This window comes from Parambassis ranga, chromosome 8, assembly GCF_900634625.1.
Source record: "Parambassis ranga chromosome 8, fParRan2.1, whole genome shotgun sequence".
Classification (NCBI taxonomy): Eukaryota; Metazoa; Chordata; class Actinopteri; family Ambassidae; genus Parambassis; species Parambassis ranga.
This window is the reverse complement of record NC_041029.1, coordinates 14,178,609-14,315,636: the sequence shown is the minus strand read 5'-3', so window position 1 is coordinate 14,315,636 and position 137,028 is coordinate 14,178,609. Positions and strand designations below refer to the sequence as shown.

Genomic DNA, 137,028 nt, shown 5'->3' with positions numbered 1-137,028 from the left:
ACTTTAAACGCCTCACACTATGGTTTACATGCAGAGCACAAATCACACAGAAGCAGATGGTAGCAAGTTGCTGTTATAAAAGACTCCATTTATTTCTCTTTACAATAAATCTGAAATGCCAACTGTTACCTCACTTATGTTTGTAAGTTAAGAAGCTAGCTAGCGATGCCAGTGGGAGCTGATATGTCGGCTTTTATCACCTATTAAAAATCAAACTCAGCTGTTATGTAGCTGCTTCATGTAGCATTAAAGTTGGTCTGCCTGCTAACTTGACCCTGTCAGTTAATAAATTGATAAATGTTTATTCATCATTAACTTTTTTAAACAAGCAAATTAGATGTTAGCTTACAGGCAGAGGGCTTTGCATGATCAAATAAGCAATGGTCACATCTGTTTGCTATCACAGCAGCATCCAGCCCGTCCTCACCAGGAAAACCTAACATGACCAAAGTGGCCATGTGACTGGAGCAGTTTTACTAATAACATGTGTTTAATGTTATGAATGTGGGTGTTTAAGATGCTTTTTACATAAACCTTCACCTTGGTTTTGATGACTAACCTTAAAGGTAGGGTAGGAGGTTTTGAAAACTCAGTAAATCAGACAGATTTTGAAAGTAAATACACGCCCCTTTCTCTCGGAGCTCACCCCGAAGCCACGCCTCCAATCACATGGACGTGCATTACCTGAAGACGAGCTGCGACTTTGTGACCATCATGCACATACCTCTCTGGTAAGAGAGTGACAACCAGCCAATACTCCGCGCAGGGCCCACTCGGAGGATTGGCTGATGTTTTTCGTGTTTTATAGCTTCCACAGATGATTCATATTATTCGTTTTAATGCAAAACTGCCGAACTAATTGGTTCCTATCAGACTGTAAAGAGAAGTTACACTAATTTAACAAAAAGTGCATCAGAATGAAATCTCCTACCTTTAACCACTCATTTAAAAACATGATTAAAAAACTTACAGTGGACAAAAACAAAACAACTCACAGTGTTAGGGGACTCAGACCTTGAACTTCTGAGTGAAAGTCCACCTCTTCCATGGTCAGATGACGTTGGGCAATCTGACCACATGTTCCATTAGCAGAAATGTAACTAGGAGTCGTGTCTGGCAGGCGTATTATCCACCAAATGTGGTGTTTTTTTCATGAGGACTGGTGCAAAAACCCCCTATCAGTCTGGTTCTACAGGCAGTCCATCTTCACAAGGAACAGGGCACAAGGTGCCATTTTTTCCAGGCCCTAAAAATGCCCTCCTCTGGTCATATGTTGATTGCACATGTGGTATAATGGTTGGAGGTGTTTGAAACAGGTGTGTTAGCTCAGATCATCATTCTTATTTAGACCTCACCAATAGTTTTAATGTCTGAAAGTAGTAAGAAATGATTTAGTGGTCATGGACATCAGCCTCCTGGGTGAAAGTCTGTCTCTGCTTTTTTCTTACACTCCAGCCAAATACACCCATATGTTGTATTGTTGGCGAAAATTAACCAATGGCTGCATCTCTACCATACAAACCATCTGGTAATTCTGCTCTGGTCATTTAATTAGTCATAATGGACCGCAGTGTTTTCCATTTCTCTGCTAAGAACACTTATTTGATTACCTTCCAAGAAAAAGTACTTATCCAAAACTAGAACTCTTGCAGAACTGTAATAAGTAATGAGCAGAATAAATAAACACTTTCATTATTAGGACTAACTGCATATACTGTATTATCAGGCAGGAAAGACCAGACTCCATCTAGCCTGTGGGAACAAAGCAGTGAAACATCCAGCGTCTAGCTCTCATTATGAATTCATTATTCAGGCCTTCCCACACAAACACGTCTCGTGGCCATATGCTTAAAGACAAACCTTCTGCGCTCCTCAGGAATGCTTCCCTCCATCACCGTTCCTCCTCTCCTCCTTCAGTCCTGCTCGAGTTGTTTTGAAGCCTCTCAAATTATCATTTTCCAGCGGCTGCCACAAGTTCAGCCTGTGAGTGTATATCGAGTTATGCTGTGATTTAAAAAATAATAAAATAAAAAATGTTGTAACAGCTGCTGAATTCATAATGTTGTTTGTGTGCATGAAATAATAATAAGGTTCGGATAAAAATGATTATTTGTTGTGCAAGTCATTGTGCTAGACATGACACAACGATCTATGATCCCAGGAGCGCTAAACTCACACCAGCAGCTGCTGTCACAGCCATTACTCTGGCTGCTGTTGGAGCCGGCTCACCGTCCACCTGTTGCGGTGAACGGGTTCACCTTAATAATGCATTCAAACACAGAGGAAACGCATTCTTCAGATCAATAGTTGTAAGTTCACATGTTGGCGTGGAGCCCTGACTTGACTCTGCCTCTCTCTCTCTCTCTCTCTGACTTGTTTGGCACCTTCTGCTGTGGTGTGGTGTGGTGAAGGCCATGTGGGAGAAAGCAGATAAATCAGATTTGTCTGTTGATGTTACAGCACTGAATGTCTGACTTTAGGTTTTAGGTATCGACTGGAACGTGTCTGAAATATATTACTGTCCAGCATGAGTGCATAAAAAAAATGACTGATTCAAAGCAAAAAGGCAGAACAACATTTCAGTACACAGTTTAATAATTCCTTTAATCCAAAAAGTACATTTTATCACTGCAGTTTCTTGCTTGTTTCTCATTTGTTTCTCTGCAAAAACTCACATCCAAACGCTGACCTCGAGTGATTGTCTGGAAAAAAAACTTTAAAAAAAGTGTTAAAAGCCATTAAAACTCCATAGAGACTTAGAATTGTAGAAAACTGTGAGAAACTTTTGCCAGTTTGATGACTGAAAAATAAAAAAATCAGTGTTCTTGTTGAGTTTTCCCATTGTGCTCTCCCATTGTTTAGTACACAGCTAAAGCCTAGCATGTCAAAAATGAGTGAGGATGTTTGTGGTTAGCTGTAAAGCTAACATTAGACATAAACAATGCCAGAATCTGACATGACAACGTTCATTTCCGCCTGGTTTGTCTTTTAGTATCAGAAAGGTCTGAAGATGGATCTTGTGAAACATAAATTCGAGGTCGAGTTGATTATTATTATTGATTATGTTGACTGCTGCCATCTAAATCAAAAGGTTCAGGACTTGTTGCTAATCTCCTGGAGGGGCGCGCCATATTGAAGAAGCCCATATGACACCGATACAGGAAGTGTACCGACTCGTGTCTGAGCTGTCTCTGATGTCGCTGAACTTCTGCTCCAATCACAGACAAGCAGTACGTTAAAGGCTGCTGGAATCTTTCTATTAACAGTAGTGTTGCTGCTGGCTCGGATAATTACTGGAAGGTATTTCATCATTTCTATGAACAAAAGTCTAATTAAGCTGCTTCTTTGTGAAGCAGGCCGTGGCAGAGGAGGGGGTGAGGGGAGGACCGGCTGCCATTTTGGGGTCACTGGGAACTTCGGCGCAGTATTTGCAGGAGAATGTCAGGCAGGCGCCTGCACAGCAGCCCAGAGAGGCTAATTAGGACGAAGACATTTCCCTCCCATAAGTTCTCATCACTTCTATTCTGTTAAGTTATTTCCCTCATGGTGTGCAGATGGAGTTTTTCATTCTGCATTGCTTTCCTTATGTTTTATTAAAGGTTGTGATTTCATTATTTTTTTTCCTTCTGCATGAGCTGAAATTGATGCAATGCATCATCTGACATTGGGATCATTTTCTGTGCTGATGTGGCAGTGTGCTGCTCCTGCTGAGGAAGATGAGGAAATATGTAACTCTGTGCACAGTGAAGTGCACAGAGTCTGTGATTATCTAAAAAGGAAATTCACTGCTGTGTGTGGCCGGTGGTATTTTTTTTTTTTTAAAAAAAACAAGTCAACCATTCATCGGTTAATTGTGAATTTCTCTGGCTTCCATGTGCCACTGCTTGCCTGTGTGTGTGTGTGTGTTTGCATCAGTGTAGCTGCAGCTCTCTGTTTTTCCTGCAGTGTTTTTTTTTCTCTTATATGTCAGCCATGGCTGATACTGTACGAGAAATCCTCTCCTTCAATAAGTCTTCAGTCTCTCTTTGTGCTCTCCTTGCTGCTGCAGTTGTCTGGGAATGAATGCAGGGATGAAGGCGCGGCAGTCTTTCACTACCTGAAGGGATGTTACATTATGAATTAGGCATCAGACACCCTCAGCTTGTTGCAGAAAAAACTGCCTTTAAAAACAGTGTTTGTATATTTTACAGTAATTTGACAAATGAGGCCTGCTAAACTGTAACTGTGAATTATTACTACATTTTTATGATGTGTGATTTATAGCTGTTTATTTATATCCTGATAATCCAGAGTTAGTTTCCTGTTTTGCATACAAAGTGATGGATGTAAGTGAAGATTCATCATAAGCAACTGTATGTGACTTCATCGCCACTGCAGTATTTCCTCCTCTGCTCATTGCTAGTCCATATTTACTGGATTTGGGTTTGTGTGTTTATATATAGCGATTGTTACTCTGTATGTCCATGGCATGTGTCCGTGCAAAGGAGCAGCTAGCCAGGCATGAGGCTGCGTGTAGGTGGGTGCTTCGTGCTCATGCACCGCTCAGCTGTCAGAGAATCTGCGGAAGCATGAAGTGCTGTCAGGAGATGCAGTCTAATGAAGGGATGTACTCTTGCTGTGCAACACAAAAGGGAAGTGACTGACTTGTTCAAGGCCTCCGTCTGGCACCTTTTCTCTGCAGGAGAGACTGAAGACATCGTGCCGGCTCACGCCTAGCAAAAGAAAGAGAGAGAGAGAGGGAAAAAAGTTAAGGCAGCTGAGGAAAAAGTTGTGCCTGAATAATCAGATAATCAGATTCAAACCCACACACACTGTGAGGGATGATTCCTACACGTGTTACTAATCGACACTAAATACATAATGGATAGTTTTACATTCAGTGTAGTTAGTTGTTGTGTTGTTTGTGTACACAGGTTTATTTGTTCCAGAATGACTGAATGCTGGGAAGGCTGAGTGTTGTGTACCAGATCAGGATCGGAATTACTTCTCAGCTGGATTCTTGTCACATTCTTAGATCATAAACTCCCACAATCTTCATATTAAATCCATGTGTTGAACCACAGGTGGTTTGACCCAATCAATCCTTAGCAGCTGAGTGTGAGTTCGTCCAATCAGCTGCCAGGTTTGGTTGATATTTTTTTTATCCTGACAAATTGTTTAAGAGTACATCGATCATAGCTTGTAAGATTTGTGAGATTATGAACTTACAATTCAGTTTTTTTTCAATTCAGTTTTATTTATTTTTTTATTTAGCACATTTTACAATCAGAAATTGTCTCAAAGCACTCTACAGAAACTCAGAGCATTGGACCCAGAACCTGAACCCCCCTAAGAGCACTGTGGCAAGGAAAAACTCCCTTTAAGAGGAAGAAACCTTGAGCAGGACCCGTCTACTTAAGGGGGAACCAGTCCTGCTGCTAGTCGGCCGGGTAGAGGAGGAGAAGAAGAGGGAGACAGGAGAGAGAGAGAGAGAGAGAGAGAGAGAGAGAGAGATTATAGTAAATGGATATCTATATATATATCGTTGGTCCATAAGTAGTAATAGTAATTTGATAGTAATCAAAGCAAAGATGAGCAGCAGGGGCTAGTGAAGTCAATGAGCACAGGAGAGATCAGGGGCCGGACTGCAGGTCAGTATGCAGGTCTTGAGACCTGCAAAGAGAGAGAGAGAGCGAAAGAGAGAGAGAGCGAGAGCGAGGCACAAAACTACGAGGAAGACAGTAAACACAGATTATGAGACGATATTACCCAGTATGAGCCAGACTAAGGACAGTAGAGGAGAGGTCAGAGGGTGAGAGGGAAACTGCTCAGTCCATTCTTTGTGTTTGTGGCTGTTCAACAGTTGTGCACACCCATCGTTCTCCTGTATGGAAGTGCCAGAAGCTATAGAGACACAATCCAACTACACAATCAGAAACCACAACATGCAACCAAGGGCTAAAAGGCTGATCAAATCTGTACGTAAAGCTCTCGTTTTTTTGGGGTTTTTTTTTGGACAATTCTTAAATATACAATTCAACAGCTGAAGTGTTTATCAAAAGAGAAAAACATTCTAAGTGTATAGTGTATATAGCACCGATTCAGTACCATCTGATCCTATTTAAAGTCAGCTGACAGTTACATTTGTTTCCTGCTCATCCTCCTCCTCCTAAGTATTATCAGTATTAAAAGATTCCAGCTGTGTGTGAAGTCTAGCCAGCACAGTGTGTACGCGGCATTGAGCTGAATTACAGTATAAGTACAGTTATATTACAGTGATGTAATGTGGGGAGGATAATCTGAGGCCACAGAAGTAAAGGTTTATTGATTTTTCAGCACATCAAGGTCACTTCCTCTCTCCATGTCTCTCCCCCCCCCTTTGAATGTGCAGTCTGACTTTTGCTGCTTTCAGGGACTCGGAGCTCACAGCTCAGAGCTGGTGGAATCCCTAATTATATTTCTAATGTTAGCGTAAAGATAGTAGTTGTTTGGGAGGTAAATCTCTAGGAAATTCCTCGGATGTTTCCTTGGTAAGATGATATGTGTGTCAGTGTGGAGGAGGATGTGGCACAGAGCACACAGCAGAAAGTGTATACCCTCTCTGAGGAATATCAAATCTGAAGACTTGAAGTCATTTCTGATGCTCACTGCCATCACAGTGAGACACACACTACTTTTCCTTGAGCAATAAGAACACAATAAACATATTGGCTCTGCAGTCTCTCAGGTCAAAAGTTCAATGTGTCAGGTTTAAAAGGTGCGGCAGGGGGCGCCATTGTCTATTCGGGGTGCCTTTTTTTAGAAATACTCCAACAACCAACCAGTATGATTCTCTGCTGGTTCTCCTGTGTATTCTCACACTGAGAACTAGACTTCCTGCCCCCCCCCCCCCCCAGCACCACATTAGCAGGGTCCACCTAACCTTCCAGTTCCAAGAACCAGGGTTCGCAACCTGAACCGACACCCACCTGTCACTCAAGCCTTCAGGCCCCTAATTATGCAAAAATAAAGCCTTAATAAAAACAAGTAAAGTGGGCCAAAGGTCTATAAATGCTCTAAACCACATGCTAGCTGATGCTTCTCTTTAGCAGTATCTTACCAAGGATCCGGAAAGTGTGCAATAAGACATTCTGGCCTATAGAGGGTTTCCTGTTTGCACCTCTAGTGCATGCAGCAATTATGTAAAATAATTGCTGCATGCACTTAAAGTTCTGTTTGCCAGTATCAATATTAGGGATGTCCCGATCCGATCACATGATCGGATCGGGACATCCCTAATCCCTAATCAGTATCATGTCCTGCATCTAATGATTCAGCATCACAATCCAGATATTGTCAGTCTTCAAATGCAGCCTATGAAGGAGTCAGTATTCTCTCAGACAACTGGGCTTTCAACCAGAAGACTCTCGTCAGGTCATTTAGGTTTACTCTTTATTTAATGAGGCTACAGCAATTGGTAAAATTTGGGACAACAGCTTGGTTTGGGTCACTGTTACCATGGAAACACACTAATGCCCCTTCATACAAACTGTCACAGACTCGAGGCTTCTATGTCCATCAATATGTCCATCTATATGAGATGTGGCTGGAGTCAGACCGCCTGTCAGCTTTGTGTCTCTGCATCACCACACAGCGTCATACATAGCTGTGATGGATCATTTTTATGACATTTTCAACTCATTTAAGGCAATTATTGAGTTTCTTCAGATAATATGAAGCCAACCTGTTATCAAAAGCTGCAGATCTCCGGACAGTGATGCATCAGTATTTCACAGTGCTCGCACTCTGAAACCCAGTAACCCAACAAGCCTTCACACTTGTGTGTGTTTCAGTGTGTGCTCGTGTGTGTGTGTGTGTGTGTCTTCAGAGTGTTGAAAAAGAGCAGGATCGGTGCCTCTATATGAAGGCTCCCTCCCAGAACCTCTGCCGGAGAAGAGCCAGCCTTAACTTCATCTGTGTGGAATACTAAAACTGTGTCAGAAAGTGGAGGCAAATGTGTGCGCAGCAGCCCCGGCTCTGTGGGGAGCTCACAGCTCTGACAGCTGCAGCGAGCTCTCCTCCCTCTCTGTTGCCTTCAGTGTTTTCTCTCTGACCAGATCTAAGTGTGATATTGTACCATTTTCCCTCTAAGAACCGGCTCATTCTCCTTTATTGGTCCATTTTGTCTTGTTAATGCAATGATCAGTCCCTGCAGAAAACTACTATCACTACACACACACACACACACACACACACACACACACACACACACACACACACACACACTCAGGCTTCTCTCAGGCGAGAACCAGAGAACCCCCATTTGCACAGCAACATCAATAATACAGCTGAAACAAGCCCCACCACCACTCCTTCTAAAAATAGACCTCCTCCTTTTGTGTTTAATATTTCATTTGGCCCTTTCTATCTCTTTCTCTCTCTGTCTTTAGATTTCCTCTTTTCTCTATTCATTGTCTCTAAATAGGTGATGAGAGAAGATGTCAACAGATGAGTCTCTGCTTCAACCTCTCCACTTACTTCCCATCAAGTATTCTGTCTTCCCCCAAACCCACAGACTCCATGTCTTCACACACCACACCTCAGTTGTACCTCTGCAGCCTCGGTGTGTTTGTCTTCAGGGTGATGTTTAAGGTTAAAAAAAAAAGGTTGTAAACAGATAAGTAAAAATTCTCCCCTCTACAGTTGTTATAATACGGCAACTTATTGACAGTTTTTCCTACCGAGCTGTCAACGTGTTTATTTCTGCTGTAACACTGGACATGTAAACATGGAGGGTCTGTGGGGATGGACTGTTTTGGAGGCAGTCAAACGTGTGGACACTGGTGGACACTCATGGGACAGACAGAACACTGTTGGAAGTGATGCCATGACGTAGTAGTTGTCGCACTAATTTTTATTTGCCTATATTTCATTTAAACTTTTTGTTTTAATGAGAATTTAAGGATTTAACATATTAACTCATTTAAAGAGTTACTAAACTAACAGCTAACAACTAAATTTAATTATTTAATTGAATTTTATTTATTATTATATTTGAATATTTTTTTTATTGAATTTAACAAAAAAAATACCTCAAAGAAAAAATACACAAGCAAATTGTATAAGTATTATTGCCCCTTTATTTTATTTTTGTACATAACATTTTGTATTTGGTGTGTTTAATGTATTTAATAAGTCATTTTTTTGCACATAAATGTGATTGATCATCCAGAGCCTAGGGACTGTTTCTGGGTGCTTCTCTTGCTTCATCTATTAAACATATTTATTTAATCATTATACAGCTTATTTCTGACTTTTTAACTCCTTTTAACCATAATTCTCACATTAATACACAGAACAAGTTTTAGTACCAGACAAATGTTAGACTCATTTCAGAATAACAAATCAATCATCAAGGCCAGACATGAGGCAAGCAGTCCAAATAAATAAGCATGAGTCAGAGAACTCAGATCTTTAATTCGTCTTTAACTTCAGTTCAATCCGCTGCTGGAGTTTAATTAGAGTCCCATTAGAAAAACAAATGTTTTGTGTTTCCCTCCGGCCGCTTTGATTCTGATTTACAGCTATTAAAAACTGTTCTTTGTGTGTCAGAAAGTTTTTTGGGAGTTTGACACGAACTCTTCCTAAACCAGACGAGGGCATGAACTGTAATTTCTGCTTGTGAGCTTTAATCAGTCATCAGCGAGGCAGATTCAAGCAAAAGAAAAATGCTCACGGAGACAAGTGTATCCATTCAAACCAAAGTCAGTCGTGCTGCACACATTCTCACAGCCTCATGAGCAATTTACAGCCCTGCTGAACAAATATAAGTTTCCTCTCACGTGGGAGGTGATTTCAGAGGTGGCTGAGTGCACCTTAACTGCTGTGTGTGTCTGTGAGTGTGTGTTTCTGATGAGCTTTTAGTCTTATGCTCATGTTGTGGTTCAGGCTGTGAAAATCTTCAGACCTCCAGAGAGGGAGGTGGAGAGGAACCCTCTGCTAAGAGTCCCTCATGTAAAGTGTTATAACCATTAGCGTGCAGGTAGCACTGATGCTGGTTTCAGGCCTGCCTCAGTCACAGGTGGCCATAAAGTGAACTGCACTCTGCATCATGAGGGCATCATCCTCTAGGAGTTTTTTTTTTTTTTTACACCTTAGCTTTGTGTCATTACATCATTAATTGTTGGATAGAATCCTCATTAAAGGTCGGGTAGGAGATTTCATTCCGATGCACTTCTCTTTACAGTCTGATAGCAACCAATTAGTTCGGCAGTTTCGCATTAAAACGAAGAATATGAATCATCTGTGGAAGCTATAAAACACTAAAAACATCAGCCAATCCTCCGGGTGGACCCTGAGCGGAGTATTGGCTGGTTGTCACTCTCTTCCTGCTCTGCGCGCACCAGAGAGGTACGTGCATGATGGCCGAAGTCACAGACCGCAGCTCGTCTTCAGGTAATGCACGTCTATGTGATTGGGAGGCGTGGCTTCGGGGTGAGCTCCGAGAGAAAGGGGCGTGTGTTTACTTTCGAAATCTGGCTGACTCTCACTGAGTTTTTAAAATCTCCTACCCTACCTTTAACCATCATATCTACTTAAATAGTTTAAATAGTAAGTTAAGCTTAGCAGGCCAGCTTAACTACACTGGATGGATTTGGCATTGGTAACTTAATTTATGGAACAAGCAAAGCGTCTTTTACACATGTAGCCTAGCTAATATCTCTAGCATTAGCTAAGACTCGCTGTATCTTGCCTGCACCCTTGAATTTGTTGCTGGATACTATAAAACATCTATCCTCTCAGCTATCCTTAATGTTACTTTCTTCAGACATCATTAACATTCCTTCTGATTTCTCTTCTTTGTTTTCTCCACAGAATGGCAGTGAATTTATTTTATTTTTTTTACACTTTCTCTGTCTGCTGACTAATTCAGGAACATTAAAGCTTCTCCCTGCGCTCATTATTCATCTCTTTTTAGCTTTCTGCTCCAATACATTAACTTCAAACAATTGTAAACAACGGATTAATTCTCATTGCTTTAGCCTCATAAATCATTCGAGATTATTGTCTCAAGATGTTTGCAAACACACTTTCACAGGCGCAGTGTAACGAGCTGTGCAAATTGGTTTTGGCAGGCAGGATTACAGTAGTGTTTGCATCGGTTTACCTGAACAACATCTTAATGTGATGATGATGGACTCTGCTTTATTATCACGATGTTGAAGTCATGTTTACTAAGAAGTGCTTCACCAAATCTGAAATTATGCAGCGTGATACATCACTGCTGACTCTGTAAGGAATAGCTTGTTTGGGCGTTAACAAAGAACATTTCACTCATTAGAAAGTGTTCACGACTGAAGTGTGATGTAAGCGCAGTCGTGATTCCAGCAGGGACTTTCAGGAGCTGTGGATCCAGCAACCTTCTGCCTACTTTAAAATCAATCACAGTATAAAGCTCTCTGTCCTCAGAAGACTGAAGCTCCCTTTCTTCCATAACCTCAGAGAAATCTGTCTGCTGGCAAGTCAAAAGTTTGAGCACAGTTTTGAAGTCTAAATCTGCAGCAGAACATACATACAGTATACACCGTTTCCCCGAGTGCAACTTTCTGACAGGGCCAACTTAGCTGGCATTAACGCATAGACGTTCCCGGCGTGATGAGCGTGAGAGTCGATGTGGGGGGTGCTTCCCCCTCTGCCTTCTGATCGTATCACATCAGCAGGATGTAAATAAACTGATATCATGTACAGTGAACGCCTCTGAGAGCTCGAAACATCCGAGCAGAACAAAGAGGGGCAGCGTCAGATGCAGCTCGTGCGTATAAATCCCTTGGTGTGCTTTCTTGGTATGCCCATTTCTGACTGAACCGACTACAGCAATGCAACAACATGTGAGCACACACACACACACAAAATGATGTTTGGGAAAAGAGCGCTTAGGTTATATATTCATGCTTTATTTGGAGACTGCATAGCTACATAAACTCTGGTCATTTCGATCACTTGCCACAGTTGTTGTCTTGGTGCTGTTTAGAATCTAGAAAATGGTTGTGATAAGTGCTGGTACAGATATTCATTGGCCCCAGAGGACGAACCGATGCATTAGTAATCCGGATTATTTCCTGTAATGCAAACATCAGTGTTAACATTTGCTGCTCTTTGTGAAAATGTACTGGATTGACAGATATTCATATTTTTTGCATATTTAAAGGTAGGGTAGGAGATTTCATTCTGATGCACTTTTTGTTAAATTAGTCTAACTTCTCTTTACAATCCGATAGCAACTGATTAGTTCGGCAGTTTCACATTAAAACAAAGAATACTAATCATCTGTGGAAGCTATAAAACGCTAAAAACATCAGCCAATCCTCCGGGTGGACCCTGCACCTGTCACTCTCCTGCTCAGAGAGGTACGTGCATGATGGCCGAAGTCACAGACCGCAGCTCGTCTTCAGGTAATTTGCGTCCATGTGATTGGGAGGCGTGGCTTCAGGCTGAGCTCCGAGAGAAAGGGGCGTGTGTTTACTTTCGAAATCTGGCTGACTCTCACTGAGTTTTCAAAATCTCCTACCCTACCTTTAATGAAGAATAATAATGATAATAATGTAGATGTGTGCAACTAATACATGATGCAGTGTACAGAGCTTCCACTGATGGTCCTTCCCCTTCTGCTATGTAGGCAAAAAAGCTCATTTCACATGAGTAAACTATCCAGGTGCGCATTGTGCACTGCTGGTCACCACACAGTGTGAGCACACTTTATTTTCATGATTGGCCACATGACAAATATTCAGTAAGCACCCAAAAGAACTGACTCATGCTCAGTGAAAGACAAAGAGATAACAGTTCGTGCTGCTGATTGTCGCCGCTGCCAGGCCGTGTTTACTTTTACCCAAACCACAATCTGATAATCTTTAGCGACCTACTGACTTAGCCACCTCCGTCTGACCACACACAGCACATAAACTTTCTACAGCCACCAACTCTTAATGAATCCTTCCTCCTCTAATTGTTATTGAGCCTTGTCATCTGTGTGTCCCAGTTCTCACACGGATGGGTGAGGAACACGGCAGACCTTTCACACAGGACATCTATCATCAGCCGGGACCAGGACACCCAGACTTCCTCTGTGATCGATCGAGACAACGAGGGTAATGACCTTAACGGCCAAGCATGGAGGATGATCAGTGGCCATCGATCCCGGCGGCCGGGTACTCGCTGCACGTCCACGTTAAAGGCAATGTTTTTCTGCTTTCTGCGACCTGGTTGGTCAGAAGGAAACCAGCGAAGCTCTAATTTAACATCTTCAATTATTTACTGAGCCCCTCTTCCCTCTCCCCTCCCTCCCTCTCATTTGCTAACTCAGTTTTTGTAGTCTGCTTGCCTCTGTCGCCTTCCACTTCACTCATTTTCTCTGTTTTTTTTGCACTCATGTTCAATCGTCTCAGGTCAAGCACTGTTCAAGGTTTTGATGTCTCTGCTTGTAGACGTTCTTCCAGTTCTCCTTGTAAGCATAATGTGCTCATGTAAACACAGGGCCTGGGTTCCATTAGTATGCTGCCTACGTAAGTCACCGTATCTTAGGCTCCAGTTTGTACATCTGCGCAACAAGAACTTGAATTACGTCAGGAGTTCAGAGAAACGGTTTGTAGCTGCACTGAAAGTTCTTAGATGTTTGTGCTCGGTGAATACTAAAAGCCACACTCTCCCTGTAGATTTTAGGGGGGGGGGGGGGCACTGCCTTATCCTGCAGTGATACATCTTCACAGGCGGCCTGCGGGCACTCCACATGCACATAAACAGTGCCGCTATATTTACTCTTTAAAAGCCCTGTTCGTTGTGCATTCAGGAAGCTTTTGGACGTCATAACAGCATCCTCTTTAAAGTAGATAGACCTCAACGCTCAGCAAAAACACGCACTCTTCCACTTTGGAACATCAGAGGACCTTGTTGTCTAGTTGTTAATAACTCACTGTGAGAATATACACATCCCATATGCTAGCTGTTGTATAAACCTCTGTGAGGCTGATACCATATAGCTAATACGTGGTCGATTTCTGTCACCTTGTACTTGATTTTTTTTTTTACACATTATACAGGACCACAGAAGGTCTCTGAGGCTCAGCTGCCTGCCCACGCTGGAGACGCACCTCAGAGCTCAGCAGCTGTCAATTCAAACTCAATGTGCTTCGCAGGTGCCAGCTCCACTCTGCTTTTTATAAGCCTTTTGCGCATTGATCAAAGCAAAAAAAGCACCTGCCTGAGTTTCAAAATGCAATGCTGGGCATTTCTGCAAAGTCAAACTGACCAGTCTGTCAACTCACTGAAGGTTCAATATTGTCAGGGAGCCAAGCTCACAGCAAACAGGGAGTGTATATGCTGTGTGTGTGCAGTCAGTGGGATGTCAGCGGGTGGTGAAGAAGCTGTGTAACGTGCACACCGTTGGTTCACTTACTCCTGAATGCAGCAGCAGCTTTGATAATAACAATCAGAGGTAGCCCCCTTGTATTCTGCTTTATTATTGAAATGATGTGGGGTTTTTTTTGACAATAGGTAAAGATGGAGGAGAAAAACCAATGTTCAAAGGAGCTGCTTGTGCGTGACCTGCAGTGTGAACCTTTACCCCGGATTTACACCAGCTGTGAAACAACTACAAAACGTAAGCGCCGCGCTTTTATCGTGTCTCCAGAGCGCCACCAGAAGTGTTTCTGAAGCACTGCGTATCTCTGTGTATGTTACAAGCTCTCGTGAGATTCACGAAATCATGTAGTAATCTGCCTGTTTACCTGATAAATAATGTCCTCTCTACATGTGTCAGAGCATGTTACTGAAATCTCAGTTTACTCCATCAACACATGTACACAGGTGCATGTTATATCATAAAAATGCTGTTTCTGTACTTCCAAAATGAACCTCTCCTTGTACATGGCTGGGGCTGTTGTTGATGTTAAATCAGTGAGAGTTCAGTCTCGCAGCGTTTTATTTTGAAAATCTACCAGAAACACTCCTGGGGCCTGACTTCCCGTTTGCTCAATGTGGTTGGTGTGAGCTGACGCATCTTAGGTGCAACACAGTGCCAAAATAGAACCAGCGCATATCTGTGGCGGAGCAGTGTGGAGCTACGCTTCTGGGATCGCAGACTGACGTTAAGTCATGTGCTGATTAGTGTCTGATAGTTAAACAAGTTGTGTTGTTTTAACATGAATCTTACAATGTCCTACTCGATGAACTTGAGCTTTTTTTTATCAGTTCGATTGACAGCTCAGAGCAATGAGTTCATTTTAACTGTGATATACGAATCCATGGGGATGGCGTCGCTGTTTTTGAATGATAGAACTTCTGGAAAGTTACAAAAAAAAGAAGCGTATTAGTGGTGTCTGCTGTGGGTTGTCCACCCATAAAAGTTTTGATGAGTCATGGTTGCTGCGAACAAACAAGCTGGCAGAGCCATGAGACAAATGTGTGAGCTCCAGAAAAGTTTCATTCGGGAAACAAAGTATCATCAAAACAGTCTCTGCACCTCTTTGTGCAGAGGTGAGTCACTGTGTGTGTGAGCAGGCATCAGTGTGTGCTATTTGCGGCAGTGTGGCCACAGCACTCGCCCTGCTGCGTCTGTCTGATCTGTGTCTACGCGGTCGTGACCCTCCCACGTAGAGGCAGAGGTGTGGTGGAGGGAAATGCAGACAGAGTGACACCGAGCACAATACCCGCTCTTTAATATCAGCGGCTAATGCATCTGTGATGGAAACACCTGCTGCTGGTGACCGCTTTCATCTTCTGATCCTGTGTCATTGTCTGTTTCATGGTGACGACCATTAAAAAAAAAAAATCTTTTGAATAGCAGCACAGCGGAGCGATCTCTCAGATATTTTAGAATTTAATGTCGTTTTAAGTGCAGAGGAAGTCTTACAGAGAGTTTTAACAGCTTTTAAAGAGTAAAAGCGTCTCCGGAGAGACACCTTGGGAGGACCTAACCTGACTTTCTTCTTCGTCTTCGGTAACTCTGACCTCCACCTATTGATTTGTGTTCGGCTCCTGCTGCTTTGTTTATCCGACCCAGGCTTGGCTTGAGTGTATCATGAAGACTTCGCTCCACACTCTGCTCTGAAGCAGCAGCACAGTTTTCCTCTTAGGGTGTCTGGAGATGAAGAGTTACTGAATAAAAAGCAGGAATTCTGTGCGTCCCTGCTGAAATGATATACAGTTCAGTTGTTTGCTGATGAGTGCTATTTGGTGAAGCTAAACTGGAATCATTTTTAATTGTAACCTTTATCCTAAAAGGTCATCCTGTGATTGGACAGAGACTTTCCCAGAGATGTAGCATGTTTCTGTGCAATCCCTGTCATGGCAGCTCAGTGCATTTATAGAAACATATGTTCTAGATCTAATTAAAGAGGAGCTCAGGAAAGGCCTTGAGAGTGTGTTTACAACCTTTATAAAACAGAGCAGTCCTTGTGTTTGTGAATATATGTGTCAGGGCTGCACTGGTGATCCAGATATATGGGTCATACACTGTTATAGTCACTGTTTTAATAGGAAACTACATATTGTGTGTTGTGCAATGCTCAGAACTCAAGCTAAACCTGAACAAATAGTGGCTGAAGTTTTGTTTGTTTGTTTAAACATAATTTACTAGTTCATATTAGGGATGTCCGGATCCGATAATGTGATCGGAAATCAGGTTTTTTACGTGGTTTCCGACTACCTCTGGATATGTATTAGGCTGTCAATGCTAACGTGTTTCCGCGGATTAATCCCGCATAGTGTTGCGCAGGAAGGCTCTCTGGCTTGTAGTGTAGGGGTATGTTGGAGGTCATGGGTTCGAGACCGGGATGAGACGGTTGCGCTGTGAAAGTTACCAGTTTGAACTGAAGTATTTAGAATCTGCGACAATGCGTTACGGGCAGTTTGTCGAAGTGTTGTACCGTTGCAAAGGGGTAGTTGACGTGGCAAGCACACTTGATGTTTAGTTGAGGTTTTGGATCCATCTCTGCAAGATCTATCTGCAAAAAGACTCAAAATAAACTGTGGAAGCCCTGCTTAGACTGAATGCCTGTACCCCTCTGCCTCTCACCCATTGACAGCTGGGATAGGCTCCAGCACCCCCGCAACCCTGCACAGGACAAAGGGGGCTAAGAAAATGGATGGATGGATAGATAAAATATGGATTCTGGCACAAAACCAGGCCTGGCATTAAGCATCAGCTCCACCACAGTCTGTTTATTTTTAACATTGTTCCACAGAGACAAATGACAGCAGAGTTACATCTCCTCTCAGCGGCAGCAATACAGCCTCATATCCTTGTTTGTACAGTAAATAAAACTCTTCTGCAACAATAGTTTTTTTGGTTTGCGAGTTTCCAAGAAACCACGATCCTCCACCACACTGAGAATGGCCTTGTAGGCAGAACACATCAATACGAACCACGGAGAGCGCTGATCCAAGACGATGCCGTGTGCGTGATGAGCAAAATTTGATACAAGTGAATCCATTAAAAATTGACTAAGTGTGGTCAATAAACCTGTCAAGCCAAACTGCCGTCCTTGTAAGAGGAGGAACAGAACCAGAATCTGCGCTCTGTTCTTTTCAAACCCTGTTAAAGCAGAGGCATCTACATGTACATAAACCAGAGCGCCATCCCTCTGTTTATTCATGAGTTTATGTTTCCATCCACAGACAAAAAAAAAAGTTTTCCCAAGAGAGGCGAACAGAACAAATCATATGCAGGCACACACAGAGAGCTGGCAGCCCCCCTCTCTCTCTGTTAGCCTGCGTCACCCTCAGGCGCCGTCAACCCAAATTCAGAGGACTGGTGGTTTTATTATTATTAGTGAGGGCTCTCCTCGTCAGCGCAGCTGCGAGTGGGCTGAGCAGTCGAGCAAACTCCTCTCCATCACCTTTTATCCGGGCTTCACATACAGCTGGAGGCAGAACAAACTTCCATCCAGTGATACTGGGAAACTTCAGAACACGGCGTCAGTGAATCAGTGTGACATTTGACTGGCCTCATATCGGCACTGCAGTTTGTTTGTTTTAAAGACGACAACACGAGTCCACCCACAGCTCACAGAGTGTGACGCTGTTTACACACTAGTCACGATGCACGGCTGACACCGATGTACAGGTCGTGTTTGTTTGTTTATTTTTGAATTATTTAATTCTCAGACACTTCCTGTCAGCACTATTCAAAACTGTTTTAAAGCAGCAGGAAGACTTATAAATAGCATTTTTTTTTACTGCAAGTGTAGCAGACCATGGCAGCAGGAGAATGGAACAGTGAGCAATTGTTCTCTGTAACTATGGTTGTTCTCTGAAAATCAACCCATACATGGGAAAAAAATATCATGCACAGAAATGTGATGACACTTTCTCAGCTCACAATGAAGTACACAATGGAAATAATGTTTGAAGGTTTCATTGTGTGCCTTTATTCTTCTTTTTTGAAGAAAAAAATAACGCAAACACCCTGTCTGTGCTTATAAGTAAAAGTTTTCTAGCCTGCAGATTCCTAACTTGTCACATATAGACACTTCTTCATGCACCCCTTACAGCTGCATAGTCCAATAGACTTACAGTCTATCAGGAATAGGCACTATGCCAGCAGACAGTTGAGGTGCTGGTCTGGTGGTGTTACCTTCTAATGTGTTTTTTTTGTCTTCAAACTGTCCAAGTAAACAAGCCTAAAAAGTAAAGCTTCCACTTTGAAATTGAGCTCACATCTCTGAGGTGTAAGTCCTGTAACAGAGTGGTGTAGTCGAACACTTGATAAATAACTCCACACCTCATCAGTCCTGCTGGTTTTCATCCAAATCTCTCAGCATCAGCATGATCAATGTGGCTTTAAGGAGTCTGAATTTTTACCCCTGCAGAAAGCCAGCTCCCAGGCTCTCACAGCAGCGTGTGTGTGTGTGTGTGTGTGATGCTGTTGATGAAGTCATGACGTTGGAGGACAAAAAAAGGTCTGTGACCTTTGCCACAGCCTAGATAACCAGATGCAGGTGTCACGTGGCAGCGGCCAGCTGGAGGGATCAATGGCCTACATAGCAGCTGGTCAGATGGGACGGCTTAACACAGTCCAGCAATTAACCTGCGAATGTGACAGAGATCATAGACGCTCTGCTCTATGTGAGACTGACAAATACAAACTAAAAGGCAAAAAAACAGATTTAATTTAAACCTGTGTTCTGGTTAGATCTGATGAAATGCTTTACCACTGTAATATGCAGCCATTGTTGCCATGGTTACACTATGAAAACTGCATTCAGTGGCTATGGAACAATAGGATATGATGCATCTAAAGTTGAAGAATCGGAGCGAAGGCGTAGAAAGTGTTAATTCAAATGCTACTGCACATAATATGTTACTATGCACAATTAAGAGTCATTTAAATGTTATTTAATTAACAGTACTGTGACAGTCTCTTAAATATCCTTATCAGAGCCTAGTCTGACCTCTCTGACTTAATGACCTGTTTTTTTTTCTTCCCTCCCACATTTGGATGCGTCCATACATAATGTGATTAGAGCTGCTGAACAATTTGGGCTAATGATGGCATTTCTGGTCCCTTGTTGTTGGTGCACAGTCATGAGCATGTCTGGTTTTAAATGGTTTTGTCATCAGGGTGCAGAGGGGTGGCGAAAAAGGTCAAACATGGCAACTCAAACTAGGCCAGCATAGCCTGTCATGGTCTGATGGGGCTGAGGTGTGTGTGTGTGTGTCTTTGGGTTGGTTTATAAATAGTCTCACATAGATATTAAATAGACATGAATCACAGTCATCTTGGGCAATGCTACATGTACTGCAGCAGGGGTGCCCCTGCAAAATGCCATCTTCCTTTTTGTACCCAAAGAAGATTGATAAACAAACAAACTAAAAAAACAAAACATAATTGGATGTTTAATGAGATGAAGGTGACACCTACCTAAATTGGTCAGGTCAATGTCACTGTGGGAAATCAATTTGACCGAATATGACAGAAGAAGTCGGCTCATTCTCTCCAGGAAAATGTCTTGAAAACAGAATGTGTGTGTGTATTTCTGTGGCTGCATCTCTGTGTGTCGCGATGGTAGCACTACAGGAACGGTCTTTTTTATTTAATATTAGGAATTAGTGTGATTTAAATGAGCTTTACCTAACCACATACCCTTTGTTGTGCCTGTTTTCTATGCCAAACTCCAAGAGTGATTAACTACGGTCCCACCCCATCCCCAAACATATGATCATATGTTCCATTAGCATTGTTGTATGACCGCCAATATGTCCAAGTGTTCTGCATAAATGTGTAGGTTCTGGCCGATATATTATCAACCAAGTGTGAGGATGTGTTGCAGAAAAATGTAAGAAGTCGGCTTGAAAAATGAATTCAGTGCTACAGGACAGATGATGCAGAGAAAAGAGCCAATCAGCCAATCAGAGGCCTTAAACTAAAAGAACCAAGGGACGAAGTGTATGTGCAAACAGACATAATATGAAACGTTGTTCACTCAGTTTCCTCTAGGGGTCAAGATGTTTGTATCCAACACTCCCCTGTCCATGTGTGGCCCAAAGCTTTCCCCCAATAATCACTCTAAGATGGACAGAAATGTTTCCGTAGATATTGTGTGAATATTTTTATCTTTTTGGCACAATTATTGTGTGGTAAAAATCCAATATCGACATCTCTAATACCAGCTCTCCATATCCGTTGAGTCAGCCTAAGCTCTCCTCATTCTGCAACCTCGTCTTAGTTTCCAAAGAGACAAAGTGATCGATACTTCCATCCACTGTGAGCCCACTGCAGGTCTTCATGCTGAGGATGTGGGTGTCACTGTGAGAAGCTCATTCTCACCCACTAATGCATGTATCAACTTGACTCATTCTTGTAGCCTTATCTGCACTGAGAGGCTCTCGGACGAGCTCCTCATCTCCTCTCACAGAGCTGAACGTGCTCATCCTACCAATCATCACACCTCTTTATAAAAAAAAAAAACACACTTCACTGAGTCGTGTGAGTGCCAACCTGTGCCAGCATCTGCTTTGCATTGTAGTGGTTCAGACTGGTTTCACAGGAGAGCTGGACTGTGTGAGTGTGTGTGACGCACACTTTTTTTTCTTCCTGCAGCTCGACACCTGTCAGCCTCCCCGCTGAATTATCAATCAATTCGGTGCTGATGAAAAATTTATTTTGTTATTTAAGATCGCCTTTTTTGCCCTCCCTCCTTATTGTGGAGGCAGTCTGTAAATCATTACAGAAGAGAGAAAAAGGAAAGGTTAGGGAAAAGTGAGAGAGAGAGAGAGAGGATGGAGTGATATCACCAGCGAGAGGGGGAAAAAATGAAAAAGAAGAATTGATGGTTGAGAGGCTGGCTGTCTCAGAGAGGGGGAGAAGGTCAAGAGGATGAGGCTCTACAAATTACTGCTCAGCTAGTCATTGGCGTTTCCTGATAATTTGCAGCCCAAAGGGAGAAGGAGATCGTTAGTGATTGTAGTGGATAGATATGAGAGTGGGGATATATTGCTGTGGACTTCTCTGGGTTTTATCGGCAGATCTATAAAGAGTGTTTATAAGAAAAAAAAAAGGCCAGCTGACCTCGAGGGAGCATCTCACAGGCTTAGAAGACAGAGCTTTTCTTTAGAGGGCTTAGTTTGGGGCCTAAATTATCATCATTCGGTTATGTAGCTCTTATTTGTAAAAGTCAACATCCAGAAAGTTTTCACAGCAGCAGTGATGTCAAAATGGTGACCACTGAGCTCCTCCTCCTCCATCTTTTTGGAAAGAAAAATCCCGGACTCGTCCGGGATTTGAACCCGGGACCTCTTGCACCCTAAGCAAGAATCATACCCCTAGACCAACAAGCCACACAAGCCTCCATCCTGTTGGAGAGGTGTCAGTGTGAGGGTGTAGATCAGGTGAACAGGTGTTGGATGATGGCGGACTTGTGGTCTGAATCTTGTTGGTCTGTAGCTGTCTCAGAGATCAGTGTAGTCGGCCCCTGTAACAGTGTGACCCTTTTCCAGGTGGTCCAGCAGCAGAAAACAGAGACCATCACCTTGATGCAGACCTCACTGCATACAAGGTGAACTGTATGTGCAAGAATCCAGAGCTGCATCTCCTTCTGTCTAAAGACACAAATATTGTCAGTCACACCCTGCAAATACACAGTAACACTCTAAGTAATATTATATCATTAGGAAAAGTGTCATTGAGACGTTATCAGACAATAGAAAGTAATTATTTCCTGTATTTGTTTTTCTCCGTGTCCACAGTTCATGTAATGTAATTAAGTGTTGTTTGTGTGTCATTATGGCACTGTCTCTGTTGCCAAGGTAACCTTTGTGTATTATTTCACAAGTGTGCGTCTCTCAGTTCCACTTGTGCGAACCCTCAGAAACAGCACCGTGTCCAAGAGGTGTGATGATGAATATGTGTGTGTGACACTTGCTGTAATCCTTCATGCAGCTGCTCCGCACACATCTACTGTCTCGTAGTCTTACTAAATCCTAAAAGACGTCTGCTTCACTGTGTTTCTTTTATCCTTCTCTATGTGTTTTTAGCAGAGAGCAGCAACGATCGCTGGGGCGTGCGAAGGTGTCAGTGTAGGTCAGGTGTTTATGGGGCAGTGATGGAGTGTCCTACTGCTCAAAGTTATCGAACACGCTGACAAGCGATTTATTCTCTGCTCTTGAGATGTTTGTTCATTATAGACAGATGCCTCCAGTCCTTCACAAAGAGATGGATGTCAGCTGATATCTAGGTCAGCCAGTAGTGCAGCATAGGCAGGACAAAGTGTGTGACAGACACACAGACCACTGATTTGGTGCGGCGGCTCGCTCACCTGGAGGTTCTGTGTTTGTTTGTGCGCTGTTGCAGGTCGCTTCATTACCGCCCTCACAGCAGCAGGAACACACACAGAAAGCCCAGCAGTCGAGCAGACTGTAGCCACACACTGCCGGCCCCTCAGGGGTGCTCCGTCAATGTAGGCCTTACTCAGCCAGCCACCGGCCCACGATGCTCTCCACCTACTGCACCTGCATACAGTCCAGAGAACAGCTTCGTGTTTTCTCCTGTAGAAACATAATTATCATCATCGTCCTCTCCCTGCTACACAGATCTGCAGATGGAGTGCAGATTTTTAATAGCTGGAACTCTGCTACAGACACTTGCTAGAGCTGACTTACTGACTTACTGTGCTGCTGCAGTGTGTGTGTGTGTGTGTTTGTTGTGGCGGCGGCGGTGGTGTTGGTGGTGTTACGGCGTGTTTTGGCGGAGGCTCGTTCAGTTCTCCTCGCTGGCAGGCTGACATGCTCCTGGAGCAGATGGTGCCGACTGAGAACATGAAGACTGCCATGCCCTTGGATGGGACAGGAAATCTCTCTTCCCCCTCATTTCCCATGATTTCCTTTGTTCTTCATCCGTCCTGATTATTATCTCTCCAGTCCTTTTTTACACCTCAGAGCTGCCAAGAGCCACGACCACATGAGACACTGTACATCAATCTATCTCAACAAAGGCTATGAGGTAATTCTTTAGATTTGGCACGCAGGTTTAACTAGTGGTCAAAGGTCAGAACCACTGTGATTTTAGGAAAAATAGGTTTTTGCCTGAGACTGCTTTAGAAGAATGTCTTCAGACCTTGCACAAATGTTAACTCAGAATCGAGGACTAACTCTTTAGAATATGTTGTTCAGACAGAGCTGAAGGCGACTGGACACAATCAATATTTAAGGAAATTCTTGTCAGAATCATTCAGTCTGGCAGCTTGGCTCTGGTGGTTGTCTACAAACTATAAGGTTGGCAGTTTGGCTGCTTGATGTTTCTTGGGCAAGATGCTTAACCTGAAGTTCCTCCCATTGGTTGCAGTATTTGTGTGTGTCTGTGCTTGTCTGCACGAACAGATGATGTGAAGCTGTAGAAAGACGATCACTGAAAGTCTTTCCTTATTTCTGCTGCCTCTGAGACTATTGGCGAGTCTGACACCTTTGGCCCTTCACTGCTATAAACATGCTAATGATTAAAGTACAGTACTGTGCTGTGTGCACCCTCTGATTTGTTTGCAGTTTGTTTGTGTCAGTGTCCTCCTGTTAAGCTGCTAACCTCTGCCTGCTGAGCACTGAGAGAAGCTGTAAGCGTGGCTCAGCCTTCATTAAGCCTGTCTTCCCCGTCCAAGCCGATTACCACTGCCAGTAGTTAACCCACAGCTGGACATGTGGCCCAACCAACAGCCAACTTCCTCCAAGTCCTCCTAAGTCACAGTTTGTCCTTCGCTTTCTGACGTCTTTGTGATGCAGTCGCTGTCTCTTCTGTTTTTGCCTTCATCTTCGTGCCTCCTCCTCCTCCTCCTCCTCCTCCTCCTCTCCTGCCTTTTTACCTGTGACTGTGTGATGTTTCTGTCAGCCTGGTCCACTATCTGCATCCTGTCAGCCAACATGTCCTCCCTTGCCTCCATAATTTGTTTTGTCTCCCCGCCTGTCATTCCTAACAGGAGGTGATTGACTCGGCTCTCCGCGGGGATCTTCATCGCTGCACCACTTTTGGATGACAGCGTGACACATTTCCGTCTGTTTCACGTTGTGATATTTTTATCACGCTGCTCTGTTTTCACAGAGCGCGATCCATTTTTATGTTGTGCCGAGGTGATTGCTGCCATCAGTCATAAGTATCCACTGAGTTTTTCATTATCTTATAGCGCTCAGTGCATTTTTATATTCTGAGACCAGAGACGCATTTAAGACAAGAATCAGGAGCCCAACGGGAGGAACTAGAACTTTCTGAAGTCACCACTGTTGTGTCGTGTTTGCAACTATACGCTTTATAGTTAAAAGTAAATGGAAATCATGTGACAGGCTTTAGTGTCCTGCTGGTTGTAACGGTGTCGAGCTTTATACTGGAGTCTGCTAGATCTGTAGCTTATGATCGTTGGCATTATTGATTGATCAGTGTGTTCTGGAAAATCTCCTGAAAATATAATGAGGATTTGGATTATAACTTTGTGTGTTTGTTGACCCAAAAAATGCCTAAAGAAATGATTTTTACAGTTTACTGTCCTGAGCTGAAGGCCGTCTGATGTCTGACCTCATCACCCTTCCGTCTGACTACCAGACTGTCCACATACTTTTGTCCACATAGTGTAAGCGGACACATAAGGGATGAGCCCCAGAGGTCATCAAATGGAGAGATTATCCCTCCAGGCAGACTGTCTGATGATGTTTTTTCTGCTCACTCAGTCAGTCTGGTTATTTTTCGGTTTCCTTGCACAGACTGCACTCCTCTGATGATGTGATTTAAAAACAGATTTCAATCACTGGAGAGTTTATTTTTTTGCTTTTTTTTTAGCCTTTAAAGAGGCAGCCGCTGAACACAGCTACCCTCCTGATTTTGAATGATGTGTGTGAGTGCTCCTGTGTTGTTGTAATTTGGCTGCTCTGAGGCTGTTGAATATTCATCCTGGTGCTGGGCCTGTATTTCTCTGGAGCTCTCCAAGGTGCTGATCCTGAAAGAGAGTCTCCTCTTGTTACTGTGCCAACACACTACAGCTGCTGCTGAAAAGAAATGGCCTGAATAGAGTAGCTGGAAATGGGTGACTACATTTTTTTTAACTTGCTGTTATATGGTATCAGTGACTGGTCAGCCATGACATTATACCTGACCTGTCAAGGCACAGACTTCTCAAGATGTGTGTTGTAGTATCCGGCACTATGTTAGCAGCAGATCTTTTTAAAGGTAGGGTAGGAGATTTTGAAAACTCAGTGAGAGTCAGCCAGATTTCGAAAGTAAACACACGCCCCTTTCTCTTGGAGCTCACCCTGAAGCCACGCCTCCCAATCACATGGACGCACATTACCTGAAGACGAGCTCTGTGACTTCGGCCATCATGCACGTACCTCTCTGGTGCGCGCAGAGCAGGAAGAGAGTGACAACCAGCCAATACTCCGTGCAGGGTCCACCCGGAGGATTGGCTGATGTTTTTAGCGTTTTATAGCTTCCACAGATGATTCATATTCTTCCCTTCAATGCGAAACTGCCGAACTAATCGGTTGCTATCGGATTGTAAAGAGAAGTTACACTAATTTAAAAAAAAGTGCATCAGAATGAAATCTCCTACCCTACCTTTAATCCAATGAGTTGCAAGTGTGGGGTTTCCTGTTTGTCCAGCACTTCCCACAGATGCTCGATTGAACTGAGATCTAGGCCAGGGGAGGCCAGTACAGCAGCTTGAAGTGGTTGTTGTGTACTTAAAACATTCCTGAACCATTGTTGTGGGGGGGAGCCTTGTCCGACTGACTGGGTGGACATGCTCTGCAACAGTGCTTAGCGACATTTCAAAGAAACATCGACGTGACCACATGACCCCCATGACCTTGACCACTGCAGACCAGGAACACCGGACAATTGTATATTCTCTGATCCGAGAGACTAAATCAAGACTAGAGTCACAATTGCAACAAAAGGAGAGGTGAATCTGATGAATCCCTTTCACTTTGTTTACTGTGCTAAAGTTAGCTAGGCTATACCTGCTAGCCTAGAAGCTATATACCCTAGAAGAAGTTTCGTATCCTAGCAACATGAGAGGACTGTTCTGCAAAACAGGATATGAATGCTTCCAGTGTAAAAACTGTTCACAGTATTATGTGATTTATATTGATCACCTAGATCAATATGTATAAAAAAAATCTATTACAGCTGTAAGGGGACTTTCATGCTGTATATAAGAGGCAGATTTTATCAGTGTTTTTTACAAGTGCAGTTTAACTCCCTGCGGTTTGGCATTCATATACCTCTCGATGAAAGGACACACCTGTGTGTCCTCATGCAGGCTCTTTAATCCAGCCACCTGTGTCTTTTATTCCTCATCAGTGAGGCTGATTCCTCCTCGCTCCCAGATAAAGTCAAAGCCGCTGACACAGTAATACTCTGTTTTCATCCAGAGCGTGCAGCCTTTGATTCAGATGGAGCTCAGGGTCTTCATCAATTACAGCTCCCTGATTAGCACAGAGCACACACACACATACACACACACACTCTGCTCTTTGAAAGCATAACGATGCTGTCTTCCCTTCCCCACCCATACTTTACACACTAATGGACTCGGCCTGAAGCATTTTCGTGTACAGTAATTGGAAGGACACTGTAGCGTACACAGAGGCAGACTTGAGGGCAGATGAATGGGCGAGTGCAGGTGTAGTGCAGTTATGATTTAGAGCTCTGCCACTACAGAAACGGAGCATGTTCAGAAGAATATTGTAGTGAAATCACAGCTGTGTGGATGTTTGGATCTGCTCTGTTTCAGAGAATGATCAAAAGTGTAAACGGACATGAGACAGCAGGCTCTTTCTTTCATCTCCAATTTTATAACCGTTTGTGCCCCCGGGGGGAGGCGCCATCACCTGCGTGTGTGTTGACGTATGCGTTTGTGCTCCTCCGCTGCATATTACTGCGATTTTTCTGGGTCGCACGGCTGTGTTGAGTTTATTAGCTGATTCTGGACGAAAGCCAGGTGTGTTTATAACTATGCTGGGCCTCAGAGGCTCACAGCGAGGAGGCATGTTTATTGAATAGCTGTCCTCCCTTTGTCAAAACACTACCTGCCCCGAGGTAGATCATAATGGTCAGGGGCAATACGCACTTTTTAAAGATGACTGTCCGTCCTCCCACCAGTGGATTCAGCTGTGAGTTTCTGTTCATAACATATTTTGTGAAATGAAATGCACACAGAAACATGTCAAGCATTATGTGCTAGGCTACAAATAAGCAAGCTAGCTCTACAGTGTCTGCTCCCTCAACAGATGAGTTATTAACTCTGTGTTGCGTTTAGTGGATCAGCTTGAATGATTCGTTTTTCTCATAGGCTGATTTAATGACCCTTTGAGGATACAGAAATATGTGTACATCACAGCACAATACCAAGAAAAGGATCATATATATTTTTTTTAACAAAGTTTTTGCGCTGTTCTAAATTCTCTCGTTCCTCTGTGAGAGAGTTTGAGTTTTTATTCGCTAAACAAAGACAACTTAGTAATGAATGGTGTCTATGTGCACTCCTAGCTGTGACAAGCACAAGGGGAAATCCTTTTTTAAGTTCAGGGCGGGTTTAAAAGATAAGACGGCAGAACACAAAGTTCAAACGGTGGTTTGAACCTTTTCTTCCTATTTCTGCTCAGCATGGAAGAGGCATCCTGAGCAGAAACAGGAAGAAAAGGTTCGTTTACCAGATGCTCTGACAAAGACACACACACACACACATTTTGGCGTCCTGTTACACACACACACACACACAGCCTGAAGAGTGCTGACAGTGTGGATGGCTCCTCAGAGAGCGTCCTGCTATTAAACTAAATGAGTGTTGAAAGGATGCGAGCATTAGAGTGAGGAGGAGGAGTCACAGAAGAAGAATAACAATCAAACAGACCTGATGAACTTCACACACACACACACACACACAGACAGAGCGAGAGACAGTCTCATAGTGAATCAGGGCTCCTGCTGAAGAGATGAAGTATTCCTCAGCTGACTGGAACAGCACAGGCTCCAGAAATGATGTTGGGTTTGAATCAGTGCGCTCCATTATAAGTTGTAAATGCCAGAGTCAGAGGTACCGGCTACCTATCATCCTGCCCTGAGCTGAAAAAGTCTTTTTTTTTTACCCCCTCCACTGTGCAAAGTTAAAAATTAACTGACAGCGCCATCATAATTTCCTGTCTCTCCATTTTGTATGCATCTAACACTTCCTCTAGAGTTCTAATCCCCCCGGCTGTCCAAGTGCATCATGCATGACTGCTTGCATTCTTCTGTGTGTGTGTGTGTGTGTAAATGAGCGAGCAGCCAGGATTAGCAGGCTGTGTGTATCTAAAGTCTGTCCAGAGTATCCACAGTGGGAGAGAGGAAATGAGGCGATCAGTGGCAGGGCTGTAATCGGGAGTGACGGCCCCCCCTCAGGATCACCTCACAGGTGATTTGGAACGACAATCCGCACAGCTGCTCTGTTGTTGTTGTTGTTGTTTTTTGGGGAGCTTTTATTATAACTTTGCTGAAAAGCAGTGCACGCCGTTGGCCTTGAATTATTTGTAGGAATGTTGGATTAACCTTAATACAATATGCTGTTTTTATATAAATCACAGCTACAGTCAGCTCCTCCATTATTACTTAGCTTCATCCTTTTATCCTGCTCAGGAAGTGCTTTCTCGTTCTCTCCGCGCTCTCCAGAGAGGTCGTGTTCTTTGCAGCTCGCTCTTGAGCGCAGAGACCGTCAGCCTCTTATAAGACATCTGTCCTTTTCTTAACCTCACACGCCCCCCTTTTTCGCCTCCATAGTCAGACCCAAGACGGTTCACGACACAATCCCCCGACTCTTAGTGACAGTGCCATCAACGGCGAGCACCCGCTCTCTGAGGCACATTACAATTTAATGAAAAAGCGTTTTGAGTGGCCTGCAGGATGACAGGTAACAGGGCTTCACATGCAAACAGGAATTAAAAAAAATCATGTGATATATAGGAGAAAATAATTAAAGAGAGAACATAAGAGAGAAGGATAGAGGCTTTAAACAGATGTGATCAGTGGAGGTCAACAGGAGAACTCATAATAACATATAATGCAAATCATCCGCTGCTGCTCCTGACATTTCAGCGTCCTTTAAATCACATCTATGGCTGACAATCTGTAGTTTGATTTAAGCTACTTATTAGACAGACTGAGATTTGATTGAGGCTGTGTAAGCTATAGCATCTGTGACATCAGCACTGACCAAACCCGACCATCACGACATGTCACGTCACGTCTTAATACTGTGAATTTAAAAAAGATTTCTCATGAGCTCATGACTCTTACTTCTTCTTCTTCTTCTTCTTCTTCTGTGCTCCCCGGAGCCAGATGAAGCAGGTCTGAGCGTAGTAAAAGTGTCACTGTGAGTGGGTTCTGGTCACCTCGTGTCTCAGCCATGATCCACTCAGCCGAGGTGTTGCCAAACTTTACGAACAAAGAGCACCAACTGTTCATTATGTAAAGACTGAGTTGGTGGCAGTCTTAATATTTGCTGTCACACTTTGCTCCTGACAAAAGTACTGATTACATAATAATAACATAACACTTGGTTTGTCACGACTGAGATGTTGTTGTTAAGGGTTTGTTTTAACTTCACTCAATACACTCTGTTGTTATGTTTTTGGTCTGTTTCGGCTTTGTGGCGTATTTTTGCTTGGACCAAATGTCTTCCATCTTCTTCCTGATTCGAAATTTTGTCTTTGTACAGCTTTTGTTGTAAATACACGAGAAGATCCAGACTGTGAACTCTCCCATGAAGCCACTGAATCTGTGTGTTACCCAAAAACAAACTTATTTGACCAAGACTTTTTTTCTTGTTTAAGAGCAGCGATTCAAGGATTTTTGATAAATCACCGCCGCTGACTGAACTGAATTAAAGTGGTTTATAACAACATTTTCACAAACAGACACACGCATTATGTAGGAGTAATCTGTCCGTGATGAAGCGAGCCTTAGTCAGCGTTACTCCCGTGTTTGTGTTTTTCTGGCAGTCAGCGTTAGGTTTATGTAATCATTGGTGTGACTGAGCCATGCTGTCGCCACAGCACCTGCCACGGCAGCTTGATGACTGACCGATGCCTGCTGGGCCGGCACAAGGAGACCTCGCTTCAAAAAAAAAGAAGAAAAGAGGCTGAGCACTTCAAGGGAAAGCTCAAAAGAAGAAAGCACCTCAGAGTATTCAAGGAAAGAAACAAAGAAAACACAGAAAATAATGCACACAGGGTCACAGGGCACAGGAGCTTATCCCAGACAGATATAAGTTTAAAGGTAACTAAACCTCTTGGACAGGCTGCTGTCAGGATCTGCACACTGTGGGACTTCAGGTTCCTTAAGAAGTCCTGACTCAGTAATACAAAGAAACAAACTCCTCATGGAAGGAGTCTAAAACCCAGGAACATTCTGCAGCGAGGCATCAGTACCCTCCCCTGAGCCCGCACGTCAAATCTGAGCTCCTGACAGCAATCAAAGACAGTCGAGGCAGTGAGAACAGAGAGCCTGCACGGCTGCGAAGACCAGTGCTGCCGTGGATGCTTCATCTTCATCCCTGCTCACCAGGAAACAACACAGAAGTCCCACATTAGACCTAAACAACATCTGTTTATGTAGCTATTTGTCCTCCTGCAGTTGTGTGAATAAAGTCTAGTTTTGGCAGGATCTGATCTACAATGGACTCAGCCGAGTCTTCAGATCTGTAGCACTCATAACACCATAACCTCACAGAGTTTGTGTGAGATGATCCCAAGGTTATCTGGAAGCATCTGCACCACCTCCCATCTCAGGTTGCGGAGCTGTCGGCTCCTTCTGCCTGTGCTTCCCCTCCCTTCCCCCTGCTGCATCGTCCCCCTGGGAACCAGCCTCCTGAAATGGTGGGGATCCAGGTACCTGGAAATCACCTCAGCTGTCTTCTTTTTACCCATCTGAACAATCTGAAGTAACAAACTGTTTGTCAGCTTTCTGACACAGAGGTGTCCAAGAGACTCCTCATTAGACGTCCATTTGTGCTTTATTTTTATATTTTCCAGTTTTCTACCCTGAGGCATAAAATTAATCCACAGTAGACTCTCGGAAACTAAATCCTAAACCAGTAGAGCCGTGTGGATCCAGCAGCGTCACTCCTACGTTTCACATCATTAGGCTGAATCGATTTTACTGCAGCAGCTTCGGTTCTTTGGTTTCTTACTCTTCTGCCAGACTGGACTCTTTATTTTGTTGTTGATACGTAAAAGGGCACGATGTTGGACAAAGAAAAGAAAAGGCTTCCAAATGCAGTCACAGGAATTGTTTGACATTTGGAAAATGTGCTTCTTGCCAAGAGTCTGATAAAAAAAATCAATACCACTGTCACGGTTGAATTCACGCTACTGATTAGCAGCTGGATTAGGGTTTCTAACTCGTGTTACGTCCTACTTGGCTGTCAAGCCCTGGGAGTTTGTCTCTAATATTGGTGACAGAAGATTGTGTATGAGTGAAGCAGTATCTCTAATCTGAGGGTACTCTAAATGACCTTGAATTATTCGGCTAGTCCTGTTTACAGTGAGTAAACATTGTGACTTGGAATTCTGGGATTATTTAATCCCAGAAAACAAAAATATTGCAACCACAAAGGTAACATTTTGAAGTATGGTCCTTTAAAGGTGGAGTAATGGATTTCCTGTTGTAGTCCAGATGCAGATGGACAACACAACACAAGACACACACAGACCAACAGTGCAGTATATTGACGGATATCTGTGCCACATAATAAAGTGCAGAGATGCTCTCCTGTAGCTCTTCTTTCTCCTCTGGTGGTTCTGCTGAAGCTCTCGGGGACTGTTTGGAGGCTGGTGCAGTCACTCATGGTGGGGAATGGGAATGAAGGGATTACGATGAGCTGTTAGCATTTGCCCTACACAAAGACACACACATTTAAGAGGAGCCTAAGCAAATGAAATTAGGCTGCCAAATTGTGTGTTCTCCCTCCTTCCTTGCCTTCCCCTCTGGAGCCTTTGATGGCCAGAGTCTCTGAGGACTCTGGCCATCACTGGGGAGAGATGAGAGGATTGAGGGGGCTTAGGCCCTCTCAGTGAGATAAGAGGGTAAGAGCCCGTTCAGATAAAGACACGGAGGAGGACGCGACCTGTGCCAGATTACATTTGAAGGTCATCGTCAGTACTTTCCCAGTGACACAACAAAACAATTTTGAACCGTTGGATTCACACAGCCAAAGAATGGCTGACTCATAACTGAATAGTGAAATGTCAGAGAAGTTCTGACTGCACCGGAGAAAATCATATTTAACCTCTAATTCCCACTGAGTTTAGGAGATGGAGTTTAATGATTGTTTTACTGAGAGTGCCTCGAAAAGTTCTTCCTGAACTTTTGACTTTACTCAGAGAACTTTCTGGACCCTGGTGGCCTTAGTAAGTTGGCTGGTTAATAAGGACAAAGGGTATATTAAATATATATTATATTATATTATAATATTAGCATCTGTATTCTTTTCATTTGCAGTACTGGTGCTTCACAGCTGCAGTGCATTTGTCGATCCATCACGGTTTATTAACTCCAATAACTCTAGAAAAGAGGACACCAGAGCAACATCTAAAATGGTGACCACTGAGCTCCTCCTCCTCCTCCATCCTGTTGGAGAGGTGTCAGTGTGAGGGTGTAGATCAGGTGAACAGGTGTTGGATGATGGTGGACTTGTGGTCTGAATCTTGTTGGTCTCCTCCTGTAGCTGTCTCAGAGATCAGTGTAGTCGGCCCCTGTAACAGTGTGACCCTTTTTCAGGTGGTCCAGCAGCAGAAAACAGAGACCATCACCTTGATGCAGACCTCACTGATCTGGAGACTCTGTCTGTTTCCACTGTTTGGATTGTTTTCTGCTCTCTGGTTGGAGGTGGTGGACCCAAGTCTGATCCATGGTTACACTGCTGCAGAAATCTCTCAGGATCCTCCTCAGAAATGATAGATTGTCTCTGGATCTTCTCTGTAGACACCTTCCTGAGATACCACCGTGGTTTTAGACCATGTCATGGATCTTCTCAGTGGTCTCCTGTCATCTTTCAGCTTCCAGCTCCTCCTCTAGTATCTAGATACATGTAGACTGCTGTTGTCTATTTTCTTAGTGTTGAGCACGGTGTTGCATCATCTGTGCATTTGTTTGCATTTGCAGTTTCGACTCCTGATTTTGGCTGATGACTTTAACCCCTTAGCATGCAATGCATATCATCTGCTTGAAAGGGAAAGTGTGTGTGTATGAGACAGTGAGTGTGTGTGTGGTCATGTATTTTTTTCACCCTGTCTGAGTGTTTGCATCCCTAATAACATGTGTAACCTCCCTTTAAGCTGAGGATCTATTTCCAGCTGTAGGGGGTCTACAAATGCATGCATAATTAATGCGACACATGCATACACACACAACCACAAACACACACACACACACACATGGCTAAGACTGAGCAGAGATAAGCTGCGGGATTAAAACGGCACCAACATGTAGGGGACAGACAGTTATGTAACACTGAGAAACGCTGACCAAGAAGAGCAGCTCCGTGTGTGTTCATGCTCGATTTTAATACATCTGCACTTTTAAAGTAGTTTGCTTTACTTATCCGGGTGTTTATTACCCTCAGTCTCTTATGAGAGCACAAGCAGAGCTAAATTTGGTTATATCTGAGCGTACCTTTGCCTGCTGCTGTACATTGAGGCATACAAATTTAATCAGCTTGCTCTGCTCCTCTTTGCTGCCTGACTGATTCCTTACAGCAGGGCCATCCTCAAGTCCAGCTGCATTAGGATGTGCAGATGGAGCGCCCCCTACAGGTCCTTCACAGTATTTAAGACATGCTGGGTGTACTTTGAGGCACAGCTTGGAGTCTGTAGTTGGGGCTATGTGACCTCGATGCCTTGTTGCTCAGAGTGGTTGTGTTGTAGAGGGAAAGAAGGAATAAAGTGGGTTTCCATGAGGATGTGGCACAGATTCCTGTTCAGGTGCAGCCAGGGACACATGAGAGGGACGGGGTGCTGAGTCACAGTGTTGGTTGTTTGCTACATTTATGTAATCATACATTAGTAACATGTAGGCAGTATAAATTCCATGTGAATGTTTCATCTGAGTCATATTTCTCAGACTCCTTTCCCTTCCTCGTGTCCATCCTCTTGTTAGCATGCAGCCACACAGCAGTTTTTATTTTAAATGTCAGCCCGGCTTCTCCTCCTCCAGCTCTCCACTCGAGTCAAAGGGAATTCCTGAGCGGCGCTCAACCTCGGCTCCGCCATCGCATCACCCACGCAGCCTCTCTGCCTACCAGCTGTTTGACATGCTTTTATATAGCTTTTATACTTTTGGGTGTAAATGTTCAGTTGTTGGGGAAGGAGAAGAGAGAAGCCTCTTTGTGGCAAATCAAAATGTCTTTATAAACTCCAGCAGCAAACAGCAGTAATGAGTTGACAAAGAGTGGGATGAGAACGCTCTTGTTTTGTTAAGTTGCTTTGTTATTTTATTATAAAACACTAAAGCCAGAAACCACTTGGATCTGCTGCGCTGTTTACACTGTATGCTTGTTGGTGTGCTCACTGAGCTAATGCTAGCTGCCGAAACAGTTTGGCACTCATGCTACATGATGGCTTTATTCATAACAAACAACAATAACAACAAAAACCAATATGGTTACAACAAGCCTGCAGGAAGTCTTGTTCCTTGTAAAAAAAAAAACAAAAAAAAACTTGAGAGGGAACATTCCGTGTTTCCAGTGTTAAACTGAGCTAAATGGCTTCTTGGTGTCGACATATTTTGTTGACAGAAATGACTGCGCTATCATTTTCTCACTGATCTCAACAAGAAAACAAACATTCCCTAAAATATTGAGCCATTTCTGGGCAAAAACACCCCTAATAGGGCCAATTTGAACATTTGAATCGCTCCTGAGGCCTCGCTATCCTCAACAAATAGAGGCGTTGTCATGGTTACCCGTCATAAAGAGACACAGCGCCGTGTAGACACACTCCTGTGTACACTCACGCCTGGCGCTGCTTTTGTGGACTCAGTTTGTTAGCCACTTGGAATAATCAACAAGTCCCTCTCGAGGAGTTTGAGTTTCACCATCTGGACCGACAGGGAGGCTCTGGCCCCCTGTCAGGCCCTGAACGGGGTGTGGACAGGACCGTGCAGGAGCCAGATATTAGTGCACGCCATATGGGCATCCCAGACTAGCAGGAAAACGGTTGCTCCGCTGCATTCGTAGGATGCTCGTCAGCCAAGCTTCACAGCACCATTTCACAACTTTTCACTGTTCGCTGGTTTTCCTCACCTCCAGCCTGGTTTTTCCATCATCATCGCACCATCTCGTCTGACCTCTTTCTCCCTCCACCTTTCCATGTGCTCCGTCTGCACGTTCCCACCTGTGCTCATATAATCCACTGCATGCTCTCAGTCGGCACCCTTTGTCCTGGTTTCAGACAATCCTCTCTCAACTAACAAGTCAAATTTTTAATCATCCATTATCAGTACTTAACATAGCAGGCATGCCAGATTTCACGGTCAGAGGTCACTTTTAGTTCATGCGTGCTGTCTGTTCACGTTAGTTGGCAGCTGAGAGATCCAAAATTATTAAAACTATACCTGATTATATAGAACAAATTTATCTGATGACTTAGCCGGTGTTCTGGTGCTTCCGGTGTAACTAATGGATATCCAGATAATAGATAATGCTTTTTTTAAGCAATCTTTATCGTTCCCAGTCTGACATCCATCTTAACATGTGAACAGTTTACACTCGTTAACAGCTGCAACAGGTTTGTTTATGGTGTTGAGGACAGGATGTGGGTTGGCTACACCCCCTCACACACAAAACCCTAACTCTAAACTCCACCTTCTACACCTGTATAATCACTTGGCAGACATTCCATCCCGTCTCCCACACTGTGAGCCTTGGAGGTGTGTAAATTAAATTAAATACTAAATTGTATTTTGTGTATTTTCAATAGAATAACATAACACAGAACAACACTGTATTAGAATGAATTGTGCTTTGTTTGGTTGCATTTGTAGGCTTGTGTAGAAGTTTGTAATTGTATTGACTGCTTACTGTACTGTGCTGCCCCCAACAAAAATGCTTAAATCCTTCACTGATACCAAGGCTGATGGGGGTCTACAGTTGGCTGTGGTGCAGATCCTGGAAGAGAATTCTTGCAAGACTCACAAACTCCGATCTACCAACATGCTAAGTGCTACTTGCTAGCTTTTGGAGATCCTCAGTGAGATGTTTTTTCTCCTCTGTACTGATTCATTGATCTGATTGGCTGCTCTTTGGCCACATTTGGTTCGGTTTAGGTAACAAAACTACTTGGTTTGGTTAGAGAAAATATTATGATTGGGTTAAAAAACATTTTTCAGTCTTTACACCGTTTTCATGCAGCCAGAGTCTGCTCAGACACGATGGTGCTGTTTGGAATATATTTGATTTGGATCCATATATTTTAGGTTAATTTTATTTTTCCATCAGCCTGTGAGGATTCCCTCATCCTCGGGCAAATTATCAGTCAGGTGATGACGCTCATAAAACCCTGACGGGTACCGTGTGCTCTGCTGAGATTGTATTGATTCACCAGTCATCGGCGTGAAAGTGTGCCATAGAGTAAACGTTTCAATATACCCTGTGCTCGGTATGTTTTACGATAATGGCGGCGGTCTCACAGAGCAGGAGGAGCCTCATCAGAGCCGTGTCACCGCACGCCTGTGGTTTATTTCTTTATTCTCACAGGAGGAGGCAGAGCTGATAGAAATGTGTTTTATGGATTACCTCCTCTACACACAGATCATACCAGGATATTTACTGAGAGACACCTTGATTTATACTGTGTCGGTTTAACGTGCTTTAAAGCAGTATTTTTATGTATGTATTTATTTGTCATTTCAGCACCTAGAGGTCTTTGTTTAGTTTGAATGAACAGAAGAGACTTTTGTAAACGTTACTGTAGCTGTTTATTAGTTAGAAAACTTCCAATATGTAATATGCAAAGATCCACATTGTGAGGGGCCTCTGGGAGTTCTGTATTCCCATTTCACATCTTTGTCTAAATAAGATTCTTTCCTCGCATCTCTTCTTTTTTTCTGATTATGTGAAATCTCAGTGGATTTATGTTCTGGCCACTGGGATCACCAAACAACGTGAGAGCGTGTTATTACTGCAGATTCTTCGGTTATTATGTGCTGTGTATTCCATTGTGGTGTCGATGAACGATCTTTTCTCCTTCTTTGACTTTTTATTCATAATTTTTAGCTGGTATTTAGACCTCACCAGTTTCATGCTAAACTGTTTGATCAGTTGGATTAAATTAGTGTGGATTTAGTTTGATTATCAGGGACTTAGCTCGTTGGGGTCTCAGTTGTCTGGATCATGTCCATTGTTTGTTTGTTTTTTTTCTTAGCTTGGGCTTATTCCATGGACATCAGAGTGTTTGTGCCCACTATTACACATATTTGATCGATGATGCAACAAGTGGTTACTTTTAACCCAACATCATCCGATCCTTGGACCGATACAAAGTCTGTGTTGTATGGCAGTTTGGAGATGGCGGGGGCACATACAATGCCGTGGACCTTCACTTTAGGAGTCCGAGGACGAAAAGAGGACGAATCACTTCAACTGTGAGCTGTGTAACATCGTGTGAAAAATTAATGGGACTTGTCCTTGGCTAGCTTTGCTTCTTATTAGAAACGGGATGAGTAATGTGTATTTTTTTCACAACACATTACTCATCCCATTTTTCTTTCCTTTCTACAAGGGCAGAGGATCATTCTTTTAGATTCTGTGATACAGTTCAAAGGTGTTTAAACACTTTCATTCAGCAGCAGCCTGACTGATAACACTGCCTGTCTGCCTACTGAAGTCTTGCTCAGCACACGTGCAGTCTTGTCAGCTGCACCACAGTCATCCTCACATATGATCACCAACATGATGTGAACTATAAAAGGTTCAAGCACAGTGCACACTGATCATTAGTCAGTTTACAGAAGAGTTCATTCTTACAGTCAAATCATTGAACGTACACCTGAGCCGGCGGCGTCACTGTCTGACCTGCTGCCCCATCCCAGTGAATGTAGGACAGCGTCTGGGTTCATCTGTTCGCTTCAATGCAGCTTTGACTCATCCTACCTGAACTCCTGACATGTGAGCGGTAATTAATATTACTGTAGCTGGTTGTCGGGGCACATGGAGCAGCGATGGGCATCTGAGGTCGACAGACTGAGAGGACGAATGGAAGGAGAGGATGATGATGTAGTGTGAAATTTTCTTCAATCTTATTCTCGTGTTTTTTTTTCACCGTTAAGGAGACACTAGTGAAAGTCCAGCAAGTTATAGAGTGTTTTTCTAACTGTGTGGGTGCAGACATGAAGAAGAACTGTTATAAACAGAATCTGAAAAAAAAAAGGAATCACAACTTTCACAGTCCTTTGAAAAACAGAGGTTAAGCGTCGAGGTCTTTTCAAATACCGGTTCAGTTCTTTCTCTCATTCTGTGAGGACGCTCACAAGGCTGCCTGCCTTCTCACAAATGGAAAGCCCACACGTATTAAAACATCAAAGCTGGCTCAGTGCTGTGTTGAACTGTGCGCAGACCCATGAGTCGCTGTATTTTCTTGCTCCCCATACGTGCCTTGAATACATTAAGAGGATGAACTGCAGAGAAGAAAAAAACACACAGCAGAGCAGAATTTCAGTCCATGTTCCTTTTAAATCTTTGGCCAAGATAAGAATCAGATAAATTAGTAATAACCTGAGCTTTGGCTATCTTCCTCCTCCTCCTCCTCCTCCTCCTCCTCTCCCTGACACCACCTCTTTCCCTCCGGGTGCTTCTCCTGCCCCCCTTGTGTGTATTTTTGAAAATCGCCCTCATTGCTGCAGACGACTTCAATAATTCACATGAAAGTTTTAAAGCGCGGTGGATGATCTTAAGAACACTGAGTCAGAGCAGAGCCAAAAAAAAAATGTTCCATGTTTGCTTCTCTGATGTTTCCTCCTTCTGCTCCAGTGTCAGGAAATATAACCCGGAGTGTGAAAAGGCAAATACAGACGCAGCACGAGCACATATTGATCCTGCAAAGGGCCCCGTGAGGCAGACGTTCATTATTTTTACAGTGATCATGAAAGCAGATGTTAAAGAACACGGCTGTTTTATCCAGTGAAAAAGTGGCTGTGATGGTCAGATTTGGCTGAAGCTTGTTTTGTCCAGTTAGAAACCTGCAGAATCAGATATTAATCCACATTTTACCCATGAAGCCCATTGTTCTCCTGTGAGAATGAGCCCTCAGAGTACTGAGTGAAGCCTGGGTTTCACTCCTCAGAGAATGTTTTTATCCGCCCAACTCTCAGCAGCTGTGATTCAGAATTCTACACCGAGAGTTCTGCTCATAAAGATGGCGAGCTTGTTATTGTGCCGCATCAGGCTGAGCATACATCAGCATGGACAAGGACAGCAGCTCGTTCCCTACTGTGATACAATGTGAAGAGAGTGAACAATAATTCTTTTAAGTGTGAAAAGTGGAATTTGTATTCGGTCTGGATTATAAATAATGTAGATTTTGTTCAGAACTAGTACACATCATGATGAGCTGGTATTAAAGTACATTTCTGGTAAATATAGGTAGTTTTTCACCATCAGCTGCACCGCAGTCATCCTCACTCCGACCTATTAAGTATGCGGAATATTCCGTCAGTGTGACCAACCACAACATGATAATAATTGATCATTGATAATAAGTGTCCTAGAGCAGCTTTTGTGCCCAGACAACATGTCGGCCATGTTTTCAGGTTCCTGTTATGTAGCCTGAGAATGTAGAAAGATCATGTCCCAACATTTTCGTCATTTAACCACTACTAAGTACAGAACCCCTAGAGGGTGCGGTCACATGGAAATGAATGTAGACGAGTTAGTTGGGCTGTATTTTCATCTTGGATTTAAAGGTAGGGTAGGAGATTTTGAAAACTCAGTGAGTCAGCCAGATTTCAAAAGTAAACACACGCCCCTTTCTCTCAGAGCTCATCACATGGAGGTGCATCACCTGAAGACGAGCTGCGGTCTGTGACTTCAGCTATCATGCACGTACCTCTCTGGTGCGCGCAGAGCAGGAAGAGAGTGACAACCAGCCAATACTCCGTGCAGGGTCCATCCGGAGGATTGGCTGATGTTTTTAGTGTTTTATAGCTTCCACAGATGATTCATATTCATTCAATATGATTCATATTCGAGAAACTGCTGTACTAATTGGTTGCTATCAGATTGTAAAGAGAAGTTACACTAATTTAACTATAAGTGCATCAGAATGAAATCTCCTACCCTACCTTTAACTATAAGGACATTAAAAGATTGCTCATGAATCCTCACCATAATATTTTCTCGCGAGCACGGGATATTATCTTGTGAGCACAACATATATATATTGTTTTGCATTTAGCTCCCCTTTACAGCCAGTTCCACTCACTACAAACCCATCGCACCAATCATAACTGTTTATCTGAAATAAGACGGGCTTTCTGTGATGATTTGCGTCATTCAGAAATATTTGCAGAATTTGATGCGTTTGAGTTTAGCAGCAACTGGACTTATTATTTTACAGTGGAACAGACAACAGTCATTCACCAGTGTTCCTTCCCTGCACGTCATTTCTTTTGTTGGTACTACTCTGGTTGTCGCTCTGCCTACGTCACATGCTTTGTTTCTCTGATTGGTTGTATGTCTATGTATGTCTATGTAAATGCATCCAGAGGGAGTTTATTCTGTTGGTACCGGTCCCACAGAGACTGTTTTTATAGCACAGAAGAAGAAGACTCAAAGCATCGTCAAGTAAAACCTCTCCCTCTCAGATCTGTGTGTGTATGCAGTCCTTGTGTGTCTGTTACATGTCTATACAGATCAGGAGTGTGAGCACCCCCTCCAGCCAAACACCCTCCTGCTGTGACCAGTCAGGGTATTATAACATGAACACGTTCCTCAGCTCACGGCATGTGTTGTAAACGGGAGGCGGGACGTTAAACCTTTTATTTCACCCCTCAGATGGATGTGTGTGATCTCCCCGTATCGCTGCACGTATGGAAATAAATGGACGCGGCTTACAGTATATCTTCATGGATGAAATTGCTCCTACAGTTGGTTTTGCGTGTGTGCCGGTAATGGGCCTCCTATATTCCTACTGTATACTAACCCTGCCTCCTGTCAGCTTGACAAAAAGCACCTCCGCTCGCAGGGCTGCTGATGTTGCAGATGAGAGCCTCAGGTTTTATTTCCAGGAGCGGCAGAGAGAGAGGAGGAGAGCGATGGAGAAATGGAAATAGGCACAAACATGGAAATATAAATAAACTGCAACCTCTCTTGGGTGCTACCACCCACCATCTCTGCTGCTCTGCATCTGCTTACACCAACAATGAACTTTGTTATTTATCCTGTTACTTGCTATTATTATTATCACCCTCCACCTCTGCTCTGGTCGAGTTCTTCTAAATGCAGCTGGTATGTTCAGGTCAGAGATGTCGGTCACTGCTTCTTCCTGCCTTTATCTCCACATCCTCCCTGCCTGAGGGGATACTCCGATTACTCTGAATATTGAGGCAGAAACAAGACAGAGCTGTATCTGCTCTCTCCACTGCAGAATTATATCTGCATGCACCTTCTGTAGCCAATCGGGGAAAGGCCTCGTCTTTCCCACGGCGCCCATAATGCCTGTGAGTTCTTAGAGTCACTGAGCAGATCCATCTGTGCTGTGAGGTTAGTTACAGCGCGCACACCCCCCTTCACTCTGTGTTGAAATGTGTATCCGTGCGTAAAGGACCGCTGCCCCACCGCAGGAGGCCGCTGTGAAAACCTTGTGCTTCCGTGAGCAAAGTGTAAAGATGACATGCAAAACCACATGCAGTACACACTGTACTGTGGTCTCTGCTCACATTTATTAGCGTGTTTGTTACTGACGGCAATGTACTTTATCAGGGCTGATGCAAAGGTTTATTATCACACCGGTGATGTTTATTATTACCACTGCTGCTGTCATCAGAGCTTGTAGCATGGCCAATTATCAGTTATTATAATGTTGTTTCCCATCATCACCTAAACATTATACCCAATCTCCCACAAAAGTCTGACCAAGGAGGCAGGTTGGCGATCGTGCACGCTGTCGTTCAGGAGTCAGAGGTTCGAGTTCCCTGACACCACGAGCTGTTTTGTTTTCCCCGGTGTTAAGTTTTGTTTTTAATCACGGCTGGATTTGGCATAAAAATAACTACAGATAGACATAAGAAACAGGGAAGAATTTTGCAACGTGGCTTTAAAACATTTCCAGTTAACAGTTCTCAGTCAGTTCTCATCAAGCACACGTCGTCCATCTATGCACTCAACATCCACAACTGTTGACATGTTAAATATACATCATTTGACTTGAAAACACCATCATGTTGCTGCTTCCACCATCCACCATCGCCCCCTCCAGGGGGCCCAGAGGTGCTCAAACAGATGCTAAATTCCTCTGAGCTTCAGGCCAGCTTCATCCTGAACACACAGGAAGAATCAAATGCAATCAATTAAACTCTATTTGTTGTGTTCTGATTCATTTAGCAGCCTTCCAACATGTACTTGTACCTACATATAGATCTTTTAGTCCCTTTTCTTTCTATTTTATGAAATAAAAATGGCGTCACTGCAGTGATTTTTGGCTGATATTGGTTACTAGTGACCTGATTACATATTTCTTCCCCTTTCCTATTCTCAGTTTTATCTGTTTGTTAAATCAAAGATAACAAATGACTCTGAAGCGGAGAGCCCAGTCCTGTTATAAATCATGTGAACAGGCTTCATTAAAACATAATTAGTTTTCTTCAAGTAAGCCTTGTATATTGTACAACAGTAAAAAAAAAAAAAAAAAAAAAAAAAAAAAAAAAGCAGCAACAGCTATACTGTGCCTGTAATGAAAGAAAAGCTAAAACACCATCCTGGCTGCTCGGGCCCATAAAGGCTGCAGCCACACATCCTTCATGCTGTCTTTGACTGAAAACAAGCAGTAAACTCTGTGAGCAGCACCGCATCTGCAGCTGCAGTCAAGGTCAGTGGATCAGTGTGCAGCACGCTGGCTGGGATTATATTACTCATTCAGATATTAATACCTTACTTTAAAAACACTGTGCCACATGTAGCTTTCCCTCTCATCCTGCTATAGTGAACTGTGATGCTTAAATGGTAACTTGAGACATACTAAAGTGTTCAAGACACTAGTGGCTGGGAAAAAATCTACAAATCAGGCCGACAACAGTGATAAATGCTGAAATTGACGACTTGTACAATAAAATTCTAATAATCTGGAACAAGTATTAGAGTACTACTGCCTGACTTAATTGTCTATAAATGATAAAATAAAGAATTAATGAGAGAATTGACCCGTCCTCTCAGCGGGTGCAGCGCTGCACACTAAAGCTTGGCCACTTTGAAAATGTGATGAGCGCAGTGGTATCCAGGCCAACTCTAAAATAGGGTGTGGGAAAACACAAAGGGCTCGCCGTGATGATAGTGCACTAAAACACCATTATCCTCTTACAAAGAGCAACAATAATTCATGATAACATTTTCTGCTAAATGTGTGTTTTACTGATGGAGCTGAGTGAGGGGTCAGCTGCAGGTGGAGGACGGCCGTTCCCCGAGAGCCTGAAACTTTCAGTTCGTGCTGCACTCAGTGTGCGGCCATTGTCAGAGCCTATACCACCATATTTAAATATTATTGATACCAAAGCCGTTGTCTCACCAGGATGAGACACATTTCTCATTGGCTCAGTCATGTGACATATGCAGAGAATTTTGGGTAAAAAGAGACAGAAAAGCCAGCTGACTTGAATGAGGACTCACTGCAAGTGTGTCTGACTGTCTCCCACTCTTTTACACACAAACTTTTATCTGACTGACCTCACATTTGGCATTCGTGTTCGTGGGGACAGGAGGAAGTGCGGTGCCAAGTCTGAAATTCTTTGGATGAGCGGTTACCATGTTTTGGCTAGAAATAGGTCTCTGTCACGCAATACATGCTGAGAGGAACAGGGGGCGTCAACGAGGAGTTTACAGGCAGTAAAGCCAGATTTACACCGCATGCGAAGCTGCAGCGTAGTGACAGCCACTGGGAAACGCTTCCATTATAGTCAATGAGAGAATTTACACCAGGTTTTAGAAGCGTCCCAAAAGCCCTGCTACGTGCTGCTACGTGAGTGATCTGCAGCAGTTCTATTTTGGAGCTGTGTTGCGCCCAAGACAAGTCTATTTGCACCAACTACATGAAGCAGGCAGGAAGTCAAGCACCAGAATAAAAGAGTTTCTGGTGGATTTTCAAAGTATAACCTTGTGAACTCTCGCTGAGTTTACATCGCTACCGACAGAGAAACACAGCCACAGCCATGTACAAGGAGAGATTCAGTTTTATATGATAGAACATGCTTTTTATAAGGACATCAAAAAAGGAAAAGGCAGGGAGAGACGCAGCAGCTGTTCTCAGAGTGGAAGGTGAGGAGCTGCTCTGTGTGTATGTGTTGGTAAATTAACTGCTCCATAACCCAGCCTGATATGTGTAGAGAGGACATTAACCATCAGATAAACAGAGTGATTACTACGTGGCTTTATGAATCTCACGAGAGTGTGGAGGCAGTGCTATGCTTCTGAAATGCTCCTGGTGTTGAAGCGAATGAGAGAAGAGGCTCACAAGCAGCGCCGTGCACTGTTAAACTGGATTGTACTTCAACGGGAGTTTACGGTTTGGCAGGTTTATTGGGGCAGCAGTGGCTTAGTGGTAGAGCAGGGTTGTCCAATAACCGGAAGGTTGGTGGTTCGATCCCAACTCCTCCCTAAGTCATTGTTGTCATTGTATGACACTGCTTGGCATCAGCCTTAAACGATTTCCCTCTGGGATTATTAAAGTATCTAAAATAAAAAAAAAATAAAAAATGTTGTGAGAAAGACGCGTGTATTACGTCCAGGGTAATGGAGGACAGACCACCAACTTAAACCACAGCCCATGTGGACCAGTTTGTTGTTATTTGGCTGCATAGTAAATATCTCATGGAAGTGCATTAGATACTCTCAGTTTACTTTGATGAACTTTAAATTATTCATATGTTTTCTTTGCAGTTGGACCATAGAAAATGTCACAACATGTTACCATGCTGAATGTTAGGTGCTCCTGTGCCCGATCGATAAAATGCGTCTGTCAATCTTCACACAAAAACCATAAAATGTGTCTTGACTCAATAGCTCGGTGAGCTTTAACATACAGGACGGTCACATGTGCACGTCTCCTGCTCTACTGTTAGTTTCATGAACTGAAAACTGAAAGGTTTGTTCGAAGCGCAGTTTGACTTTGTGCTGGTTCTTTTTGACACACCTGTGTGTTTGTGTTTTATTAAACTTTCTGAACGCTGTAACTCCCTGCTGCTTGGCTAAATTCAAAGAAAACATTGATTTAAACACCTTCAGAGCCTCTAAAGCATCTTTCACACACGTGGAATATGAATCAGCTCTACAGGAGACGTGAAGGTGATCCACACACACAGATTAAAGCCTGTCGTCTGCGTGGAGGTACGCCGGCTCGTTCACGCCTGCTCGTCTGAGAGACCGATGGCTCTCAAATCTGCTGCTGTCTGCTGAACTCTGCTGTCAAGCCGGATTCCGACATACAAGCAGGATAACCCATTTACAGATTAATCCCTGTCTCATAAAACACATTTATGTGTCGGCCGCGGCCTGAACTATTTGGGAGGTTTGGGCTGCCGGCGCGGTGCGTGCATAGCTGAGAGATGATGCTGCACTTAACATGGTTTTGTTCCCAGCAGTGACATCCCCTCTGATTTACTCCACATGATTAAATTTTAGCACAGCCCATCTTCTCTCCTCACCTGACCTTCTAAATATAGCAGCTCAATCCATTAATGTCACTCAAGTACACAAATGTCTTGTGACAGTTCCACAAATAGGCTTTAAAACCTCCGACACAATTTGTTTGAGTGTATTAAATGTTATTTTCTTCATTTAAAGGCCTTAATTTATTCAGCCGTTTCCTGTTTACCCTCAAACAGTTTCATTAGTGTCAGCGGAGAGCTTGACTGTCACAAAATTACAGTTTCGGGTAGAAAACCTGACGCTCGTAATTTTTCAGTCAAATTAAAGAATTCACTTCTTCATCAGCTCTGGAATTAATCTCCAGTAAATGCGTTCACTCCGGCAGTAATCAGGATTCCCCCTCGCTCCTCTGCTTTTAGAAACTCAAACTAATTCACAGCTAATTGGTTTCTCTTTTTCTCTCTCGCGCTGTTGGACGCCTCAGAGCGGCCGTGTGTTTTTTAATAACTGGTGGATCTATAAGTAAAGATTGCAGGCAAGCAGCCGAGCCGGGTTCGCAGTGATTAATAAGTCTTGACAGCGTTATTGAGGGATATATTGTTTTCTGGGACATTGGAGAATTTCATATGGCAAGTATTGTGAAGGAATGATTAAAGGGAAGACACCACAGAGGACTGGATCAGCACACAGAGTGCTGAACGCCACTTCTGTGGAAAACCGAGGGGGCGCCCGAGGCGCTCAGAGGTCACGCCGCACTGTACTCTTAATTGTTTCTTTTCCCCCGTCCTCCATCTTGAAACACATCGCTCACTCTCTGCTCTGAAACGTGGAGGTAAACAGAGTCGCTCATGCTTATTACCGTCATGTCGGCCTCCTTCGGGGAAATGTCTCTGCAAAGGCAGTTGGCAGGAGCCCTGTTGACATGATGACAACATCAAACAGCTCCGAACATCATGTCTCCACCCTTCTCCCTGAAGTGCTGGTGTCACATGAACTGTCTGTCGTGGCTATGATGAAACGTGGTGTCGCTCTAACTCTTTGGATTAAAGCAGTAAAGAGACGACATGACACACTTTTAGTCACAAACACAATGTTCTCAGCACAGTTTGAACTGAAGCTTTTGCAGTGCAGCCGACATCGTTCATTCACTGACAGATACGCACAGCATTACACTGGGGCTGCACATTCTGTCATACAGATCTGTAGCAGAGGGTCATTTAAAGCACCTTCTGACGGAGAGGGGAGTCACATTAAAAGGTAACTCGCCTCTGATTGGTCACAGAATACAGTGTAAAGGTTGAACAGATCAGCTACAGAAAGGATGTGTCTAATTCTGGGGATATTTCTGAGGTGGATCTTAGTTTTATCAGGGTTTGAACACAGGAAGTTGACACATTGAGATAATGCTGTCACGAACTGCAGTTTCCCCTGTGGCCTCTGGGGGCCGGCACCCAGGGTGAGTCACTCCACACAGACCTCTATGTTTGCAGCCTGGTTTTGACAAAAGTATTGTTGGTGAACTTGTCACTTGTTGCATTATTATTATGCTTCATGTGTCTGTGAAGGCGTATCATCTCTGTTCTTATTGTTATATCTTAAACTTTAAACAGAGACTCTCACTCTAACCTGAGACTCTGACATCACAAACTTTGATGTGAGTCTGTTGTAGGAAACTTTCGGCAGCCTCAGTATTCACTTGACGTTAAGTGTGACAGGCAGCCTTGGATGGCTGGGGGCAGAATTCAAATGAGAAAGTGACAAACGGTGTGTACAGTCAGCTCAGCTCTGAGAAGCAGATTTTTATCGCAGCGTGTTAATGACGCACATTTGCCTTCATGTGCTCATAAATTACCTCTGAACAGTCTTTTTCTCAGGCAAGTCTTCATCACATTGACTTTGCCCTCAAACAGGTTTGGAAAGCTTCGCCCACTCACTGCTGCACAGAAGAAGCTTCTCAGTGGACGTGTGGAGCCCAGCTCCCCTCTGAGGCTCATGATGGCCGACAGTGAGACCTCTCAGGACTCAACTGTACTAACTTGACGCTTTTTATTAGTGTTTGGGTCTCACCATCATAACATTGATGCCTCACGTTGGTGTTAATATGCATGGTCCAGTATTGTGGTACAAACACTATAAAATGGAATTTGCAGCTTCTTCTGCATGTTTATTTTCAGTGTCATAGCTTTCTGTGATTATCCATAACCATTAAGAAGATATTGGGCTGAGCCTGCGTGGAGAGACTGCCGTCCTCTGTGGGCTGTAACAACATGATTCTGGTTTCTGTCTGATTTTGGACAGTTTGGCAAAAAAAGGCTAATAACCTGAGGAGGAAAGCTAGCTTAGTTATTAGTTAGCTAATACATCAGGGCCGCTTCAGTTACAGTAAAGACTCATTGACATGTGATTATCAATTATTCAACCAGTGTGTTGGAGCCATTAGACTCGCTCACTGTAATTTAATGTTCCTGTGAAAGGGTTAATGAGGCTAACATGCTAATTTGTAGCATGTAAAAACTATGTAGGGATGTAGGAAGGCTGTCCTGATTGGTCAGCTCCAATGGCTTGAACATGTTGTTTGTCTGTCTGTGTGCTGCTGTCTCTTTTGGTGGTGTAAAAATGTGCAACTAATGGCAGATGTGGATGTTACAGGTCACAAAATATGATGGAAAATACTTCTTCTTTGGGTTCATTTCCCCATGACTTGAAGAAGTGATGACAAAGGACAAACATCTCCCCCGTTTTCATCACCCGTTGACTCCCTGCACTTATTCACACGACCACAGAGGGGCGTGTTACAGTTTGAATATGTGTTATAAGAGCCTTCTTCCATCTGCAACAAGCTTCTTTGCCTTTTTTGGCTAACATGGCAGCTAGCTGAGCTTCCACTGGCAGGTTTCATGTGCACTCAGAGTTGATGCATAAACACAGATTTGTGTGTCTTCCAGCAATGATGAGCTGCATGTGTAACCCACACTGACAGATGTGTTACTGTGTGTGTGGAGCTGTGGACAGCTAACAGAAAACACATCTCATCTTCGGGCTCCTTTACCTGAGATGTTCCCTTGTTATTGAGACAATTTATCACTGTCATCTAGAAGCCACAGAGACGTCACAACATACATTCATGACACATTCTGACTGCTCGTGTAGGATTTTTCGCTCCTCTCTTTCTCACCTTTCCCCTCCTGCTTGCAGCGGATCGTTAATGCAGTCCTTGTCTGTGCGCTCCGGCCCGCGCAGGTATTTATTAGCAGCTGTCACATATTGGCTGCATCAATAATTAGTCACTGTAAAGGCGCCTGGGTCCTAATTACGGGCGGGGTCCGCTGTCAGGGTGATCCATCATCCAGTCACATGTAGATCGCACATGCAAATGGTAGCATGTGAGCATCATCTTCCACACATGTCAATGCTACATCCCTGCACTGCATAATGAGGTGATGGAGTACAGTGGTAGTGTGATGACTGACATTCAGTACATACTGATGTGATTACTGATGACTTACAGCACTAACCCTACACTAATGAATCCTTATTATATCATTATGGAGATGTCACATTAATTTTATTTGTGAAGTGTATTTATGTCGTAAATGAGCGCACCGCTGACCCTTATGAATCCCAGGCTTCGTTGGGCTGATTTTTTTTAAACCATACAGCTACTAATGAATTCTGAAGGTCAAGAAAGTGACTGTTTGTCATAAAACATTGTTTAACTTTGCTTAAAAAGTGGTTTGAGCGGTTGGTTTCTGCTTCAGTGTGAAAACATTACCAACTCCTGGATGCAAATCTCAGGCCAGTTGTGACTTTGCGGTGGTCTTGCAGCCATAAAGCTGTGATAAAGGAGAGTAAATATAGAGATTGATAAGTCTGCGGCGTAATTTATTGTAGTTTTAGATGTGGTGATGTGAGCAGTGGTGCCGACAGAGAATGATCTGTTTGTTTTTGCACATTTTCTTTACAAAGATGACAAAAGCGACGTGAAAACTACAACACCTAGCTTTAAAACATCGAATTAGATCATTAAAAATGATGATGTTAGTGTGTCATCAGTGACCATACCAAACCATCACCTGGTTCTCGACCTGAAGGGGCGGGCCTCACCTCTCTATAGACCGCGGGCATGCTGCTTTCTTTTCTGCTCTGCTTCCTGCTCTTGAGAGCAAACACTTTGCTGGATGTTTAGCTGCTGTAAATAATTTACACAAAGGATTAACAGTGTTTGTACACTGTGTCTGATGGCGGTTACATTTGTTTGTGTGTGTAAACGGATGATTCACAGCCTGTCAGCCGCCATTGATCCATAACATTTCCTGCAGTAAAAGTGTGTGTATGTTTTTTTTCTTAACAATTTTAAAATTTGCCTGCTATTACATCAATTCCCATGCACACACACACACACACACACAGAGTGTGTGTGCTGCACATGAAGGGTCGTAAAACTCGCCTGATAGGGCCTGATGCGTTGGTGAGCACATTATCATCAGCTGGCCCCCAGGCTTTTATTGCCTGCCACACCTCTCAGAGCCCACTGGTGTTTTATGAGTGGAGCAGTGTACAGTGGGGTGGGGTGGTGCTATGATATAAATTATAGACTCACTGGCTGTGGTGAAGGTGCTGCAACAGCCTTAGATCTCTCATGCGGTCCTGTGTAGGAATATTTAATGAGGGCAAAATAATGATGCAGCACAAACGAGATGCTGAGACGAACTGGAGGCGGTTAATGAGTTACTGCCACCTTCGCTTCACCAAATCCAAATTCCTCCAGGATTCCATTCATCACGAATTTCACTATTGAGAATTTTGGCTCTGCGTGCAGGTAGTCTGACCCACATACCACACCGCCTGATGAAATATTGTGTGTCTGATCTGGGTCTAATTCCAGCAGCAGCTTAAATTACGCTGCTTTTTTTGGGTGAGTCAGTGTTCAGCTCTGCTGGGACCCGATGCCTCATTCAGCTCCTGCGCCAGCGGGTTCATGTTCCCACTGTGGGCCTGTTGCTGCTGATGTTTGGGAGATTATGAGCTCAGCAGAAATTAGGACAGAGCCACTAACTCTTGAATACTTTCATTGTTGTTTAAATGACTTCTTCTGCATTATTGATATGGTTCATTAGAGCCTGATTAATTGTCTATTGGCATCTCCAGCACCCCAAGATACCAGGGCTGAGCTGTGGCGTACTGCTGATGGTGCAGGAGTGGAAGCTAACAGGATGTGTGCTCTCACTGTGAGTGATGCTACACCTCCAGTCATCAGGCAAAGTAGACCCCAACCTTTAGGCTCCTCTGTGCTGCACACACCGAAATAAATCTTCATCAGCTGGAAGGGAATTATGGACATCTGCTGTGTTCCTACCAAACAGACATTGATCCTCTGCAGCATCAAACTGCTTTGTAAAAGCTTTCTAAAAAAAGAGTGACGATGCTGAGTCCTCACCTCCATCATCAGGGCCGTCCATCCGTCTCTGCCCTGCTGCCTGCACTGCATCATCTGCAGTGACGGATCAGTTAGCGCAGACACACCTTGAGGGCTCGCTGCATTACAACTCTGCACAGGTCATCAGAGTTAAGTGTCATCAGTGAGTCTGTAAAAAAAAAAAACCAGAGCAGCTGCAGATCCACAGGGACGATATCATGTGTGAGCAGCATGTTTCATCACAGCAAAAATATTAATGATCATATCGGTTTTCTGGTTTATTAATGATACGTGTTCACACAGCAGCCAGCTGTGATTTATAATCTATAATAAATTATAGATATTTGTTCATAAATAATGCATCAAAATAACTAAAATCGTGTTCAGTGAATTATAAAGGGTTAAACACACACAATCACTGTACTAACACAAATAAACCACAATAAATAGACTTCAAACAGCACCGTGTGCATCAGACTGAAGAAAGAAACAAGCTGCATTGGAGGTTGTCTGAAAGCTCCCCCTGCTCTCAATATTTTTCCCAGGTCTCTCACAACCTGAGAGAAGGCTGCAGAGGAACAGGAACACAGCAGCAGTCCTGTGCGTTGTGTGTTGTTGTTGTTGTTCTGACCACTGTCAGACTGTACTGAGGGTGCAGCAGTCTGCGGCTAAACAAGCTACTCAAGGTGCCCAATGTCTCATACAGAGGGTGAGAGGGGTTGTTCTGGATACTTAGCTTGGCCAACATCCTCCTCTCATCTACACAGTCCACTGAGTCCAGGGGACAGCCCAGGACAGAGATAGCCCTCTTGACCAGTTTGTCCAGTTATCTCTGTAATCTGTAATTTCCGCCACTGCTCCACCAAGCTGCTGGTCCAACTATGGTGTCATAAAAAGTCCTTTGTAGTGTTGGAGGTGGAGGCGACTCTGGCCTTTCTTGTACAGGACGTCTGACCAGTCCAGTTTATTGTTGATGTGAACACCCAGGTACCTGTGCACATCCACCCTCTCGATGTCAAGTCTCTGGATGTTCGCTGAGAACATGATCCGACGTGTAGAGTGTGAACAGAACAGGAGAGAGCGCCGCCCTGTGCTGCAGACTACCTGATCAGACTACACAGTCTCGGACCCTCACATACTGTGGTGTGTTAGTGAGGTAGTCAATAGTCCATGAAGTCAGCTGGCTGTCACCTCCTGCTCCTTCCAGCTTTCCCCCTGAGCAGTGATGGTTGAGTGGTGTTAAAAGCACTGGAGAAGTCAAAGAACATGACTCTCACAGCACTTCCAGGCCCCTCAAGGTGCAGCAGGGGTCTGTGCATTAAGTAGATGACAGCGTCCCCCCACTCCAGTGCAGGAGGGTCCAGCTTCGGGCTCACCAGAGGTCGGAGGTGGTTCAGGAATTTGATTCACTTTTCAGTGAAACTTTCCTGATGACCTGTACATGTACAACACTGCGCTGAAGTTAAGAACCAGATGTTGGAAATATGTCAGAGCTTTTAGCAGCTGAACAGCCTGATATTTCCTCCAGGAATTAGACCAAGCCAGAGCTAAAGCAAGAGTAAATACTCAACCTGGCATGAACAGGTGGTCGGAACAGAATTCTAATGTCAAATTATGACAACATGTTGTGTTTAAAGATTGTTCCAAAGTCCACATATGGACACAAAATTAAATCAAGCTTTAACATATGCGCACAGATGGTTTGGTTTTACTGTTTATTTTATTTTCTATTATTTTTTTATTTTTTTGAATGATCCCTGCATGTAACTCCAGGATGTGTTTCTGGCAGCTGTAATATCAAACATCCCGTCACATATTGTCACTTGATGCAGCATCCAAACCCTCGTCTTCCTGTGTCAATAGGAGTCACTGCCATCTCATTTTGAGCTGTAACATTTATCCAGCCGCCCTCTGTCTTCTCTCATGACCAGCTCATAAATCACACATGACGCCTGTCACACAGAGCAGAGGTGCCGCTCCGTGACGCTGCTGCTGCTGCACACATTTCTGCTTCAGCGGCTCGACTTTCATCAAATATCTTTGCAGGATGATAATCCCACTGGTGGTGGTGGAGGAGGGGAGGGGAGGGGGCGTGTGTGACAGAGAGGTGGGAGGGCTGCCATTTATGTCCTGTGTGTGTGTGGGTGTGTGATGTCTGCTCGTGTCTGCTCATGAGATTCTGACCTGTAGCTTTTCTCTTAACTTAATGCTTTATTTAACTTGCTGTTGAATCCACTCATACATGTATTTCAGTCATGGTGCTTTCATCGTATTAAGTGAGATCTTGTTATAGAATCAAATTTTCAGGTTTCTCCTTTGTGGCGGTCTAGATTTAATTTGATGTGAGCTGCATCATTTTGGATATATCTACTGTAATTTTTCCAATATTGTGAATCTAGACATTTGTTTCAAAGGACTGAAATATCAAACATATGTCCTCCTGGTGAAGACAGGCAGCCATGACAGATGGTTGTTTTAAAACATGTCTATAATAATCTTAATCTGTCTTAAATTATTAATTTGAATTTTTTTACTATAATTTTTGATAATAACACAAAATATAATGAAGCTCCTTAAAGGTTAACATCATCAAAAGTTCTTTTCTTTTTAAAGACCCTGCATGGGACAACAGATGAAGGATCACCCAGAGGGCCAGCTCTGCTTTGCACTTTATTTCTGTTGATTAATCATTGCTGTCTCTGGTAAATAATCATATCTATGACCTTATTTTGTGTTATTTTTTTCATAGCTTTAATTTAGTTTTTGTGCTTTTTTGTCATAATCATGATTATAATCTGACTGAACAGTAGAGTAACTCTAACCGAGTCCACTCCTCTGCAGCAGAGAGGCCACTGTGAATTAAACCCGGAGGGATTAAGACCTTGTAAGAGCCGCACGTGAGCCGGAGGTAGGTGATGTGTAATCCATTGAGAGAAAGAGCCGGGGATTGAAAAAGAACAAATCAGGAGGAGGAGGAGCGTGTGCGTCACGCAGCTGTGACTCTCCATCATGACATCTGGAGGACGAGAGCGAGCCTCTCCACTCTGCGTGAATCGCTGCAGCCAAAGACAGAGAGTCGCCGGGTGTACTGTACATCAGCCCCAACACACAGCTGCAAATACACAATCAGAGTGAAATGTGGCTGCTCCTGCTGGAGGTCAGCAGAAAGAAAAGCAGTGTTGGTTTGTACATGTGATTAAAACGAGCTTTGGGACACATCAGCTGCTGCTGCTGTGTTTGTTCCATGCTGCCATGTTCTCAGCTGCAGGAGTCATAGAAAGGTGGAACAGGCCATTCAGTCGAGCCATCAGTGAATGAGCAGAGGCGGAATGAACAGGGGTCACATCAGGAGGTGTGTGTGTTAGGCTCTATGTGTCCACAGAGCTGTGTGTGCTGAGGCTGATGTGTTATTGTCATCAACAGTCGAGTTTTCTATAAATCAAAATATTCTTTGGAAGTAGCTTGTCCCAGAAACGTGTGCCACTTCATCCTTTTCAATAGATGTTGAGAAATGTTATACTGAACAGCACCTGTGGTGGTTCATCCTCTGGAAGCCATGAGTATTTTACATTTACACTGAACAGCTGTTTCACTCTGGACCAAAAATGTTGGGCAGCCGCTGCCATGGCTAAAAACCTCAGAGAGTGTGTGTTTTGGAGAATTTGGAGGACTTCCTGGTCGTATTAAATCCTGGCTGCGGTCCTTGGAAGCATTCTGCTCTTGGATGAACCACTGCATGAGGTCCGTTCACCATGAGGCCTCAGTTTTCTGCTCATAATGTATAAAGTTTCCTCCTGAAATGTTTAAAAACACATCACGTCCTCTAACTTCTTCGCTGGCATCCATGTGAATCTCAGCCTTTCACTTATGAACAGCAACATTTCACAGTGTGTCATCATCCTCTGACAGAACATCAGAAATCAGGTAACTTTTTTTTACACCCAAATGGTTATGTAGCATTTAGAATGAGTCAGGATCAGTGACGTGTTTTTATGGTGCGTCTATAGACTCAGAGGATTCTGCTCAGACGGATCAACCTGATTGTTTTTGGTGCATCTTTTCAACCTGCAGCTCTAATCCCCTCCCTGCTCATCACCATCTGTCCTGAGGTCTCTGCCCCTCACATCACTCCCTCTCCTTCTCATTTCCATCACCATCATTATTGGCTGAAGTAGACTTGGATAAGTGGATTATTATTTTTTTTTATTCCTGTAGACTGTCCTGAGCAGGCAGGCAGGCAGCTGAGAAGGGCCGCACACTTACGTCGACAGAGAGGGAGTTCAGTAAATGTCAAACCTTCTGAGAGAAGTGCTGATAGGGCTCTCGACCAGGTAGCTCATTATTTCCCGCAGTGGCTCTAATTAAAGAGGGAGGGAGCATATATCACACGGCAGCCCGCGCGCATTCTGCACAAAAGGCCACAATCTGAGCGGCGGGGTGATCGTTAAAGAAGCAGTTAAGTAAGGTTTGAGTGATGACATCAGCCTTTCCATTCACCGGCCTGTCTCTGCCTTTCTGTCACCATCGCTGCTTCTTCTTCTGCATGTATGAACACCTCCACAGTGAGAGGCTCAGGCTTTTTCAGAGCACCACAGAAATATCATCTGTACCTTTGACTGCTCTCTGACTCCACATTTTACAGAAGAAGGGATATAACAAGCTGTCAAGGTTTCTGCAGTTCCACCATGGTCTATCTGATCAGATTTCATCATCAGACTGTGTACGCAAGTCCACAAAGGAGTTTAATACTGGCCTTAGTCAGGCTCTTAGTCTTGCTTCTGTAGTATTACCACAAACAAATCCTCTCTTTCAGGCTTCAACTTATGTTCTTGTAGCTGAACCACAGGAGCAGAGTGCACCAGCTGGGCCTCAGTGGAACGTTACATCTGACTTAGGTACAACCAACCTAGGGGTAAGACGTGTGCGCCACTGCAACTTACATGGAGCAGGCGTAAGTTGGAAAAGTGTTGGAGACTAATTTTCATGATGGCAACACGTCCTGTTTGCAGAATCAATAACAAAAGAATAAGATAAGGAAGACTCGTGTATGATCGGACATCAGTTCAGTGAGGCGATTTGAGCTACTGGAAGAGCTCTCGCCTCTTCAGCATTGTCGACGCCCTGCAGCTGCTGATTGTGTTCAGATTTGATGATAACGGTGCCTTTAAAAAACACTGTGAGACATCAGAGAACAGTATGCCGGGCTGCTAACAAAGTATCATTAGCACTAAGAAGTTTTTTTCTTTCTGAACGTTGATCCCTTTCTTCTTTATTTGGAAGTTAACGTGTGCTTTGGATGTAAGTGTGTTGCTTGGCAACAGTCCTGGCTTTGCTTGTACTCACATGGATGTGCATCATAAGACGACCACAGTTAGTCAGGCCTGGTGCACTCAGTATTGATTCCAGATAAGATACTTCTCTGACATGAGGATGACAAAGAGACAAAGACAAAGAGAGACAGCACATGCCCAAACCACGAGCGGCAGATACGTACATCGAAAAAATATGGACAAAGCTCCAGTGATGTCACCCATAGGTTTCTGAAGAGCCAGTGTGACTGTCAGCGTCTACCTGACATCCTGGTTAGCCAAACACAGGCAAAGAGATGGAGCACAAGTAGAGCTGAGTCAGGCTGGGTTTTTATGGGTTAAATTTAAGAGCAACAAATAGATATCAGATACCAGCCAAACAACAGCACAGGGTGTGAATTCACAGAAACAGGAAGCTCATGATCTCCATCTGTATCCTGCCCTCAATAATGTTCCATTTTAAATCTTACATTTATTCAAATGAGTGATAAAAACTGAACTTATCCAAAGAGATGAAAGGCAAAAAAACTTCATGTTAAAACAGTAAAATCAGAAATCCCAAATGACGTCCAAACAAAGCGAAGTTGCATAGTTGATGCTGGTGTTTCGTCTTTGTGCTCTCTTTTTCATCTTCATCCTCCATGAAACATGGCTGACATGCAGCAGATATGCACACGTGTGTCCCGCTGTGTCCCTGGATGGCTCTTTAGAAATCTCAGAAAGCCGCACTCAGCTTTGAACTCGCCTCCTTGGAGATCCTCCGCCTGATGCATCTGGCTCTCACCGCTGTGAATTCATGAATAATGACAATTCAAGGCTCCTCGACATACAAAGTGTGATCAGATCGGCTCTGTGGCCGTGACCTTCGGCAACGGCTAAGAAAGACGAGGCTAAACGGAGGAAGAGGGAGCCGCTGTGGAGCCAAGATCAAAAGAAAGTGTCACAGGACGAAGGTTTCTGATCTGAAGACTGGTTCTTCTTTCCCTCATGCAATGCTCCACATCACATTACATTAGCGAGTCTCCCCAGCAGGATGAACCCCCAAGTGACGCCGCTGTTCCAAGTGAATATTTCTCTGTGTATAGCTACCGGCCATGAAGAGGGTGTGCATAGCAATAGCACGCAGTGAAACACTGTCAGCAGGCCTTCGAACGCACATCCATCATCTCCCCAGAGACTGTCAAATTAGCAGTAAGCCAAACAGGTGGCTTGCCAGCAGATGCCAAGGAGCTAGCAGGAGAGAGATTGAGGTCATGTTTGTTTAATCGCCTCGGGGGTTAAGTGCCAGATGGATTTGACAGTTTTTTTTTTTCAGCAGAGAAAGTTGTGTAACAGTGTTGTAATGTTAATGTGCAATCAAAGTGCAAAAATACTGACATTAAAACCGGCTTTTTAATTTGGACTCTTAACATTTATGCATCCAGAGGTGCAAAGACCGACTCTCTTTATGAATGTTGTTAACATGGCGCTGTGTGTTAATACATCAGGTGCTGAACCATCCACAGAGGAAACAGAAAAGACTTCTCCTTCACTCACTGTTGTTATTTCAGATGTTATTTCAACATCAGCCTCTCTATGATGGATTACATGGTGGATTTTTTTCATAGACATTCAGAGGATTAATCATCAAGTTGACATTTGTGTCCTCAACGTATGAAATTTTCATAGTTTGATAGGCCTGTGTTTGATAGGTGTTAATACAACGAGGACTTAAAGCCAGGCTGCTGTTTTTAGCACTAAAGCCTCAGTTTATGGAGGCTTAGTTTTCTTTTATTATATCCATCCTTCCATCCATTCTACCAACTGCTTAATCCCTCAGCTGTAGTAACGGGGGCAGCAGAGGTACTGAGATCTGCCTGTCTCCAGATCCTCCTGGAGCATCCCCAGCTTGCTTTTAAGCCAGCTGAGAGATGTAATCCTTCCAGCAGGTCCTGTGTTAACCTCAGAGCCGCCCCTGATAGACACCCCCCCTCCAAAGGAAGGCACCCACTGAGGAAACGGTGATCCTCGCTTGATGACAGATCATTTTGACCTGTCATAGAAGGGAACGTATGAGTGCATCACCCTCAGTGCAGAATGTCTTTAAAACCTCTTCATGCTATTCTACTGTTCCTGCTCCCAGGTCAGAAAACAAAACAAACAGAGCCACTTAATGCCCATCCTGTGCACTGAGTGTGTTATAAGTACGACGCTTCACTCGTCTTAGCATCTATTCTCCCGTCTTTTATGTTGTTATATGATAACATGATGACATGTTCTTCCCCCTCGTTCCTCCTCTTAACGCTGTGCTGGATGCGAACATAACATCCAGAGGAGACCTCCTCCTAATGGCATTCTAGCTGCCGAAAAGTTTCATCTTCCTGTTTTTCCTTTTTTTTTTCAGAGTGTAAATTGGATCCAGTAATCGCCCGAGGCAGCAAATGAGATGATTTAGACAGTCATTTGTGGAAGACAACTCCGAGGTCAATGGAGTCCACCCGTTCATTTGCAGTTGGTTCTGTTTTCCTCTCGTCTTTTCAGCGCGTTTTCTCGGATTCCTTTCACCATCTGTCAGACTTTAATATCTGCAGTAACATCCTGTTAGAGGGTGTTCTCTCTGTTTCATACCATTCAACAGTAATTCTACATCTAATATAGCTAATAGAGCAGACATTACCTCACTATGTTCCTTTGTGCAGCCCTGCTCAGCTGCACTATAGTAGATTTACCACTGTTTATCTATGAGTTCTGTACCATGTTTTGGACACTAATAGACCCTCTACATTATCGTAATGTGTTTATTTGCACTTGCAGCATATTATTGTATATATGTGTGCGCTGCAACAGTATGGATGAGCCCAAACAGCCGTAGCTCAAGCTGCAGACACTCAGCGATGCAGCAGGAAGGCTCCGTGCGCGCTCCCATGACAGAAATCAGTTTTTGGCACCACACCGCATCATGATTGAGGGGCATTGTAAGCATGCAACGTGACAAAGATGCAACCAGACAACCAGAAGGGAAGTTTTCTGTTTTGATTAAAGAGGTGTGTTTGTGTTGAGGTGCTGATGTCGTGTAGACACCTCAGCGAGCTCATGAGCTGCATCCTGCTTTGCTTTTATACCCGTGGACTGTGAAGATTGTGGAGCTAGATCTTTGCCTTTCCATCCTGCTTGTTATTACATTTAGCTATTGCATTATGCATGTGGGGGAATATAGCTGCAGTCTGTATTAGATTGTTGCAGAGGATGCATGAGGTGTGTTTGTTCTTTTCTTCTTCTTCTTCGGTCAGGGAGCGGTGGACCACGTCGCTGTAACAGTAACTGAAGCTTGTGGCTCTAACGTGTTTCCAGCCTGACTGCCTGCAGCTCTTTGTCCACACTTAACCATTAACGACTTTTTCAAGCCACCAGACAGTTTCTCAGGGACCCACATCCATTGTTGGCGAGTCAGGCTGCTGCTTCAGCTGCAGGAGAAACTGCTGCTGGATTTCACTGTGTGAACTCTAAATACAGACATGTTTATATATATCAGTGCAGCTCTGTAATGCTGCAGCTGATGGTGGTTTACGTTATTGATTGATTGTTTCAATCAATAACGTGTTTTTCTGACATGTGATGGACAAACCAGTGGGAAAAAAGCTCAAAGAATTGAAGTGGAAGAACTTGCCTGTTCCTGACCTCCAGAATCATTTTGATGACCTCTAACAGTATGCGTACCCTCCCTGTGTTGAGGAGTTTGGCCACATGTTGAAAGCTGTGATCACACCGGATGCATTTCAGCTGTTTAAAGCACCTTGCTGTTGTTGTTTTGGATGTTTTCTCTCACATTTGGTGCTCCAGACACCTTGCTTTAGTCGACCAGCGGCTTCTGTTGAGTGTGTGCAGCTTTTTTTCATACACATCCAGCTGTTTTTAATCAGGGAGACACCCATATGTACCTCGGCTAAGTGATGTGGAAGAAATTAGCCTAATCAACCTGTGCAGGCTGGTTTAATTGGGTCAAAATGCAGATCAATGATCAGGCTTTAACCTAATATTCTACATCTGTATCTCATCATCTGAGTGAAGGGGAACATTTTAGATCTCCTCTCCCACTATGATCCTCTCACACTGTGCTTCATCCTAAATACAAGACAGTTGCCTTTATCCTCTGTGTAACTGTTATGCTGAAGAATAGATGAATTGTATTTGTGTGCAGTTTTTCCTTCTGCCTTTAATGGGATTCAGCCCCACAGATAGAAACTGAGAATCCTAATTGGGCTCATTGAGCCGTTAGAGGTTTCCCTGCAGTTTGTTGTGGTGGAAGAGTCAAACGGAGCAGAAGCTTCTGCTGGCACAGCACTATTGGACGTGAAGAATCATGATGTAGTCAGCGTCACCTACTTATCCCAAGGACACGTTCATGTTCAAAACCCCGGCTGTTCTCCCACAGGCTCGCAGCGGAAATAAATAAATAAACGGAAAGAAAGAAAGAAAGAAAGAAAGAGAGGCTGCTGTTTGAGTCCTCTGGCCTCGATGGGAAACTCGTTATCGACCCCTCATGGATTGGACTCTGCAGAAAACATAACCTTTTGTTGTTATGTAACTAGAATATTCCTGGAGGAACCCTGAAGCTGCCGACATCCGCGTCCATCTGCAGACACCTGAACCTCAAAGCGCCTGCAGTGCTGGATGACACGGAGCCGCAGCAGCAGGAGCGAGTTCCTCCACCGAGTGTTTAGAGATTCTGTAACACAGACTGGCAGCCTCCAGCAAGAAGAAGCCGGCGCTGTCCTTGTTACATAACATCGATTTAACGCAGTCAGAAAAACGGACTGAGCACTTCTCTATTAGTGATGTCTTCATCATCAGAATAACCCAATAACCTTCATCACCAGCCTGCTAGTAAAATCTGATCCATCCACATTTGTGCAGATGTCTCTGTGTGAACTTTTGTCTCAACAATATTGTTTACTTGTTGAGATGTAGAGGATGTCAGCGTCTGTGGCGTTATTTCTACCAGCAGATCTTTACCTTGCTGAATCTGTTCAGACACAGACTCACTCCTTTGTTGTCAGCTTCAGTCTTTGTGGTGCATTTAAGTTGCAAATATTTTGGTCAGCTTTCATCAGCACTAGCTCTTTGACATTTGGGCCTTTGGATATATCTTTTGTTTACATTTGCACGTCGTTTGAATGACACTTGTCCGCACTTTGTATTTCTTTGTTCCCACTTTCTTCCTCTTCCTCACCTGTCCTCATCTCACTCCAAATCCCTGCAGGCCTTATGTAACCACAGACAAGCCCTGACTGTTTCCTGAGCTGGCAGCGTGTGAAGGGCACACACATCCACACACATACACACAGGAAAAGTCACATTTGCATTCCTGCACCATCCTGAGTGGGATGCAGAGATCTCCACAGCTACTGATTTACGGGTCTGAACCCATTTTTTGGGTCTAAATCGGTGGAATTGGTCACTGTGTCCTCATTCCACTCAAGATTTCCCACCGGAGCTCCCTTCTTACGGTCTAATATCCTCATTAGTTCTTTCATTTCTCAAGTGCCAACCATTTTCCTGAGCATCTCCCTCCTGCTTCTTCACTCCCGTGTGATTTTTGTGTCGCAGAGATGAGTGAGCAGGAGCTCTCCCCAGGGTTTGCACTCCAGAGACTCTGCTCTGAAATCCCCATAATGTGTCGTACCTGTGGGTACGTCTGTGCCGCTATCACGCTGAAACGACATGAAAAGGAGACACGAGCGCAGCCTGACTGGAGAACTGCGGCTTCGACGGCAGCTCAAACCTACATCTGTTGATTATGTCAACAGTTAGGCGTCACCTGGGTTACCTTTTAATCCGTCATTCACCCTGTGTGCAGGTTGTTCCCTCAGGCTCACCGGTTGGTTTGAAACGCTTGAATTTTTATGACTCATCCAATCACCTCTGACTTGACCTCACATATGATTGATTGATAAAGCTGGATCTCTTTAAAGCTGACAAAGTTCAGGCTGAGGTTCTGCACTGATAAAAGGCACGGAGGCAGATGACAGTAATATGTCTGCATTTCCATCAAGCCAGAGAAGGTACTTTTCATAAGCAGTTACTGACGGGTTTGATCGGCCGAGGGGAAGAGAGAAACTTCCCCCCTAAAAAAGCGTCTGTTTTGGACAGGAGAGTCAACTTAAGTCCAAGAAAAGAGAACAAAGATGTGACAGGCATGAAAAAAAACTTTGGAAACTCTGCTTTTGATGGGAGTCCTGTCAGGACCTCCCTGAGGAAGGTGCATGTCAGGGTTGAGTCGGATTGTTGCCACTCTTCCTCAGGTTCCTCCATGCCTCCCTGCACTGGACTGACCAAAGCCTTCTGTGGCTGTACGTGTCTGAACACTTTGTTACCTTTTTTAAAATCACACCAGAGCCAGAGCCAGCGGCGGCGGGGGGGCTTCCTTCCTGCTGTCATAGCAGAAACAAGCTCCTCATTTCTGTTCCTGGCTGGAGTCCTGGAGCTCCAGGTGAGCCGTGGGAATTGGAGAGGTGGCTTCCACCTCCAGCCTTCACCGGCTCACTTCACTATGTGCATTTTAAGTTCAGGATCAGAGAAAAACACCAGGCTGTTTACAGAATTCTCTCACATACTTAAGTAAATCCTGCTCTTCAAAGTAAAGGGGAATTATCACTCTGACAGCTCACACCAGCAGCAGAGCTCCTCTCTGTTAGCAAAGTTAAAGCTAATGTGAAGGCAGCTACCGAAGGGCTTCAGATTTGGAAGACTTACTGAGGGCATTATATTCAAGTTATTACATTTTCATGACCTTGTAACACTTCTGCAGCTCTCAGTAGGTTAAAGAAGAAACAAAGATATGTGTGTTTTAATAACTCTAAATTTAAAAGTTACCAGGATTCTATGAATACTTGCAGAGACATGCTTAGGTAGATATTACTGCATCACACTTCATAACACGATACAGAAATAATCATCAAGAGACCAGATACAGCAGCAGAAGTCAAACTAGAACTGAAGTACAATTTTTCTTCTGGCAACTTTTCTTATATATATAAAAAAAATGCTTTTTTTAAAATGATGATGGGGAAAAAAATCCAAAGCCAAAATGTTTGTCCAGAGTTGGACAGCCTTACTATGTGGGTCCACGGGGATTTCACATTTGGAGCCAGCCTTCCTCCAAACTTCACGTCTGGTCGGACATTATCTAAACACGCTACGTCCATCAGGGTCATAGTAGCCACAGGGGAAGCAGAGGCACCGCAGAGGTAGGAACAACTTCATCCAACTCCTACTTGAAGATTACCAACCAGGCTAGCTGTGAATTACACTGCAGGTTCCAGGGCAGGGCTTTGGTCCTGGTTGAACTCTAAGGAGGAGCCCTGACTCTTCTCAGTGTAGATTAACAGCAAGTCTACCTGATCATCTCCCCAGAGGTCCATGTATTTGATTCTTGTATCATTACTCAAAGGTCCAAGGAGCAAAGGTAGAAATCGTAGAGAGGATCAAGTTCGTCTTATGGCTTTCATTCTGTCTTTCACCCTGAAGTTATCATGGTAAATGCTGCATCCAGCTAACAGTCAGTGTCAGGGTTCCCCCATCAACTCCTGTGCTTTCACCTTGAGTAGAAACAGGGTGTGTTATCCTTCCCCCTCACACAAGGTCTTAAACTGTTCAAGTGCAAAAAGGACCACATCGTCTGCAAAGACAGAGATCGACCTGTTGATCTCTACGTCAGAAGCGTGTCTTCTCTGAGGCTTTAGAGGGAAAACGTGCGGCTTTCATTAGACCAGCGTTTGTTTCCTGCTGAAGACCTGAAGAAACTATAAATGGTGAGAATATAAAATAAATATTTCATTTTTATTATAAACTGCCTACTCCCTGCACAACCAAAAATAACCTGTCCTTACTGATTTAGAAAGTTGGTGTGGGAGCTGAGAATTACAGCTGAAGGGTAGTGAGGGTTTTTTAAGGGAGGACGCCCTGTGGGGTGCTGATCCTTGTTCTTTGGAAAAAGAAGTACTTTTATTAATAATTCAGGACTGGAGCCACTTTATTATCAGCTTTGTTAAACCCTCCGTCTTTCTTCTGGATCTCAAACAGGGGAATCAGAGGCACAGAGCTCTATTAGGAGGTGAAGGAGCAGGTGTCAGTTCATTACTGCCCGCAGACCCAGGCCTGAGGTCTGTATATGAATGATGTTCTGGTATTTTAGAAGCATTAATGCAGGATTACAGGATTGCTGCCTAAAATAATAAAAGTCAGTCTCTTTGTTCCTGGGAGAGTGAGCTGAATTCATAACTGCTGACTTCAGGCTGTTCTTTTGTGATTTTTTTGTGTGTTTAATCTGTGTTTGCTGAAGTTACAGTGGCAGAAAGAAGAATCAAATCTCAGACATCAGAGCATAGCTCCTGATTTTTACTGTCTTGAACACTGTTTTTCCTGGCTGCACATCATAAATTATTCTCACAGTGCAATAGTAAACTGAAACCTTGTGATCGGTCTGTGTTTGCTGCTCGCAGATGCAGCGATGAAGAGTATCACAGCAAACAGTGGCTTATTGTTCTTCTAATGCATCTGCATTGCTTTGCATATATTCTCCCTGGAGTCATTGTGTATACATGCATTTAGCTTCCACACAGAAGACACGAAGAAAGTGTGCTTAGCTGCTGCTGCTATAATTAAAGGCAATAATTGAAACCTGAGGGATTACATGTTGTTCACAGTCTGCAGTTTTACGTCACCTGTGTGAAAGCTGCTGATGTCAGAGTGCTTTATCCTGCCTGAATGGGCCCCCATACACAGTCCGATACAGCTAATATCCCACTTCTCTGACAGTTTAGTCCTCCTTTAACACCTTCATCTGGGAAACATCAGTCTCTTCGTCGCTCAGCAGCAAGAATCTGCCTGTTCTTTATATGCCTCTTTATGTTTTTCTTTTTCTGAAATGAAGCATCACAGTCTCACAAATAAGCAGCGCCTGTAAAGTCTGTCTGAAACATTAAGGCCCCGTTCACACTGGAGAAAGTCAGTCCAGCTAGAGTAGGATTGTATCTGAATACCCTTTAAGCTGGATACGTTCAGACTTATTTTCAAATCTGGCTATCACACACGCTTGTCCGCGCTCAATCCAGCTTAACCCGGCTTGTTTGCAGTCCTCGTAATATACAGAGTCTGTTCAGGCCGCAGTAGGACCACATGTGCACATGCCTTGTGCTTTTTTTTGGTTTCATGTCACTCGTTCCTTGTTTTTTTTTTCCGGTTCAAAAAGCAGTTTATTCCTTTGTAGCCCTGTGGAAAATAAACTCGGGGCAAAGCTGTCGTAGTTCGACAGTTGTTTACATACAGCTTTTTTACACAACCTGAACCGGAAGTTTCACGTCGCTAGCCGGATTCGCTAGCTGCATTTGCATTCAGACCTGAGCCACATTTGAGCCAATCCGGCTAGATCCACCTCCGAGAGGGTGATTGAAATCAAGCTGGATATAGCCGGAGTCGCGGTGTTCACACTCAGAAAAAAACTATCCGATATCTCTTGATACAGCCCGAATCCCGCTATAGCCGGATTGATTTCCCCAGTGTGAACAGGGCCTAAGTGTGCATCAGTGCACAGACGCTTTTGTTCCTGGACACACACACACACGCCTGCATGTAGCTCTTTGTTATTGGCAGGTCAGATGGAGGGTGAACAAATAAAAGTAGGTGCTTTTATAAGAGGGCTCTGCATTACAGTTATGCATTGAGTGGAACATGCAGCCATTCATCCCCACATGCCAGCTCCTCCACCATTTTATATTATGGAGGATACCACTGAGAACTGAGAATCAGCTTAGTCAATACAGACATCTGTATGATTTGTCTTTATGAGAATATTAAGATGGCTTGTTAACTGTAGGTGAAACTTGTTTTTGTGCCGCAGTTACAGGTTATGAATGACGTGACTGATGAGCCAGGGGTGCAGTTACAAGACGCATGTTAAAAAGCTTTTTCCAGTCATTCAGTCTTTCTTCTTTCAGTCTAGAAATCTAAAATTAGACGAATCCCAAACTTCAGTGCAGCAGAGAGGGTTACACACATACACACACACTGCTGTTCCTCCTCACCTTATCCACTGCACTCTGATGTTTTTCTGCTTTTTCCTTAAAGAGTGAGAATGTGAGTAGCTGCTTCTGCAACACACACATACACACACCTGCTTTAAAAGAGGCAAGATCAAACCATGGTGTGTGTGTGTGTGGACAGCACAGAGGGAAGTGTCAGTGTTTTAAACCGATCAGATTTTTTTGAGTTAATTGGAAACCGACGCAGCGTGTCCCTGCCTTGTTCTGCCTCCCTCCCGCATGCTTTCCTGCGCCACAGAAGGCCTCAAATCTGAGCGCCCTGCAAAGGTCTCTGTGCTTTGCAGCAGTTAAAACTGAAGGATTTTTTCCCAGCGGCCAGTGTGGGGGTTAAACAATAACATGAAGCATCAGAAAAAAAAGATTTCTGGTTGCTTTTACTTTGTTTTAATATTTTAACCCATTCATTCGTCTTTGCTTAAAGAGACAAGAATTTTAACCCCTCTTGTCCAGCAGAGGGCGCAATTTACGTTTTTTTTACATGATGCAACGTTAACAAAACTCACAAGGAAAAGATTAGAACTTTTCTAAATGAAGCCTGAATACAGGTTCAGTATTGTTGCCGTAAAAGTAATCTGAGTAATGGTGTGTCTGTGTGTGATGGTGGAGTCCATCGAGAATGAGGAAGGCCCCTCATGTATTTCACCTGCAGCCCTTCCTCCCCCGTCCTCCTCCTCCTCCTCTCTGACTCCATGGAACAGAACACGGGTCCCTCTGTTTCCATTGGTTGCTGTTATTAAAACAGTGAAATCAAAGGAATTCACCTTTTCATCCCGCGGCTCACCAACAAAGGCAGACAGGCCCGCTGACAGCTCGCTCCTGATTAGCAGAGGCGTTGCTATGGTTACTGTGTCATTATACTCTGGTCAAACATTTCTCCCGTCATTCTTACAACAGAAACCCTCGCTGTCAACAGATAACTCCGAGGTCAGTGTAGATGGTGCTGAGAGAAGTGAAAGATGGAACGTCTGAATAAAGTTTCACACATTACGTAACATATTTTATATGTGAGTGTTTGTGTGACCAGGATCCTCTCTGTCTGCTCTGTCATAAAAAAAAAAGGTCAAAGTGAAACACAGAGCTGCTCCTGAATCCTCTTTTCTGAGGGCGTTCACCTTCACTTAGCACCGCATCAGTCTCCTCAGGCTGAGCAGACGCCAGCTGCTGAGCTTCATATCCTCTCTGCTCACCTCTCACCTTCCTGTCTCTCAATTATTGCACAGAAAAGGGGGCATCTTTTCCTTTTACGTGCATTCATTAATAACTGTGAGAACACATGTGTCTGTCAGTGTGTGTGTGTGTTGAATTGTGACAGTGAATTATCTGCACTTTTACACGCAGGTGATGAAATAAGAAGTAAAAGCCATGAAATATTCTTAACATCCAGATAAATGCATGACTGCTAGATCACATTTTATTCATGCACGGCCCCTCCGACTGCAGAGGGCTTCAGCGAGCAATGAAAAACTCCACACTGGAGAGATAGAGATCAGAAGTAATAACTGCTCTGCCCTGGTTAACCACTGCATAACCTGCTGCTGCACAAACCAGGCAGAGGAACAAAAAGAAGCATTTTGTCTTCAGCTCACACCATCTGCCTTATAAACATACAGAGAGGAAGAAGAGCGTCGAGGAGTCTTTGTCAGGTACCTTTTAGTGACTTATTATGCTGTCAGATAATGTTACAAAGGAGTGTGACAAAGTTGGCAGGCAGGAAGTTAACCCCACACATCCTTGCACGAGCACCAGAAAATCACAATTTGTGTGTTACCTAACCCCTTACCCTGGTACCATGATGACAAGGTCGATGTGACGAGTCTGACGGTATGGAATAGCATAAATAAACCATCCGGACTCCAGTTACTTGTGCAGAACATCACCTGCTGTCGTTTTATTTGACTCAAACATTTGTAAAGTCATCCAGAATCTGAAAAGACAAAGAGCCTAAAATAAAAGTCATGTAAGCAGAAAGCTCCCCTGAGAGGAGGTCCTTCCCTTCGGTTCTCGTGCATCATGAGACGACTGCTGGTTTGTTTTCAGAGTAAAACGCTGACACGCTAAAGTCAAGAAGATCCTGCATGGTGAGGAGAAAATGTGCCTCATACAAGCCGCCACACACACACACTTGATGCACCGCTCCCATCACTGCAGTGTGAGCCGCTGAGAGAGGAGCAGCGCTGCCTCAGTTAATCATCATAGCTCTGATTAAAGAACGCGTTTAACCTCGGTCTTTAGCTCAGTTAAGGCCCCCGTGGTTCCTCCGGGCAGCAGAGGGCATGTGGGAGAACCCAGCAACAATCAATATGAGCATTATGTTCATTCATGAGAGGGAGACAAAGGAGCAGCTCCTCCAGCTCTGCACTCATTTAAAGTTACTCTGTGTGTGTCTGTGTGGAGCTGCTTTGCTCCACCTGCCAAACTCCACCAGCCTCAGAGTGATTGAGGGATTTTAAAGTGCTGCCTGAAAGGCAACAAGAATCCTGACAGGCTGAAGTTCATTTCAAGACACGAAGCTCGCTCAGCATCCACTGTTAAACCGCTGCAAACACAGGCACAGGCATGTGCCACAGTAAATCAATTAAATTAAAAATGGTTGTAGAGTAGTGTTTATCCACAAGTGTCCTAAAAGTTTAAGAAAAGTGTGCAGTGATTCATTACGGCGTTATATAACTCACCGGCCTTTACAGCACAGCTTCACTAATTAGCTGAAAATACATTTTACAGTGCTTCTGTGGTAAAACTTCATTTGTTCCATTCATGGTATAAAATATTAACATATAATCTGTTTGTGTGTGTGTGCAGAAATGCACGCTGCCCCTGAGTGGAGTCCACTTATCCCACAGATAGAAACGTTTACTGTGGAGCCTGTAGCATCTGAATTATTCATCGTGTATCCACCTACAGTAAGAACTGATTATACATCCTGCTGCTTTGTTTGGATAAAAACAGTCTAATGATGGACACACTGTGCAGATGTTCAGATCTGTGGTTCAATTCTGCAAGAAAAAATGATTTTATAAGATTCTCTGAACTCTCAACTCCAGGAAGCCATGACTGACTCACATATGGCGAGCCGTCGTATCACATCTTTAAAGCGCTGTGTAGAAAGATGTTACCATGGTTTAAAACTGCCAGAATTAGCCTTTAAATGAAAATGAGGCAGCAGAGAAAACATCAAATCGATACCATAAAAACTATTCAAAAGACAAAAACAAGCTGCTCTCTAATAGAATTTTATGTTCTTCAACATCTGCTTTGTATCTCGCTGGGATCTGCAGCAGAGCGGCCCCCTCCTGTTGTGTCTTGCTCAAGGACACTTCAGCGCAGCAGATCTGTCAACAACAAAGACGAGAATTAGGCTCATGTTCAAACCAGCGTGTGGACACAGGAGGCCTTGGATCCAGTTTTGTGTGGGGAGTGGGCCCGCAGCGGGCGTCTCAGAGCAACGGTCCCCCCGTGGAGTTTCAGATGGAGCTGTCCACACGCTGCACGCCCAGGATGCATGTGATGCTAACGCTGGTTTGAAGGGCGGCTGTGCGGTGCCGTGCACATCCGCTGCAAGTTAATCTACTGCAGCACGGAACAATGAGCATGACTTTTCTCCTGGGACTGGAGCACGGTCGGAGTCTCCCTCTGTAACCCTGAGAGGGTCGATGCAGAGAGCCTGTCACAGCCGAGCCTCTGACATCATTTATTATTGATTCAGCAGACACTAGGTGGAGCCAGGAAGAGAGAGAGAGAGAGTATGTTGGTGGTATGAAGGATTTTACAGGCATTTAAAAGAAGTAGGCACCTATAAAAGATGGAGCTGGAGGTGGAGCATGTGGTTGTGGAGCAGCTGGCCTCAGAGCTTTGGTCTTGTAGTAACATGCTCTCTGCCTCCTTCAGGCTGTCACACCACAGGCAGAAACTCCTCCATGTCACAGTTCATCAGCTGAGTCGCTGCTCTGAGGATCACCTGACTCGCTGTGAGGAGCAGCAGGTCTCAGAGGAGGCCGCTGGCTGTCACAACACACCAAGCCAGAGAGGAGGAGACAGAAAGTGGTTACATGTTGACTGCTGGTGAACTTCACAGCCTTTTTTTTCCTCCTGCGTTTACACACTTACTGCAGCAAACATCCCCTCAAGTCGATATTCTGGGCCAGCAATCCTCCTCCATCCTGTTGGAGAGGTGTCAGTGTGAGGGTGTAGATCAGGTGAACAGGTGTTGGATGATGGTGGACTTGTGGTCTGGATCTTGTTGGTCTCCTCCTGTAGCTGTCTCAGAGATCAGTGTAGTCGGCCCCTGTAACAGTGTGACCCTTTTCCAGGTGGTCCAGCAGCAGAAAACAGAGACCATCACCTTGATGCAGACCTCACTGATTTGGAGACTCTGTCTGTTTCCACTGTTTGGATTGTTCTCTGCTCTCTGGTTGGAGGTGGTGGACCCAAGTCTGATCCATGGTTACACACTGCTGCAGAACTCTCTCAGGATCCTCCTCAGAAATGACAGAGAGAAATGACAGTCTCTGGATCTTCTCATCAGGCCCATAGTGAGCTGACAGCTCGGTCACTAGGAGTGTGTTGTTGTTAACTGCATGGACATCCAGCTCTGAGTCAGGGTACCCCTGTGTTATGGATCAGGTCATGAATGCTGTCAGACGGGGGGTCTTCCAGGCTCCCTCTGCAGTTTTCATGTAGATGAACGAACTTCCTTTACTAGTGAAGTCCCCTGTAGACGTCCTGAGACTAGAAGAGTGGACAATGCCAACGTAGGTCACAGACTTATCAGTCAGGCCTATAGTGTGTCTGTTATAAAATGCTTCTCTTCCCCTGAACCTCACACACATGATTTGATCATATGTAATGAGACTCAGAGCGGAGACATATTTCCCGTCTCATGTCTTTCACTGGAGTCTCTATTATCCAGCAGCATTTCCCACAGGTCCAAATAAAGCAGGAGTCCAAATGAGTTTGTTGCTCGTCTCTTCATTTTTCCTTCCTCTTCAGAATATAATGTTATATTTGATTGTCCTCATGTAATTTGGAGCACATTCATAATGAAACTTTTTACACACTGATTCTTTTTAGGAGTTTCTCAGAACGAGGAACAGGGAACAGACTGAAAGGAATCTCATTGTTTCTTTCTTTATTTGGGGGTGGGCCTGGTTAGACCTGCAGGCTGTGGACACAGGGTTTTGGCTCTGGATTCTGGCAGTATTGATCAGTCCTGTCGGAGCAGGTTTGGGTTGCATCAAAGTAAACAGTCCTGCCAGCAAACAAATCCTTCAAACAAAGCTGTTGTGGTTTTAATGGAGTGTAAACTTTCTGTTTGTGGACAGTGTTGTAACACAATCTGACAAAGCGAGAAGTATGGGAGGCACAAATGGTCCAAATGTGCACCACCTTTAACAGCTTCTACATCAATGTGCAGCATTTCTACAGTGTTTAGTGCACTTTTCACTCCATAATGACTTCACCCGCTCCGCCTGTGAAGTCATTTAAGTTTGTTTTTAAGGCTCATTTGGAAGCTGACTTTTAATTTGGATAATCCAGGAAACTCTCTGCATGCAGCGCCGTCTCTGTATGAACTCCATGATTAGAAAGCACACAGCAGGGAGCGCTCTGATGACCAAACCTCCAAACGCTGTCTTGTCTATGTGATGCTTAGAATAATGAATACAAAGTCTGAGCGTTTGCAGCAGGGACGAGGAGGAGGAGGTGACTCACATGGAGGTCATGACGCTCGGCTCTTTGACTCAGTCTCTGCATTTGTAGAAAAATGGAGCATGATGCAGATAAATTGAGGCGTGAAAACAAGCGAGACGTGAGTTTTTCCTGTTTGTCTTTGGCGCCTCTTGGTGGTCGTAGGTGTGAACTGCAGGAAGCTGCACAGCATTCCATTTAAAAAAAACTATATCTAAGTACAAATGGAACCACACTTTGTCCAAATATCAGAAATATACATTCTTAAATGAGGAATGAGCCACACGAGTCACTGCGACTCCTCCTGATTAATTAGAGAGCAGATCATGACTCAGGAGGAGTTCCCACAGTTCAACAGGAAACAGCAGGCGACATTCATAATTAAAGAAGAAGAAGAAGAAGAAGTGAGATTGTGGGCCACAGGAAAGTAGAGCATGTCCCGTTTCTTCCTGCATGATTCCTGATGAGTTTGTTGTTTTCTGCTCTAATCAGCGTTTCACTCATTAAGTCATGGAGGAAACATGGAGGTCAGAGGGCTCAGAGGCCTCACAGGTTCCTGTCCGATTCTCTCCTCTCGCCCGCTGATGAAAACACTCCACTAAAATGCCTGATTCCTGAGGAAGTAACAGCCACTTCCTGCCCAGTCAAGCAGCACAAGGAGTGATACTGATAAAACAAGGAACACCCCTCTCCTCCTCCTCCTCCTCCTCCTCCTCCCTTGGTGCCACCACTGCCTTAAACAGTCTTCCTCTCAGTCCACCTCTCCTCCCTCTGACCCTCTCTCCCTCCGTCTGCTGCAGCTGCAGCTCAGTCTCTAAGCAGTGAAGCTCCTTCATGCAGGATGGGCTCCGGACCCCCCGGCCTGCTGCTCCTCAGCCTCCTTAACGCCTGTAAGGACCCGCGGCTGCGTCTCTGTAAGGATAAAGGATGTTTCCTTCACTTAAAGCTAATCTCCCTTTTTTTCTTTGTTGTTCCTCGCAGGGCTGTGTGCCAGAGGGCAGTCGTGTGAGTACGCCTTCATTACACTTCTCTTCTTTAATAATTGGGTTGTAGGTTTTGTATCAAAGTGACAGTTTGAGGCTACATCTCTCTGTGATGAAGCTATTTTTACCTCACACACACCAAACGGAGTTATTTTCTGCAGGAAGTGGGAACAGTTCCATGCACTCCTGGCCTCCTTCACACTTTTTCATTGAAGCTATTGTTAGCCAGGTGAAGGCGAACTGTCAAGAATTCAATGAAACAATTTCTTCATGGAGGAATCAGATTAATAACAAAATGTTGGATAATTGTCTCTTTTATGTCCAGCAGCCAGCAGCTGATATCAGGCCTTTATTAATATGTTGTGTTCATTCATCTGTTTATTCATAAATACTTCATGTTCACCAACTTTTTGTACGCATATTCCACTCAAACCCTCTAACCACCTGTCCAGCTACTTACTACTAAACACCTTTTTGTTTTGTTTTGTTATGTAAGTGCCTTTTATGCTCATTTTTCCTCAGAAAGATCACAAAAGTCCTCCACAGACATGCTAACTGCTATGTGCTACCTTTCAAAGATCCTCAGTGGGATGTTTCCTCTTAGCCGATCTCTCTGTTTGCTGTTTGGCCTCTTTTTGGTCGGTTTAGATAACAAACCAAAACCTGGTTTTGTTTAAGAAAAGATCTTTGTGAAAAACCTTTTCACAGTGCTAACAGTCACCTGTCACATCTCCTGACAGGTGTTCTTTACAGAGTACCCATCCTCACAAAACGCTGCCTTCGTTTGACTGTCATAGCCACATGCTAGCTGGAGAATGTGCTTTCTTTACACAGACAGAAACTGAAGTACTGCATTATTCACACAATATTATATTTATATGACACGTTTAATTGTACATGCTGTGACAGTGAGATTTGGCTTGAAAACCAGTCTTTGAGTAAAGCTAAGCTAACTACACTTTGATTTTCTCTTTCACTGCTTTCAGTAAAAGCGATGTAGTTCTTCTAAAATCATCCTCCACTTCAGTCCATCTGCCTTAGACTCACAGTCAGGATGTGGACCAAGTGATTGAATGTTTGAGTGTTTAGTTGTTGCAGAGCACACAGCTTCTCCTGGGGGGATGTAAATGGTTTAGACTGTTTTCCTTCCTTCAGTAGCTCCTGTTTACTTCACAGTGGATGTAGAGGGAGCTCCTTCCTGACTTCACCTGACTTCTCTGCTGTATTCCTGAATCATTTCTTTACCATCTGTGTGTGTGTGTGTGTGTGTGTGAACTACAGCTTACATTATAGACACGGTTGGCCTGACGATCCTCCCCAGCAGTACAGTCCCGAGCGGGACACTGGTGACGATTCGCTGCCAGGTCAGCGTCAGCCACAGCGACATCCCTCACCTGGATCACATTTTCCAGCTCCAGCGGGATGACGTTCCCATCCACACCTACAACACCACAGAGGACTCTGTGGAATATGAGATCAACCCTGCCAGAGCCGCCGACTCTGGAAGCTACGAATGTCGAGTCACAGTTAAGGACAAGAGCAAAGCCAGCGTCAGCCGGAGACTGGACGTCACAGGTAGAACAGAGGGATTAGATTTTATGTTTTATTTCACACGGGCATTAAAACATTCGTAATTACTCTACGACTAAACTGCGTGAGAAGCTCCTTAATTACTGAACCTGATGACTGAAGCTTGTTTTGAGCCTTTGACTGTCGCCATGTTGGCAGTCTGCCTAAACTCCTAATACAGGCAAAGAGGTGGAGCTGACTTCTTTAGGAGTTTGGTATGAACATGGGAGGACTTATCAATAGAGACCAAAGCTCTAAACATGTTTATTTCATGGTGGTTCATGGAGTCTGTGAGGTTGACTCACTTTTGAAACCCCACCCTAGTGGTCACATGGTGAACTGCATTTTTCAACACTTCCACATGAGCTTTATTTCTCAGCTGCTGCTTGCTGATAATGCAACAAAGTACCCGACCATGCTGCCTCTAAACCTTTTGAAGAACGCTACTTCCTGTTTATGTTGTGTTGGTCTGAGGGCAGTAGATTGACTCACTAGCCCATCTAGTGGTACAAAGTGGTATTACGCTCCATAAGCTATAAAGGTGGACATTCTAACATGGAGGTCCATGGGGCCTGAGTCACCCTCTGGTGGCCTCCTGAGGAACTGCCGTTTTGGGCACATTCCTCGTCTCCAGAGGTGGCTGCGCAGTAACAAATACTCAGATGTGTTTCTGCTGCTGTTTCGTCCTCACAGTTGATATTGTCTTTATACCTTTTAAATCATGCTGGACCTTTATACTGGTTGGCCCTGTCCCAGCTCAAATATGCATCTACTAGCTAAAACTGAATAAATTCCAGTGTCTGACTGGGTGTCCCTCTGCTCAGGCCTGCAGACTCCCACTCTGTACCTGAGCAATCTAACGCCCTTTGAGAGCCAGGAGTTCTCAGCCACCTGCAGTGCTCCAGAGGAGAAAGGATCCCTTAAATTTACATTTTACCAGAGATTCCCGTCCGGAGAACCTGAAATAGTGAAGCAGCTACAAACCACTGGGAACTCATCAGCGACCATGCTGAAGTTCAGACACATCGGAGAAATCTTCCTGCACTGCAGCTACGAGATCAGCCTGGTTTCTGGCACCAGGCGCTCCAACAGCAGCAAAGAGTTCCAAGTGGCCGTCAGAGGTGACCAATCAAAGCAAAGCTCCCAGTTTGTGCACAAATTCACAAATGACTGCTCTGAGTTTTGTGTTTTGCAGTTCTGAACATTTCCCCGATCATGAACGTGCTGCCCTCCTCTGACGTCTATGAGGGCGACATCATGGAAGTGATTTGTAAAGTCTTCGGCAGTCCAGTGAGGAACATTGAAGTATTCCTGACGAAGAACAAGAAGGTCCTCAAGCAAGTCCAAGCCACAGCGCTCAGCCACCAGTTCACCGCTCAGGCCGACGACTCTGGGGAGCTGGTGTGCAAAGCAGAGTGGGGCAACGTGCAGAAAGAAACCTATCAGACAATCACAGTCAAAGGTAGGAACCTTCGTTACTCCACAGCCAGCACACACTGAGCCGTTCTGCTGTTCTGTTCTATTTTTATGTAACACCACCTTGAACAGTAGGAGGAGGTAACTCAAAAAAATTGTATGACTCAGATTTTGGACCCAGAGTGTATGCATGGCTGTAGATGACATTGACTTTCCATCAGTTTAATCTTTGCTGTTTTCAGAACTGTTCTCGAAGCCTCGGCTGACTGTGGAGCCGGCGGACGTATTTGAAGGAGACCGCTTCAGACTGACCTGCTCCGTCAACATTTATGTTCCGGAGAGGATCAGCAACCAAACCATGCGCTTCTCCTACTACAAAGACAACATCTTAGTCACCACTGCAGACACCTACATCACCGTGGCTCACCCTTTTAAGAACGGCAACTACACCTGCAAAGCACAGGCCCGCTCCTTTGCGCACAGCTTCGTCAAGGAGAGCAAGACGCTCATTCTTAAAGCCAAAGGTTAGTCACTGATTAGAGGATGTAGGCACAAAGCAACACTTGGATCTTTCCCCACCTAGGACTCCTCGCAGTCCAGTGACAGATTTTCTTTTGTAAAAGCAGAAGAGTATACTTTTAAAGGAACTGCCGCTGTTGGGGTTGCTAGGCAACAGAGGCAGTATTTCCTGACAGCTAGTGACCCCGAAACAAAAAATCCTCCAAAGTCAAATCATCTCATTTAAGAACATTTTAGCTGCACAGCCTCTGTAATCCACGTCCTTCCTAGGATGCAGCCTTATTACCTGCTAAACATTAGCATGCTAGCATTGTGAGCCTGACAGAATTGTCTATGTCTTGTTCTTTCTCCCAGTTCCTGTGTCCAAGCCTGTCCTGAGTGTGGTTGGGGGGACGCTGTTGCTAGGGAAGCCCTTCCAGCTGCTCTGTCACAGTGACAACGGCACACTTCCCATCACGTACACCCTGCATGGTCCCAACAGGCCAGCTGAGCACCGGGTGGTGAGCAGGCCGGGGCAGCAGGCTGTCTTCAACTCCCGGGCCGTCTTCAAGGGTTCAGATTTAACCAGGTTTCTATGCCACGCAAACAACAGAAACGGGCCTCCCATGATAGAATCAGGAGAGCAGCTGCTGCGTTCCACCAGGGTCATCGGTGTGTAGGGTGCAGGAATGGTGGCAGTGCCATTTATTAACGTCAGGAGTGACTCTTACTTTCTCTCTGCAGAGCCGGTGTCAGAACCAGAGCTGACGGTTCTTCCCAGCAGCAGCGACGTCTCTGAGGGGAACAGCATGACTCTGATCTGCTCTGTTCAGAGAGGCAGCCCTCCCATCAACTTCACCTGGTACCACACCAACTCGGAGCGTCCTCTCGCCTCACAAACCTCCAACAAACTGAAGGGATCGCACAACATAAGCGACGTGTGGGGAGAGCATGCAGGGTGGTACTACTGCGTGAGCAGCAACCCGGCCAACGAGCCCAGACAGAGCGAGCCGGTCAGGATCAGAGGTGGGGTTTACCTTCAGGTGGCAGCCGGCTGTGGTGAGAACATGAACCTGAGTGATTCTTCTGCTGCTGTGTTTTCTGCAGTGAAGATGGCCGGCTGGAAGAAAGGTCTCATCATCGTCTTCTGCATCCTGCTCCTGCTGGCCGCAGTCCTGGGTGTCATCTTTAAAGCTGGACTCCTCAAGAGGAAAAGAACAGGGAGGCTGTCAGTGTAAGTATAAATATTGTTTTTAAAGGTGAAGTTTTGTGAGAGCGTGACGCCCACAGAGCCTCCTGTCGATTGTGTTTTATTGTCTCAGGAAGTCAGCCGGCACCAAAGCAGAGCGGCTGAGTCTCACCCAGGCCGAGGTCAACGAGGCTGCCAACGGTACAAAAACCTCCTTCTGTAAAAATCTGTTTATGCTGACGTGTTAAACTGAGGCTGTTCTCCTGTCTGTGCAGTCACTCCCGGCATGATAGGAAAAAGTATTTGGAGTGAGCATGTTTCAGGCTCTGGTGAGTAAAAAAGGAAAAAAATGAGTTCTTACACCAAAGCACTGTTAGCCTGTCTTTCTCAGGTACCCCATTCGTTCACATCACCAGAGCAGGGTGGTCTGCTCTAGTTCACATAAGTAGAAACCTCTAAGGCCAAACTGCAATTCCTCCCATTGCCACTTTGAGTCCTCCTAAACTCCTGGTTAATCCAAATTCATGCAAAGAGGTGGAGCAGATGTGGACCAGCTGTTGGAGCAGGAAGCTCCCAATCAGTCAGCCACCTGTCACTCAAAATGCTGTTAATCATACAAAAAATGAATCTTTGAATAAAATAGGTGAGTTATAATAAAACTCTATTCGACATTTCAACATGGAAGTCTCACTTTTGAAGCCAGCTTTCAAGTGGACACTGGAGGAACTGCGCTTTTTGACCTACTGTAGCTTACTGTAGTTTACTGTATGCAGGTGTGAAATTATTCTTTTTTTTCTTAATGCACTAACTGACTGACTGACTTTGGCTGCACAGAGTCTGATGACCAGAACAGTGAGATCACCTCAGAAAAGCCAGAACCTCAGTACACGGAGGTCCAGACCCGACCAGCCGATCCTCACAGAGGTGAGCAAACTTCATCGTCTGATCCTAAACACACAGTCTACAATAATTAATGACCTGTTTGTTCACCATCAGCCCCGGTGAAGCAGGGCACGGACACGGTGTACAGCGAAGTGCGCAACTCCCAGCAAGGTATGACTCACTTCCTGCTCCCCATACGAATCGCTCTGAGAGAAATCAGGTCAGTGGCATTTGGAAGAAAGCAGCAGGAAACAGGATCGGCTCAGACTGTAAACATCTGCATTGTTAGCGAAAGAATGTGCCATTAAAACAGAAGGCCGCGCCGCCAGGTGTCCACTTCCTGCTTTCGTCAAAGAGCACTTCCTGTTCCAACAACGGAGCGTGCATCCGTTAGGACTGATTGTTGGATATACTCAGGGGAGGGACTCCATTGTTTAACTGTGTTGGAGTCACACAATGATGAAGCAGTGACTTTGTTAGCACGAAGGCTACACGTTAGCATGAGTGTGTGTGTCATATGTGATAAGCTGTTTCCTGGTAGTGCAGAGCTCTTTGTAACTGACTCGTCACACTCGTCCTCTGCCTTTGTTTTTTCAGGTGTTCCAGAGACGGCTGAATGTGTAAGTAGCATCACGTACACACACACACACACACACACACACACACACAGATTTCCCACAGACACTGTGGAGTTTATTGTTTGTAGTCCAGAATCATAACTTTTGATTATCATCATATTTCAACAGGTATCAGTGGAATACGCGGAGCTGAACCATGATACCGATCGCCACGCTGACCCCGGTAACCATGGTGACCACATTGTCAGCTGTGATCATGCTGACACCAGTGTTAGCGTGGACACCGCCGACACAGGGAACATGTCAGACTGAACCAGGAGTTTGTATTTTTATAATGCTTTCAAAGAAACATCTCACACTGTGAAACACACACACACACACACCTGATTTGTGTCTTATTAAAGTTTCTTTTTTTATATCAGTTTGTGTGTTTCCATTCTGCTGTGTGAGATTTCAGTGTGAGCCACCAGAGGGCAGACTTCAGGCAGCGCTGCATGGAAACTTGCTGCCATCTGGCTGTGATCTCCTTTAATGTGAGAAGAGCTGTCAGCGAAGCCGACACATCAGGAGATATCCGTTTCACTTTCCCTTATCTAAGATTTAATTATATAACATGAATTTATTGAAGGTCTCCATGGACAGACAGAGGTCTGTTTATGTCCTGATGACAAAGCTGAATATGAAGAATCTGACATGATACATAAAGTCTTGAATCTGGACCTGAATGTGATCTGAAAACAAGCACAAGAAGGATCCTGTGACATGTCATGATAACACAGACGTACATCAGAACCAAACTCCCAATGACCGAGCTGTCAGCTCCCTGTGGGCCTGATGAGAAGATCCAGAGACAATCCAGAGACAATCTGTCATTTCTGAGGATGATCCTGAGAGATTTCTGCAGCAGTCTGTAACCATGGATCAGACTTGGGTCCACCACCTCCAACCAGAGGGCAGAGAACAAACCAAACAGTGGAAACAGACAGAGTCTCCAGATCAGTGAGGTCTGCATCAAGGTGATGGTCTCTGTTTTCTGCTGCTGGACCACCTGGAAAAGGGTCACATTGTTACAGGGGCCGACTACACTGATCTCTGAGACAGCTACAGGAGGAGACCAACCAGATTCAGACCACAAGTCCACCATCATCCAACACCTGTTCACCTGATCTACACCCTCACACTGACTCCTCTCCAACAGGATGGAGGAGGAGCTCAGCGGTCGCCATTGCCTTTGTTGGAAACTTTCTGGAGGTTTTCTACAAAGACAGCATCAGTGTGCTCCACAGCTGAAATCTGTAAATACAGGAAATGACTAAAATAATGAAAACTAACTGTGATTCTACATCAGGCCACAAACCTATCAGTCGCAGGCTGCAGGTTTTGTGTACATCAGGGTTCAGTGGGGTGGTAGCAGCTGCTGTCGACAGTCTGGATTATCTGCTGTGTGAGCGTCTGACACACCAACTAACAGACTTATCTCCACTCTTAGCTCAGACTAACATGTGTACTGCTCATCTTCATCATCTGCATCTGTGTCAGTGCAGAGGACTGCCTGACCCCTCCTCCTCCTCCTCCTCCTCTTCCTCCTCTGAGTTTTGCTCATCGCTGCCATTGTGCTAAGTCTTTGTGAATGTGTGCATGTATGACACCCGGCTGTGGTGCAGTATTTCCAGGGTTTGCACCATTCCCTTACAGTATCGTTTGTGTGTGTGTGTGTGTGTCATCCTCTGTGATTGGATAAGGCTGCTGCTTCAAGGTGCCAAAATGAAACCCACTCCTGCTCCGAGGGTCGTGATTTATTAATCACCTTACTTAACCGGCAGGCTCTCTGACAGCAGGGAACAGCATATTCTGAGGAACTGATCTGCGGTTACATAAATATCAGGAGTTACACGGTATAACTGAACTGCAGGCTGGTTTTATATTTGGATTTGTGGCACTGTTTTTAACCTGTGTGTTTAAAGTGTGCGTGTGGCTGTCGGGGAACAGCAGAGTCAATTCCTGACAGCCATTTCTGACACTTTGCCCAAGAATGGAGCTGCTCGGCGGTGTCAGGTTGGACGATGTGTGTAGTCACAGGATCAGTTCTTACAGTGTGTGAAGTGCGACAGAAAATGAAAAGGCCTCTCTCACACACACACACAGAGTTTGTGGGACAGCACGGTGCCCGCTCTGACTCTGCTGCACGTACTCTGTTCGTGTCTGTGCTTCGTAACACGATCTGGCCCCTCCTGAATCTGGAGCACAGCTCCTGAACTTCCATTGGCTGCTGTGCTAAAATTAGCATATTGACCCCTGTGAAATGCATTCTGGGAATATCCTGTCTTTGACTTGGCCTTATGGAGCCAGTGCTGTTTGTGGTCTTCAGATGCAGCACTGAGGTCATCCTTGCTCCTCCAGAGGAACCCTCCTGTCACAGCTCCTGTGTCACTAAACCACATGTGTGCAGTTGTACGTTTATTTCACTTTATTTCAATGTTTGCAGAACCAAACCGGTCCTTTATTGTTTATCTACAGTTCAGTGAAGCAGCTTAATGGAACATATAAACTGTATGTTGTGGACATTTTTGCCGAATTTGCAGAAACTCTCAGAGTCTTCCTCAGATATCTCATTCGCAGGTTGGGCACGGCACTGACATCATCCAACAACCATTCGGCATGATGATTTGTGAATCTTGTGGTCTCAGGTTGCTATGGAAACCAGGCTTTTGGCCCTCAAAGCAGATGATGGAATTCGGCACGACTCCAAAATGAGTCGCGTAGCTCGAATGTCGGCCTCAAACCATGCAAGGTTTGTCCAGTTCTACCTCAAACGGCCTCTTTAAATTAACCCTTTATCTCTCTGTGTTGTTGCAGCGTCCCTCTTCCTGTAGCCACGCTGTATTTGTGGTGGTATTAGTACACAGTCAAAGTTTTAGCAGCACGATATCACACGTGGCTGCATGTTTCTACATGTCACGCCTTACACTGAAGGTTTAAATACATTTAGAGGACAGTTAAAGCATCAGAGACCATCATTAGGATGAATGACCCATCCGTCCCCGCAGCACGGCACAGTACACCTGTCTGTCCTTCAGTATTCATGTGTGACATAATGAGGTGTCTGTGTGTGTTGTGTAACATCAGTTTCCTGCTGATGATCCGTCGGTGCAGCCTGCGGGGACGGGTGTCCCCCCGTGGACTCCATTGTCCTTCATGTATTGACTAAAGGTGACATTTAACACGTCCACCTGTTTGATGTCGTCCAACTTTAATATTTTAAGCTCTCACAAATCCAGGAAATTAATTCATGGTAACCTTCCTCAACCTGCGAGCACACGTCCACACTGAACCCTCACTGTCCAATGATCCAACGCCGCCTTTAACCTCTGACCTCCTTTTCCACGGCTTCTGCTGAGGAAACTCTATCCCCACACAAACAGTCAGAGTTGGCCTCTGTGCTGCTGGCTGCTGTGATAAGGTGGAGCTCTCGCCGTGTCCTGGACAGCTGCGCCACCCGTTTACAGCTGTTAAACCCGCTCCCTGTAACAGCCTCCACCAGCGAAGCAGCAGCTTTATGATCCCTCTCCCTGAGTCTAAACACAGATTTGTTCACTGGAAGCCTTTTAATTTTGGGTTCATGGGTCTCTGGAAAATACCAGAGTGTTTATGAGGAGACATGCAGTCAGGAGGTGTCTGTCCTTTCTAATGCCAGCATTTAGACACGGCCCACACCGTCGTGTTTCTTTCATGGAGCAAAAAGCTAATAAACACTCACAGGAAGCAGAGTTCATTCACCTCCACCACCCTGTACCTGGTGACTGATAAGTTTGTGTCCTGTGGTGGAAGGAGACTCTGCTTATGTAAAGTTTATCTAAAGTCAATAACATTTGTGTTTTTTCTGCATCATCCCAGAGGACATGGCATCTTTCTGCATGGTGAAGGCTGTAGAGAGATCCTGGAAGAGCTGGGTGTCTCCCAGGAACGTGTCCGTGCAGTGATCTACAACAAACTCCAGAGAGCAGAGAACAATCCAAACAGTGGAAACAGACAGAGTCTCCAAATCAGTGAGGTCTGCATCAAGGTGATGGTCTCTGTTTTCTGGTGCTGGACCACCTGAAAAAGGGTCACACTGTTACAGGGGCCGACTACACTGATCTCTGAGACAGCTACAGGAGGAGACCAACAAGATCCAGACCACAAGTCCACCATCATCCAACACCTGTTCACCTGATCTACACCCTCACACTGACACCTCTCCAACAGGATGGAGGAGGAGGAGGAGCTCAGCGGCCGCCATTTTGTTGTCACCTGTCCGCCATGTTTAGGTGAGTGTTTTAGCTCTGTGCTACTTCTGCTTTCATTCATTGATCTGATTTCAAAAATGTCCAAACCAACAAAGACTGAAAACACTTTATTTAGTCGCTGTACACTGGTGAATGAGGAGGATTTCCTTCCTATGAGCTCATGACTGAAGGCTTTCAGCAACTTAAGAGTGCAGAGGCACGACAACCACGAAGACCACGCAGCAAATAGCTCTATGTGCTTTTGATCTGCTGGTCTAAGAAGCTGGCTTGATCTTCTGGCACCGTACTATGTCGTCTGCATGCACATCACTGTGTTCAAACTGCGGAAGAAGTATCCAGGTCCTCAGGTTTTGGGGGTGTGGGGGTCACCTGGATGAGGCTCTCTCCCTGTACCAACATGGCAGCGTGCAGCTCGGCTGCAGTCAGCATGGTGGTGTCCCTGTTTCTCACCAAACCTCTGAGGATTACTGGCCCCTGATTTAGATTCCAACTCCTGTTTTTTCTGCTCACGGCGCGTGCCGTAACCGGACACTGTGAGCCGGAGCCAGCACCCAGGCTAATCCCTGCGCTGATGCCGTCCATTCATCCAGATGCTGCCAGTTAGCAGACAATCTGCCCCGCTTCTCTTCAGACAGACTGTGAAACAAACACACGGCTGCTGTCGCTCTGACCTTTGTGAACAATGTGTAAAAAGATGGCCGCCTGCATGTATTACATGCTGCACGCAGGCAGGAGGCTTCACAGCTCATATTTTTAGAAGTTACGTCCAACCTGCCTCTACCTTCATCACGCGAGGCGGTGGAGTGTTGGGAATGCACTGCTGGCTTTTTTTTAACATGTGCAGATAAGCCTCAGAGTAATGCTGCTTTCTGTGTGTCCGTCTGACCGTCAACACCTCTACCCTCTACTGTCAGCGGGATGGTTCTCCTTTGTGAGCCGGGTCCTGCTCAAGGTTCCTTCCTGACACCATCTGCTTGCTCAAAAGTTCAGCTCTGGGTTTTTACAAAGCACAATCTTGATTGTAACCATCTGATGTGTGGCTCTGATTTATGTTTGAGTCCACTACACAATTTCTGTGGCCAAAACGAGCACAGTAGACCTGGTCATCCAAATCCATCCAAACCTGAATCTCTCCGTGCTTGGAAGCTGCCTATCAAATAACCAGGAGAGAGAAAATGCTGTTATGATGTCACGATACTGTGGTGAACAGTGTAGGAGCCAATCAATGCCTTTTTGTTTCAGCGTAGGAACCTGATGTTTCCATGTTTGAATTATTGTGGCTTCTGTTTTTATTCTAGTTGTAAGTATGTGTTCACGTTGTTCTGCTGCAGTGTGGTTTCTGTGGGCCAGTGATGGTGCAGCTTGTAGCCGCAGTAGAGAGCAGCGCGGTGCTCATGATGGGCGTAACAATCAATGTGAGGAATATATGTTTGAACATGGATAGGACTGGATCGATAATCTGGAGTGCTGCTGTGGATTCAAATCAAACTTTGTTCTCTGACCTGCACGGCTTTAAGACTCAAGTAAGACAAGCGTCCCACCTATGCTAACCCAGCCGGGTCTGGTAAAAGTCCATTTAAGATGTGCTGACATCATGATGTATTTAAGGGTTAACTGGTTCTATTTATTGGTTTCAATGAAGCAGAGGACTGTATAAATACATATAGGAGCCAGCTGCTCACACACCTGAATGTTTTCAACTCTGACTTCTTGGTAATTTGACAGATCATAACTTGCAGCCTAAAGGGCAGGTAGGGCGGGGGGGCGTCCCGACACTATCTATAGCAAGAAGTCATAACGTGTGAGACCCTGCGTCGTATGTGTCCAAGAGTGGGCTGTAACAAACAACAAGCATTTTTCACAAGCTGAGGTTTCTGTTTCTTCTGGCGGGGGCGCCGCCACAAGAAGGAGCCCCCCTCTGCACCATATAAAGAGAATTCAAACACTGAGGTCGCCTGGACCAGCAGGCAGGGGGGCACCAAGTCGAACAGCATATATGGTCGTCCACCAGGCAGTGAGACTGAAGTATTATGTTCAGTCATTTTCTGTAAACTGTCACAGTTTAAGAAAGAAACCCCACAACATTCGATACGTGTCAGACTCGTCCCGTCTGTAACAACCTTCTCCACCATTTTCTCGGTTATGAACACGCACAGCCACAAGAGGGCGCAGCGCAGCACAAACACCGGATGATCAATCACGTTAAACATTAACCAGTGACGTAAATGAAAGACTTTTGTTGTAAGTTTAAGCTAACAGAAGGAACTGTGAACACTGTGTGTTACACCCAAGCGGCAACCTTCGGGGCTCAAAGTGGAAGCCCATGCGGAAGTGTCAAAACTTGTAATTCACGCTGCAACAGCTGGGGGTTGGCTCCAAAAGCGAGTAATTTCCCATAGACTCCCATGTTAAAATGGCCGATTTCACAGCAGAAAAGAACATGTTTACAGCCTGGTACAAAAAATCGCTGTGGTCTCAGATGATAGGTTCTCTTCTAGTGTCAATTGTACGGGGGTGAATGTTTTTACAACTCACTCGTTTCAATTGTATTCGGACTTAAAATTACGCCTAATTATGGGCGTTGCCGCTTGAGTGACAGACAGTTGACGTATCACAGCGTGAGTTTCCTGCTTCCACGATCGCCCGCCCCCCTAAACCCCGCTCGTGCTCCCCCTCTTTGTCCATATTCGGAATTTTAGTCGTGACGCTGCCAACATGGCAGCGTCACGACTCAAAACCGCTCTTCAGAAACAAACGGGTGACGTCACGGAAGCTCTGTCCATAGTTTTTACTGTCAATGGTTACACCGTGTGGCAGCCATCTTGGATTTTGATGTGTGTTACTTCCACTTTAAAGGACATGTGATATTATTATGAAACATTTCTGTTTTGACACCGTCTTCTCTGTGCTCCTGAACCACTGTTACAGAAACAGACTGAATTATATTTTAAACAGTGAATCATAAAGTAAAAAGAAGCTTCTGGAGCAAGGTCGTGAACTTCAGTGAAGTGTCTTCTAAAGGTTCTGTAATGTGGATCAGATACAGCCAGGTGTGTGTGTGAATATAAAAATGAAACTCTGAAACTCCTTGCAGCCACAGTTGTAAATGGCTGCATTAAGTCCTGTCCACCATGTGGCTCCACGCTGGTATTTTAGGGGACAGGGTCACATTTTAGTCTCAGCTGGTCGTGACTACATTCCCACCAATGGCTGAGTTTTTACGGGCGTATCTGTTTGTGATGCAAAGGGCAGCCATGGAGCACCACATGACAGACCTGCAGGTCGACGAGGAACCTGAGAGGGAAAAGCTCAGCACCGTGTTCAGAATGATGTAACACTCAGCAGTGACTCTGTTTTGAAGTTGTTTCACCACTTTCCCCTGAGGAGTGACGAAACATCTTCAAAACAATCCTCGAGTGCAGTTGCCTCCGTGTAAACTCTTGGAAGTGACTATGACCTGGACGACTAAGCGCATCCACAGACATGCTGCAGTGAAGTCAGCGGTTGTTTACATGGGAACATTTGTGTCTCAAGTTGAGGGAACATTTTGGTTGTCAACATTTTTTATGATGTAGGGGCGGGTGCCCATGTGACCACACAGTGGGAGGGGCCACACAGGGGCCACTCATTTCTGAGCTGAAGTCACTGGATATTGGTCCTTTAAATAGCACTACAGAGGGTATATAGGGATCCTCTCCCAGCTGCCCCATCAGACGACACTTCAGTGCAACAGCAAGCACACTGTGAGGTTCAAATCAGACGGGAGAACCGCTGACAAGCAAATGAGGACATAAGATCAGAGGATTTGGACGCCAGGCAAGTGGAAGGATTTGAAAAGGACCGAGGACGCAGCGCTAAAGGATACTTCTCCTTTACTGGATTCTTTTCTTGGATTTCTCTCCTCCTGAGCTGAGGAGGACTCAGAGCGCCGCAGCCATGAAGTACAACTACCATGTACCGATGTCCAGCTACACACGCAGCTCACAGTACACACCGACATACCACACACCCACATACCACACACCGACTCACTATACACCCTCACACTACACACCCACGGCCTACACATCTGCGTACACCTCAGCAGCAAAGCACACCCCGACATCGTACCACACCCCATCACACTACACGTCCAGCTACAGAGCGGCGTCCACGTACATCCCATCATACAGCAAAGGCTCGCGGCACGGATCCACGCACCGAGCACAGGAAAACCCCGCGCCGGTCATCCCCGTCACGCCTGCTAAGAGGACTGTACACTTCCCCAATGACATCGTCTTCCAGGACATTGTCCGGCGAGGGGATCTGGAGCAGATCGGTCGGTTCATGAGAGCCAGGAAAGTCCGTGTGGACACACTCTTCCACTCAGGTGAGCAAAGCCTCCACAGCGACTCTGATGCACTGAATGCTGCTGCTGCAGGCGGGGAGCTGATGTGGCCGTTTGTGCAGGTATGGCGGCGCTACATGAAGCTGTGCTAACGGGGAACCTGGAGGTGGTGAAGCTGCTGGTCAAATATGGCGCTGACGTGCATCAGCGGGACGAGGACGGCTGGACGCCGCTGCACATGGCCTGCAGTGACGGATACCCGGAAATCGCAAGGTAACATGGGAAGTGAAGGGGGGGGGGCTTTTAAATTAAGAGGTCATTCTGAATATTTAACAACACAAAAACATCATTAAAAAAGGAGGAAAACATTGAACCACAGACAGATGTCCATGTCTAAATGTCCGTGTGTTTTGGTGTTGTGCATGTTTTAGTTTATTTGGCTTCTTTGTGCTCTCAGGTACCTGCTGGCGATGGGGGCCAGCACAGAGGCAGAAAATGAGAGCGGAGAGAAGCCTGCAGACCTCATCGACCCAGACTGCACAGAGCTGGCCAAACTGTTTGAGACCGGCTGTGTGTGACTGACAAACAGGCTGCAGCCAATGAGAGAAGCCACAGAGGAACTCAGCAGGAGGGCGGGAGCCTGACGCTGGTCCCCCTTTAGGCTTCATCTGGCTGTTCAAGTTTTTTTTTTTTCTTCATTATTTTTCATTGATTTTTGATTTTAATTGCAACTTTGTATGTTCACCATTCTGAGAGTGTCTGTGCTGTAAATGTGTCTGTGTCATTTTCACTTCTCATGATCAGCCGCTCTTTTATCTCTTTTCACTCGTTGCACTCTGCACAATATTCAATTTACAAAACAGTTCATGCTGAGATGACTGTCTCGGGTCAGAGTTACAGTAAGTATCCTTTCTGCTGGGCAGGAGGAGGATACTCTAAATTATTCATACATTTTATTGACGGTTAGAGACAGAATAAAGACAGCAGGATACACTTCTACACACTTCTACTACTGCAGTGATTTTCCCTGGATGTGTTTTATTTTGTTTTCTGTAGTAGAAAATACAAATGTCAGCAAAGAAAGTCTTATAATTTTCTGTTCAATAACTATTTTTGTACATTTACATTTAATAAAATCTTTTATTAAAAAATAAACGAGTGGTTTTATTATTATTATTATTATTATTATTATTATTATTATTATTATGCATCGTAGGTGTGGTTTTTGTTTGCCTCTGCTTTCACTTCCGCGTTGTATCCCGGAAATGATTGGTTGGCATTGGCAACGTTTTAGCCAGGTCTATCGGCGTACAGTCTCTGGATAAAGAAATCGAAAGGATCTATCACAAAAAGGTTTGTTTACATTCTTAGCTGCTATGGAGGTTTGAAATAACACGTACGCGCTAATCTAATTTTAAAGAAAACATCTTACTGGTAACGCTAATGAGATATTAGCTTTTTAAGCTAACGTTACGACTAGACAATGTAAATCAGCGGCTAGCTAGCTAGGTGGCTAAGTTAGCTAGATGGAATAGTTCTGGCAGGAAATGTGTCGTTAGCCGCGATGCTGAAGCGGAATCTATATCCATAAAAACAGCTACTTTGGAGATGCTGCGTGTTGATGGTTAGCACGCCGGGTTTGTACCGGTGACCAGCTGCTAGCTTGACTGCAGCCACTGGAGTCAAAACGTAAACAAAAGCTCCTTGTTTAGCTAGCGCCGACATTTGTTCTCTGTGCAGCCACAGGATACTTTAGCTTCCTTATAATTATTCACTCACACTCTTCACTTAATAGTTTGTCACTGATGTTATTTAAACTCATCAGATATCATATTAGTTTGGTGTGGCTGCTGAGAAGCTAGCCAGCAAATGCTACTCATCGACAGTTAGCATAGCTGTAGCGGTGTCTATATTATGAGGTGTGTCTGTTGTTTGTTTTTAGACTCCAGCTGAGGACTTGCGAACCTTTGTAACCTTCACACCCAGTCACCACAGAGGAGCGAAGAGCGAGTACAGACTGCCAGCAGCATGACCAGGTCTGAGCAACAGTCCATGCACCATAAGCACCAGAACAGAATAACACTTCTGGTTATGATCGTGTTAAATTGGATGCAGTTTCTGCACAGTGCTGCTGTTTTGAGGCGACAGTGCTCTGCTGCTAACTGAGGTGTTTTTTATGTCTGTGCAGCTCATCAGCTCCCAGGATGGTGAACAGTTACAAGCGGACTTCAAGCCCTCGTTCTCCCACTAACAGCGGGGATCTTTTCACCCCAGCACACGAGGAAAACGTGCGCTTTATTCATGATAGTAAGTGTGAGCTTCTTTCCACATGTGGCACAGATGTAGCCGCATCCAGGCCCTGTAGGGAGGCAGGGCCAGGCCATGCAGGAGGCTCACAGCTCATGTCTTCCTTAAATATAACTCATTGTGTGTTCCCTCCCCACAGCCTGGCAGTGTGTGCTCAGAGACATCAGATCAACACAGAATAGTGAACGTAATGACCGTGGACCACAAGAGTACGTGGAGAAGAACCCAAATCCTAACCTACATTGTAAGTTGCTGTGGGTGTTATGTTTTCAATCAGTGACAGACAGGCTGGTTAACCCTTCGTCTCTGTCTGCTCTTACAGCTTTTACACCAGTAGACCTGAGTGACCTCAAAAAACGCAACACACAGGACTCCAAGAAGTCCTAGTTGTCCTTACAACAACCCTGCTGCTGCTTTTTTTTTTCTCCACCCGTGATCCTGAAGAACTTTTTCCTCCATCAGCCCTCTGTCAGCCAGAAAGTTCGCCCTTTTGGCCAGTCTGACATAAAATCTCATCGCTAAACTCTGGACCGTCTTTTTTTCTTTTTACGCTCTGCAGAGAAGAAAAGCGCCGAGATGCTGACCGGGGAGAGCACGCCTCTCTCCTCATGCCACAAAATCTTCACATGTACGTTTTCTCTAAGCGGACGGGACTGATCATCATAATATTCTGAAGCTGAGACGCAAACTGTTGGATACAAAAGGCTGCAGTCTTAAGTACAACACAGTAACATGACTTTGGAGGAGAGTATGAAAGGGCTGACCTCTTTTTTTTGTTTTTTTTAAATAGATTGATAAGTTGTAGAAGTAATTGATCGAGCAGTCTCATTGGATACACACCTTAAGGGCAAGCTTTGGAAGCCAAAACACAGTGTAGAAGGCCAACATTTTTAGTGTATGTGTTCTTGCCCTCTCAGATGGACTTTATTAAAGTATGCTGCCCTTGGTTAACCCCTTCCCTCCCCTAAGCCTTGAAACAAAATGTTGAATAAAAGACTTTTACAGAACTCTTGTTTGCATTGCTCCTCACAGCAGACACCACTGAATGCAGCAAAGAAGTTTCAAAGACTGCAAATATTAGATTCATATTTTAATGACATATAAATGTTGACATTTGCAACCATGACAACCCAAATATATAAATTAAAGATCCGTAAATGTGACCATCTTCTCATTTAAAGATAAATTGTGCGTAATGTTTATATATCACATCACATCATCAGTTTAAGGAGAGGCGCTGTTCTCGTAAATAAGACGTCGCATCATCACCCTACGTCATGACGTCTGCATACGTAAGGAATCCGTCTGTGTATATCCTGCGGACGTTCGCGCATTGTGTTTTGTCGTCGGCGCAGAGAGCAGGCAGAGGGACCAATCGACCTTAGGGTGTACTTTTTATATTTCGTTGACAGTTTAGCGTTATTTGGGGGCAGCATAATGACCGATAAACTGGATATGTCACTAGACGACATTATCAAACAGAACAGGCAGCATAGAGGCGGAGGCCGCGGTGGAAGAGGTCGAGGCCGGGGAGGCTCTGGCGGCGGCCGCGGAGGAGGGCCCGGGCGTCTTGGAGTCAGCGGTGGAGGATTTGGAGGCCGAGGCGGCGGATCCGGCCCAATGAGGAATCGACAGAACCTGAGCCGCGCTAGAGGCAGACCGGCGCCGTACAGCAGGGTATGAAAAAGTTAAAGGAATTGGCAGAGAAAGGAAAAAACCTTCGGCTGCGTAACCTCCTTCTATTCTCCAGTAGGCTTGCTAGCTAATCCTCTAGCCAGCTTGCTAATCAAGTGAATAAAATGATTGCTAACCGCTCTATAGTTAGCGGTTAAGCAGTAATGGAAGTTGTATGCATAGTGTGTCCCTTCTCCCACCACCTATATGTGTTACATCGGTTTTTTTTCAAGAAAAGGCCTATTGGATGTGTTAGCCGTGTTGGCTAACTAGCTAAAGTTGGATCGCGAAGGCCTCGGCGGCGCCATTTTGAATCCAGCACCTTAAACTAGAGCTAGACCTCCATGATCAATAACCGTGATTTCCACCCCATGTGTAAAATTGGAAAAGTGAAAGGAGGCCACGTCAACGTGAGAGTTCACCAGCACACCATTTTTTCACTACTCCTGGGAGCTTAGTTTTTGGTCCCGTTTCCTCGACCTGGCGGCCTTTTGTTCGGGAGTGGCTGGCGGGTCTCACAACAAGGCCTGTTTGGTGGCTTTTCAACCAGTGTGGCTGTTGCTTGTGGATGGATCAGTGGACTTCAACCCACCACACCCCCACCCCCCTGGTAGATTTCATATAAATCTTCACTCAAATGTGAATTGAGTATCTAGACGAGCCAAACAAAGCCCCGGTCAAAATGGCGTGGTCTCAAAATGGACGCTCAGACACACCACGCTCACATAGAGGGGGTAGCAGGCCCTGCCCTAGTTGTTTTCATCCCCGCATCTTACGGACACTTCCCCTTGATGAAAGCCCCCTTTTTTGCGGCTTGGTAAAGAACTCTTGGAAACATGGTGCAACGCTGGAGGCAACGCTGCTTCAGATGGCGACCCCCCCTGTGTACCCGAGGATCAGTTCTGGAGGCCTTTGGAGGCGCAGATGGCAAGAGAACAATGGGCAATGATGGTAGCTAGTCTGGGAAGTTGTTCAGGGTTTAGTATAGAGATTGTGGGTTGGGCTGGGATAGTTAACTGAGTTTTTGAAGCACAAAAATGACGCTAAATTTTGAAAACATTATCAAATGTCTGTGTTTGTAGAGGCGTTAAAGACGTCCCCTTGGTTTTTATGGCTGTCTGTCATGTGCATGTAGTGTGCTTGTAGTAATGGGGTGGGCAGGGGACGTTGGGGACCCTCTTGTTTGTTGGGGGGGAGGGGAAGCTGAGCACCCTGGCCATGTTGGAAGTGGAGCCCCCTGCTTGCCCCAACACCCAGCCGTGTGGACTCGGTGATTGACAGAGGCAAGGGGATCCCTGAAGTCAGCAGGTGCGTTCTCTTTCATCTGTTGCAGCCTAAACAGCTTCCAGATAAGTGGCAGCACGACATGTTCGACAACGGCTTCAGCGGCTTCAATGGTGCTGCTGGAGGTGGCGGAGGGGCTGGCGTGGAAACTGGAGGGAAACTCCTCGTCTCCAATCTCGACTTTGGGGTCTCGGACGCAGACATTCAGGTATTTGGATTTGTAAAATGTCCCAACTGGAGGTTGGTGTGTTTATTTGGGATACTCAGTGTTTTGGTTTGTTGTTTTCAGGAACTCTTTGCTGAGTTTGGGATCCTGAAGAAGGCTGCAGTTCATTACGATCGGTCAGGAAGAAGCCTGGGGACCGCAGACGTCCACTTTGAAAGGAGGGCAGACGCTCTGAAAGCCATGAAACAGTACAACGGTATCCCACTTGATGGTACGTCTCAAACCTCTCTCTGTGCTTCTATTCATTTGTATCTGTGGCTGTGATTAACACTGTCTGGTCTTTGTAGGACGGCCCATGAACATACAACTCGTTACATCACAGATCGACACACAGAGGCGACCTATGCAGGGGTGAGTGGACGTTTTGTCTTCACTGTACTGTCTTTTTGTCAGCTGTGGATGCCGTGTGTGATGGCCGCTTCTGTCTTCAGTCTTAACAGAGGTGGCGGAGGCGGCATGAACAGAAGTCGTGGCGGTGGCTTCGGGGGAATGCAGAAAAGCCGTGGCGGACGGGGTGCAGGCGGCGCCAGAGGCAGAGGACGGGGCGGCCGCGGCGGTGGTAGCGGAAACAAGCAGCCGCTGTCAGCAGAGGAGCTTGATGCCCAGTTAGACGCCTACAATGCCAGGGTAAGCTCAGCTGTCAATATGGCCGCCTGCTGTGAAGTCAACTGTTTTCGGCAGCCGTCTGATTTCAGTCTTTGTTTCCACAGATGGACACCAGCTAAAAAAAATGAAGCTCTTCCGGGTCGTCGTCCCTTCCTGTCTGCACAGAAGGGTGCTTGTTACAGATGTGCAGGATATTTTACATTTTACACTTGTCTTCTGATGTGTCTGAAATTGTTGTTCCAACCTCTTCTTTTAAATGCTCCAAAGTGTTTTTTACCAATATTTTTTTTTTCTTTTTTTCTGATGAAAATGGTTTTGGCTGTAGGTCCTCGAATAAGATTTTCCAGCTCTCTCCTCTGCCCTGTAGTTGATGACACTTGTAATAAAAACCTGCAGTGCATATTAACCATATGAACGGCCTCTGTTTCCTTTGACTGATGTTTTTAGATATAGATGGATATAGGAACTTTATTCATACCAAACTAGGAAATGTCACTGATAGAGCAGCAATGTAAAGTCAATTATTTACACAGAAAAAAAGAATATATAAGTTGAAAATATATTCTTATTATGTACTAATCTCCATTTATTGGGTTGTTTCTTCATTCATGGAGCCATGACAGATTTAATGTAATGTTTACAGGAGTTATTGTCATATTTTAGGATCGGTTGTGTGAACTGCTGCAGTTCAGCCGCTAGATGTCGCCCTGCACATTTATTAATGACGTCTGCTCAGTCCAACTTTTATATTCAGTTCACCAGAGTATGATAATGGGCTCCTGAGTGCCTGCTCTTCGCACATTGATCTGCATTGTTAATTAAAAAACAGATTAGTGTTAAAACTATGAACCTGAAATGTTAAAAAGTCAAATGTTCTGACCTCAAAAGGAAACATTTTTTAGCAAGCCCACGCGTGTCGTAGCGCGTTTTTCCCGGAAGCGTTTTTTCAGATGCGCTAAAAAAAAGTTTACAAAAGTTACCAAGTGCTGTTTCCGGTAAGCTTTTCATAATAAAAGCAAATGTTTACGTTTTCCCTTTGTTTTTGTCTATAGGCGTTACAAACCCTTCCTTATACAAGCATTATAACTACAGTACATTAATTAAAAAGAACTAAAAGGTAAAGGTAAAGTAAAATTTAAATAAGGACTGAAACTGACTGAAATAAAAAAGGCTAATATAAATGGAAATTGTACATTTGTAAATAGTATTTTTTTATTGTCGTGTCGTCAGGAACATCTTTAGGCTTCACTGAATAAAAACATCAGAGGATAAATAACAATTATAAACAATGATTTTAATTTAAATCCGTCGAACGCGGACTCCTGGTTTTACTTTGAAGGCGTCAGACCGGATGTGACATGTGTGTCCGCGGCTCTTAGCTCAGATTTTCCTCCGCGGCTTCACTTCTCTCTTCATTCACAGCAGACTGTCGCAGCCAACCAGCAGTGGAACGGTAAGAGTTGATAAAACACCAACTAAACTCTTCTTCTACCTGGATTCATGCTGTAACGTCACATCTCTGTGCAGCTGTGGTAAAGTTAGAGCCGGTTTTTGCACTTGATAGTAAAAGTTTTAGCTAACTTAACCGCTCGAATTAACTAGCAAATTTAAGTAGCAAAGAGCAACTTTATAGAGTCAGGACTGCGCCGCTTTATTGTGGTTTTAGTCGCTAAATCAACGTGTCAAACTATTGATCACGGAACTAAAGTGCAGCGTGAAGTTTGAGGAGTGTGTGTCAGGCGTTAGCTGTGGATATTTCCGGGTGTTGCGCCTGATCTCAGTGTTCGCTGTTCGTTAAAGAAAATAATCATCCTCTGCATTAAATAGTCCGCGCAGAGAGACAAAAACAAGCGAAAAGTGCCTTTAAATGAGTCCTTTAGTGCTTTTTACACAGAGCCCGCCGTCATGCGCTGTATAAGCAACATTTCCTGCCACTTCCTGGAACTCTTTTCATTTGAATTGGCTCACACCTAAAAGGGTTCGGCCACCATCTTGGCTTTTTTTTTTTGAAAACTTTCTCAGTCAGGTGCACACAACATCTGCTGGGACCAGATCAGCTGCAGCTGGCCGTCTCCTCTGTGTGATGTTGAAGCTCCACCACCACCACCACCACACCTCCTGTTTTGTCTTTCCTGTGTGTGTTTGTGTTCCTTGTAAAACTTCAGATGATACATTTCTATCTTGAACGTCTGCTGTGCTTCAGCTGAGTTTGAAAATGTGCCGGCCGGATGTGTTTGCAGCTCCTTGCCGGCTGCTCTGCATGGTTAGAATGAAACAATAAAGGGTCACAGTGGAATCTTCAGACGTGTTTCGGCAGCTCACAGCTGCAGGCCTGAGCTGCACAACCTCATGTAAACCGGCGTGTTCTTGAGTCCTAAACTCATTTAGCCGGACACTTTTTTTTTTTAGTTTCCTCTCCAAGCTCGCCATGACGACATGTGTCAGTGGCCTCTTCCATCTCAGACCCACAGGGGAATAGTTGCAGGGATGCAAGCCAGGCCCCACCACCCCCACTCAGACCCCTGTGAGATGGAGTTCTCATTGTGTGGTCCTCCTCAGCCGAGCTCTCTTCTCTTTCCCTCTTGTATGATTTTTCTGCTTTACATCAGATCCTTTCTCTTGGAGTCTTGTTACCTTCCTCGAGCCCTGTTGTCCAGGGACTGGACAACAGTCTGTTGCCCTGTTGCCGTAACTCCCGTGGAGCGGTGGAATAATCTCTGACCTTTCAGCTGGCACCTTGGCCGCTCCATTCACTCGCTGCTTCCTGCTGCTCGTTCACAGGGATTTCTCAGCAGCTATTTTTAAAGCTTTCTATTTGTTCTGGTGCTTTCCTGGGACGGACACACGTTTTGTTTCTTTATCTAACACAGACAGACACCCCTCTCTCTCTCTCTCTCTGCTGCCCACTTTTCTTGAGAATTCCTGTGGACCTGTAGGTCCTCTCCTTGCCTGCTCTTGTGCTGCATACCTGTCTTTTCTTTTTTTTTCTCTCTCTCCTTCTTGTCTTCTTCTGTTAGGGCTGGCTTCCTGCATTGCATCAGCACTGCTAAGTGCAACACTTCCTCAAAGCTTTTGCTGTGTTTAGCACTACATCCTCATCACCCAGAGTCTTTGCATCTGCTGACAGAGACCTTCAGTATTATTATCATTATTGTGTAAGTGTAGCCTCCTTCAAAAACTAATAAGGTCTGGTGTAAAAACAGAAGCTGATGAAGATGCTTCGTCTTTGCAGTGCTGTGGTTTAGCGCGCTAAAGGATGTGAATCATCGAGCGCCTGCCTGAAAAGGAAGTTTGCAGCAGTGTATCGAGCCTGCCTGTCATGCAGGGCGTCTTTGTTTGAACTGAAAAGGAGTTACAGCCTCTCAGTCACATTTTATTAAACATAAATACACATAAACAAGAGTGTACATAGTCACAGTCTTATCACAGTTCCACCTTCTTACACTCGGATGATGGTGGAAGTAAAATACGAAGATGGCTTCATGATAATAGTATCTGATGCTGTGCATGAAGAAGTTTCTCTCCACAGAGACTCTGAGTGCAGGATGCGATCGTTGCATCAGGACTGTTGCAGAATCATTCAGAGCTCAGCACAGACATCAAAATGTAGATATAGGTGCTTATCAAAGCAACATGAAAGCAAACAGAAATACGGATGAAAAGGACTCGTTGAAAGGTCTTGGGCTGCATGAAAGAGACGACTGACTGAGAGGATCAAAACAAAAGCTGCGGATCTGTGAAGCCGGGAGCTAAATGTCACCTCAGAGGTTATCCAGACGGCTTCGGTGCAGGGATGTTTCCAAAGTAAATTCTTGCTTCCTCATTATCTGCTTCCACTTCATGGATTCATTACTAACTTGCTCATTAAAATATTTCTGTGACAGAAGAAATGAAGACGCACACACTTGTGATGCGTTCAGGGTTTCCAGTTCTGTGCAGGTTTTCCTCACCTGACAGGTTGTTGCTTTACCTTTAGACCAGGGCTGCCTGGTTGGAAGTTAGTTGTAGTACTTGTTTGTTGTTTCTCTTGTAAACTTTGAGATCAGAAAAAACTTTAGAGGGAGAGAAAACCAAGCATTTATTTCCTGTATCTGTGTCACATGGGATTATTACTGCCCCGCCCCTTCAGCAGACTACAGATTCTGTCACTCATTTGGTTTTGAGACCGGTTTGTGACTCTGCAGATATGAAGTTGTTTATGTTGGCTTGTGAGAAAACGATATGAGGAAGTGATGTTTGTGTGCAAAATAAACAGGAGTTTTCTTGTTTGTTGTTTTCAAAGAATAGAAGTATAATCCTTGGATTATACTGAACGTAAACTCCAAGAATGGAAGTCATTAGAGGGTGAATTGGTCTTTGAAGAAGACGGACAGAGTAAAGTGTCTCTCTTGTGTGTCTGCTGTGAGTGTAGTTAGATTCTTGGTGGCCACAGGGGCAGGATAATGAGATCTAAACAACCTGAGAGATCTGGACAAACACACTAGCGTTATCTACTTTCCTCTCAGTGCTGATATATCTCCCAGCTCTGCACACACACATGCATGGATTCTCGATCCGTTATCGTCAGTCACATCTCAACGACTGTTGTCATCAGAATCCTCTTGATGTGTCAGCGCTGACACCTCCACACACTTGGCTGTCCCCGAACGCCTCGTTAACTGTAATCCCAACTTTTGATAATCTTATTGCTCATCAGCAGTGCTGTTGCTAAGGAACAGGTCTAATCTGAGGCTTCCGCCGCTGCCAAACCCCGGCGTGTTTGTAAATGTGTGCCGCTTAGGGCACGGCGCAGCAGCCTGGATTATCCTCCTGCAGGAGCCGAGTGCCGGGACACAGAGGTGGAGGAGTTCAGCTGCGCTGTTTGTTTGCATGATCTCATGACCTCAGTGTTGATTCCCAACAGGCCGAACAATGTCGGTGCCTTTTTCCTGTCAGCTGAGTGTGGAGCCACAGCTCACATTGTCGGAGACACAATAAAATATGTATCATTGTGAGGCTGCGGATGGCCTCATTGTGAGGACTAATCTATTTTATGGAGCCGGTGCGGCGTTTAATTTGCTGAATCAGCAGTTTCATGCAGAAGATGGAATCTGAGTGATGTGGCTGTCCCTGCACACAAAACACAACACACTTAATCTTAATTTGTTGCTGGTCCTTCTGTTGGTAAATGTGGTAAACCAAGATTTTGTATTCTGTATGAGACTATACTCAAACATGATCTGTGCTCTTAGAGGCAGTGAGTCTGTGTATGTGACAGATAACTGTACATTTGTCAGATAGTTTACACAGAAAGATGTCTTATACTTAAATGAACACCTAATCTGATCCAGATTTTCCTGCAGCTTTGGGTTAAACTTCTTTGGGGAGACGCCAAAAATGTCACTATGCAGGAAAAACCCACTTCCAACTCGAGCAGCTGCACTGGGATTAAATTATTTCACTATTATTTACTTTGTTAAATGTTTGTTCAAGATGTGACGCTGCTGTTGACATTCATGATGAATGTATTGACTAAGATCAGTATTTAATGGTTACAAAGTGACATTGTGAGTGGTTTTATTTCCTCTTTCTGCTTGTGCGGGCTGTTATCCTGATGATGGAAGCATGAACTTTGTTGTCTTTATTCCAGCATGAAAAAAAAAGTGAATGTTTTTGGCTCCCTCCCCACATAGAGGTGATCAGCTGCTGCATCCCTGACATTCATTGTGCACCAATGTGTGCTGTTTAAGAGGAAATCTTTATGTAAATACAGCTGGAAGCACAACACTGCTGTTGCCTTTAAGTGGTTTTAATGTTGCTGTAATGACAGACATAGAAATTCAGTTGTATTGAAACACACATGAGTGCAGAGAGGTTTGGACACACACTATAAGAAGTCTAAAACTGATTTCATCTGTCCTGATTTCTTAGCTCAGACTGCGATGTCATGGGGCGTCTTGTTGGTCCGGCCGGCGGCCCGTAGCACAAACAGAACATAGTAAATATTCACATATGAACATTAGAAAAGGAAAAGGAGGAAGTTCTGCCTCTACATTCTCAAAAGTCTGAATTGACTGAGCGCTTCCTGTTGCATGACGGTTTGGTATGCTGCAGCAGAGGAAGCGAGAAAAACAACCTGTCCTCAATACTTGAAGAATGATGTGACGGCATCATTGTGCTATCTGCTTTAGTTGTCTGAAACACGCTCACACACCGTCGACAAGCCAAAAACACACACACACATTATCGGCAGAGGAGGACTTTGTTGCTTTAATGGAGCACAGAGGCCCCCATTTGGGGGGAAACGGCTCTCAGGTCCTCCTTGGCTAATACCCAGCTGTGTATGGAGGCGCAGTAAGAGGGTTAGATGCAGAGCAGCGAACCAGATTTTGTGTTTTGAAGTTGTTGTAGTGATTTACTGTGGCCTGGTTGTGGTAGTGAGGCTGAGTTAGAGCAGGTGATCAGTTGTGTGTGTGTTTGGCTGATTTCTTTGCTCAGGTGGTGCAGATTTACGATAATTTACCAGATTTATACTCAGAAAATCTGTGAAATGTGCATGATTGTGGTTTTCTGACTTATCTTGCATCTTCATAAGTCAACAGGAGTTTATTAAAGGAGAAGTCAGACTCTTCCTCTTTTTGTTTGATACATGGGGAACATTCGGTCAGCTTTATGAACACTGAACTTTATTTGTTAATTCTGTGAGATTAAGTCTCAAATTTGCAAGAAAAAAACTATTTTTAAGACAGATTTATTTAGATTAAAATTGCAAATTTATGAGAAATATATAATATGACTTGTACATGGTATGACAAAAAGTCACAAATTTACTAGAAAAAAAGTCATACATTTCTATGAAAAAACTTGAATAATCTGAGATTAAAAAAAACCCTCAGGATTAGAATATCACCATAAGCATCGGGACCTTTGCCTCCTCGTGTATCTTGTGCCTCTGCAGGACCATGTTGTCGTAATGCAGGAAGTAGATGTGTACGTTTAGGCGCCGTCGTTCTTGTTAGCTCAGAGGAATGTTAGGTCAGAGGCCCGTGTATTGGCGATCACAAACAGAATCTGTTCTGAATCAAATGAAAAGAATCACTGCTGTTGTGATTCATGCGACTGACTGCTGATCAGACTCTAGAGGTCTGACTCGGTGCTCCGACACCGTCGGGGTCAGACGGACCGCACACGAGCGCTGTCATCCAGCTGCCTCTCACAGGTGTTGCTCGGCTCTGTGGTGCAGCACATGTGCACCAGATGTTTTGGCACCATTTGACTTTACAAAACCAAACTGCATCGAGGTGATGGCCTTGCTTTTTTTTCTAGTAGACGACTTTAAGAAAGAGCCCCGTTGTTGGCGCATGCCTGCTGGAATCAGAATGTAATTGTTTGTCAATAAGTGAACCAGTTTGTCTAAAACCCAGTCTGGTCCAACTGAGGCCACAGACTTATCAATCACCTCCTGTATGTTGTTGTTGTTGTTGTTGCAGTCTGTCCTGCTGAGAATCAGTGTCCTCACCTCTAATGAGGGTTGACTGTGGATTGAGAGCAGCTCTGCTGTTTGTGCTGAAGGTAGCCTGGAGCTCAGATAACCATCAGCCACGTTAGACCACCGGCCTCGGGTGTGTGTCAGAGAACCTGGCTCCACGGGGCCAGAGTCATGTGTCCATGCTGTGTGTGTGTGTGTGTGTGTGTGCACCTTCACCACAGCGAGCTGAGGTCCTTCAAGGGCTCTTTGTTGTCAGGTGCGCCTGCTAGCTGTCTGTGCAGACAGAAGCAGCACGGTGTGTGTGGACGGTCACTCTGTGTGGACGGGCGTGAGTTCGCTGCAGATCACAGATTTATTTCCATGTGATCCTTCAGGTCAGAGTTCAGGTTTCACTCAGCAGCCGGATGTCTGATAACCGAGCGCTGCTTTTCTTCATGTGTAGATCTCATTAAAGAGGAAGTGGGCTGCCCTGTGTGTGGCCTTCACTGCTTTTTTTTCTCCCCTATCTTCTAACACTTCCTCTCTCGCCACCATTAGCGCGCCATGGCAGAGCAGGACCCGACACCAGAGCAGCTGGCAGCCATCGCCGCCGCCAACGAGGAGGGGGACAGCGCCGTCAACTACAAACCTCCTGCCCAGAAGAGCCTACAGGAGATCCAGGAGCTGGACAAGGATGACGAGAGCCTGCGCAAGTACAAGGAGACTCTGCTGGGCAGCACCGACGTGGTCGCAGGTCAGTGAACGCCGCAGAGAACGAGCTGTCAACACTCTGAACCCCCAGCTGTGAGTCCGTGTTATATGAAGTCCTGCATCACTATGGAAACGGCACACAGGACATGTTTATGTGCAGGTGAACACATGTAGAATCACTAAAGTAAATAAAGTAGAATCAGTAGCGTTTCTCCACACAGCTGTTAGCCAGAGCATTTAAAGGACTTCCTGAATTGTTGTCATGTGACTGCTGGTCACATCGGAGTTAATCATGGCTTCCTGGGTGCACTGAGGAGTGCAGATTGTTTTGGTTATTCAGAATCTTACAGATAACTTTATTTAAATTTAAAATCCCAGCGTTAAGCTTCCAGTAAGGACTGTATTATGTCAGACATGCTGCATTCAGGGACCATTGGACAGCTAAGGGTCAGACAGTATTTTATGTTTTTACAGTTTTTGGCTGTGATGGATTGATGGATTGTGTAACAGGTGATATAAAGGGTTAACTGACCCAGCAGTGGTCTTGTTGTGTGTGTTTGTTCTGCCAGTCGTGCAGGAACGTTGGCTGTTTGTTGTGAAAACATTCACAGCTACTCAGAAACCGGAGTGAAGCTCCATCAGGACGTTTTTATCAGCGTTCAGATCAGTCGTCTTCTCTGTGGTCCCATCAGATTACAGCGTATTTTGCTTTTTGTTCAGAGTTTCTGATCATTTCCAGATCACAGAGCTGAGGTCATTTGTTTTTCACAGTTCTTACCACACGTTCAGGATCAGTGCCAGGTTTTATTTCTGTGTTCAGATTAAATGTATGCTACATGCAGCTCATCAGGATTCTTATTAATCCCAGTGTTGGTCAGGCTGGAGGACTTCAACAGAGATGGAGGTCAGAGTGTAAAAACCTTTCAAATTAAAAGCGTGTAGGAACATCTTCTGCAGAATCTCTCCTGATGTTTGGTTCTTATCAATCTGCCTCTCTCTCCCTCCCATTCTGTTTCCCTCCCTCACCCATTCGCTCTCTCTCACCCATTCTCTCCCCCCCTCTCTCACCCTCACCCATTCTCTCTCACCCTCCCCCCTCTCTCACCCCCCTCTCTCTTTCTCCTCCCTCTCTCCCCCTCACCCATTCTCTCTCACCCTCCTCCCTCTCTCTCCCCCTCACCCATTCTCTCAATTTCTCCTCCCCCTTTCTCTCTCTCTCTCTCACCCTCCCCCCCCTCTCTCTCAATTTCTCCTCCCCCTTTCTCTCTCTCTCTCCTCCCTCTCTCCCCCTCACCCATTCTCTCCCTCTCCCCCATTCTCTCTCTCTCCCCCTCACCCATTCTCTCTCTCTCTTTCTCCTCCCTCTCTCCCCCTCACCCATTCTCTCTCTCTCTTTCTCCTCCCTCTCTCCCCCTCACCCATTCTCTCTCTCTCTTTCTCCTCCCTCTCTCCCCCTCACCCTTTCTCTCTCTCCTCCCTCTCTCTCCTCCCTCTCTCTCCCCCTCACCCATTCTCTCCCTCTCCCTCAGATCCAGGCGCCCCGAACGTCCAGGTAGTACGGATGACTCTGATGTGTGAGACGGCGCCGCACCCTCTGGTCCTCGACCTGCAGGGTGAGTGCTGCATGTTGTGACATCGTCCTTGTTGTAACATTAATTGTGTAGTAATGACTCCCATCTGTGTGTGTAAATATAGACCAGATGACCTGCTGGGTCATTAGTGCACTAATTAGTAATGACATGATTCCCGTGTAAATGGGTTAATGAGCCATTTCCTGATGGCGCTCTCTGCCGGCTCTCACTGGAGGCTTTGCTCCCCCTGGTGGTCGGAGCTGTTACCACAGGGACTGCAGGGAGTTGTTCTTAGTCACTCTTGTGTTGTCTCCCCCTGCAGGCGACCTGGAGAGCTTCAAGAAGAACCCGTTCACTCTGAAAGAGGGAGTCGAGTACAGAATAAAGATCAACTTCAAGGTGAGATAGGCCGCTCTCTTTACAACTGACTGTTAGAGATGTGATGCTGCTGTTGTCATGGAAACCTGATCAGCATCCTGTCTTTCACAGGTCAACAAGGAGATCGTGTCGGGCCTGAAGTACATCCAGCAGACATTCAGGAAAGGAGTTAAAGGTAAGACTCACTATCATTTCTTTAGGGCAGGTCTCAGGTATACATTTTACAGTTAGACCAAATGTTGCTGCCTTCTCTCCAGTGTCAGCCATATTGTTTTTCATGTTGGACCTACTTTCTGCTGAGCAGCATTTAGCAGCCGTATCACTGCTCAGCAGGACGCGTGCATCCACCCATGATGATGATGAGCTTGTTAATGGTCGAGCTGTAACCTTCATCATGGGTGGATGCACGCTGCCTCCTGCGCAGTGATACGGCTGCTGGATGTTGTTCGGTCCAAAATAGTTCCTGTGTAAATTCTGTTCTTGTGTCACTCACTCACGCTGTTGTCCTCTCTCTCTCGCAGTGGATAAGTCTGATTACATGGTCGGCAGCTATGGCCCCAGAGCGAGCGAGGAGTACGAGTTCCTCACTCCTCTGGAGGAGTCGCCCAAAGGCATGCTGGCCCGCGGCACCTACAACATCAAGTCCAAGTTCACGGACGACGACAAAAATGACCACCTGTCCTGGGACTGGAGCCTCACTATCAAGAAGGACTGGAAGGACTGATCCTCCCCTCCTCCTCCTCATCCTCCTGCCCCTCCTCCCCCCTCTCTTCCTCTTTCTTCGTCCTGCTTCCCTCCTGTCATTCCATGATTAGCTCTGGATTATGTGATGTGTCAGGCTTTTGCTCTCTCCGTCCATCGTCCTGTTTCTAAATTCCAATCATTCCTGTCTTTATGAAAAGTATTAAATCTATTAAAAAAAAGTGGAGAAAGCAAACATCGTGCACAATCCAGATTCTTTGGTTTGTTTATAAAAGATTAAAAAAAAAAGAGTAAAAAAAAAACATATTACCTGCTGAATGAGTCCCTCTGCCACTTCCTGTTTCTTCCTCCTCTCCTCCTCTTCCTCCTGTTTTTGTACGATTACCGTGATCTGCCTTGGGAAGCGCTGTACAGGAAGCAGTAGTGCTGTACGTACGTGGTCGTTGAGCAATCACTGCTGGACACATAGCTCTTGGACGCAGCCCTCATAAATCCTCTCAGCAGATTATTCGGAGTTAAATTATCTGGAATGCAGGCCGCCTTTTTCTTCCCCCCAAATACTTTAACACTGAACAAACTGCTGAGAAAGCGAGGGCGAATAATTACCTCTAACCCGTTCACAGCCCCGCCCTTCGGCTGGAGGCTGCTCCTCTCCTGATCAGGGTATTGTGGCAGTTTATTTTTTTTTTAGCAGCCATGTGGCCTTAACAACAACTGTAGGAAGAAATAGCATAGTTGAGCCAATTGCCTTGAGATTAAAGGGACAGTTCAACAAAACAAAAATCAAATATCTTAGCAGTGCTGTTTATCCATCACCCAGCTGAAGAGAACAGGGACTATTTTCTACCGAAGCACAACTGACGATGTCCAGTGACACAACTGACCGGTGTGATTCTGTATAAAACCGTTCCTACAGCAGTAAAAACATCACAGGAAACATGCGAAGGTTTGATTTTGTGGTGAACTGTCCCTTTAAATATTTGCCAGACCCTGTGCGCCTGCTTGAACAGAGCTCGTAATGTGCCGGGAGTCCTTTGTGTCAGGTGGCCTGCAGGTGTCGGCCGTGTTCAGACACGCTCACTTTGTGTTAGATTGTACCACTGCTGACTGTGCCTCGTGCTGCTCTGCTGACCTGGCAGCACTCATCACTCTAAACCTATCTGAGCAGTACAGGGACACTGATGGTGAACACATCCTGCCATATTAAAGTGTTTGTTTTGTTTTTAAATACACTCCACAGCGCGTGAACGTCTGTGTGGCTTCATCCAGCTGTCTGTCTGTGGTGAGACTCAGTGTGTGCTACTCTTTGTATGACCTACAGTTTACTGATCTCCTGTGTTCACATTAAAGTGTTCAGACCGGGACTCTGTGTGTGTGTGTGTTTTACTGCGTCAACCTTCTGGCACCTGATTGGACGAACTGTCGATCCCTGACCTTCACTAGCCAACTTCAACCAAACGTGATAATCCACTGAGGATCTTTGAAAGCTAGCAAGTAGCAGTTAGCATGTCTATAGAGGAGTTTAATATTTGTGAGAAGAATAAAAACACCTGTAACTCTGATTGGTCCATGCTAAGCTAAGCTAACACTCGCTAGTCAGATAGTAGTGTAGTCAGATCTACACACTGTTTATGTTCTGTACTTCCTGGTCATTTTGTTTCTTGTAGCATTGGTTGCTGGTTGTTTGTCGCTCTGTGTGGCCCTGTGATAGACTGGTGACCTGTCCAAGTACCCCACCTAATGCCACGTGACAGCTAAGATGACAGGTTAAGGTAAGATGGATGGAAGCTAACTTTGTTAGCATAGCTTTTTTTAAAAAAAAGTAGCTTCAAAGACAGCATGCTAACTTCCTTTAGCTACTTAATTGGCTCCAACCTCCAAAAACATTCAAAAAATCCAAAACAAAATAGTGACCAGGAAGTACAGAACATAAATAGTAGATCTGACTACACTACTATCTGACTAGTGAGTCTTAGCTTAGCTTAGCATGGACCAAACAGAGTTACAGGTGTGTTTTTATTCTTCTTTCTAGCTTTCAAAGATCCTCAGTGGATTATCACGTTTGGTTGAAGTTAGCTAGTGAAGGTCAGAGATCGACAGTTCGACAACCAATGCTACAAGCTGCCGCTAGCTTGGTAGCATGCTAACTCTAGCTGCTAACTCAACAAGTAGACACCCGTAGCTGATCTTTATCTTAATGCTTTGTTGATAATTTACCATTTCTTCTTTTAAAAGTGGTTCAAATTAATGATTAGAAGTAAAGTGAACATTGGTTGATTGACTTTTAATCTACAGAAAACAACAGTTTGCACAGTGTGGATTCCCTGAAACAGAGATGCAGCTCAGCGCGCAGCATGCCGTCTAGAAGCTCCTCGGACTGATTTTTGCTTTCAGAGGTTCAGGTTCTGCGTTTAGTTTCATTAGTTACATGCTTCTGATGGTTGTTTAAATATTTGGCTTCATCAGTGTTTCATTAATTACAAAATAATTGGCAAATATTTGAAGTTACAAATACGACAACACAACAAAACCTCCGTCAGTCAGAAAAGGTTTTTCATCCTCAACATTTGGCAGTTTCGTGTAGATCAGCCTCCACCACCACCACCACCACCACCTGCGTGACAACATGTATCCACCCTGACCCCTCAGGTCAGTGAGGTAATGAGTCGGCCGCGTGCGGCTGTGTGTACCTGTCATTTGTGAGTCTTTCTGCTCTTGGTGGCGTTCATGTCGCTCTTCGTCTTCTGCAGCCGAGAGAAGATCTCCTTGAACAGGGCTTTGTACTCGGGCGTGTTCTGGCTCAGCCGTTTGTCCACCTGCTCCACCTGCCGGCTGATCCCCTCCAGGGCCTCGGGCGTGGAAGGCGTCTGAGGCGGTGTCGGAGGCGTGGCTACGGCACCGGATGTTGAAGGCCCGGCAGAGACCAGGCTGTACTCCTTCATGGACGGGTCTCTGGAGACGGGCCGTGACGTCTGCACTCCGGCGTGGCACAGGCTCTCCTCATGGCGGCGGCACTTCCCCAGCAGCTCCTCGTACTTCTCCAGCAGGGCGTGGTACTGCTCGTCCACCTCCCGCAGGATGGACATGCCCCGCTTCCGCACGCCGTTGGCGTGGAGGGCGTAGCTGCCCTGCCGCCGCCCTGAGGCGTCACGAGCTGAGATGGCGTTCAGGGCCGTGTCGCTGCAGCTCTTCCTCACAGGGCCTCCCTGCTGCCCCGCTCCCCCACCCTCTCCAGCACCTCCTTCACCTCCCTCCTCTTGCCCCGCCTCCTCCTCTGGGGTGTCCGTCTCAGGCCCGTTACTCAGCAACGCCTCCAGGCCGTCCTCCATGTCCCCCATCAGACACATCCTGGACTTCCTGAGCTGCTGCATCTCCTGGAGCTCGGCTTCGAGCTCCTGGACGCGCAGCTGGCAGCCCTCGGCGCCGAGCAGCCGCTGCTCCAGACACTCAAACTCCTGCAGCACGGCGGCGCACTCCCGCTCCACATTCTCCCGCTTGGACCGCTCGGTGGCCATGGCTGAGTGCAGAGACGCGATGATGTCTTTAAGACGCTCATTTTCAGCATCCAGCGGCTGTCTCTCAGCGAGGTCCACGCTGCCCGGATTAGCCAGCAGGAAGCCATCTTCATACCTGAGAGAAAGCGACGCCACAGATTCATGGACTGAGCGTTTAAATGTGAGACAAAATTAAGCACTTCCTGTTTTGGATGACCTCTGACCTCGGAGCGGTGCAGAGCTCCTTCAGGCAGGGGAACGAGTGAACAGTCTTGCGTCGTTCCTTCTTCTCTCGGCGGACTCTCAGCTCCTCCAGAGTCCTCAGCTCCTCCACCCGAGCCGTCAGACTGTCCACCTGACCACGCAGCATCTCCATGGTGCCAGTCAACCTGCACACACACACACACGCTTCCTGTTACATCATAAAAAAGGTGATTTTCACAGGTCATGGTTACAAAACAGGCAAACAGAGGCAGCATTCAGAGATTTGTAACAGACTTTAATCCCTGATTATGATGAGCGGCAGGCGGACTCACCGGTCGATTTTCTGCTGAGACGTTTTGCTCTCCAGCACCAGCTTCTCGTTGGTGATCTCCAGCTCCCTGGCGGTCACGTCCAGCTGCTCGTACACCTTGGCGTGCTGCTCGTTCATCTCACGCAGCATCTCCAGCTGCTTGGACAGATACTGAAACACATGGGGCCTCATTAGAGAAGTGATGTGTGAGGGGGGGGGGCGACACGTCAAGCGGCGCTCTGACTCACAAACCTCGATCTCCTGCACCTGATCCTCATTGTTGATGTACATCTGCTGCAGGGAGTCCTCCAGCTCCTTGTTGCGCTCCAGCAGAGTCTTACCGAGCTCTGCAGCCAGATGCAGATCTGATGGAGAGAGACACGAAACCAGGTTCACATCAGCATCTGTCGTCTCATTGTTGACAAGCAGAAAAACAAACACGGCCTGTTTAAAAAAATGGGACGCCGTCCCTTTAATTTGTCCCAACTCAACAGCTGACTGGAAGAATCATCTGTCAGTCACACGCTAACTTCCACCATGTAACTAAGTGGAAACACAACAAGCTGCTGGGGACCTTTGCAGAAGGACCTTTGCAAACTAGCATTAGCTGTTAGCATCTCTGTAGACCATCGTCACACCTACAAGCTGCCAGGACGTCCTCACAGGACGCTGACAGACCTGCTCCTCACTGTTCTGTGTGAAAGGTACAGAGGTGGGAGTTTGTTTTGGTGTGAACAGCCAACACGCACATGCCGCCATGTTTGTTGTTGTTGATTAGCATCAGGAGCGCACCTCTCCATTAAAGCTCCCTCTCTGTGGGAAAGATTCTCATGCTGCGTTCAGGACTCAGTCGGAGGTGTCTGACCTTTAACCTCTGACCTCCAGGTGCTCCAAAATCTCCCCCAAAGGTTCAACACAAACCTGACACTGATCTCTGATTTAACAGAATAATAAAAACACTGACATCATTGTCTTGTAGTCTAATATATTGACGACTACATTTGATCTTACTTAAGTTCACCGGTGAAACTTTGGCTTTGAGCAGCGTCCCACTAAGGAGTTAAATGTAAGAGGTCAGAAAATCCCGACTTTTGAGTCGCCTGAAATGCAGCATGACACTCAGACATGTTCTGCTGTGGTTCTTAATGTGTTAGTTCCACTCCAGGACAACCTGAGTGTCCTGATAACAGGGGAACATTAAACATCATCAAACATCCACCACTGTGCCTCCCATCACCAGCAGCTGCCACACACAACCTCAAACAGGCCGGAGAGGAAACAACAACAACAACGAGACGTCTCTGTAGGAGCAGAGACACAGAGAGGCTTTGACGGCCATTACTGGACATGAATGGAGTGTTTTATCAGCGCTGTGCAGGGCGTGAGCAATCACAGGAACACACACACACAGCACCTTATCCGTCTCTTCTGTCATTTCCTGTTTCAGCAGAGTGATAATGAGCCTCCAGCTCAGCGTCCTGAGGCCGGCACGTGCCCGCGCTCAGTTACGTAATGATGTGCAGTGATGGAGCAGGAAGATGGCCGAGGACTCAGCGTCTCTGGTTTGTCCTCGTTTCTGGGACTAAACAACAGTGTTTGTGTTTTTTCTGTGTGGCAGTTACGCCTCCATGAAATCTCTGATCCCGACTAAGGAGGCCTCGTCTGGGGCTCCCTAATCAGATCAGCTCAGAGCTTTAAGGACTGAAGATGAAAAACTGACAACACACACACACACACACACACACACACACACACACGCACACACACACACACAGAGAGAGAGAGAGAGAGAGAGAGAGTCAAATCCACCTGCCTCTCCCTCTCCTTCCATCTCTGATACAATACTATGATGAGACACAAAGCTGCTTTAGTTCTCTGGGTCAGCAGGTAATCAGGAGATGCTGAAGGACACACACACACACACACACACACACACACACAGACACACACACTGTCAACAGTCCACCACAGTGCATCCATTAAAGGCATCACTGAACAGGAAGAGCAAAGATTTCCAAACATTTCTGGGAATCTTCTGCAGATTTTACCCAGATTATTTTAAAACATAGAGCTCCAAACACACACACACACACACACACACACACACACACACACACACACTCAGAGTGTGACAGTAGAGAAAATCTACCACAGACCGACAGCAGGGTTGTGGGGAACGCAGCTGACATGATAAACAGTAATTGGCAGAGGTAGCGGCGGCTGCCCGCTCCTCCCCTCCTGCACCACGGACCCATGTTTCATTGTTACCCGCTCTGAGGGAGCCGCCGCGCCGCCTCACCTTGTTCCAGGTCCCGCTGGTCGTACCAGGGCTCCTCTTCCTCCGTCACAAACTCCTCCATCCTCCCCGCGCGAAGCATCGATGCTGCTCAACTTCTCCTCCTCCTGCTGCCGCTGCTGCTGCTTCACCGCCGCTGCTCGCGCACACACACAAACACACACACCGCCGGAAGTGACAACAAACAACAGCGGCTCCGTGTGTGTGTGTGTGTGTGTGTGTGTGTGTGTGTGTGTGTGTAACAGCGTTTCAGCCTGATTTCTTTTAGCACCTGGCAGGAATGACAGAGGCCACGTGCGCGCACGCGGTTACACCTGCAGCCGTGCCGTCAAATCAGCACGAGCTCGCGCGTGTGTGTCTGTGTGATGTGCAGCAGGGCGCGCGTGCAGAATGAACGCTGGAAACGATGCTACTGCTGCGTTCAAGGGCGCTGGGAAATGTGATCTAGGAATAGGAAAGGACGTTTAAAAGGCAAAAAAACCCGCATAACATAAAAATAATATAAAATAGAATTATCCTTAATAGAGGCGTGTCTTTTATATATATATATATATATATATATATATATATATATATATATATATATCTTATTTCTGAGTCACATGACACGGAAGCTTTTTTAAAAATGGCCATTTTCCCATACAAACAATGATATAAAAACTTTTATGTGAAAGAGCGAGCTTCCCTCCCACTGTTTTACTTCTTTCATGTTTGGTGCATGTTCGCTGAAAACCCTTTAATTCTGAGTAATTCTAATAATGAGTTACAGTTGTGTATCAAACTTACGGGGAGCTCATGAAGGCAGCACCGCTGGGGTGACGTCACTGTTCATTTGACAAGAGCAGCAGCAGCAGTGTCCCCAGCAGGGATGTCTCCTCCTCCTCCTCTTCTTCCAGCTCACACAGCTCCAGCACGTTTCACTATCCCATCCATTACAAACCATTAATAATATGATTATTAATATTAATAATAATAATAAGTGATGTCTCAGTGTGTGGGTTCAGTGTCCTCGTCACCACAGACTTTATTGTAAACATTCAGACACAAAGAGAAGCTGAGACAGTCAGACCTTTGTGTCCATCCGAGCTTCAAGTTTTCTTCCTGCCGACTGTGGACTCTGTGGGTCCTCTGTGGGTCTTCCACAGTCCTGACAGGCACTAACATAAGGAAAGCTTCCCAAAAAAAGATGAAAACAAACAAACAAACAGAGGACCCACCACTCTGCCAACAGAGAAATAAAACTAACTAAACTAAATTCTAACTAAACGTCTCCACTCTTTACAGGTCGTCCTGTTTTTGGTTCCTTTAGCCACACACACACACACACACATAGCAGCACTTCAAGGACACGTTTACAGCTGATAAATAAATTCATGTTCCCCAGAGAAGAGACCACCACCAGGTCAAACGTTTGACCTCTCATTTAGAACTAATGGAACAACTGTTAGCATGCTAACAAACAGTATAACAGTATCTTCACAGCAGACATCTTAACAGTCACTAACCGGTCAGTTCTTCCTGCTCTCCAGTGGTCACAGAGCTTCAGCTGATTTACTGTCAATCAACATGATTGATAAGGAGAGTAAAATAAAAAATGGCTACTCATTCTAACTTTTTTGTTGGGCTGAAGGCAGACTAGGTGCTACATTGACTCACTAAAAAAAAACAGTACAGACTACTGCTAGCTGGCTAGCATGCTAGCAGCAACTCACTACATAGATGCTGTGAATTTTAGTTGTTTTTATGCTGTTTGTTTGTTTGTTTTGACTGATAATGCCACAAACACACCTTTAAATGTCCTGGTGAGCTGTGACTCTGGAGCAGTTGGACTTCCCTTGTCTTGCAGTATGGACGTAAACACAGTTTCCAGTGAGTTCAGGTGCAGAATGAAACATGAATGTCCTGTTTCTGCGTGGACCACAACTGAGACCTCAGTGTCTCAGTCCGGCTGCATCCTTACAGGCTTCATGTGAGGACCGGCTGCATCACTGTGGTGTCACCATGCTGCTGCTCCTCCATGATGGCGGAGGGATTCATCGTGTTGCTGTGATGGCTGGATGTTTCTAGGAAGGCCGTGTCCTCTGATGGATGCAGCTGGTTTGTGTCTCATCCTCTCTGACCCCCCCCCCCCCTGCTCTCAGACTGTTAGAGCCCCTGTTTTATTGCTAAATTATTCACAGCAGCAATAAAGCAGGTCTAAAAAAACTGTAAACTGGTCACCGATGAAGAGGAGACCTCTGCACCTCCCATCAGTCAGTGTGCGCAGCGTGCGGTCATTTAAGGTGCTTCCAGTCGGCTTCGCTCTCACAGCGCTGCACCTTGCTGAAGAGCTTCTTGATGAGGACTTTGGCCTCTGCTTTCACTGTGGAGCCACAGAGCAGAGTCAGACAGTCCTTTTACACCAGGAAAACCAGATCTCAGGACATTGGATGTCTCTGCTCACCTTGTCCTTTTCCTCGACTCCTCCGCTCTGCCAGCAGGTGAGACAGGTATCGAGCGAAGGACTTAAACAGCTCCTACACAGACAGCAAACGGCTCAGAGTCGCCACCCAGCAAACACTTCTGAAACACAACACTACTCACCTTAGTGGCAAATTTTCCCTGAGTGTAAAACGGGTCCAGATAACGGACCACGATATCAGCCGCTTCCTTCAGCGTCACAGGCTTCGGCGGCTCGTTGGCTGGCTGCAGCGCCCTCTCCTGGACGTTGGGGTTAAAGGTCACTTTTCTGCTGCTCCCATCTGTGTGCCGGCTTCGCTTCGCCGGAGGAGGCGACTGCCTGTCTGAGATCAGGTCCTCTGTCATCTGGGCACACATGTGAAGAGTGACAGTGTCATTCTTCTGTCAGAAGTCAGAATTCAGAGAACACTATTTAATATTTTCAGCCTACCTGTGTAGTCCCACATGTGTTCGCTGCCTCTTCAGGTGTGTTCTGTCTGTGTGAGATTAAAGAGGTGAAATTAGAGCTGAAACAAACCTTTCCAGAGCTGTGATAAATCAGAGCACATTACTCTGTCATCGCCTGCTCAGAAGAGTCTTGACGCGTTTCCTCCTCTTCATCATCAGGTACAACTGTTACCTCAGCTTTGCTGTCAGCCTGGATCTCTTCTTGAGTCTGTGATACCTCAGGCGGCCTCTCTGCTGGGTCATGCTGCTCCTGGCTGATGTTTTCTTCAGAGGTCGCAGTGGGAGTGTGAGACATCGTAGCATCCTCCTGGCTTTTCTCTGATGTTTGTTTCTTCACAAAGTAATGGGAAATGTCGCGGGAGCTCTTGGCAGCGTCTGCCAGTTTCTGCTGCTTCTTGCTCAGGGCCTTGCCTCCTTTGGTCGGGCTGTTCAGGGAGGCAGTGACGGTGCTCGCTTGGGCTCGCTGGGATGATGAAGCGGTCGTCGGTGTGTCTTTGATAGTTGAGTCCACTGAGCCTTTATCGAGCGTCCCTTTGGTGGCATCTGACAGGGAGGACCTGAGCAGCTCCTGGGCAGTCAGGAAGGGGTCGGACGATCCTCTCTGTCCTGCTCCCACTCTTTTACGCTTCATCTGGGGAAACGCAGAAAAACACGTTATCGTCTGCATCATTGTGAAGTAAGAAGAAGAAGAAGAACAACGCTTACAGAGTAGATCTCAGATGCAGGTGTGAAGCCGTGCAGCTCCTCGGTGCTTGGAACCTTTTTTTTTGACTCTGTGGAGTCGCTGCCGCTGATGTCTGCTCCTTTTTCTCCTCCTGTTGGAGCAGCTGCAGGTTTCTTCATCTCTGATACCTTCAAAATAAGAGCACAAATAAGCTCTGTGTTCTCTCAGAACGGCTGAATCTCACACAGTCAGTCTGCAGTTACCTTCTTCAGGACGGCGGCTTTGTACAAGTTGGCAGATTTGCTGTTTCTGAAAACTTCATGTTCGATGTCCGCGGCCAAGGACAGACTGTCACAGCTGTGAGACGGAGGACAAACGCTGTGGTCATGTTGCTATTTTATATAGAGAACTGCACCGCTGGTCATAATTTCACCTCAGATTCCAGAGCGACGGGACAAACAATAAAAGAGTAAAATAACAAGTTTGGTTGTTGAGAGCTGCAACAACCGAGAGCTGTAAAAAGAGACGCAGGAGTGGATCTGAAGCTTGAGCTAGCACATGACACAGCACAGTTAGCAGCTCTGACTGATACAGAATTATGGAGAGTTAAGCCACAGCTCAAAAAAATGTTGGAAAAAAGTGTAAATTTCTGAGAAAAAAAAGTAAACTTCAAAGGAAAAAAGGTTTAAACTTAAAGGAAAAGTCTTGCATGTGTTTTGTTCACTACTGGTCAAAATAAGGAGGTATCATCATCAGGCCTCCTTTTAAATTAATAATTAATAATAGAAGTTTTGTATTAAACTGTGTTTTTGCTGAGTGCTTTGAACCTGAACGTGAGAACTTCTAATACACACATAACGTTGACGTGTGTTGACATTACCCGAATGCATCTTCTGCCCCCTGCTGGCCTTCTAGTGCCTCTTGCAGGAGGTGCAGGCAGTGCTCTCTGGCCTGAAATGCAAGTTGACACAAAAATGATGAGCACACACTCACACACTCACACACACTCACACACTCACACGTGATGAGCTGTGAGTCAGGTATGAGGACTGTGACGGTACCTTCACAGCGAGCCGCGGGATCCTCTGGCTGCTGGCCTCTCTGAGCGGGCAGTCTGCATCTGCACGGCAGGACACACAGTGGTCACATGACCGCACACACACACACACACAGTCAGAATCATGCTTGCTTCTGTGTTACCTGGGGGGATGAAGTCTTCCCTCTGAGTGTCAGCACCCTGCAGAAAGATGATGATGAAGATTCTCAGTCATTCAGGTCATATTGTTGGAGACGATTGAAGCGAGGCGTCTGGACTTGTAGAGATGTTTCGCTGCTCATCCAAGCAGCTTCATCAGTTCTAACTGTTTGGTGGGGAAACATGGGAAACCACCACATATAAACCATGTTTCCCACCAAACAGAACTGATGAAGCTGCTTGGATGTCTGTCTTCAAGAGAACTCTACAAGTCCAGACGCCTCGCTTCAATCGTCTCCACCCTGCAGAAACACAAACCAAACATCCTTCTGTATTACTTATAGCAGTGACAGGCTGGTGCACTTCCTCCATCTTGGTCCTCAGCTCTGTTTGCTGTTACCTTCACAGCCAAATACACACATTAACTATGTCTTCAGACTTCAAACAGACCCTGAGTTGTGTTTGTGCCAAAGCCTGGTCAAACTTTACTGAACACAAAGCTACAATAAGGAGGTAAAACATTACACACACCTTACTGTCCAAATATGACACATTTAAATAAACTTCAGCGCTGCATGTCGTCCTCCATCATCCCTCTTGTTGTTTCTAAGTCTCTTCACACTCCTTTGTCTTTATGCTGCGTTATAAAACCTGCAGAGGAATATTTTATTGCGCCAACTCCACTGAACATGTGGGAGTGATTTAAACAAGAGGGGCCCCATCAGCCTCTGCTTCCAACAGCTGGAATGCAGATGTGTAGATACACTACAAAAACGATGTGTGCGGGAGGTGTTATTCATTGTTTATATCAACGAGTGTCCAATAGATGGACGACGCGGCTCCGCCTCCGCCCGTTGTACTAAAGCGAGGCCAAAATATCTGGTTTTTAACATATAGGAGACAGGGCTATACTGCAGCCAGCCACCAGGGGGCAATTTAGATGTTTTGGCCTCAACTCTACCTTTGGACCCATCCATCACTGAGTCTGTGTGTGCTGATTTCTGACTCACCTTCCGCAGGTTCATCTGCTTCCGATAGAGCTCAGAGAACTCCTTCTTCCTCTTGTCCGCCTCATCGTTACTGCAGGCGTCTTCTACTTCATCGTACCTAGACAGCGTGACATCAGAGTTAAAACATGCATATCCGTGCTGCATAAATGTGCCAACAATAAAAGCCGTCCTGCCTTTCAAAGCCGTAGCCCTTCTTCCCTCCTTCGTACTGGTCAGGGTGGAACCCGAAGGGTCCTCTGGGCTCTTTGCTCTGAGCTTCGGTCTTGGTGCTGAGCGCCGCCGCCCTCTCCAGCTGGGCGCGCACGGCTTTGGGGTTACGACAATAATCACAGTTGCCCGCGCAGTTTGGCGTCTTGTCTCCGAAGAACTTGGAAATGGTGGCGTGGCGGCAGCTGAAGGGAGAACAAAAGAGTTATCTCCACAACAGACACACAGTAAAGGTGTCTCCATCATACACAGAGCCTGCAGTGCATTATTGATCCTGATGGCTGTTGTGTAACCATCACACACTAATATAATCAATGTGTTTTGTTATGAAATACGTCACCACTCTTGTGTGTTGTCAAAGAGAACAACACCAAAAGTGAATGCACACATTATTAATTAAAATGAGATTTTCTCACTTTCTCCCTTCACAGTACGTCTCCTATAAAAATCTCTGCTTTAGGTGTGATTCTTTTTATAAAAAGGCCACTCTCTTGTATCAGATCCAGCCTTATGTAACAGCCAGTTTTCACACACACACACACACTAACAGAGCCTGCTTGGGACGAGTCACTTTGACAACATCCTAACTACCTCCCTGGGAATGGAAACGCTGCCACCTCCTCTCCTAAAACAGAGAGAAGCAGCGTGAGCGGAGGAGGTGGGGAAACACAGAGAGGAGCTGCCGCTGCTCCTCGGCACAACCGCCAAACACAAAGCAGCCTCTGAAGTCAAGCAGCGAGGACGCAGGAGAGCGGTGAGCGGGGTTTATTTTGGTGCCTCTGCTCACTTTCCCTCGTCCATGTGCGGCGTGTCAGATCTGTTCTCCTAACACTAATCTGGACTTCACTGCTAATGACTGGCAGCGCCTGAGCACTCCTCCTCCTCCTCCTCCTCCTCCTCCCCTCTGAACATCCCGTCAACAATCAAACACGCTACCAAACAAGACGCTCAGCAGGCAACTCCTTCAGGGAGCAGCTGTCCCGTTCTTCAACTCCTCATCGACCACTGTTGTCATTTCTGACGTGGAGAAGACAGGAGAGACTCTAACAGGTAAGTGTTTGTGTGTGTGTGTGCTGCTCAGAAAAACTGCAGGCTGGGCAGGAATGCCAAGAATCTGTTTTAAACTTTTTTAAGAGCAAACATGGAAAGTTAAACAAGTCAGGTTTAAAATGAGGAGGTCGGCAGGAAGACTGACGGCATCATTAAAGAGAACACAGTTACAAAGAGGAGATGAGGAGCGCAACAAGACCAGTCACATTAGAAACAAAACACAGAGCAGGAATCTGAATCATCAAGTAATGAAAAAAAACTCTCTGAGGCTCCTTTAAAGAAAAAAAACAACCTTCAGCTGCACTCCGCTGCTGCAAGACAGTACAATGAATGCACTGAATCTGACGTGTTTTTTTTTGGGCCGGTAACTGACAGGAAACACTCTGCAGCTATCAGCTCAATCAGTAATCAAGAAGAAAAAATGCTTGGGTTTGACTTAGAAATAAACAGCTAACATCTGTTTTACTGTGATTTTTAAATTGTTTTTGGTTAGCTTAGCCGTGCTAATGACATGACCTGACTACCTCCAGATTTAAACCTAAAAAACTTAAGAGGAAAAACAACAATTTGTTTTTGTTTAATTGATAAGGAGGAGCCTTGAAAAGCAGCATAAGAAACCAGGCTACTCACAAGTACACATGTCTTTATTCATGAGAAACCTGGTTGAAGTGTTAAAACACCACAGTATCCTGTCAGAGCTCTAAGATCAGGGTCCGACCTGATAATTCTGAAAAATGCTGATCTTATCACAACAACAACAGAATATCTATGTAGTGTAATGTTGAAACACTTGTTACTTATCTTCGCTGCCATTACGTCCCCCTTTAACCCTCCTATTACAGATGATATCCAGGATTACGCTACACTAGCCGAATAGCATCAGTCTATTTGTATTCATTTGTATATGATTCTGTAATGGACTGTAACTATGTACACTATGTAGTGTGTACTTGTGAAGCCACAAGCTGTCACACCCACTTCAGCAATTCAACAGGAGCACAATAACACAGCCAGCAATAAGACAGCATGAAGCTCCACCAGCACCACCCATCACTTCACAGTGTGTACACAACGAGAAACCTCTGATCAAACACAGACCAGATTTCTGCACTTTTACTTTTGAGATTCAACACTTCAGTCACTAAAAGGATGCTTTATAAAACAACCAGGAAGCCATGATGGATTCACCTGTGACCAGCTGTCACATGACAAGAACTCAGGGCGACAGAGGAGATTAAAATAAACATGAACAATGGATAAAAAAAACAGAGCTCAGAAACAGTTCTTATAAAGTGGGCTATGTACAGGTATTGTTGACTCAGCAATGTGAAATACCTTCACAGTAAATAAAAAGTGGTTTGCGGAGGCTGTAAAAATGTAAATACAACATGTGGCTCTAGGTCTATTCCACTGTTGGTAAAACCTGTGTAAAGTATTATCAGATTAAAAATCAGTAAAGCTCATGCTTGTGTCTTCCTTCTGCATCTGAGTGTCAGGAACAAACAGGACTTACATCCTGATGACAGGAACCACACAGACACTGTGTAAACCAAACCTTATCTCCTTCCCTAGAATGGACCCCAGAGAGGAGACACTGAACCTCCTCAGCAGGATATGGGTCAAGTTACTCAGTCTGCCCAATGCCCACTCCATAGAGCTGGGAGGGTTCTTCGTCATCCTAACCTTCATCTGTGAGTGGCAGCTGTTTAATGTGACACATTTATTGTATTGTGAGCTGGTTGTGATGCTCTGTCTGCTCCCTCACAGTGCTGGTTCTGCTCCTGACTGTGATAACGTGTGTGGGCTGCTGCTGCTGCTGCTGCCGCCGCAAGACGAAGCTGAAGGGTCCCAAGATTTGAGCAAAGGACACACAAACTCTGGAAACACACACTCCGCCACAAACAGTCCTCACTCTGCTCCTGTAATAGTCTGTAACATTTGTATATAATAGAGGGTGTGTGCAGCAGCGCCTGAGAGGCCAAGCCCTTGGACAACAAAGCACCTGACAAGCACAGTTAAGGATGTCCTGAAAGCTGCCAGACACACCTGCTGAGGCTGCCAGGCTTTCAGGAGAGGCTGCATTCCTCAGAGCATCCCGGGGGCAACAACAGCACCTCAGCCTGAGGAAACAGCACGGCCGAACCCATGTGGCATTACAACACTCAGAACATGCACAGAGAAACAGAACTGTGACACGGTCAGATATGAGAGGAGAAGAAACCCTGCAGTCAGACAGAATTCGGCAGCAGTCAGGCCAGACGCCCTCATTCTATCATCTAGATACACAAAGATGATACACAACTTTGGTGCCAACAACAGCAAAGGGCTGCAAGAGGAAACAGATACAAACGTATCCAAAATAGACACAACTGCACCGATAAAGATCCTGGAGAAACACCTAATCTGCCCTGAAAATGCCACACACAGCCCCCTTTGTGATGTCACCCACAGGGCTCCAGGAGCTCTGTATGGAGGCTCCAACTGTCGCCATCTCAGCAGTGCCTGACTCCACCCAACTCTTGTCTTATGGAAAGAGGTGGAGCATGGCAGCATCCTCCTGTCACCCTGTCAACTCAACATATACAGTTGAGTTGTATTTTAAAAAAAATCAGTGTGCTGTTAAAAACAAGAAAGAAAATTGTTAACTGAGCCCAAAGCTGTTTTTGTACCGTGCTGTCTGACCATGAGGACCAGTGTTATCTGAGCAGAGCAGACATAAATAATCATCCTTCTGAAAGTTTACATTACTAACCGGAGACTAGGAGCCTTAACTAGTGTCTAAACATGATGTGGTCTCTGTCAACGCAACTTCAACTGTGCAACAAAGACAGAGCAGGTCTGCCCCCTGCTGGACAGACCCTGAAAGTGATTACAATGTTTTGTTTATATCTAAATCTGCAATCTGCATCTGAAGACGTTATTCTTTTTTTTCTCTAAACTTCTACTCCCTTTGACTTGTATGTAAATAAATAATAACAATAAAAAGATGTCAGCATGTGTTTACTGAAAGCTTCACTCACGCTTCCTGCTCACAGAGCAGCACCATGGCTTCAAAGTCTTTGATGGCTGTTTGGTCAGACTCCTTTGCAGAGCCACGTTTCTCCTGCAGACAAGATGTTCACAAAGCTTTAATTCTGAGTGCTGTGGAGGGCACTCAATGGACAAATGAAAAATCATATTTACAAAAGACCTGATGTGTGATTTGAGTGCGTGCAGATTTTTGACTGTAACTTCACAGATATGATCCGTTTTTGGATGTGCCTGACTTTTACATTTACACACAGAGATTAGAGGCACTTCACAGTCTCATTTTTACACAAATCAAGTAATGCATGCTGTGATTAAGTACTGGACCTGGGAAATAACTTTCCCATATATCATCCTGTTGTTACACTGACCTGTTTCCTGTGGATCTCCTGCCGAATGAGGAAGTTAATTTGCTCCTTGTCCTTTGGGGAATAGTAAATGCGACAGGATGAGGGCAGACCATCTCTCCCAGCTCGACCAGACTCTTGGTAGTAACTGGCCAGAGACTTGGCGAGGTTCCAGTGGGCTACAAACCTGCAATCACCATGCACGCTTCAGAAAGATACTCTGGGACATAAAAGAATGCACAGAATGCCTCAAATCCGCTGCCTCACCTGACGTTGGCCTTATCCACTCCCATCCCAAAGCTGATGGTCGCAACAATAACGAGCACCTTCCCCTGCATCCACTCAGTCTGAGCCTCTGTGCGATCTGCTGTCTTTAAACCTGCAAAAGCAGAATTCAAAGTCCAAATCCTGCAGTTTTCAACACTTTCACACACACGAAGAGAAATGAGCGCACCTGCATGGTACGGCTTGGCCAACACTCCGAGCTTGGTGAGCTGATAGGCCACAGTTTCACAGCCTTCCCGTGTGCGACAGTAAACAATCCCACAGCCCTGTTGACACACACCACATGGTTTTAAACGTGAAGATATGACACCACCACCACCCACCACCACCCCAAACAGCAGAACTGGGGAACCAGTGGTGAAACTAAACCTTTGTTCTGAGTCCAGCTGCTTCAATCTTAAACCTTTTGGTAAAGTAAAGAACTTTTACAGATCTTACATGAAATATAGACTCAGTGAGATGGGGACAGTGCTTATTGTGTTTGTATTTACAGATTTAGACAGAATGCAGTCTACATACCTGTCCATCTGACCCTCCACCCGGTGCCAACGCCTTCATGATGAAGGCATGCAGGTGGACGTAGGCGTTTGGCAGCAAATCCCTGAAGATCACATCATAGTGCAAATTACTGCGGAAAACAGGCGTTGAAAAAGACAGTGGTGAGCGCAGCCTCAGAGACTGAAGAATGTCCTCCTGTACGTTCTTGGGTGCTGTCGCTGTCAGGGCCAAACAGGGAACTCCCTGCAGACGACCCCGCAGGTCACCCAGTTTGAGATAGTCCGGTCTGAAATCATGTCCCCACTGAGAGACACAGTGAGCCTCGTCCACAGCCAGATAGGACAACAGGCCACGGGAGAACAGGCTCGTCAGGCAGGGCTGGAACGACGGCGAAGCCACCATCTCCGGGGTGATGTAGAGAAGCTTCAGCTTTGGGCTGCTGCTCTCCAGGTCAGCCATGATCAGACGGCGCTCCCCTGCAGGAAGTTTGGAGTTGATGGAGCAGGCAGGGATGTTGTGATCCTTCAGGTGATTCACTTGGTCCTAAAGAGACAACAGAGAAGGGGTAACTGATGCTGCACTGAACTCTGAAGTATGTTTTGTTTTGAAGCAGATTTACCTGAATCAGAGCGATTAAAGGGGAAATAACCAGAGTGATGCCTGCAGCCAAAACAGCAGGCAGCTGGTAGCAGAGAGACTTCCCTGCTCCAGTGGGCATGCACACAAACACATCCCGGTCACCTACAGGGGAAAAAAGCCACATTCAGAACATATTGCTCCCGTCACAGTTGTGCTAAACGGTAGGTAAGTTATTGCTAACATCCGGCTCACGTCGTATTAGCAGATAGACAAACAGTGGTTAAAAACAGACTTTTTGGGGACTAACCTCTGACGACAGCCTTGATAACATCTTCCTGAAGTTTGGTCCTGAAGCTGTCGAAGCCAAAGTGAGTTTTTAAAGCCTGTTTTAAACTTGTTGTCATCGTTTTCTTGTCTGTGCAGAACTCATATAAGCCTCTTTGGCATCGTCGCACGGTGATGACGTAGACGCGGTCGCGGGAAGACGGTAGCTCAGAAAAAAAGTTTGAAATTACGTCACAGAGTACTTTAAAAATACTTCTTCACGGTCCTGCACATTTTTCTTTCTCAAAAAGAATTTTTGTATGCAGTATATATTGTTATTTTATACATATATTTAAAAATAATATATATATATATATATATTTATATATATATATATTTGTACTATATTATTTTTTAATAATAATGTATTTTTAATAATAGTATAATAATAAAAATAATAATAACTATTAATAATAATAAAAAATAATATATGTAATATATATTTTTATTTTTTTTAATATTGTCTCCTGAGTTAAAAGAATAAAAATAAAATATATAAATATATAAATATATTTTCCTTTTTATTTATTTTTTACTCGGGAGACAATACTATATCTTTTATTCATGTATCTTCAGCTCTGTATTAATAAGTATCATCACTGTTATAATCTATATATATAAACATGTGAACAAACTGACCAAAGTGAGCATGTGAATTTGGTTTATTTATTATTCACATTAGTGCATTTTCATTGCAGGATTAATATTGCACAGTACATGACATGAGCACTACAGGTTTCTTTTATGAAAATACATTATGACTGTGAGCAAAGGGGGGTGGGGCACTACAACTCTATGTGAGAAAGTAGCAACAATCACATTAAAGCAGCAGCAGCAGCAGCATACGGAGCGGTAACATAGTGGAGCTATTTCATAGCACACAATGATGGTCTTTTACATCAGGATCCCTCTGATTCTGTTTGTTTTACTGTGTTCTGACTACAAGGAAGAGTGACGGAAGTGACGGAGGGAAGCTCAGCCCCACAGGCAGGGTGTGGTGCAGAAACAATCGGTCTTGGTTGCTGGAGACCGGATCACCAGATCGTTGATGATTTCCACGGTGCCAAACAGCGGGAACAGCTTCTCAGTGAAGACCTCATTGTAGGTGTAGATGTGGAAGTGCTTCTCCACGTCATAGAAGGACAGCTGGCTGTTGTTGTAGTCGAGGTAGATGCCCACCTTGCGTGGGATGAGGCCGGGCGGCAGGGCGGTGAAGGGCACCGTCAGCGCCTTCAGTTCGGTTCCCCTCTCCAGCCGCAGGGTCAGGTAGCCTGTATCCGTGTTCAGGGACTTGAAGCCTTTCCTCAGGGCTGACTCTTTGACCACGCCCAGCCGCCAGTCCCGCTCGCCCACCTCCACCTCCCAGTAGTGGCGTCCAGAGCCAAAGCTCTCCACTCCGACGGCGCACCACCAGCCGTCAAATCTCTGGTGGTAGTTAGGAATATCCTTCCTCTCAAAGCCGCAGCGCATCCTCTTCTCGTCAGTGATGAGCAGGTCGGGGTTGGCCGTGTCCAGGTCCAGATTCACCTCCACTGCATGGGGGGGAGGTCCTGACAGGTTAGACAGGCTGAGTACAGATCACACCAAGCAACACTTCAACAAACAGAACTGTACCTGCAGCGTCTCTGATCCAGTCCCACACTGAAAAAACAGACACAAGGTTAATACCAGATAACCTCTGCTCTGAGGTGTAGAGGAGCTGGAGGAGGAACCGCATCCCTCCTCCTCCTCCTTCCTTAGCTCAGTTTTACGGTGTTGATCGAAGAAGACATTCGCAAGAAAGCAAGCTAATCTTAGCCGGCCAGCTGGAACTTAACGGGCATCAGTATTGATTACTACTGGAAGCAGATCCAGATGTAACGGACCATCAGCTCAGTAGAGCCACACAGTACATCAGTGTGTTCTTACAGCACTTCACTCACCTGGCTGAGGAACGTAGGACACGGCACCTGGAAGGAGACAATAAACCTATAACCAAGTGATCATTTACAAATATATGACTAAATCTATCGAGTATTGATTTATACAAACCAATCTTCTGAGTCCTCTGCTTCCACAGGAGCCACTGCTGAGGTATGGTGTCCTGCAGGAGTAAAAAAAACACCAGGACAGGTTTAGCGATGAGCTGCAGGTAAGGTGTCAGGTTGCCCTTCTGAATCAGACTCCTACCTTATCAGGTCGCTGCAGGATCAAAGTCCACAAAACCAGCTCCATGGCGGCCAGCAGATTGGGCACACGGCCCCATCGCCAGGCAGACTGCAAGTCCTCCAGCACCTTCACCACCGGCTCTCCGGGCCACACACTTTGCTGTAAGATGAACACAGTGAGTTTTTGTTTGATGGACACAGATGATGTTTAAATCTCTGACTCTCTCACCTCAGGCTGAGCTCTCAGATCCTTGGTCCAGTCCAGGATGACAGTTTTGGCCTGTTCTAGGTCATCCTCATTGATCATATCAGGCTGCTTCACCTCGTCCGTCTCAGGCCAGCCATCGGTCTGCATGGGCCTCTTCTGCACACAGAGAGACACACAACTTTCTATATTCCATCTATATTTGACCCAGGGTGTGTGTAGTGTTAGGAATACAGAGATAACGGTGCTTCGGTCTTTGAAAGACTTCCTGTTGTGATTGATCACTGATTACTGATCCTGTAGCCTAGCAACCTGCAATTGATGTTTACATTCAAGAGTTTACTCTACTCAGCTATTAGTTTGTGTAGTCCAGTTAAGCCTGTGATAGGTCGATCCATGAAGGACTCACCTCCAAGGACACATTTGTCAGCCGGATTTGACGAAGCCTCTGAAATGGGACGGCCTTGACGTGCCCCTTGTGATGCAATTGGAACGACTCGGTACCAATCCTATCCCAAAATTCATCACAAGCAGTTGATGTTTTACAACTTTTACATCCGTGTGCTTCACTACACCAACTTCAGCTATCGGGGTTGCTAGGCAACAGGAGCAGAGCATCATGGCACAAACAGGAAAATCCTCTGTGAGATTGCTCTGTTCAGTGCTCTTGAGGGGCCATGTTGAAATAATTAAGACACAGCTTCCAAACCTTTTGTTCTTCCTGGAACCAGTGACATCACACTTGGAACCTGTGACATCACATGTCCCTTGAGGAAACATGGTAATTCTAGACATTGCTCCGTGTTTGTTGCAACATTTCAAACAGTAAAAACTGCACATTAATGTAAATGTTTCTATTGTACACCAACACTGAGCAGCAAAGTTGGTAAAGTTATGCTATATCAGTAGTTTTTGAACACTGACACTAGCACACCTCAGCGCATCCTGGGACATGTAGGCATTACAGTACGACCTGTGTGCGCATGACAACTCACAAAAACTCAGCCACTTAATCACACAGGGACGAACTCATTGACTAAAAATAACTTTTTCTTTACTGCTGGACTTTCTGAGATAAGCACCTTGCTCTCCAGCATGGAGGCACACTGCACGATGAAGACCCTGCAGAGGGGGGTCGGCCAGGTGTCATCTTGGTTCCAGATGTGCTCCAGGATGGCTGATCTCTGCAAACAGAGAGGAAGACGTGGGAACGGTGAAGGAAGGAACTGTAGTCTGAGCATCTCTTCGTCCGTTGCACCGATGCATGAGCTAGTACCTGACACACTCGGCTGAGGTCTCGAGCCAGATCCACCACAAACAGCTGGTCCTCATCCAGAGGCTCCTTCTTCTCCTTCTTTGCTCTCTTGTGTGATTCCTGAGAGTAAAATAAGGAATGACTTTCTGTGAAAAACTAAAGACGCTCAGAGGACATTAGTGCTGGTTCACACAGTGCATTAGAATATACTGAGGTCAATCTGGAGTCCTGATCAAAATGCACATCATGGCTCTGATCCTGTCAGCAGAAAAGAAGAACACCCCACCCCCACCCCCCAGGCTCAGTGCCTCCATTCATCCCTGCACACAGCAGCTCCTTTTTTATATATATTAAACCAGGAAAAACAGCAGTGCAGCGACAAACGTCTGCACATGAAGGTGACCCTGAAACAAGTTTAAACATTAAACATTAAAAACGTGTCCTACCTTTATCTTGGCCGTTAGGTTTTTGGCCGGCTCCACCATGAAGTGAAAACACTGCATCATTTTGGCTCGTCTGTGAAGAACATACAGACCAACACAGATTAGGAAGTGACTGAGAAGTTCGTGTCCTAGGTGGGAGGCGGTGAGTCACACAGCTTTAACTCTTTACACAGAAGGAGACCACCGGCAGGACCCATGTCAGTAGGACCCTAATACACGCTGTACACTACCAAGGTGTTCACACTGTCAGCTCCCTGTGGGCCTGATGACAAGGTCCAGAGACAATCTGTCATTTCTGAGGAGGATCCTGAGAGATTTCTGCAGCAGTCTGTAACCATGGATCAGACTTGGGTCCACCACCTCCAACCAGAGAGCAGAGAACAATCCAAACAGTGGAAACAGACAGAGTCTCCAAATCAGTGAGGTCTGCATCAAGGTGATGGTCTCTGTTTTCTGCTGCTGGACCACCTGGAAAAGGGTCATACTGTTACAGGGGCTGACTACACTGATCTCTGAGACAGCTACAGGAGGAGACCAACAAGATCCAGACCACAAGTCCACCATCATCCAACACCTGTTCACCTGATCTACACCCTCACACTGACACCTCTCCAACAGGATGGAGGAGGAGGATCAATATAACAGGAGATCATCATGAAAAATAAATGTGCTGGACTTTCTGACATCACCCCTGGTCTCATACTGATGTCCCTTTTAAAGACAAATGCAGCCTCTGAACCGGGACCTGTTTGCTTACAAAACACCTGCATGACCATGAAAGACCTGATGGAAACATCAACTTCAGAGTGTGACAACAACAGATTATCACACACACACAGACCAAAGTCTGTCAGGAGGTCAGAGATTAACTGGAGCAGAACGGAGCAATAAAAGCTGGAAGAGAGTCTGGAAGGTGACTGGGCCTGCATGCTCCGCTGTGTCCTTGCTGAGTCTCCCTCTCAGTCTTACTCACTTGTTTTTACCTCCTGCAGAGGAAACGCTGAGTCTGGTTGGGACGACCAGTCCGAACTGGTTCCCACGATCCAGACTGAGCAGGGAAACCAACAAGAAAGCCTGTGCATGCATGAAATGTAGGCTGACCTGGTCAACAGCCGCAGGACACGACAGGGCTCAGGCGTCTAAATGGTTAATATTCGTATGTTTTATTCACATTTTAAATCGTGTAACAAACTTAGACCCTGCTGTCTTATCGAGCTCCATCAGAGCGGGGTTTACTGCTGCTGTGGGAAAACATGACCGTGCAGCTTTTGCAGAGAGCGACCCACATCCAGATCAGCTGATGACTGCGCAAGAGGTAAACACTCTCTGCTGTGTGACTTTGCGGCAGATCTGCATCACAGAAGCATGAACACTCATCAAAACCCTGCAAAAAAAACACATTTTTTCCCGGCTCTGCGTGTAACACTCGGACGTGTTTACACCTGTAATGTGGTAAAATGAGTCCCCTGCGTAACAGCGCGGCGGATCATCCCGCGCAGCTTACCTGTCTCCTCAGAGAGGGCTTTGGCTGAAGCGGTTTGAGTCCTTTCTGCTCTTTAAAACAGACAAACTGTCCGGAGTGAGAAGAGTTCAGCCTGCGCGCTGCAGTCTCTGACCTTGTTTACATGCCAGTCTGACAGTCGGCTGGTCGGGAAGGCTCGGTTTTCTTCGGCATTGACGCAATTACGCGGACGCAGCATAGACCGTATGGGACGCAGTGGGCAGAGCTCTCCGCCATGTTGGTGAGGTAAAACTATCAGAGTCAGATTTAAAGAGAGAGTCGTCTTCATCTTTGAATTAATAAGAAGCTCGGCATCAGTTTCATGGTGGGAAAACTGTTCAAATTCGTTTAGTTCAATGAGTCTAAACAGAGTGATTGATAAGTTTGTGGCCTGTTGGAGAGGTGTCAGTGTGAGGGTGTAGATCAGGTGAACAGGTGTTGGATGATGGTGGACTTGTGGTCTGAATCTTGTTCGTCTCCTCTGTCTCAGAGATCAGTGCAGTCGGCCCCTGTAACAGTGTGACCCTTTCCAGGTGGTCCAGCAGCAGAAAACAGAGACCATCACCTTGATGCAGACCTCACTGATTTGGAGACTCTGTCTGTTTCCACTGTTTGGATTGTTCTCTGATCTCTGGTTGGAGGTGGTGGACCCAAGTCTGATCCATGGTGACAGACTGCTGCAGAAATCTCTCAGGATCCTCCTCAGAAATGACAGATTGTCTCTGGATCTTCTCATCAGGCCCACAGGGAGCCGACCGCTTCTGCTTCAGTCTCAGGAACAGCTGCATAATCACAACTATCCATCAACAAAATAATACAAGTATTTATTACATTTGTTTCCACAGAGAAATGACACGTCTCATTTTTTCTTCAATAAATACAGAAAACAATAAAATATGGCATGTTTACATGTAACAGGAAACAAAGGAGAAAAGAAAAATGCCTTATAAAAAATGAACTCCATCACCTCCAGCTGCCTTCACAGAACATAGCTTCACTTCCTGAAGGCACTCTCATCAGCACCAGGAGGTCGTGTTAAGGAAGCCTCATTAAAAAGTCAGTGAGGTTTGTAGCTCAGAATCAGCAGAATTAAAACACAAACGATCCATTCAGTGATAATAGTGGTGCCCCTTTTTGGTGAGTTTCATCCTCTTCAGGATGTACCAGCCGCACGCCTTCATGAGTATCCAGTGTGTCATGGTGGAGCAGAAGTATATTTAACATTCACGTGTGTCCACTGGGGGGCGTGCAGCTGCTTTTTGGTTTCTCCTCAGCTCATGATCAACATCAGCCGTCCAACAGTCTTGAGGTATCTGAGGTGCGAGTGATGTGTGATCGTTCACACAGGAAGCACGGTGATGTTGGATTCAGAGGTGGTGGTTGGATGAGCGGTGTCAGGGTGGAGGGCGGGTTCTCTCAGAGCAGAGACGTCCAGGCTGGACGGGACGATGTCGTACGGAAGCTCCACAGACTGACGGATGCTTTCTTCATATGTTGGAGGAGGCTGGAGGGAAAACAGAAGAACAACTCATTAAAAATTTATATTTGAAGTAGTATGAATATTTTTATTAACCCTTTGTGGGTTTTAAATACACGTTTTTATTAAAATCATGATATTAATGAGATTCTATTTAAAAATATATTTGCACCAACAAGATTCTACATAAATAAATAGGTAAAGTACTCGGCTCATACCTTTAACTGTTTGTATATGAACCTGGCAGCTGATTAGATGAACCACCTGTCAATCAATGTCTACCATAAAGTCTTGAACCAATCAGATCAAAGAGCAAAAAACTTTGAAAGCTGGCAAGGAGAAGCTAGCAGGTCTGTGTTTAGGAACCAACTTTCACCCTAAAACATACCAGAAACTGACAGAACATTCTCACAGGATGCAGATGGGTTCAGCCACAAACTTGCAGCATCAGAGATGAACTGAGTCCAGATGCCTTAATAGTTAACTTGTCACCATGGTTGCAAAGAAATTGGCAGCAAGTGTTCAGCTTGTTGTCAAACTTTTCCTAAAGCTACCTCAGAGAAAACGAAAGTAAGAAGATGAAAAAGGAAAGGTGTCTTCATGCTGCTGCGCGGTCCTCTGTGTCATCGAATGACCGAACATGCTGTGATATGTGTTATGAACATCCCGACGCCCAGGTGGAACATGTTTGTGTTTATATTACCAATTAGTCTGTCCCCACGTCCAACTTTTTTCCCCCTCATTATCTTTCTGATCACATCTGGCAGATTTTTGCTCCCCTGACTCAGTCCTCTTATCATTTAATTGCTTGGGGACCCTCAAGCAACAAGAGCAACCCTACAACCCTGCCCTCTGTCTGACACACACACACAAACACACACACACCAAAGTTTTAGAGCTATCCAGCTTCAGGCTGCTGGACATACGGGGGAAATTAAAGGGCCATCATGTGAACGCTCCTGACAGTCACAGAGGGGGAGGATGCTTTTTGACTAGTGCCAGGATGGAGTCCTGTGTGTGTGTGTGTGTAAGAGATGGGCAGCCATGCTAGGGAGTGTTTAATTAAAGGAAAGGAGGAGAGGTCAGAGAAGAAAAACAGTGGAAGACAGGAGCACAAAGCTGCATTCTTGGGCACTGTTTGCGCTCGGGATGCTGGCTTTAATTATGTTTGATGTGCCTTTTTCTCATTACCTTGTTTGCTCAAGCGTTGTGTGAACCAAAAGCTCAGCGAAAGATCAACACGGTTAAACCTTGAAACGTGGCCACCAGCACAATTCAGCAGCGAGTGTCAGATGAGCTGATAGTGCGTTCTGTTTACGGCGCTCTGAATGCTGCCTGATCTTTGAACAGGCTCCGGTTACATTACTGCATGAGACTCCATTCACTGTGAAACTACAGATGACGGGCCTGAAATAATGGGCATACTGGAGGAGGAAAAAAATGCACCTGAACATTGTTAACGTCTTTGTGCCTGTATCAATTGCTGTGACACAGCGTTAACCCCTCACGCAGCTTACCTCAGTCACAATGGGTCCATTGAGCCCAAAACGATCTGCGATCATCATGTGGATCTGCCTCTGGCGGTCCTTCTTTCGGACGCTCTCATAGGAGGGGAGCCTCGGCAGGGGGGCCTCCAGAGTGGGAAGGCTGTAGCTGGAGGGCAGGCCGACATAGAACATCTGACCCGCCTGCTGAGGCCACAAAACACAAAGGTTCATGGATGTAGGTCCAAATAACTGATGCTCAGATTAATGGCTCCACAAGTGGCAATTAGAAGGAACTGAGGTGCATTAATCCACAATCAGTGGATAGACAAAAGTTCAGATAACTGATAGGTTCAAAACTTTCTTGACCTTGTGTTCACCACAGCGCTCACTTATCAGGATGAAAGAACCTAAAGCCCTGTTCACACTGGAGAAAGTCAATCCAGCGTAGGGTTGAATCCGGATAGCCTTTAAACTGGATACGTTCAGACCTATTCAAATCACACACGCGCTCAATCTAGCTTAACCTGTCGTGTTTGTTGTCCTCCAAACCACTAGGTGCCGCCTTGTAGTATACAGAGTCCATTCAGGCCGCTGTAGGACAGTGTGTGCATGCATGCGACGTGCGTTTTATTTGTTCTGTGTTGCTCGTTCTCGTTCAGTTTATTCCTTTATAGCCCTGTGGAAAATGAACTCGGGGCAAAGCTGTCGTAGTTCGACGGTTGTTTACATACGACTTTTGTACGCAACCTGGACACTGTCCCCGTGAACCACGTGGCTAGTGGGATTCACTAGCTGAATTTGCGTTCAGACCTGAGCCAGATGTAAGCCAATGCGGCTAGATCCACCTCTGAGAGGTGAATTGAAATCAATCCAGATATATCCAGACCCGGCCCGAATCCCGCTCTAGCCGGATTGATTCCCCCAGTGCGAACAGGGTCTAAGGTGCTAAAATGCTAACCAATGTGCTGGTTATCAGACGTCCTGCAGCACTCTGGCGTCTGACCTCTCTCACCTGAGTGCTGCTGTCATCAACGATGTGCTCCAGACACGAAGATCCCACCAGGGTCTGCCTGCTGCTGTAGTACTGAGGAGGAGCGGCCTGGAAAACACACACACGAGATGCAGCACATAAAGAATTTATAGTTCGTCTTGTCACTTCTGCCTGCAATTAGTCAAAGCCGTTCATTTCAGCCCAATTGACCAATTTTCATGCCTTGCTTAATCTTAATGGGTACTGGCTGGTTTAGCAGTACCATAAATTATCCAATCAATAAGCCGACCACCCTCTGATTTCCGTGCCTCCTCCCACTCCTCCACCCCCCTCTTGTAGACCTGTCAGCGTCTCACTGTATGAGGTGCAGGAATCCTGGAAAAAAAAGGCTTGTCAGGAAAACTAGGTAATTGCCTGGGGTCTAAATGAGTCTCCTTTGTGTGGAGAACAATGTGATGTCCTACTGTGTCATCAGTGTCCCTAGGCAACAAACCACACCGTGTGGTCTTTCAGCGTCTCTCTATTCCCCTTGTAAGTGCGACAGGTACCTGTTAACGAGCACACTCCAGTACACATTACGGCCGTGTGTGTCATTTGGGTCGACATTACAACAAAGTCAATTTGTTGCCTGACTGAGATTTAAATCCTGAATGAGGGCAGAAGAGAATAGGAGCAGTTACGGCTCATGTTCAGGACATTCTTCTTAAACTTAGAGGGGACAACATGTGGACTGCTGCTTCCCCGAGTCCTATTAAAACATCAGATTCATCACTCTCACAGGCCGGTTTTTAAAAACATGACATCACTCAGACTTAAGAGTGACGCACTCTGACGACCTTTGCCATAACCCTCAGAAGATTTCAGAAAAAGGTGATGTCAAAGGTCACTTTCACTCACTGGTTTGTACTTTTTTATAAAAAGAAACGTCCTCAGGAAAGAGAAGAAGAAAAGGGGAGTTGTGCTTTTGTCGCCTGCCATTCATTCAGCCAGTGTGAAAAAGCACAACCGTGTAAAATCAGAGCTGAAGTCGGGGGAGGACCCCAGCGGCACTGTGCTTTTTTTTTTTTTTCTCCAACCTAAAGGAGATCCATTGTCTCTGTTGTGTCCCCAACACCCACAGCGGGGTCTGTCCACTATTCATGGAGCAAAGTGAAGCAGGGAAAGGTATGCGACTATGAAGTCCAAGACATGACGTTTCTCACAGGAACACAATGACAGAGTTTGTGTGCGCTTCCCTCTCAGAATGAACGCTCCGTACGTTCTTTCACAATAAAAGCATTTTTCAGAGGAAAAAGCTGCATCGTAAATTAAAGTTTCTAAATGTTAGAATTTAAACAACTTAATTTTAACATATCTTCCAACTTTAGCAGAAAGTTAGCTTCACTAAAAGCTGATGCTAAGCTATAAACAAACTACACCATGGTCATGTGACTAGGGTTGTTTGGTAGCCATGTTAGCACTCATCCACAGTTCTGGGTCGATTGTTGCTAAACGGGCAAGCTTGCTGATGCTCAATCAGCTAACACCTAAACAGTGCAACTTATTGCATGATGCTTAAGCTAACTTACCTTTCATTAGCAAATTGCTCACCATAGTAACTTTAGCTCTCTGGGTTCATTTGGCTGCTAAACTGGTTATATAAAGGTACTTACATGCAAACAGCACCTTATGTTACTAGGTAATCAGTGCCGGATCAGTGCAGTGTGGCTGAGTTACGGCCTAAACTGCTTGGTTGCTAATGGCAACAGTTTATCTGTGAGGACAGGATGTTATAGCTAATTATGATCTCACCAGCTAACATGATAAAACCCAATACAAATATATTATGTGCAACAGTTTTAGACGTGAAATAATGATGAATAAAGCTAGAAAAGCGACACAAGGTACGTATGGTTAGCTGCTGTTAGCATGAATCTGATGTTTTCTAACTTTTAATTCAACTTAATCTCATTAAATAATCCTAATATGGAGGTAAGTAGTGTGATTAGCTGGATTCTGTCACTGTGCTAAATAAACAGCATGTTCTCTGCCACAGCTATCAGTGTTACAAAGGCTTGTCTGAAGCTTACACTTACACTCCAAACGGCAAACATCTTCAGGCTACAGTGTGTTAGTACTTCCCTGACATGGCGGTGAATGTGTTCTTATCAGTCGGGCTGTGTAGAGATACAGCTGCGACCAGAGGTCAGGCTGTTCCGGTGAAATGCTCTGTGAGTTCCAACAGAACCTGTCCGTTAAACACACAGCTGGACAGCACTTCCTGTCTGCTGAGGGAGCGAGGTCTGTCTCTGCAGCCCGAAGATAACAGGGAAACCTCACCCCTGGGACTAATGGAGGAGAGGAGAGGAGGAACGAGTCAGGAAGAGGAAGCAGAGAGGGTCTGCTTCACCTCATCCTGCTCCACCGCCTTCAGCTCACAGATCCTCCTCAGAGACACGTGTTTAAAAAGACCCAAAAGATTTTGCTCCTGTGCAACAAAATTCAATTACACTGGTGCTGAACTGCAGCATCAATATACACACTAATCCTGTCCAATTCCATTAGAGCTATGCTGTGGCTAATTCAGCTGACAATGATCATATCAACTTTATTCAAGTCCTTTCAGCAGTGTTGTGCAAATTGAATCAGTGGTGTCTCTCTCTCTCTCTCTCTCTCTCACACACACACACACTGAAAGTGAACATGCAGGACACTTCAGAAAAAGACACTTTAGCACAAAAGGCACCTTCTCCTGCTCACCATGTCTGAATGTGGCCCCTGATAGGAGCGCAGCCTGCAGCACTGGGGATCCTTTCGGTAAATAATGGACAGCAGCACCACAATGACCACAAAGAAGACCAGAGAGGAGACTGGAGGAGGAGGAAAGCAGGAGAGAAGGAAGTCACTTCATCACACACAAACTCAGGCAGCAAGCACTTCATACACAGGCGGAGGCTCCACCTGTGGTTGCACTGAAACATTTACATCATTTATCTATCACACAAACTAATCTGCTGGATAACATGAAATAAATCCAATATTCCAAAATGCAGTGAGTCACTTACAGGAAGCAGCGACCACTGTGAGTTGGTCCGAGCTCAGCTGTGAGGAGGGGACCGTTGGATTTGCAGTTGTGGACATTTCTTCAGAGTAAACTGTCAACTTTCCCTTCAGAAATCCTCCGGAGCTCATCAGCCGCAGCGCGAAGCCTCTCATCTTACAAATCACAGGCAGAGAACGGAGCCCGGAGGAGTCCTCTCCTCATTGTCCCCTCCTCGGGCTGACAGTCCACATGCGCTCCTCCTCAAAACTCAGTAAACACGCCGCGGCGCGCTCCCTGAGACGCACCACGTGTGCGCGCAGCGGTCTGGTTCGTGTGTCGGTGGAGACGACAGTTCATAAAGCAGGACGGGCTGACTGGACGCGCACAGAACCCTCAGCAGACAGACTGATGAATGGCATCCAGAGCATGGATGCCTGAGCTGGAGTCCCGTTGCCCTGGAGACAGCGGGGGTCCCGTCCTGAGATGGTTTCTATACAGACAAAGAGGCTAAATGTAGCATTAGTATTCATGGAGGGGAACTATGGAGACACCTAATAACCCAGTTTAGATATGAGCAGATATTCTGCTCAATTCATCATCGATCCCTGATTTGATTCTGAAATAAATCAATATATTATTCTATGGACCAAAAATCTGAATTTAAATTAAAAATGGA

General features: G+C 45.2%; 9 protein-coding genes, 1 long non-coding RNA gene and 1 other non-coding gene across 12 annotated transcripts; 6 read left to right on the top strand and 5 right to left on the bottom strand.

Annotated features, from left to right (window-relative positions):
* Window positions 1-21,720: 21,720 nt before the first annotated feature.
* On the bottom strand, window positions 21,721-21,792 carry trnap-agg (transfer RNA proline (anticodon AGG)). Its single transcript has one exon. It is a non-coding gene; the product is annotated as a tRNA-Pro (tRNA).
* Window positions 21,793-73,514: 51,722 nt separating this feature from the next.
* On the top strand, window positions 73,515-80,329 carry pecam1a (platelet and endothelial cell adhesion molecule 1a). 2 transcript variants are annotated; one of them, XM_028411829.1, is made up of 15 exons: window positions 73,515-73,683; window positions 73,775-73,798; window positions 75,058-75,351; window positions 76,170-76,466; window positions 76,541-76,807; window positions 77,004-77,285; window positions 77,635-77,931; window positions 78,004-78,285; window positions 78,367-78,493; window positions 78,582-78,649; window positions 78,724-78,777; window positions 79,283-79,372; window positions 79,445-79,501; window positions 79,928-79,950; window positions 80,077-80,329. In XM_028411829.1, exons 1-15 carry the CDS (start codon window positions 73,635-73,637, stop codon window positions 80,218-80,220), a joined length of 2,355 nt encoding a protein of 784 aa, XP_028267630.1. In that variant the 5' UTR covers window positions 73,515-73,634; the 3' UTR covers window positions 80,221-80,329. The 2 variants fall into 2 exon arrangements, 1 of the variants encoding a protein (XP_028267630.1); XR_003671085.1 differs by lacking the exons at window positions 79,445-79,501; window positions 79,928-79,950; window positions 80,077-80,329 and having other exon boundaries at window positions 73,517-73,683; window positions 78,586-78,649; window positions 79,283-79,370.
* A 7,550-nt stretch (window positions 80,330-87,879) lies between these two features.
* ppp1r27a (protein phosphatase 1, regulatory subunit 27a) lies at window positions 87,880-89,676 on the top strand. The gene is made up of 3 exons (XM_028411893.1): window positions 87,880-88,563; window positions 88,644-88,794; window positions 88,979-89,676. Exons 1-3 carry the CDS (start codon window positions 88,131-88,133, stop codon window positions 89,097-89,099), a joined length of 705 nt encoding a protein of 234 aa, XP_028267694.1. The 5' UTR covers window positions 87,880-88,130; the 3' UTR covers window positions 89,100-89,676.
* Window positions 89,677-89,777: 101 nt separating this feature from the next.
* On the top strand, window positions 89,778-91,835 carry mcrip1 (MAPK regulated corepressor interacting protein 1). Its single transcript, XM_028411930.1, has 5 exons — window positions 89,778-89,874; window positions 90,464-90,557; window positions 90,710-90,828; window positions 90,968-91,072; window positions 91,151-91,835. Exons 2-5 carry the CDS (start codon window positions 90,550-90,552, stop codon window positions 91,213-91,215), a joined length of 297 nt encoding a protein of 98 aa, XP_028267731.1. The 5' UTR covers window positions 89,778-89,874; window positions 90,464-90,549; the 3' UTR covers window positions 91,216-91,835.
* A 317-nt stretch (window positions 91,836-92,152) lies between these two features.
* alyref (Aly/REF export factor) lies at window positions 92,153-95,029 on the top strand. The gene is made up of 6 exons (XM_028411889.1): window positions 92,153-92,505; window positions 93,836-93,994; window positions 94,076-94,223; window positions 94,300-94,363; window positions 94,444-94,639; window positions 94,723-95,029. The coding sequence occupies exons 1-6, from the start codon at window positions 92,266-92,268 to the stop codon at window positions 94,735-94,737; spliced, it is 822 nt and encodes a 273-aa protein (XP_028267690.1). The 5' UTR covers window positions 92,153-92,265; the 3' UTR covers window positions 94,738-95,029.
* A 935-nt stretch (window positions 95,030-95,964) lies between these two features.
* Window positions 95,965-106,791, top strand: LOC114439754 (Rho GDP dissociation inhibitor (GDI) alpha). Its single transcript, XM_028411905.1, has 6 exons — window positions 95,965-96,071; window positions 102,624-102,819; window positions 104,306-104,389; window positions 104,670-104,746; window positions 104,837-104,900; window positions 105,247-106,791. Exons 2-6 carry the CDS (start codon window positions 102,630-102,632, stop codon window positions 105,447-105,449), a joined length of 618 nt encoding a protein of 205 aa, XP_028267706.1. The 5' UTR covers window positions 95,965-96,071; window positions 102,624-102,629; the 3' UTR covers window positions 105,450-106,791.
* Window positions 106,792-108,100: 1,309 nt separating this feature from the next.
* cdr2l (cerebellar degeneration-related protein 2-like) lies at window positions 108,101-112,595 on the bottom strand. The gene is made up of 6 exons (XM_028411848.1): window positions 112,518-112,595; window positions 111,735-111,867; window positions 109,688-109,800; window positions 109,458-109,606; window positions 109,146-109,310; window positions 108,101-109,057 (listed from the first exon to the last, which is right to left on the bottom strand). Exons 2-6 carry the CDS (start codon window positions 111,811-111,813, stop codon window positions 108,121-108,123), a joined length of 1,443 nt encoding a protein of 480 aa, XP_028267649.1. The 5' UTR covers window positions 111,814-111,867; window positions 112,518-112,595; the 3' UTR covers window positions 108,101-108,120.
* A 137-nt stretch (window positions 112,596-112,732) lies between these two features.
* On the bottom strand, window positions 112,733-123,946 carry recql5 (RecQ helicase-like 5). The gene is made up of 19 exons (XM_028411820.1): window positions 123,808-123,946; window positions 123,541-123,662; window positions 122,943-123,464; window positions 122,593-122,689; window positions 122,406-122,517; window positions 122,163-122,325; window positions 121,785-121,867; window positions 117,681-117,899; window positions 117,508-117,604; window positions 116,503-116,539; window positions 116,364-116,422; window positions 116,183-116,253; window positions 115,566-115,659; window positions 115,344-115,490; window positions 114,743-115,269; window positions 114,622-114,667; window positions 114,315-114,536; window positions 114,175-114,247; window positions 112,733-114,093 (listed from the first exon to the last, which is right to left on the bottom strand). The coding sequence occupies exons 1-19, from the start codon at window positions 123,902-123,904 to the stop codon at window positions 114,005-114,007; spliced, it is 2,877 nt and encodes a 958-aa protein (XP_028267621.1). The 5' UTR covers window positions 123,905-123,946; the 3' UTR covers window positions 112,733-114,004.
* Window positions 118,358-121,749, top strand: LOC114439779 (uncharacterized). Its single transcript, XR_003671089.1, has 3 exons — window positions 118,358-118,764; window positions 120,337-120,455; window positions 120,532-121,749. It is a non-coding gene; the product is annotated as an uncharacterized LOC114439779 (long non-coding RNA).
* Window positions 123,947-124,468: 522 nt separating the features above from the next.
* On the bottom strand, window positions 124,469-129,553 carry LOC114439725 (E3 ubiquitin-protein ligase TRIM69). Its single transcript, XM_028411866.1, has 10 exons — window positions 129,379-129,553; window positions 127,878-127,947; window positions 127,453-127,551; window positions 127,259-127,360; window positions 126,201-126,335; window positions 125,994-126,131; window positions 125,856-125,907; window positions 125,747-125,773; window positions 125,439-125,465; window positions 124,469-125,356 (listed from the first exon to the last, which is right to left on the bottom strand). Exons 2-10 carry the CDS (start codon window positions 127,935-127,937, stop codon window positions 124,800-124,802), a joined length of 1,197 nt encoding a protein of 398 aa, XP_028267667.1. The 5' UTR covers window positions 127,938-127,947; window positions 129,379-129,553; the 3' UTR covers window positions 124,469-124,799.
* Window positions 129,554-130,361: 808 nt separating this feature from the next.
* Window positions 130,362-136,525, bottom strand: LOC114439979 (uncharacterized). The gene is made up of 5 exons (XM_028412198.1): window positions 136,375-136,525; window positions 136,070-136,179; window positions 133,352-133,438; window positions 132,370-132,540; window positions 130,362-130,879 (listed from the first exon to the last, which is right to left on the bottom strand). The coding sequence occupies exons 1-5, from the start codon at window positions 136,523-136,525 to the stop codon at window positions 130,715-130,717; spliced, it is 684 nt and encodes a 227-aa protein (XP_028267999.1). The 3' UTR covers window positions 130,362-130,714.
* Between the last annotated feature and the right edge of the window lie 503 nt (window positions 136,526-137,028).

Coding starts and splice junctions, on each gene's coding strand:
- LOC114439979 (XM_028412198.1), bottom strand. CDS start 136,525: ATGAGAGGCTTCGCGCTGCGGCTGATGAGCTCCGGAGGATTTCTGAAG. Junction 133,439..136,069: donor AGGGGCCACATTCAGACATG/GTGAGCAGGAGA, acceptor TGTGTTTTCCAG/GCCGCTCCTCCTCAGTACTA. Junction 130,880..132,369: donor ATGGACCCATTGTGACTGAG/GTAAGCTGCGTG, acceptor TTTTCCCTCCAG/CCTCCTCCAACATATGAAGA.
- cdr2l (XM_028411848.1), bottom strand. CDS start 111,813: ATGCTTCGCGCGGGGAGGATGGAGGAGTTTGTGACGGAGGAAGAGGAG. Junction 109,607..109,687: donor ATCAGGTGCAGGAGATCGAG/GTTTGTGAGTCA, acceptor CATGTGTTTCAG/TATCTGTCCAAGCAGCTGGA. Junction 109,311..109,457: donor TCTCAGCAGAAAATCGACCG/GTGAGTCCGCCT, acceptor GTGTGTGTGCAG/GTTGACTGGCACCATGGAGA.
- LOC114439725 (XM_028411866.1), bottom strand. CDS start 127,937: ATGATGCAGTGTTTTCACTTCATGGTGGAGCCGGCCAAAAACCTAACG. Junction 125,774..125,855: donor GCAGAGGACTCAGAAGATTG/GTTTGTATAAAT, acceptor GTCTCCTTCCAG/GTGCCGTGTCCTACGTTCCT. Junction 125,466..125,746: donor GTCCTACGTTCCTCAGCCAG/GTGAGTGAAGTG, acceptor CTGTTTTTTCAG/TGTGGGACTGGATCAGAGAC.
- alyref (XM_028411889.1), top strand. CDS start 92,266: ATGACCGATAAACTGGATATGTCACTAGACGACATTATCAAACAGAAC. Junction 92,506..93,835: donor GACCGGCGCCGTACAGCAGG/GTATGAAAAAGT, acceptor CATCTGTTGCAG/CCTAAACAGCTTCCAGATAA. Junction 94,224..94,299: donor CAACGGTATCCCACTTGATG/GTACGTCTCAAA, acceptor TGGTCTTTGTAG/GACGGCCCATGAACATACAA.
- pecam1a (XM_028411829.1), top strand. CDS start 73,635: ATGGGCTCCGGACCCCCCGGCCTGCTGCTCCTCAGCCTCCTTAACGCC. Junction 78,494..78,581: donor AGAACAGGGAGGCTGTCAGT/GTAAGTATAAAT, acceptor TTATTGTCTCAG/GAAGTCAGCCGGCACCAAAG. Junction 78,650..78,723: donor GGTCAACGAGGCTGCCAACG/GTACAAAAACCT, acceptor CTGTCTGTGCAG/TCACTCCCGGCATGATAGGA.
- LOC114439754 (XM_028411905.1), top strand. CDS start 102,630: ATGGCAGAGCAGGACCCGACACCAGAGCAGCTGGCAGCCATCGCCGCC. Junction 104,390..104,669: donor TCTGGTCCTCGACCTGCAGG/GTGAGTGCTGCA, acceptor CTCCCCCTGCAG/GCGACCTGGAGAGCTTCAAG. Junction 104,901..105,246: donor ATTCAGGAAAGGAGTTAAAG/GTAAGACTCACT, acceptor TCTCTCTCGCAG/TGGATAAGTCTGATTACATG.
- recql5 (XM_028411820.1), bottom strand. CDS start 123,904: ATGACAACAAGTTTAAAACAGGCTTTAAAAACTCACTTTGGCTTCGAC. Junction 122,518..122,592: donor GGCCAAGCCGTACCATGCAG/GTGCGCTCATTT, acceptor CTGCTTTTGCAG/GTTTAAAGACAGCAGATCGC. Junction 121,868..122,162: donor AGGAGATCCACAGGAAACAG/GTCAGTGTAACA, acceptor TCTTGTCTGCAG/GAGAAACGTGGCTCTGCAAA.
- mcrip1 (XM_028411930.1), top strand. Junction 90,829..90,967: donor CGTGCGCTTTATTCATGATA/GTAAGTGTGAGC, acceptor CCCTCCCCACAG/CCTGGCAGTGTGTGCTCAGA. Junction 91,073..91,150: donor CCCAAATCCTAACCTACATT/GTAAGTTGCTGT, acceptor CTGCTCTTACAG/CTTTTACACCAGTAGACCTG.
- ppp1r27a (XM_028411893.1), top strand. CDS start 88,131: ATGAAGTACAACTACCATGTACCGATGTCCAGCTACACACGCAGCTCA. Junction 88,564..88,643: donor GGACACACTCTTCCACTCAG/GTGAGCAAAGCC, acceptor CCGTTTGTGCAG/GTATGGCGGCGCTACATGAA. Junction 88,795..88,978: donor GGATACCCGGAAATCGCAAG/GTAACATGGGAA, acceptor TTGTGCTCTCAG/GTACCTGCTGGCGATGGGGG.